General features: G+C 43.3%; 2 protein-coding genes and 1 long non-coding RNA gene across 5 annotated transcripts; 1 reads left to right on the top strand and 2 right to left on the bottom strand.

Annotated features, from left to right (window-relative positions):
• Positions 1 to 42,593: 42,593 nt before the first annotated feature.
• On the bottom strand, positions 42,594 to 114,274 carry LOC109909387 (sortilin-related receptor). 2 transcript variants are annotated; one of them, XM_031795865.1, is made up of 48 exons: positions 113,893 to 114,274; positions 100,434 to 100,550; positions 98,691 to 98,825; positions 96,014 to 96,175; positions 95,479 to 95,546; positions 93,450 to 93,630; positions 79,102 to 79,203; positions 78,546 to 78,715; positions 77,122 to 77,314; positions 75,868 to 75,985; positions 72,248 to 72,321; positions 71,596 to 71,684; positions 70,915 to 71,093; positions 70,466 to 70,652; positions 69,478 to 69,606; positions 68,112 to 68,197; positions 65,833 to 66,005; positions 65,481 to 65,612; positions 60,579 to 60,670; positions 60,078 to 60,324; positions 59,437 to 59,575; positions 59,025 to 59,198; positions 58,073 to 58,186; positions 57,614 to 57,736; positions 57,273 to 57,392; positions 57,044 to 57,169; positions 56,712 to 56,822; positions 56,299 to 56,430; positions 55,873 to 56,004; positions 55,616 to 55,750; positions 54,464 to 54,613; positions 53,987 to 54,160; positions 53,508 to 53,636; positions 52,977 to 53,103; positions 51,993 to 52,162; positions 51,101 to 51,213; positions 50,685 to 50,786; positions 50,506 to 50,572; positions 50,078 to 50,160; positions 49,854 to 49,944; positions 49,510 to 49,700; positions 48,890 to 49,012; positions 48,491 to 48,655; positions 47,455 to 47,629; positions 46,980 to 47,086; positions 46,651 to 46,843; positions 46,120 to 46,332; positions 42,594 to 45,411 (listed from the first exon to the last, which is right to left on the bottom strand). In XM_031795865.1, exons 1-48 carry the CDS (start codon positions 114,271 to 114,273, stop codon positions 45,344 to 45,346), a joined length of 6,762 nt encoding a protein of 2,253 aa, XP_031651725.1. In that variant the 5' UTR covers position 114,274; the 3' UTR covers positions 42,594 to 45,343. The 2 variants fall into 2 exon arrangements, with proteins under 2 accessions (XP_031651725.1, XP_031651727.1); XM_031795867.1 differs by having other exon boundaries at positions 53,987 to 54,157.
• Positions 114,275 to 119,538: 5,264 nt separating this feature from the next.
• LOC116354756 (uncharacterized) lies at positions 119,539 to 121,539 on the top strand. 2 transcript variants are annotated; one of them, XR_004203971.1, is made up of 5 exons: positions 119,539 to 119,752; positions 120,124 to 120,224; positions 120,442 to 120,553; positions 120,848 to 120,899; positions 121,148 to 121,539. It is a non-coding gene; the product is annotated as an uncharacterized LOC116354756 (long non-coding RNA). The 2 variants fall into 2 exon arrangements; XR_004203970.1 differs by lacking the exon at positions 120,442 to 120,553 and having other exon boundaries at positions 119,617 to 119,752; positions 121,148 to 121,460.
• On the bottom strand, positions 120,926 to 128,970 carry LOC109909388 (beta,beta-carotene 9',10'-oxygenase). The gene is made up of 13 exons (XM_031795879.1): positions 128,863 to 128,970; positions 128,407 to 128,608; positions 128,074 to 128,285; positions 127,838 to 127,953; positions 126,156 to 126,258; positions 125,849 to 125,983; positions 125,448 to 125,608; positions 125,110 to 125,277; positions 123,213 to 123,350; positions 122,646 to 122,828; positions 122,391 to 122,501; positions 122,167 to 122,291; positions 120,926 to 121,226 (listed from the first exon to the last, which is right to left on the bottom strand). Exons 1-13 carry the CDS (start codon positions 128,882 to 128,884, stop codon positions 121,142 to 121,144), a joined length of 1,761 nt encoding a protein of 586 aa, XP_031651739.1. The 5' UTR covers positions 128,885 to 128,970; the 3' UTR covers positions 120,926 to 121,141.
• Positions 128,971 to 144,179: the final 15,209 nt, after the last annotated feature.

Here is a 144,179-nt window from a genome sequence, read left to right as displayed (position 1 = left end):
AGCAGCACAAAGTACTGTGGAGAGCGTGAAGATATAACAGCTCGGTATACTTGTGTTTGACCTCACTGAGCCCTCGTCTTCATGCACACACACATACACACACAAGGTAGCGTGTGCGGAGACAGTACGTTCATAGGGGTTTGTATGTCGGAGAGCCTGTATGTTAGCAGTTATTACCATTGATTGAGTCTGTATGCTGTTGCTGTGCTTTATCGGATGTAGTGTAACCTTTTTTAAGGGAGCAGCTAGCAAATTCTAGTGTATCTGCTAAACTACTTAAAATAACTGCATGTCTGTTGGGTTTGAACTTGCTTTAGGGACAGCAAACTGAACAGCTCACAACCAGCCTCTGATAGCAACGGGGCTAACATGCTTAGGGCTAACATACATGTTTTGTTTGCGTTCTGCCCTTGACTATTTACAGTCCTCATTAACATTATCTATTGTCAACCATCCCTGCTGTGATTAAGCTAGCATCATGCTAATAAAAGCACTGTGGATTCTCCCTCCCTCTGTGAGCCATGCTGGAAAGGTAGAGAAACTGTGTTTCAGAACAGCGACTCCATGATAGCCTCGGCCCATCCCCTCATTGCTGCACTGGCCCATCCCTTCATTGCTGCGCTGCAGGAGTACGTTCCTCCTCTCACTGCTAACCTCTTTGTGCTGGCTGTGTAAAATGGCACCCTTTCAGGACTCCTCACCAGTGTGACAGTGTCCGTAAGGACTTAGTGCTCCAGAACAGTAACCCTCAGTCAATTATCCCTACACCGGCCAATGTGTGTGTGTGTGTGTGTGTGTGTAAACGTGTGCTTATTTCTTCTGTACTACTATAACTAAGTATAGCATAGATGCAATAACAGCAGCTGCCCCTGTGAGAGGTGTGTGTGTGTGTGTGTGTGTGTGTGTGTGTGTGTGTGTGTGTGTGTGTGTGTGTGTGTGTGTGGTGTGTGTGTCGTTAACTGGTAGCGCACTGCAGTGTGGGCAATCCTGGGTAACAAGCAGCCTCATCCATGTACCATGTGGCATACATAGCTCAGCCCTGGGTCAGACATTCTCACTACTAACTTATGAACAGAGAAAGTCTAACATGTTTTAAATCTGCATTGTCAATTCGCACACAATGGTTCAGTGTGGTTCGAGGGGAGAGTGAAATGTAGCATTTCTTTTTGCAGCAGACACTGTGTTGGGTTTAGCGCTATAAGGTGTAGATTTGCTCTGTAAAGGTCTAGTTCAGGTAACTGTTTCGTCTTTGAGGATTTTTCTGGGTCGCTCGACGGACTAAACTGGGTTTCTAATAGAAATCTTTGCTCGTCTGTTGCTGCTAGAGCACTCTCCTTGTATAAAAAAAGGGAAACCTATTTCGAGCCTCTGCCTCAGCCCTGTGACAAACAGTTTTATTTGTTCAGCTTGGTAAGCAAACAGCAGCGCTGAGGCGTCTCGCCCCGATCTGAAGCGTTGCAGTGCAGAGAGACAGAGCTGTCTGGCTACAGCTCCATTGTTGGATTGTGTCTCTCTCAGCCTCACAGCCCCAGCCTGCTCACGTTGCTTCCCTGGCACTGCACCGGGGCAGGCGGACATGCATGTGCGCGCACACACACACAGGCACACGCACACATACACACAGGCGTCAGGGGCCAGAGCCTTCTTAAGGTGGACTGGTTAGTTGGACATTCGGTGTGTACTGTATGTGTGTGTGTGTGTGTGTGTGTGTGTGTGTGTGTGTGTGTGTGTGTGTGTGTGTGTGTGTGTGTGTGTGTGTGTGTGTGTGTGTGTGTGTGTGTGTGTGTGTGTGTGTGTGTGTGTGTGTGTGTGTGTGTGTGAACAAAGGGTTCTGCACTAGGGCTGTTCAGGTCGAGCAGACAATGTCGATGGCTCCTTTGCACCTTGCCTGGTGACGCCCATGATGCCGGGCAGAGCAAACTGGTAGCGAGTAGCGTGTACTGGGCCAGGAGTGTCCTTTGTGCCAGCATCTTTGCTCCAGAACACGCGGTAGCAGGCGTTTACAATCCCCATTCCGCAGTTTCCACCACTCCCTGGAAACACCCTTCGCTTGCTGCAGTTCTACTTGTAGGTTATTGGTGCAGAGCATTATGGGTACTGTTGTGCATCATGCTACTCAACTCTCTGCACAGGCCAGTGTGGAAGTCAATAATCGAATAGTGTACGGAGAGTTGATGAGCTGTGCTGTAAAGCACTTGTGGGTAGTCTGTGAGCTGAAACAACAGGTATACGAGACAAGATTACGCAGGCAGCCACAAATGGATCCTTGCACTGCACTAGAATAAGTGTGACCAAGTTTCAAGGTCCAGTTTCAAGTTTTATTAGTTGTATGTACAGGATACACAAGGTACTGTATACAGGGTCCAATGAAATGCTTACTTGCAGGTTCCTTCTCGACAAAGCAACAACAATAAGAAATAATACAAGATAAGAATACGAACATAAAGTAAATGGTTCAGTAGAATATAATGAAATGTTTAGCATAAGTATAATAACAAAGCTATGAACAATAAAACCATTTCAATCAAATTGTTGCAAATGAAATACTACAGTTTTGTGATGTGAAGTGGAATGGATCCTGAGGATGAACATTTTGGACGGAGGGATTTTGTTCTTGGACTAACAAGTGGGCTTGTCTGGCAGCAGCAGCTTCGAGTATCCTCACAGTGCTCTCTCGCTCTGCAATCAGGACAGCTCAGACGTAGAATCACTCTGTTGGAGCCCACACTCAAAGAATTACAGCAGGGAACCTTTCTCAACGTGCCATTTAAGTGAAGGGTAATTACATTAAGGGCCTTTGTACACGAGAAGAAGACATGATGGTCTGCAAACAGAGAGATCAGGGCTCAGAGTCGAAAGCTGGGCAATGTATTGTCAATTTGGACCATTTGAAAAACCATGGATGGAGCTAATTTCAAAACTCTTTCCAGGTCTTTTTTTATTTTATCTTTACTTAACTAGGCAAGTCAGTTAAGAACAAATTCTTAATTTCAATGACAGCCTAGGAACAGTGGGTTAACTGCCTTGTTCAGGAGCAGAACAACAGATTTTTACCTTGTCAGCTCGGGGATTCGATCTTGCAACCTTTCGGTTACTAGTCCAACGCTCTAACCACTAGGCAACTTGCCCCGCTGTGTCTCAGTAACACTGAAGTGCTGAACAAAATGATCTCCCTCCATTTACTGAAAGGGCTATTCCAATGAAATAAGTGAGACTTTATACCACACATCAAATAAGAGTGTCTTTTGTATATCTACACGTAGTGACACATTATATCCGCCATATAAAACAGGTTGAACATCCTTCTCAAGGCCCTGCCAGAGAATAGAGCATCATTCATTTAGCTAATAACATCACTGGTCATGTCATTAAGACGACACATTATTCTCTCGTTAGACGGAAAAGCAATCAGTCTTTGAGCTGCTCCACTTGATCGTCTGGGTCTGAACATGCCAGTAGGCTGGCAACAAACAGAAGCGGCAATTGGGTCTGAAGCATGATTTGCTGCAGCACGTGCAATACTTGGCCACTTGAAGAGATGTGTGCCTGCTGCAAATTCTGGTGACACTTTACATATACCTGCTGTTAACATATGCACACTGTAACATCGGGACCAGAGAAGTCTGTCTTTCTTTCTCTCTATTTTTTTATGACATTCTCTCTCTCCCTCTCTCTTTGACTGTCTCTATCTATCTTTCTCTCTCAATGTATGCTCACACATACGGACACACACACACGCGCACACACACATACACACACACACACATGGCCCAGCTGCGTAGCTAGTTTATTAGATAATGAGCAGGTAGGGGAGACAGTGCCGTCTACTTGGCCATCTGTGAGGGTGCCTCCCAGTCCAGGTTAAAGGAGCTTTAGGATTAAACACTCCCACCACACTATGTGGATTAATCACTACTCAGGACTAACCTAATTAATCCAAGAGGGATATGTCACTAGTGTATGCCAACAGTCGCCACAGTCGCTTACAGTCTCCTCTAACCTCATAGCACCCCATTCCTTTGGTAGTGCACTACTTTTAGCCAGAGTGCACCCTATTCACTTCATAGTGCACTACTTTTACCAAGAGCGCTCCTTATTCCCGATGCAGTCCCCTACTTCTGGCCAGAGTCCAGCCTGTTTCCTATGTAGTGCACTCTAAAGGCTCTGGCCAAAAGTGGTGCACTGTATAGGGACTAAGGTGCCATTTCAGATATGGCCTGTTTCCTATGTGATGCGGAGGAAGAGGGAAGGCTTTCCATCCTCTTACTGCATCTGAAGCCACCCAGTGTCTCCTTTGACATATTCTGGTCAAGCCAGGTTTATCAACACCGAGAAGAGCCATGGAAATCCCCCTGCTTAGAGTCAAGAGAAAGATGGAGAACGATTCTCTTTGTTCTCTTTTTTATTTGTCTCTCTCTTTGTCTTTCTCTCCTACTCTCTTTCTCTCTCTCTCTCTCTCTCTCTCTCTAGTTCTCTCCCTTTCTTTCTCTCCTATTTCTCACAGGCACACATACAGACACAAACACACCGACAGAAAAATAAACACAGGTACACCAACCAACTCTCTCCAGTCTCTCAGGTTTAACACTAAGAGGGGAATGTGTAATTATTGCGATTAATGGATAATCTATGATAGGCTTTATCTTTGGATTCATCTACACAGGCGCATTCCCCTATGGTTATCCCAAAGAATAAACCTTCTGTTCAATATAGCCACAATCTTGCACAGTATAAGCACTCCTTCTATTCATGATCTGAACCACTGTTATATCTGTTGCAAGTTGATCTCAAACCACATCCTTTATCATAGAAACAAGTCTATCAACCAATCTGAATTGCCCTTATTCAAATCTTTCTGATTTAAATGTTTTTGTCATTCCCAACATTTCTTCAATTGATCTGATAAACTATTCATGTGAAGGTCTGTTTATAAACGCTAATAAACCATTATCCGGCACTTTGTTAACCAACATATCATGTGTGTGTAAACCATGAACAATAACTTTACTTACAGCCAGAGTGTATAATGCTTCATTACTCGTTCTAAGAATAATGAGCCCTAGGGCCCTGTTTTGCGTAATCATGTGACATGCCTGGATTTTAAACGTTATTTAAAGCCTTTTCATCAAACTGTCCCGTTTTATTTTTCATGTCAGATGGTCTGGATAATGTCTTATTATATTACTTAGAATATGTTATGTTTTTATATGCTGTAAAAAAAAAATGGTCCGACTAAAAATAGCTGTTATTTAGTCTGAATCATTATGATATTATAATAACACAAAGGAGTTATAGTCTTAAGCATTTCAAAATAGCTGTTATTTAGTCAGAATCATTATGATATTATAATAACACAAAGGAGTTATAGTCTTAAGCATTTCAAAATAGCTGTTATTTAATCAGAATCATTATGATATTATAATAACACAAAGGAGTTATAGTCTCAACCATTTAAAAATAGCTTACTAATGTTTAATAAACAATGACCTACAAAAATTTTCAGCAAATCATTAACCGGTGATTTATAAATGAGCTACAAATGGCTTATAAATGAACACGTTACCATCATTTGCCTAGCAAAGAATACCCAAATTCCCTTTTTTGATGAAAAAGAAAGCAAGCTGTTTATTAATTAGAATGTGTGATGAGCGTCTCCTGTGTTACTGTGGGTCTTCTGTCAGTCAGATAGTGAACAAACAGAAAATAAGGCATTTTAAAGATTCATGTTATATGATCAATTATAACTAGCTAGTAGATCAAATCAAATCAAATGTATTTATTTACTACTTTGAATGGTTAAAAAATGGAGGTGTAAGCTACAATATGTACCTTATGATACTGTTAGTTGGTACGGATGTTTTTTAATCTGCTGCTGTGCATTTGTTACATAGTTTTTCCATACAGAATTAATAAGAGTTGGCAAGTGGCCCATTTTCTCAGTTCTTTAAAGAGAAATCCCACATGCCACGCCAATGGTGAGAACAAGGTTTTGACATCTCTGTCTCACACATATTATGTGTGAGTGGGCGTTTTTTACAAGAACTGTCAAAGTTAACATTTACGTTATTTTGCAGACGCGCTTATCAAGAGCAACTAGGGTTAAGTGCCTTGCTCAAGAGCGCACATCAACAGACTTTTCACTTAGTCAGCTTGGGGATTCAAACCAGCAACCTTTTTAGTTACTGGCCCAATGCGCTTAACCGTTAGGCTACCTGCCGCTCTAACGCGTTAATGACGCGTGACATCTTTAATGCCATTAAATTCTTTGACATCGTTAATCACATCTCCATTTCTTCACCGCACAGACCATTTTAAGCACACGTGTTTCTGCATGGACCCCTTTAAGTGCAACACACCACACGCTCTGTGCTGTGTGCAGTGTGCACACGGTCTCGGGTAGAGCAGTCTGTCTCTGTGTTGTTCAAACATCCACTAGCTTCTTCATTCAACTAACTTCACACAATGAATTTAATCAGAACAGGACATCCATTCCATGTATTAAATGTTTTTGTTGTAATCTCAGGTTAAAACGATTTAAACAAAGTATCCCATTTCTAATAGCAGCATTGTGACTAGTCCATGTTGAAGAACATGGATAAGTAGCCTAGGCTAGATCTAATGGCTGTATTATATTTGACATGAACTTAGACATGGCTGATCTGTTATTATTGTCTTCTGTGGGATTCATACAATTTTTTGGACAGGTTTAAATGCTCTTTGTTCTTTGTATCCATAGACCCAGTCGGTGTTAGATGTGGTGACCCCACCTGGTGAAAAAACCTGTGGTTACCCCGTTGGCTAACTGCAAAAACTGCTCACAACAAAACAGAAATGTGCTCATTACCAGTCGGTGAAAGATAGAAAGTCGCCTGTGGGGAATACAACCTGTAGTTACCTAGGTTACCCCATTGGCTCACAGAAAAAGTTGGCCTTTTTCAAGCGCAATTGTCTTGTTGTCTGCTTGTTTTAGTAAATTACAACAATAGATTTAAGAAAACATTTCTAAAGATGACTTTTCAACATTGCTTGCTCCCAAGCGTTCTCACTACTTAGAAAAACATAATCTTGTAGGCCTTCCCTCATGCCTCTTTTCATGACGATGCTAACAGCCACTTGAGTGAGTGAGTGAGTGCTAGCTATCTACTGACCGGAACATTAAGCTAGCTAAGACCAACAACACAAACAAACGGACTATGCAGCTACAAGTAGTGAGTGGAGTTACAAACAGACAGTACTAAACAAGTTAAATGTCTTACCTGTGATGACATTTTTTCCACACACATAGCTACGTGTAGCCTACTTGGACACCACGTCCCCACATTTTCCACACTCCCACACCGAGTAGCCTGAAGTGTGTGTGTGTGTGTGCACGCAAGTGTTAAACTTCAAGAACATTGATAAGAGGGAGTAGGTGTATGTTACAGTGACTTTTGTGTTGTTTATGGTGAAAATGCTATTTAATCATTCTGATGTAGATCCTTTTGTGTTGTTTATGGTGCCATTAAAAACCTTCTGATGCAAATTATTTTGTGTTTCTTTCCCTTACAATCAATACATAGCATGCCTATAACTCAATGCACTGCTTTTTAAATGGACAATTATTTATTTAGGGACAAATTTGAGCAAATTCTAAATTGCAATTAAGGGATGCCATTAAGTTAATTAATTATTTTAATTGTTTGACAGCCCTAGTTTATACTGTACCCTAGTGTGTTAGGGGATGGGTCAACGTCATTTTAAAAAATGACCAGTGATTGATGACGCTTTGACAGTGCATTATAAAACCTTTCACTTAAACTTTTAGATATAAAGATTAATAGGCTGGGGAAAAACAATGCCAAAATATCAAGTCAACCTTGATATTTTGAAAATGTTGTTTTGGTATAATTTTCAGATAGGATAGGCCTACCGATTTAGATGAGATGTTGCTATACTGTACACTGAGTGTTCAAAGCATAAGGAACACCTGCTCTTTCCATGGCATAGGCTAACCAAGTGAAATCTGTGATCCCTCATTGATGTCACATGTTAAATCCACTTCAATCAGTGTAGATGAAGGGGAGAAGACAGGTTAAAGAAGGATTATTAATCCTTGAGACAATTGAGACATGGTTTGTGTATGTATGACATTCAGAGGGTGAATGGGCAAGACAAAATATTTAAGTGCCCTCAACAGTTTCATGTGTGTATCAAGAATGGTCCACCATCCAAAGGACATCCAGCCAACTTGACACAACTGTGGGAAGCATTGGAGTCAACATGGGCCAGCTTCCCAGTGTAATGCTTTCGACACCTTGTAGAGTCCATGCCCAATGAATTTAGGCTGTTCTGGGGGTGCAACTCAATATTAGGAAGGTGTTCCTAAAGTTTTGTACACTCATTGTATACCAAACCTAGCTTGGTTTCTCAGGTGTCTATGTGGGGTTTTTAAATACATATCTTACAGGAAACCACCTATTTATCATGATATAATTGTATGTGTTTCTCTTTTAAGTGTATACTTGTTCAGAATATCTCAGATTGATGATGTACTGCATGTAAACAAAAACATTTACAATTGCATTTGCAATTTGCAACATTGCTGCTTTCCAACAATAAAGATTCCGAAACATGTCTTTCTGTTGTTGTTGTTTAAAGCTATTCTGACATTTTCTGACTTGGAAATGGAAACGCTTAGGAATGGGAATGGAAATCATACTTATTGTTTTAATCTATGAGACAACGACAATTATATCACAATAAATACAGTAGAACACCAGTGGTAATAGGGTTGGAAAATAAAATGTGAACTATCCCTTTAAGTTAACACACATAATATCAGCAAAACCTCCGAAAGGATGGTGTTCACACATATCGCAAATGTCAAATTGCTAGATGATTGCTAGAAAATGTTATTAAACTACAATAAGGTGACAGACATTCAAACATAATATAAACAGCAGTCAATGGTGATGCTGGTCAAGTATATCCAAGTGATATGATTGTGAATACAAACCTGACCATATGCACTGTAGTATACAAATGTAGATGAACAAACTTCCCTTCCCTGAACAGCTCATAAATAATCTGATGGAGAGGGAAGCGTTAGTCTCTCTGACACAGATCAGACATTTTGTACGCTGTGACAGTGTGTAGGACACGCTGTTCACATCAGCTCAGACTGTATATTTCAAGAGATGCCAGCCATGTAGGAGAGGAGTGTGTCTACCCACCCGCAGGGATGGGACAGAACAGGAAGCTGCTCTCTTGGACACACAATGGCCATAGCTGTGTCGTCGTCCGTCCTCTGCCGTCTACCAAAGGATTAACCAGGAACATCATGGGAAAATAGACATCTTTGTTTCCTTCTAATGTTGCGTTTCTGTACCAAGGCTTCACTGCTTCGATGAGGTTTTGGTTGATGCCATTTTACTGACGCTCACAGCTATAATGCTTTATCATTTGTTTATTATCTGTAGTAAGCATCTATGTCTTGTGTCGTGTCATAAAGCTCACGTCTGTTATATAGTCAGAATTCTCAAAATCGCTGTTATTTAGTCAGGATCATTAGAAGGCGATAATGCTTATGATAAGTGTTGATATGAATGATTAAGTAACACTTGACTTGACGCCTAGCTTCATAACACGTTATGACACAGTCATAACCGTGTCATTATATGTAAAAACAGTTGACATAACATGTCATAACCTGTCATAATATGATCATAACACTGTCATGTCCCATATGTCACCTGTTGTGACATATATTGTGTTATTTTATGGCTGGTTATGACACCTACATAAGAGTGTCAAACCTCACATATCTTAAAATTTCGTTTGAAAGTTTGTTTCTTAAATTCTTTGTTGTTGTTGTTGTAATGAATTCTTTACAGTCGTGTTTTTTTCATCATATTTTAAATGAAATAGACTTTATGACACTGTCAAGAAGCATTATGACCATCACAATCATATAGGCCAGATAGGCCTATCACGTACATGCCCTTATGTCAGTCATTAGTCACAACGAGGGTGTCTTGTCCTGCTCCTGAAATCTACTCTTGCATTCATCCCAGTCATCAGCAACCGAGCATTGTGGTAGGTGCATGTCTTTCATCAATGTGTGTGCAATTACAATTACAATGATAATTGAATATGGTCAATTTCAGAAAATGCTATATTACATAAGCATACTGTTGACAAAATAATGCAATACAGTTGAAGTCGGAAGTTTACATACACCTTAGCCAAATACATTTAAACTCTGTTTTTCACAATTCCTAACATTTAATCCTAGTAAGAATTCCCCGTCTTAAGTCAGTTAGGATCACCACTTTATTTTAGAATGTGAAATGTCAGAATAATAGTAGAGAAAATGATTTCTTTCAGCTTTTATTTCTTTCATCACATTCCCAGTGGATCAGAAGTTTACATACACTCAATTAGTATTTGGTAGCATTGCCTTTAAAATATTTAATTTGGGTCAAACGTTTCGGATAGCCTTCCACAAGTTTCCCACAGTAAGTTGGGTGAATTGTGGCCCATTCCCCCTGACAGACCTGGTGTAACTGAGTCAGGTTTGTAGGCCTCCTTGCTCGCACACGCTTTTTCAGTTCTGCCCACAAATTTTCCATAGGATTGAGGTCAGGGCTTTGTGATGGCCACTCCAATACCTTGACTTTGTTGTCCTTGAGCCATTTTACCACAACTTTGGAAGTATGCTTGAGGTCATTGTCCATTTGGAAGACCCATTTGCGACCAAGCTTTAACTTCATGACTGATGTCTTGAGATGTTCGTTAAAAAAATCCACATAATTTTCCACCCTCATGATACCATCTATTTTGTGAAGTGCACCAGTCCCTCCTGCAGCAAAGCACCCCCACAACATGATGCTGCCACCCCCATGTTTCACGGTCGGGATGGTGTTCTTCGGCCTGCAAGCCTCCCCCTTTTTCCTCCAAACATAATGATGGTCATTATGGCCAAGCAGTTCTATTTTTGTTTCATCAGACCAGAGGATATTTCTCCAAAAAGTACGATCTTTGTCCCCATGTGCAGTTGCAAACCATAGTCTGGCTTTTTTTATGGCGGTTTTGGAGGAGTGGCTTCTTCCTTGCTTCTTCCTTGCCGAGTGGCTTTTCAGGATATGTCGATATAGGACTCGTTTTACTGTAGATATAGATACTTTTGTACCTGTTTCCTCCAGCATCTTCACAAGGTCCTTTGCTGTTGTTCTGGGATTGATTTAAGTACATTCATCTCTAGGAGACAGAACAGAACTATAGTTTGTACAGATGAACGTGGTACTTTCAGGCATTTGGAAATTGCTCCCAAGGATGAACCAGTCTTGTGGAGGTCCACAATTTTTTTCTGAGGTCTTGGCTGATTTCTTTTGATTTTCCCATGATGTCAAGCAAAGAGGCAATGAGTTTGAAGGTTGGCCTTGAAATACATCCACAGGTACACTTCCAATTGACTCAAAGGATGTCAATTAGCCTATCAGAATCTTCTAAAGCCATGACACCATTTTCTGGAATTTTCCAAGCTGTTTAAAGGCACAATCAACTTAGTGTATGTAAACTTCTGACCCCCTGGAACTGTGATACAGTGAATTATAAGTGAAATAACCTGTCTGTTAACAATTGTTGGGAAAATGACTTGTGTCATGCACAAAGTAGATGTCCTAACCGACTTGCCAAAACTATAGTTTGTTAACAAGAAATTTGTGGAGTGCTTGAAAAATGAGTTTTAATGACAACCTATGTGTATGTAAACTTCCGACTTCAACTGTATATGTAACAACAGGTAATTATATGGACCACGACAGTGTTATGACCATATTATAACAGGTTATGACACGTTATGTCAGCTGTTATGACATATTATAACATGGTTATGACCGAGTCATAACACGTTTTGACTAGGTGTCAAGTGAAGTGTTACCAATAATAATAGAAATGAGGTGGGTGCTAATATTCCTCCTAATTCGCAGATGTACATGTGTGTATTAATACATGTGGGAATTGAAAATGTGTTGTTTTTTTTTGCATATCCCAACTCCCCCTGAGACACTCTCGGAGAGCGTGGTCACAGCCATAGAAGTCTTGATATTATACGACATTATAACAGAGTCCTCCTAATGCATTATACCTGTTGGCTTTGAGTGAAGCGTTACCAGCGGTTTTTCCCTTCTGGAACAGTTGATTATGGAACAGGAGAAGCTGTAAAGGCAACATTTATTAATAGACCATCTACTCCAGTAAAATCAGTGAATTAAAAAACATCCGACATACATTATTAATCATAATGGTGTTGTTTTTGGACAAGGACACCAGAAACAAATATAGAATGCACTGCTTTTTCTTGATTCAGGCAATACTTTTTTGAAGATGGAAATGCAAATATAAGCAAGTATATTTGAATACTATCTATAATACAGGGCACGATTGATTGATGGTTTCATTTGTTGGAAAGATGTAGAAAATCTGCCGAATGAAGGCACAGGAATCTACAAGGCACCCAGGGCTTTACTTGATGTATACATTCTGCTGACGATATGTTTTGTATTGGCTCGCATATTAAACCGTGTCATTATTGTAAATAAAGGTTGTCTTTGAAAATAATCAGCACTTTTTTTCTCCTCTCAACAGCAACCTTGTTGGATGTATAGTTTTTTTTATGCGCTCTCTCTCCTTTCGTCTCTCCTTCTCTCTGTTTCTCCCTCGAATGGCTTTTGGCCTACTTTCTGTGGCAGAGAGCTTCAGCGTGTATGAGCGACTGCTCTGCATGGATTTTGAGAGAGATTGAGAGAGAAGGGGAGAGAGATAGATTGGGTTTAAAAAAACAAAGAATTACATCCATTTTTGGCTCTGTATACCTTTTCATGTTCATGTGCATATTGTGAGCTGCTACTTTCATTTACAGAATATCCCACCGGACACTGCATTTTCCATATGCGTTATGAGGAGGGTGGTGCAGGAAAGCAAAGCTGTGGTCTGGTTATTTAATATAATGTATATCATTTTGGTCTCGGCACATACATTTTGATATTCAGAAACTTGGTAGGACAATTTATGTAAAACTAACACATTTCAATTAATGCCTTCAGGCTATTTTCAGGAGGATCCTATTCAAACTTGAATACTTATATGAGTTGAATGATCCTGAAAGTTGTATCTCAGCAATGTGTTTGAAATAGGCTGTTGAAAAGTTTTTCACAAAATGGCTTCTTTGAACTCCTCCAAAGCCGCACCACAGACAGTATCCAGCATCCACCACTCGATGAATATCTTGAAAGGACGTCTTCCCATTGAAATCTAGTGTATTGTCATCCTGCATGGCCGTCTGGTCTGAGACTCTTCTGGATTCTACATACACCTTCTTTCTTTTTTTCTTTCTCTCACAAAACCGTTGCTGTAATGAAATTGTAACGATGCCATTGAGTTGGAGGAGCCTGCCAGAGTAAACCCATTGACCTTGAGGAAGCAGCATGACAGCCTCTGTGTGTTCCTAACAGGCCTCTTGAGCGGGTGCTTTGAGTGCAGGCCTCCTCCTTTCCTCCTCTCCTCACAAACCCACTCCCCTCTTGGAGTGGGGAGAGGAGAATGTTTCCAGCTGCTTCTGCCTAGCCCACCACCACCCAATCCCCCTCCTTCGCCCCCAGGCCAAGATGTTACTGCAGCTACTGCATATGCTGTGGGCTTCCACTATGGTGAAGAAATATACGGTATATTATACTGATACGACAGAGTTTTATTGTTCTACTATGTTGACCTTTAATGGCCTGTCTATGTCTTGCATGCTTTATGTATTTAATTGCGTCCTTTAAGTGAAATGATATTGCAAAATTCTGCAACTAACAATGTAAGTTAGTTTGTCGAAGTTGGCATCCAGTCTCTGATTAAGGCGTATCCCGAAACATAAGCCTATTGTTTGTTTACCTTTCAATAAATCTATCATATTCTCCCGAATAGTCACCAGTTCAAGTATCCTGGGGTAAGGAATGTTTTTGGTGTGTGTGTGTGTGTGTGTGTGTGTGTGTGTGTGTGTGTGTGTGTGTGTGTGTGTGTGTGTGTGTGTGTGTGTGTGTGTGTGTGTGTGCGCGTGTGTGCGCGTGTGTGCGCGTGCATGTGAGTGTGTGTTGGTAACAGGGGAACGAGGGGTCTTTTCCATGTACTCTGAAAAAGCAAAGCTATCCATTTCAAATTGAAATGGTGCTTCCTGTTCCATAATCATTTCCACCTTGGTTCCAGACAGGGGACCCTCTACAGCACAGTGCATTATGGGTCTAACAAACGGCGAGGTTGAGATGGACGTGACGTTCTGCTGAACCATAAACTACTCAGTGACTTGGCAATTTTTAGTGAATAGGAAATATTTGGTAACATTTTCACCCATCCATGTTTTGGATGTTGATATTATTCAACTTCCCCCCCTGCCGCCAAAAAGTGCTTTTGAATCTCTGCCAATCATGTTGGGCCTGAATCGTCATACACTTGTGCCTTACCAAAACTAGTGCTGGAATTCTCATAGCATTATTTAAGGGAGGGAAAATGCTAAACCAAATAGAATATTGTATATCAATTAAATACAAGTGGTGGATAATTGAATTATGATTTATACATTTTACTTTTAAAATACACATTTAAAGATAGGCATATACAAGTTTTGTATTGGAGCATTGGGCACAACTATGGACATGTGATTGTTAATGATATGCTAATAAAAATACAGTAGGACATCAGAGATACAAATATGTTGGGAATGGAGGTTGTCTTGAAAATGAAATTAACAGTAAAACCACATCAACCTTTCAAATAAATGATGCCTTGCATATGTACATGTCTTTTGTAACGATGTAGGAAAATACTTGAATAACTTTCAGGTTTGTCGGTACCCTATAGTTATTCTGTTTTGTTGTTTGCATTGAATCATAAATGTCTTGGTTTGATATCCGCTCAGTTGACCGGTCAATCCGTAACTGGTTTGTATGAGGTTCTACTGTTAAGAAGAATGAAATGTGTGGTAAATCTTCCTTTTCTCAAGTAGAAATGTTCCCTCCCATGGCACAGTGTGAGAGTAACCCCTCTCCCGCTGTCCAGCTCTCCTCTCACTGTCAAGTAAAGTCCCTTCATAATGAATGACAGTGTAGGATAATAGCCTGTTGTTGCCATGGAAACCAGACTGCAGTTCTGGGTGCTGCATGTTTTTTTTTTTCAGGTGGAAAATGACAGTGGAATCCGAGGTGAAAAGCACTCTCCCTCCCCCCTCCCTCTCTCTCCATCTCTCTCCCCCGACCACCCCCAACCCCTCTCTCTCTGTCTGTCTGATACAAGCCTAATCTTCCAGTGAGCTACAGCCTGTTATAGAGCAGAAAGCCGGGGCAAACGTTTATGTTCATGTTTGTATGTTGTTATTGATGTCCTCTATTAAACTGTGATTTGAGAGGGGGACTTTGACAATGGAGAATTAGAGAATGCCTCGTGCCAAGCGGAGGGAGAACCCAGACTCTCTTCCAATGCAATTGTCGCAGGCTTTCTATGCATATAGCCTATGAACGTTCTTGTCACTTTAAAGTTTTCAGGAGAACAGGTTTTTTTTCTACCTCCTTCAGCACATAATGTATCATCAAAGCTGGGATTAAAATGTTTCTAGATGAACAGCTCTGACTGCTGGAAGACTTAAGCTTATTAGCTTTAAAACCAGGATGGGAGTTTTCAACTGATGTATGGCAAACTTCAAAGATGTTTTAATCTGTCAGTATACATGCTCTGCACAGGCTATTTATATTGGGAAGCAGTGCTTCTCTTCGCCATGGCTCTTCCCAACCCAGGGTTTGTCTGGCTGGGCTGGGGCAGGAACTGGAACTAAGGGCTCAGGCTAGGGTGAGACAGCTGCCTCATAATGAACCGAGACATAATGTATGTACCTACATTGACATGTTATATTTATTAAGTCATTGAGCATTTAAGTCATTGAGCATTCAAGTCATTGAGCATTTAAGTGATAGAGCGTACCATTAGCAATTTACGATCGGTGTATTCATTTGAGGTATATGAAACAAGCACATATCACAATCCTCAAAATCTGTTGTATATATCGATATATAAATCATTTCAATATAATATTGCATCTTCCTCTCCACTGCGTTGGAGAAATACAATTCCAATATGTAGTGTATAAGATGTACTATCAGTTTCATATCAACTGTGTACTAAATATTACTACACCTACTCTGAACAGTAACTGAATAAATGCTTTGTTCGAGTCGATCGGATGTGTCATTGAAGTCTTTTAATCTTCAGGAAACTCCCGTTAGTCATAATTAAAGGAGAAGAGCGATTGTGTTGAGTCATTAGTATCGTTAAGGATTAGGGACACAATAAGTCCATTTCTCATTAATGAAGAACAGTGATGTATCTCTTCGTACCAGGAGTCCACTAATGATAAGCCTAATGTTTGCTGCTGTGGAGAAGACAGATTTACGGGGCGGTTATCACTGTAAGTACATGATCAGATCATAAAGCTCCTTTATTAAATACACCTTAACGACGTTCCGGTGCTACCCACCACTGCAAAAATGGATCATGCTATAAGGGATGTCCCGATGTCACCTGCTCAGCTTCTCAGTGAACATGTGTTTTTCATTTATACTGGTAACAAACCCTTGATGGTGACGCTTTTCTGAAAGAGACAACAACTCATTTTCTTTCAATCATCTGACTCATCGGTGATGTGTAGGCCTTAAAGGTTATTAGCAGATTGACTGGCTGACCTAAATAATCTTTTTAAATCAAGATGATATAAGAGGTAACCTATTCTCTACTTCTACAAGTGTATCCTCTTTTAGACTGAATGCAGAACATGGAAATTGAAATAAACAAATGAAGAATGACAATTGTATTGTAATTATTTTGTTGTTAGATGGCTCTTGGTTAGATGGCTCTCATCCAAGCCTTTGGATGTAAATTGTTGAGAACAATAAACTTCAACTGTGCGGTTGTCTCTCTTGTTGATATGCATACATCATCTACATTCAAATAAAAAAAGGCACTAGTCCTTCTGGAAGTTCACATCCACTGTATCACCTCTTGACTGTGTAATTGTGCGTTTAACTTACTTGTGAAATGACAAGTCGTCTTTAGAGAGGGATCCTTCAAACAACCTCCTGTCCACTAACAGGCCTATTACAGTCTTGCAGCAGTGTGTTAATTCAGTGGTTGTTAAAGCAATACTGTAGGTCACCTCGACGTCATTACTAACACTAGTTCTGTTAATAAACATTTAAAACAGGAGCATGACCTGCTACAATTCATAGTCTTCCAATGGTTACCATCAGTCACTTCACATTTGTCTAGCAGATGAATAAAACTGAAATATTGGATTTAGTATAGTTTTATTTACAATTATGTTTAAAAAAATAGTTTTTATTGGTCCTAATTTTTCTAGCGAGGTCCATCCTCTGTTTCAACCTGGAGGAACCTTCATTGGACTATACAACTATAGTGTAGCTGTGAATTACACTGCCTTAACATTGCAGTGGCTGATTAGTATTTAATCCATCTGGTGGGTTGCGTCCCAAATGCCACCCTATCCCTATACAATACGATACTTTCCTGCAGGACCTGGAAAAAAGTAGTGCACTAATAGGTTGCCATTTGGGACATATCCATAGTCTGGGTCAGTGGCGAGGTGATGTCATCGTTTTTCATTCTAAGCGAAGTGTGGCTGTGTGATTTCATGCGTCTGGGAGAAGTCGGAGTGTGTTTTTTTGTGACTGGCTATGAATAGCTGATAACAGCTCTTTCCTGTGCTAGAAATAGTCTCCGGAATTGGACTCACACTTTCCATTAAACAGCACTTTCCATTAAACAGGGAAAAAAATGCAAATGGTGCATCGCCATGGTAATAATTTACCATGAACTGAAGCTCAATATTCCATAATACTGCCACCCATATCATTGCTGCATACAGAAAAATGACTTTGTCATTTCTGAAACTCTGAGGTAATATTAATTTCCCCTGCCATGGGATGTCTTGTTACTTATACTAAATGATACTATACTATATTATGTCTAGTTACCGTGCCTTCACACACTTTTACTTTTTCCACATTTTGTTATGTTACAGCCTGAATTTAAAATGGATTCAATTGAGATTTACTGATTAGTTAAAAATTAAAATCTAAAATGTCTTGAGTCAATAAGTATTCAACCCGTTGTTAGGGCCTAAATAAGTTCAGGAGTAAACATTTGCTTAACAAGTCACACAATAAGTTGCATGGACTCACTCTGTGTGCAATAATAGTGTTTAACATAATTTTTTTTATGACTACCTCATCTCTGCACCCCACACATACAATTATCTGTAAGGTCCCTCAGTCGAGCAGTGAATTTCAAACACAGATTCAACCACAAAGATCAGGGAGACTTTCCAATGCCTCCAAAGAAGGGCACCTATTGGTAGATGGGTAAAAATGAAAAAGCAAACATTGAATACCCCTTTGAGCATGGTGAAGTTATTCATTACACTTTGGATGGTGTATCAATACACCCATTCACCGCAAAGATTACAGCCTCGATGCAGGCCTCCCAGAAGGAGATAATAGGCTTTATGTGCTACTTGAGCACCTGTGTTAAAGCCCAATTGCAGCTGAATAGGAGCGGGGCTCTCCTCTCTATCTAATCACCCTCCATGTGCAGCACAGCTCTCCTCCATGGACATACCCCCAGCCTATTCACCTGCTGGAGCTCTCTGGGCAGAGTTTAATGGCTGTGATAGGAGAAAACTGAGGATGGATCAACAACATTGTAGTTACTCCACAATACTAACCTAAATGACAGAGTGAAAAGAAGGAAGACTGTACAGAATAAAAATATTCCAAAACATGCATCCTGTTTGCAACAAGGCACTAAAGCAAATCCAATAAAACACATTACTGAATACCATTCTTCATATTTTCAAGCATGGTATTGGCTGCATCATGTAATGGGTATGCTTGTAATCGTTATGGACCGGGCAGTCTTTCTGGATAAATAAGAAACAGAATGGAGCTAAGCACAGGCAAAATCCTAGAAGAAAACCTGGTTCAGTCTGCTTTCCACCAGACACTGGGAGATAACCTAAAACACAAGGACAAATCTACACTGGAGTTGCTTATCAAGAAGACAGTGACGGTTTTTCTGCTTGAAAATCGATGGCAACACTTGAAAGTGCTTGTCGAGCAATGATCAACAACCAATTTGACAGAGCGTGAATAATTTAGAAAAGAATAATGGGAAAATGTTGTACAATCCAGGTGTGCAAAGCTCTTAGAGACTTACCCAGAAAGACTCACAGCTCTAATCGCCGCCAAAGGTGATCCTATCATGTATTGATTCAGAGGTGTGAATACTTATGTAAATGAGATATTTCTGTATTTATTTATTTTATTTTTTACATTTCTAAAAACATGTTTTCACTTTGTCATTGTGGGGTATTGTTTGTTAGATGGGTCAGATAAAGCATATTCAATCAATTTTGAAGTAAGGCGACAAAATGTGGAATAAGTCAAGGGGTATGAATACTTTCTGAAGGCACTGTAAATCCTCTTTGCCTTTCGCAGGAGGCATGGTCTGTGGAGGGAGTGAATGGGGATGGCTTCTCAAAGCTTTAGTTGTATGACTGCATTGTATGACACTTATCAACAAATTCATGTCCACTTCCGTTATCATTGACAACAACCCTTTCAGACATCATGTGACGTCTGTGGAGCATCAGCCATCTTTTCCCGGTGGCCTAGGTCACAATGCCTGACCTGAATAACAGCTGCCATGCTTGCATTAAGACCATAGACTTCACCAATTCCTAGCTAGTTGATCAGTGTGGAAGCTAACCTGTACTGTAAAATGTGTTTCTAGAGGCTCGATTCAATCCGTAGCGTGGAAGTTCAGTGCTATAGCGCGATTGAAGTTTAAAGTCAATGCACCTGTGTTCGCAGAGATGGTAAATGCTGCATATATCAGCACAATCAGAAATATGGATACAGATTCAATCAAGCCCTAAGTGGATGCAACAGCACCTTCAGGGGCATGTTTCTGAAATGTATTTCATTATATATCATGGCAGGTAGCCTAGTGGTTAAAGCGTTGGACTAGTAACTGAAAGGTTGCAAGATCAAATGCCTGAGCTGACAAGGTAGAATTCTGTTGTTCTGTCCCTGAACAAGGCAGTTAACCCACTCTTCATAGGCTGTCATTGAAAATAATATATTTTTCTTAACTGACTTGCCTAGTTAAATAAAGGTAAATAAATATATGGGTTATGGTAAGAGGATTGCTTAATGCACTTGACGTCACACTGACCTTCATGCAACAAGGCCCTTTGAAAAGGGAACTTTTTAATAGCCTGAACTGTGTGTGTCATGGAGGATCCTAACAAACAGAGGCGATGCTTCTGACTTAAAGACCTGGTGCTTCGGGCAGTGTGAAAACTGAGAAACTGCAGTTTCCCAAGATGTCTGACATAACAGTGAATATCGTAATAAGTGGTGAGATCTCATTAAGACATGTTTTTTAATTTCACAAGACGTTCACTCACTAACTGAAGTGAGCCAATAATTCCGTCCTTAATGTTCTCTACTCCTACTGTACACATAAAACATCACTTTTTAAGCCATGTATTGATTGCTTCTTCAGATTTGAAATTATACCGTGGTAAATAAATATGAACTATAAATGTTCCTGGGTAGGTAAGTAACTATGTGTGTGTGTGTGTGTGTGTGTGTGTGCGTGTGTGCCTGTGTGTGTGTGTGTGTGCGTGCGGACAAAGCAGAGTTGTGAATACTGTGTGTGGTAATCTCGGGCCGGTCTTTGATCCAGCCCTTTCTCTTGTCCTGTTTCAAAAGGAGCCCGAGAAGAGAAATGGGTGTGCAGTGAAGGAGGAGAAGGTGGAGGGGGTCGAACCATTGAAGTGTTAAGAGTGTGCAACTTTCTTCCCTTCTCTCTCTTTCATTCCTCCCACCATACTATAAGAGCCTTATTATGTCTGTGGAGAAGTGGTGAAATGGGCGGCCGTGTGACAGGCAAGGCTCTCTCTCCTGTTTATTAATAAAGGAAGCAGGTTCCCACACAGCTAACAATACGTTAGCCAAGCGAGGCGGCATTGTCTGAGTGGTTTGGTAGAGTCTGAAACGTTATACCGCGGCAGAAGGCGATGTCTGGAGGGGACAGGGAGCAGTGAGAAGCAACATGGTCCGTGATGTTAACATACCATCCACTGAAAGTACATACTGTACAAGACGCAGCACATAGACTTGGGATGTTTTGAGTCCATCTGGAAATACTTGTCTGTGTGTATCTGTACACTGTACCGTCAATACATTTCACCTCTATTGCCTTCAAAGGAAAAAAATACATAATTGACTGGAACATTTTCTTTCCTTCTACCTCTCTTTCCTTGTTCCCGCCACAACTCAACAAAACCCAAGCATTGCTCCGGCTGTAATGTGGTAGCAGGCTAGATAATACATGCAGTGGAACCCGGAACCGAGTCAGAGGAAATAGCAGATGCTATCAGCCAAGTTCTAGAGCACCTTGTTTTCTCCCCTTCCTGCGATAATTTTTTTCCTCTCCTCTCTCCCAGGGCCACTGCACAAACGGCCGTCAGCAAGGTATATGACTCTCCATTGATTGTGTGCTGCAGGGGGTCCCTCACTTCAAACCAGGCCCCTCTAAAAGGAGGCTGCCAAAGTCCCACCGAGTCACCTCCCTGAGCCGTGAGCGGAGGGGACAGGCGTGACCGGACCACGGCCAGGACTTCAAAGTGGGGGGTGGTGGCGTTGTGCCTCCATCCTGCCGACATGCCGCTGACCCTGTCACCCCGCTGGCTTGGAGGGACATCCTTCATTAGGGCAGGCGGGTGGCGGATCACTGAGGCATCATAGCTGGACAGGCACAAAAAAAGTCATTTTCCGAAATGGAGAATACCTTGTCATATGTCAGCTACTGTATATGGCCGAGTCACTGCACCAACAAATACCCAGGCGACAAGGAGTTCTATGACAAAGCCACTTTTTTCTCTTAAGACAAAGCCCAGGGACAGAGGAGGGCAGGGGAGCCCGAGGGGAGGGGAGGGGGGGGGGGGCTGCTCCAGCAGGTGAATAGGCTGGGAGTCTGTCCACAGAGGAGAGCTGTGCTGCACATGGAGGGTGATTAGATAGAGAGGAGAGCACCGCTCCTTTTCACCGCAATTGGGCTTTAAACACAGGTGTTCAAGTGGCACATGAAGCCTATTATCTCCTTCTGGGAGGCCTGCATTGAGGCTGTTATGGAGGGCTAACAATATGAAACAAAGCTAAATCTGAGCCAACCACAGCTCCATCCTCCACTGGTATTAAGGTGGCTCTAATGAGAGTGTTGTAGTTTACCGTATGTCCCTGTAAAGCTGCAGTAACTACATACTACACCATGCTGCACTCTGATTCAAACACCAAGGCTCATTTGGAAAATGGGTAAATCTACGCTTTAACAAATTCTTTGCAGGGCATTTCAAATGTGGTATGGGGCTAATGTTGTTGAACATGTTTGGTTACTGGTCTCTGCAGTAGCTTGACGTGCTGTTTAGAGTGCTGCTCACATGCTGCTAGAATGTTCCTAATTTATGACGAATAACTCTGAGTTGATATTCATGTAATAATAAGGAATTCCTCTAGACCACACCCACAAATTGGGGGAAACAAACATTCTTTCCTATTGACCCCCATTGTAAGAGAGTCAACTTCGTCTTAGATTTTTTTTGTCATACAGAAATAATAATAAATGCCGAAATGCTGCTTTGTTGTTCAATGTAAATGTAACCAGGTCAAAAATCCCGACCTGGGTAATAGACCCTCAGAAACTAAAGTTGAAGTCGGAAGTTTGTGTCGAATTGTATCACGAATTGTATCGATCATGGTTAGCAGATGTTCTTACGAGTGTAGCGAAATGCTTGTGCTTCTAGTTCCGACAGTGCAGTAATATCTAACAAGTAATCTAACAATTCCACAACAACTACCTAATACACACAAATCTACGTAAAGGGATGGAATAAGAATATATGCATATAAATATATGGATGAGCAATGACCGAGAGGCATAGGCAAGATGCAATAGATGGTATAAATAACAGTATATAAAACAAGCAGACAACAAGTAAATTGCTTTTGAAAAAGGTCAAGTTTTTGCTGTGAGTCAATGGGGTAACCTAGGTAACTACTGTACAGGATGTTTTCCCCACAGTCGAATTTCTATCTAACACCGACTGGGAATGAGCACATTATTGTGACACAAGATAATTAGCCATAGAGAAACCTGAACTCTGCCTATTTACAGTAAAAAGTAGGTTTGATAGAATGGTACAGTAGCCTACATACAGTAGCTGTTTAATCTTGTTCATAGTGAATGTGACAGTAAGTGTACAGTGCATTCAGAACGTATGCAACCCCCCCCCCCCCCCCCCCCCCCCATAAGTCTGAATACTTATGTAAATAAGGTATTTCTGTTTCTAAAAACCTGTTTTCACTTAGTCATTATTGGGTATTGTGTGTAGATTGATGAGAAAAAAATGTTTTTAATCCATTTTAGAATAAGACTGTAATTTAACAAAATGTGGAAAAAGTCAAGGGGTCTGAATTCTGTCCGAATGCACTGTAAATGTTTTAGTGTTGTCTATTAAACCACAGGCTATATTGAATGTGCTGTCTGTACTGTATGTTTGTTTGGTGCCAAAATACCACATGAAAAGTAAATGGCAAAGCCTAGTGATAACATTTGCTAATATATAATATTATATCCCAAGCAACTTATGTGTCATTGTGTATACATTGTGTATATGGGTGTCCCCAGTGGGAATTGAACCCACAACATTTGGCATTGCAACCCCCATGCACTACCGACATGAGCCAAACAAATCACTTACAATCCACACTCAACACCAATTAATCTGTTAAGATAATGACATCAAAACCACTTCCACTGTTAATCTACTGTTTTCAATATTTAGCATTAGTTTGTGTTTGTGTTTGTTTGTGGGAGGGTGAGGATTTACTCTGTTCTCATGAGCTGCACAGCTTGATAGTATCACAATGGGTGCCACAGGTGAGGTCATTTCCGACATCCATACTCATATTACCGTTTGTTTAGATGAGATTGGATAAAACTACTGTACATAAACACTCTTTGCCTAGAAGGTTCGAGTCATTAGCAACTAAGTTACCAAGCAACCCCTTGCCTTTCAACTTTTCCCCGCAGAGATAAGTACAATTTCAGACGTTTTTATCGGTTAGGCTTGTGCCTGCACACCACAGGCATGAAAACAACGTAACCACAAGTGCCTCATGTACTGTAAACAACCTTCAGAATGTACTGTACACCACTGTGCGTTTAGTCCATGCCACACGCCATAAGATCCTACTGGGCTCAAAGGCTCAATGACACGATCAGTTGTAGCTAATGGTTCTTCACACAGTACTTACATTATCTTGATGATCCCATCATACTTACATTATCGTAAAGGCTTCCGTCTTATTCTCCATTATCTTACATGATCGCATCTTTCTTACATTAGCCTACATGATCACATCTTTCTTACATTATCTTACATTATCCCATGTTATCTTAAATGATCTTACATTACACTAGTTCTTCAAATTGCGTAGGAATAACAGGTGCATTATCTAATTGAAGTTTTATTGTGCTTCAACTTAGTTACATTTTGAAACATACATTTTACAGCTACATTGAGCATTTGTTACTGAAAAACACACAATTGAAAAGCTAATTAAATATCGAATTAACTTTGAATCAGAACATTGCATTTTTTAAATCTAAAGATGGAGACAATCACAAAAGCCACACATCATTTAACTTGCCAGACGATGAGGTACATATGTAGGATCTTAATTTGAGCCAGTTAGCTACAGCAGGAACAAAATCCTGCAGCAACAGGAAATGTGGATTATAATTATGTGGATTATAATTAATGGACATTTTCATAGGGGTTGATACATTTTTCGTAAGGGAAAACCAAGTGGAAATTATAAACTCAGAGTCTTTTTAAACATCAAACACACTACAAGTAAAAAATATCCTGCATTGCAGGAAAGTTCTCCTGCAACAGGGTGATCAAATCTGTAGCTACTACCTGTGTCTCATTTCAATTTTGGCATAGCCTACAAATGTGTGAAAAACCCATATCCCCCTATGGGAAATATGTGAAAATAAGAAAAAAATTGTGTGGGAGGTAAGTGTAAACAATTAATTAGACAACTGTCTCACATGATCATTATCTCCCTCTCTCCCCTTCTCTCCCTCTCTCTCTCTCTCTCTCTCCCTCCCTCTCTAACTCTCTCTCTCCCCCTCTCTCTCCCTCTCTGTAAGGGATGGGGGCTCTTTTTGCTTTTGTAGTTGAAATTGCCTTACATTCTTCAGATTAGTCTGCGCACAGCAAGAGCCAGCCCAGAAGTTGCCAGAGAATGTAAATTCCCTCGAAGTCCCTCCATGCCAAAGACCCTGAGGGAGGAACAGTGATCTGCAGTAGAGAGTGGACACCACTTTATTAAGGCTACAGTCATACACCAAACCAAAACTTTAGCCATAGCTGCTGAGAGCCTATAGGTTAATTGGTCAATTTATGTCTGCTCTCATGGATAAAGAAAATATAGACGGATGGGGTTAGGGTTATAGCTTAATCTCTCTAGATTTACACACACACACACACATAAGTTATTTCATATTTCACATATTTCATTATTTTTCCTAATTCAGAATTGTACTTAATTTCATTAAAACATAATGCAACATCAAAACATGACATTATAGTTAACATTACTAATCATTATTAGATTCTGTATAGTCTACTAATATAACAGGCTTCTACGGGAGTATAACAATATGAATATTTTTGAAATTGCCCTAAACGGACAAATGATAATGACTTTCCACTGTATCCCAGAATCAGAGAACTACACTTCCTAGTCCATCAGTACAATAAGAACTCCAAACAAATCCTTTTCGTTGCATCGTTATAGAAAATAATATATTTGTATCCAATTGCACAAAGTTATGTTGAACCAATTGGAGCCGGCAGTACTGTAAAGATAATGAGGTTATCTACCCAGACAGATTACCTCCCCTTGTGTTGGGTGTGCGGGGGGAATATGTGAATCCATGAAAAGTGAAAGATTGCTGCTGTGTGTATATCCGCGCTGGCTGGCTGGGTGATACTAGCTGAGTGCAATGAGCCATTGGCATTTGAAGGCAATTAGCATGGGGGGAATACGTTCCGGAACTAGCCAGCCTATACAAACAAACTGCTCGTCATAATGAGCCTTGACTAGACTGGGGAGGGGTTACCATGGAGACCCCTCAACAAGCTGTCTCAGTATCATCCCATTTTGGAGAACCTGTCTTTTATTGGATTCGTTTAGCAGTAGCAGTGCATGTACTGGAGTATGCTTTGTCAGATGTGTGGCAAGTAGAAAGTCTATGATTACATCAAAAATATATGCTACAATTCAATTCAATGACACATTTTTCACTGCACTATTTTTTACACAGAAACACATTCACTAAGTTTGAGATTCCTCAAGCGTCTCCCATCCTAAGCCTTAGAACTGCGTTGCCCAGCCAACCCTGACCAGGAACAACAGGCCAGGTGTTTGAGGCACTGTTCTGATCCCTCGGAAGGGGGTTCCTGCTCTCTGCTGGGAATGCACACACAGACACAGGGACACACACAGACACAGGGACACACACAGACACAGGGACAGACACACACACAAAGCTCACCACATTCAAACTCATTCATCGACTCCCACTATGCGCAATTCTTCTGTTATCCCATTCAGTTGTTTCTATAGGCTAGTGGTACTTCAAGATTGTTTCCTAATATCATATTGATATGTCATGCATCTATTTTATTCACATTTTGTTATACATGTTTATTTTGGAGATGCAGTGTTTACGTAATATATATATATATTTTTTTATCTCACAGGGACCTATTTCATGCCAATATTATCTGACCAATGATACATGCTTTTTGTTGTTTCATATTTGGAGACATGGACTATGCTTGTCTCTTGCAGTAGTCCATTCTTGTTTTCACTGAATACTGTAGGAATTGAGGAGATCAATATGTGAGTGAAATGATCGTAATGACTTTGCACAGACAGACAGACAAAGCATTCTCATAGTGTGAGTGGTTGTTGGTCCACTGGTTGGAGGTCGGAGGTCTCAGACACAGTGTTCCAGCCCAGCCTGACGAGCTCAGCAGAGCAGCCTCCTGTCCTGCATGGTGCCCTGGTGCTGTCCAGTCACTGCACAGTCCCTCCCGGCTCCATTTGTCCGCCAGTGGCACATTCCTTCCTCTTGGCCACTCTTGTGTTTATTTCCAAGGAGAAGTCTTTTTCCCAGGTCTCTCTTGGCCTCCGAACGAAGGCTTTTGGCTGAGATCCACGCTAGACAAAAAGGCCCGGGCATTCCAGCTGTCTGCGTGTAATCCTCTGTGTCAGCTCGTGTTAATGTTGCAGTGTAAAATCTGAGGGCGCAAAGCGGCATGGAATATTAAAACATCACCCTCAGAATTCTCTGGAAAGGCAACTAGTCTGATGGTGGCCACTATACTGTAGGAAAGGCTAGTCACTGGCTATCCTTACAGTTCTAAGTGCGTTTTTGTGTGCGTGTGTGTGTTTTTGACTTGACTATCCTTGGATAGTCCCCACTTGTCAGAATCGCTAGATTATAAAACAATGAAAATTCGGACATTTCACCTGTCCCCACAAGGAAAAAAGGCTATTTTAGGCTAAAGGTTTAGGATTATGGTTACAATTAGGGTTAGGTTAAGGCTTAGGGTTAGGTTTAGGGGTTAGGGAAAATAGGATATTGAATGGGATTCTTTTCTTTGGTCCCCACAAGGATAGTAAAACAAGCGTACAGTATGTGTTTGTATGTATGTGTGTACGTGTAGCGAAGATTGCAGTTGCACTATCAGTAAGGAAAACCGATAAGATTCAAGGAGAATCTCATCCAAATCAAGAAAAGGGAGGAGATAATTGACTAATGCGAGGCTAAATCAGCATTTCCGTTTATCTGAAGGTCCTCCACAGACTACAGAGGCAGACAATGGATGAATGACACGGTTCTGTGGATGGTTAATTATCCAGACTCCCCCCCTCTCTGCTCCTGTCCAACACACCCCTCATCCCACACACCCCTCGTCCCGCACCCCTTCTCACTACTGCACCACCTCCCGCCCCTGTCCCCACCACCCAAATCCGCTTTTATTCACCAAAATGCATTGTCTGCAATAATGTGTTGCATGCAATATCTGTCTGAGGAAGGCATTGACTTCAGCTTCACGGAATCCATTCTTTGATTAATCATGGCTTTGGATCGTGTTGATGCGTGTGTGTGTGTGTGTGTGCGTGTATGTTTGGTATGTGTGTGTGCAGACGTGTGCGTACTCCTGATACGATGGTTCGTCGTTTGTCCTTTCTTCTTTGTCTACTTTCCTGTTTCCCTCGGTCTGTCTGCCACCCAGGATGTTCTCTCTCCTGATGCACAGCCAGTCTGAGATCATCGTTGGCACATTGAGTGAATAGAGATTTGGGATTTATTTACTGCGCAAAGCAGCTTTGGGATGCAGACGGTTTCTGGTTGTGTTTGGATAGTTTGGTTTAGAGAGAGCTGACACTGCTTCCAGCACTAGGAGAGGAAGAGAGATCAGGAGAGTCAATCATATCATGGATGATGTCTCACACAACGACACACACACACACAGGTTAATTAGCTAGTGTATAAAGAGAGTGCAGAGCAGACGGAGAGAGAGAGAGAAAGAGAAAGCTACGATGGAAAGGCACTGTGTGTGTCTCTGGGAGTCTGGGAGGGGGCCACTGTTGCCAGCTGCTGTGCCTGCTTTCTGATGACTTGTCAGTTTGCGAAGGACAGGTTGTTTTTCTGTGCTGCTGGGCAAGGGCCCTCATTATCACATCAGTGTCATCTTTCTCTGTTTTCATCCACAAAGCAGCTCACACCCCTTCGAGAGGAGGACCATACCGGCCTTCATATCTACCGCCTCATACAGATGGGGCCGGCCATGTCAGTGCGTGTGTGCATGTGCATATTCTATTCTGTTTCATACATTTCATCCATGATCGTTTTTGGCATGAGTTTATGCAGAGGTAGGGCTGAAGTGTTACAGATTTAAAGGTAATTCCCGACTGAGCCATCATATGCAGCATTTGCAGTGAATGCAGTCTCCGCTAACGCCTTTAAAATTCAGTCACGCCTTTGAATAGAGACCGAAGTTGTGGACTTTTCTTTAAATAAGGGACCATTTTAAATTGTTTTGCAGGTGAGAGAATGGACTTGAACTTGGTCTCCCTAACATTGTGACAAATGCAACTTTTGACCTCTTTTGTCCTCACAGTTCAATAAGACGATACCAGTGTATTGCATATCATATAACTTGTCTTAGGTCATCCTTGTGCCAAAAACTGGTACCACAGAGGTTATTTGATTTGCTGGGAAATTATGTCACAGGAAAACGTGCTCCAAACATTTCTGTTCGGAGACCAATTAGACCCCTTGGTTTGAGCAACAGTTTGGCTCTGTGAGCTCTGTTTAGACATCGAAGGAATACCTGTGTAGCTGGCTCTGTAGACCAGGTGTCTTCAGCACCGTCTGGGGGCACGGGGGGAGGTGTTGACCGCTCCTTTTGACGAAGAGACGGAGTCAGTACGCAACTGCATCGTGTTTCCCAGCTGTTCCAGCCCCTTGTGTCAGAATGAACCCAGATCTAGAATGAACCCAGAATGTGTTCTTAACACTTGCCTATCTGTCCCTCTTATCTACGCCCTAGATGCGAGGCTTCCGTTGGTACCTGTTCTAAACAAGAAATGAGGGGGGGGGGGGGGGGGGGGGGGGACACGAGGACAAAGCTGGGAGCAGAGGAACAGAACACAGTGGCTGTTGTGTACGAGGGGGAGCCCTGGCACAAACACAGGCTTTTCTGTAAGAATATCCCACTGCTCCTAGCTCTCTGCCTGGGCCCTCAATAAAGCCTTTGTCCTCTCACATCACCAATGACATTGAGAATCGGCACCCAGCAACACCTGGCCCCTCGCAGCAGAGGCACCAGCGATAGCACTTTCTCTCCCAGCAGGCCACATGCAGCTCATGAGTTATGGTATAGAGAGGAGAGGAAGGGGGGATGAGGAGGACACTGTGGCTTTGTGCAACTCGTCTCACCTCTTCTCATTTATTTTCTTCTCGTCTTCTCTCCTTCCACTTTCAACAAAATGCCACCTATGTTCATTGGGTAGGCTACACTTCTATACTTATAATCAGGATACAGGAGACTCGTCTTCTCCTGTAATTTTCCTAGCAGCCATCTTTTGTGTGTGTGAGTGTATGTGTGAGTGAGAAAGAGAGAGAAGGAGAGCGACACGGAGAGAGAGAGTGGGAGGGGAGGAGAGTTGCAGAGGCGGTCAGTCGGCTTTTCCTTTTTGCAACCTGATCTCTGTAACAAGGAGGTTGGGAGAGATAAAAGGAGAAAGGAGCCCTGTCTGAGCCTGACTACAGGAAGAAGGCCATTAGAGGTGAGTCAGTATCAGGTATGCGGTCAGAAATCCCAGCCAATCACAAGTTCAGTACATTAGGAAGACGGCAGCTTGTCTCCAGTCCCCCCTCCTCCCTCCCAACTGCTGCCCCATCAGAGTACAGCAATAACACACACACAACGTTGACATATATCGTTTGTGGTTGCACTGACCTATCGTGTTGTTTTCAGATTTCTCACTGTCTGTAGCCTATAAGGGACATCCTGGCACATCAGTATAAAAAACGGACACCCCATTTCCTACTTGCCACTTCCTGCTGTTCCGAAACTTCGGAGTGAGCGACAAATGGACTCTGGAGGTTGTGTCATTACGATGATCTCCTTATCAGAATGGCTACTGCTGAAGAGGATCAGGGGCAGCAGAACCTCTATCTGATCATGGCTGTGTCCAAAATGGCTCCCTATTCCTAATATAGTGCGCTACTTTTAACCAGAGCCCTATTAAAAAGGGAATAGGATTCCATTTGGGGCATAGTCCTTGACGGGTATAAAGCCTCCAACTCCTGCAGCTGGGAAAGTCTAGGAGAGCAATGGGGGCTTACGCCTGCCTGCAGGGGGTTCAGAGAGGGTGGAGGTGTGTGTACAGTATGTATGTGCACTGCTGAGGAATGCACATCTTTCAGACCACCTGACCCACTAGTCTCTGGGGTCTGTATAATTGAACCCAGGCTCAGAATAGAGCTGTCGCAAATACACTAGGTCCAGTTGCTTAACTTATTTTTAGATGCTTGCATTTTCTATTATCGGAGTACTCGGACAGGGTCAACAAAAATGGGTTGTTTCTTTTCCTGGTCTAGAATGTAAAGAACTGTCATTCGTCTTTGGGTTGGCTATCAATAATGTGTTGATGTCAGCATTGGTCAGACGGACCTATACAGTTCAGGGTATACTCGATACACATGATTGGATTGATTTCAATTCTCTAAAAAAATTCATCTGGCCAGAAAATGTACATGGAGGTTGACATTCCTCCTCACATGCTACTGCCACCTATCTCATTCAGTTGCTGTAGTCTATAAAGTTATATTTTTGTACACATAACAAGATGGACGGGATTCCATTCAATCAGAGAATCTTTCAGTCCTGAAGGTATTTACTTTACACTTTGAATTCAACTATTAGGACGCAATAATATCAGCTACTCTTCCTGGGGTCCAACACAGAACTATAAATACATTACAAACAATACATTTACATTAAGACATTACAAACATTTAACAAGTAGACAGAATAGTCATTGTTTTTGAAAACAAAGCTCTTTTTCAAAACCAGCAAGCCAAAAACACTTAATTGACACAACCCAGGCCAGTAAAACGTATGTGTGAACGGGTAAGAATTCAGTAGTATTCAAAGAGATGCACGAAAATATTTCCTAATATGAATGTGGGATTCTCTGTGTTAGGATTTCATGATCGTTCAATGGTCTTCCATTGATCTTGTGTAAAATGTTTTCCTGCGTCTCTCTTCCCTGTCAAGTAGTCACAAGTAGCCATCTGAATGCACATACTGTACTTCCAGCCAATGCCATGCCAATGTGGGAGGTTTGCTCCGCTCAACAGGCAGCCACAGAATACCCATTCAAATGTCACTGCAATAGCCAACAGATGGTTTCCATCTATATCACAAAGTGACCACACATGTCAGTTCTCTCTCTCTCTCTCTCTCTCTCTCACGTGCAAATGCGCACGCGCACACTAACACACACTCCTGGCTTGACATGGCTGTGCATGGGACTGGGGGCCCCAGTTTTCCTCCTTTTCACCAGTAATGACATGTGAAAGAAGCTGGCACGGCCTAATGTGGCACCGTGTCCAGACCAGAGAGACATTTTCTCCCAGGATGCCCGTTGCCGCCACATCCCCAGACGCTGTTTGGTAATGGCCTCAGTGATTGAATGGTAGCGGAGAGCTGGGAAGAGGGGGGGGGGGGCAGAGAGAGAGAACATTTTGTGTTTTTATTAACTTGGGAAGTTGGCAGATTGGGGCAGAGTGTCAGAAATGAACCTGATGAGGACGGAGGAGTCATCAAGGTGATGGGGTGAAGGTTTAAACGGTCAACCGTTTCCCTATAACAGTGCACTATTTATTATTTAATAGACAACCTATTCCCTACATAGTGTGTTGGTCAAAATTTGTGCACTTTATTGGCAATAGGTCATTTCAGACGCATCCTATTATGAGGGGGGCAATTCCGTGTATTTTTGGTTCACACTCAAGTCATCTTTCATCTTTGGCCGTTTCAATGCCTCTCTGCAATCTTGCTAGTCCCAACTTCCCATCTTAGATGGAGAGAGCCTTACCCTACATGGTAGCATTAGCTTTAGGTATTGTGGATGAGACTGACTAAAAAAGGGCTTGAATGGCAGCTGCTCTGCTGTGTTCACCCCGGAGAGCAAGGGAGAGAGAGACGTGGACTCACTGCAGCCATCCCACACTGCAGAGCACGATGCCCATCAATCACCCTACTGTCCCACACAGCCTCCCATTGTTGGGGTTCCTGAGAATCAAGAAACACGTTGGCAACCTCTGTTTGTTTTTTGTTCTCAGAAGGGCCCTGCAATAACCATCCCTTTGTCCGAGTCGTATTGATGGAATCTGGAGAATAAGCAGATTTGCAACGGATATTAATGTGCCAGAACAATAGGTGATCAGTGGTGCAACAAAGGTCAAACAACAAGCGTGGCTTTTATGTTGCCAGGATACCGTGTGCTTGGGGGTTATTCACTCACAGGAGGAAATGATCATATCTACACTGGGCCTGTCTGTAGTCACCCAGGTCCAGGCGCCACCCTTGACAGATGGACGGACAGACAATCAGTCTTGAAGACCAGAGAACCCTCACAACGACTGAAGGAACAAGAGTTCATAGGAAAAAAACATCAAATGCACATGCAAGCAAAGCATCGACTCGGTAGGTTGTGCCTGTGCTGTTAACGTCTTCATTTCAAACTCATACCCTCCTCAGAGATGCCTATGGGGCTTACTATAACCCTCTCGCCACATGGAAGGGATTGTATTGGTTTAAGCCACAGGGAGTCTCTGTAGCTACAGAACACCTCCAGCCTTGTTCAATGCTGGGGTTGATGTCTAACATTGGAGACCAAAAAATAAGAACTCACAAGGCTCACATTTTAGGCTATGCAAAATTTTTAAAAGCACCAATGACATTAAGGAAGAGACATTTACATCTACAATGAGCAATATGCGTAAAACGATTTATACGTACATGCATATATATGGTTTGTGCTTAGTAGGCCACCGTACGTAAGGGAGTCTGTGATTTTGGCAAACTAGTATGTACTTAGACACAGTGTTAAAGAGGTGAAAATGATTCAGTAGAGTGCCAACAGCCTTCTTCAAATATTTACAAATCATTAAAAAAAATCTGTATTAATGTGTTAAAACATAGCCAGGGAAGGGCAAGTGGCCAAAACTGTGGAAGTGGGAGGAAGCTGAATTAAACTTAAACCGGCATCTAGGAAAAGGACTAAATGCAGCTCATGAAATTGTTTGATGGGGGGACAGCAGGAATATCAGGACACTGGGATTGCTCCAAAATTTTCTCACAACAGGTCATGTTTGAGCCAGAGGGTTTAAAAGTCAAGTTTGTCTTTCTCACACTTCACAGTTGTCATTAAGTGGCCATTACGTTTGTGTGTGCGCACATCCATGTGTGTTTGTGCGTGCGTATGTTGAGCTGAGGGTTGACCCCTGAGCTTGATGCTAAAACAGCAGAAGGGCTAGGAGGGGGTAAGCCTTCTCAACCTTGTCCACTCTGTGAGGAGATAGGCAGCTAGCCCCAGTCCTGATGGAGACTCACTGAAACCTAGCTAAACATAGCAACCTGACCAGGCCCGCTATTATTAGGAAGTATGCACTGAAAGGGGTCAGCAGTCGCCATGGAGAGAATATGATAGTGGCCACTGCCCGGAGTGGTAGCACACCTCGAATGAGTCTGAAATCGTATTCTATGCCCTATAAAGTGCACTGTTTTAGACCAGGACCCATAGGGCTCTGGTTAGAAGTCATACATTATAGGTATATAGGGGATATGGTGCCATTTGGGAGTTGGAGGAAGAGTCTAAGACAGAAATGGATTTGTCATTATTGCGGCGATATAAATAAGATGTTCTGTCTCATGATTTATCTCACAATATGACTGCACTGCAGACTATGGTTTCATCTACCCGTCTCTTTCTTTGACTTGGAAGATTTGACTTCATATCTCTATTCTAATTCAAGTCCTGTCCTTTGTATCAATGATAAAGGCTTTTAAAGAAATTACAGAAAATGAATTGTACATGAGATTTTAGTTTCACTCAAGTCAAAGAAAAGGCTGGTAAAATGATGCATCTTATGACACTCACACCAAGTAAGGACCTGTGTACTCTAGTCTACTGTTATTTATACTGTGGCCAGAGGCAGCAGGCTACGGTATGTTTGATGACATTAAACCGTCAACGATAACAAGAATGAAAGACAGATGGACTGAAAGGAAAAAGAAAGAAAAAAAACATTTATTCTGGGTGTCAGTTAGCTAGCAGCACAGCTAGGGAGTCTTGTTGCTAGGAGAGGAACAGCACCAATCTCTCCAATTGGCTAGAAAGACCTGCATGATCCTCCAATAAAACCCCACACAGCACCAGGACAGTGCTAGCCATCGTGACAATTAATATGGTAGCCGAGTTCGGGGCTGAAGTGAATTGAAAGGTATATTTATTGGAAAGGTCAAGATTGGACTGATTGTGTGTGTGTGTGTGTGTGTGTGTGTGTGTGTGTGTGTGTGTGTGTGTGTGTGTGTGTGTGTGTGTGTGTGTGTGTGTGTGTGTGTGTGTGTGTGTGTGTGTGTGTGTGTGTGTGATGGTAGTAAATGGGAGTTATTAGAAATGTTGAGAATGCAAGGTGCTATTTTCCTGATTTGTATTCTCTGAAACCATAGTCATCACACATGCTCCACACTAAGGAGTGGCTCCACACTAAGGAGTGGGCTCCACACTAAGGAGTGGGTTCCACACTAAAGAGTGGGTTCCACACTAAAGAGTGGGTTCCACACTAAAGAGTGGGTTCCACACTAAGGAGTGGGTTCCACACTAAGGAGTGGGTTCCACACTAAGGAGTGGTTCCACAAAAAGGAGTGGGTTCCACACTAAGGAGTGGTTCCACACTAAAGAGTGGTTCCACACTAAGGAGTGTTTCCACACTAAGGAGTGGTTCCACACTAAGGAGTGGGTTCCACACTAAGGAGTGGTTAACTCCCAAGATTTGGAATAATAGAACCAGTATTACATGACCATACAAGTCCCAACTGTGTCCCATCTGTTTCTCTGACGAGTGTTGGTTGTTCACCCAACACTTTACCCAGTGGGCAGAACTGGTTGTTCACCCAACACTTTACCCAGTGGGCAGAACTGGTTGTTCACCCAACACTTTACCCAGTGGGAAGAACTGGTTGTTCACCCAACACTTTACCCAGTGGGCAGAACTGGTTGTTCACCCAACACTTTACCCAGTGGGCAGAACTGGTTGTTCACCCAACACTTTACCCAGTGGGCAGAACTGGTTGTTCACCCAACACTTTACCCAGTGGGCAGAACTGGTTGTTCACCCAACACTTTACCCAGTGGGCAGAACTGGTTGTTCACCCAACACTTTACCCAGTGGGCAGAACTGGTTGTTCACCCAACACTTTACCCAGTGGGCAGAACTGGTTGCAATGACGTAAGGCGGATGTTTTTTGTGTGACATCATGGTACTGATGTTTACAACCAGAAATGACATCTTTCAATTGTAGTCCTTTAGCTCGTATCCAGAGCGACTTACAAAGAAACATCATTATGACTTCCTGTGCCAAATGTTGCCCACTTGGTAGGGTACACAGACAATCGATTTCTTAGCAAAGAACTTATTACAAGTTGAGCATCATTCACCTTCAGAAAAATGTCACCTTCTTACTGAGCCAGTTTAGTCAATAATCATGTTTCCGTCCAACCCTTTTTATGCAAGTAAAAAGTAGGCTGCCTTTCGGATTTAAAAAAACTCAGGCCAGGCCTGTTGGAAAAAGCAATTGTCGGTAAACTTTTCTAAATGTTGACAAAACCAAAATAGGTTTTGAAAGGGTGGATCCTTATTTTGTCTGTGAAATAGATAATGCGACAAATGGCAGTGAATTTTTGTTTTGCACATCTTTTGATAGAATAGCCATCACGTCGCAGTAAATGTGCAGTCACATGATGCTATGTTGTGTGGTCCTATGACAAAGTGCTTTTTATTTACACTACGTAATCATGCACAGCTTTTTATTTACACTACATAATCATGCACAGCTTTTTATTTACACTACGTAATCATGCACAGCTTTTTATTTACACTACGTAATCATGCACAGCTTTTTATTTACACGACGTAATCATGCACAGCTTTTTATTTACACGACGTAATCATGCACAGCTTTTTATTTACACGACGTAATCATGCACAGCTTTTTATTTACACGACATAATCATGCACAGCTTTTTATTTACACGACGTAATCATGCACAGCTTTTTATTTACACGATGTAATCATGCACAGCTTTTTATTCGCAACAAGCCAATTTGATGGAAACACACCGCTGCCTGAAAATGTGCATCTCTTTTTGTGTGAATATTAAAATATTCACCTGAAAATCTTTCGACAAATGGATGGAAACCTAAAGTAGCTATTGAGACAGACGTTTTCATATAAAAAAACAATACCAAGGCACCCTTATGATGCAAGTTAAAATGTCATTACCGTGACATGTCCACAAGGATAACTCTTTCAACCTGGACATCCAAAGATTTCTCGGAGGGAAAGTGCCTTTTGAGTTCCCCCTACCAGTGGTCACAATAGACCACAATGGCTGTGGCTTGCTGTCCACAACGGCCTACCAACTCTATCGCAAGCCTGTCCTTGACCTTGACCAGCCATCAGTTTCCAGCCTAATGACCTTTCAGCTCCCAACCAATCAGTGGGTCAGGTACCTCTTGACCCCTGGGAAGTGGTAAAGGTGGACTCTCTTCCTCTGGTCAAGTGGCTGTAGAAACTACACACCACACACGTGCACCCACACTGCTCATTGCCCGTCGCTGACCTTCAACCTCCTACTGAGTTGTACTGAGGAGCCTCCATGGTCCTCTGATTGGATTGGCCATGATAGGGCCCACTGTGTGAAGTGTCTAACGGTCTGATAATGGTAGGAACACTCAAGGAGAGTGCCCTTCCTTCCTTATGAAGGAAGGGCATGGTATCATATAGATTGCGGAGTCATATAGATGATGACTCTGTGTGTGTGGTCATGGGGACGTATAGCCGCGCAGCGTATAAACATGTTATCATCGACATACATGAGAGGCTCACTCGTCCCGCCAATTGGATTGTCGGCGTAATGCTATCATAACGAGCTTAGCATAGCATCCTCCATTTGCTGGAGGTTTCCCTCCCTTTTTCCTCGACTGATCTTTCACAGCTAAACTAACACAGTCAAACTGAGAAAACGCCAGCAGTAACTCTGATGTTGTCGTGTTTCCATCTTATGAATTTAACTCAGATGTCTTCTTGTTAGCCTAGATTTGTAGTTTTACATTCAGTAACTGCTGTGACATATTGTTTTAATATTTAGGTCAATAATGGTATTGATGTGTATGATATTGACATCTTAACATAAAGACTGCAACTTTGACTTTGATTCTGGTAATTTTGTCTCATGTGCAATTATGCCATGAATGTTATTGTCTCACAGTTTTGTGTTATGTTCAATGTATAAAATATATCCACACTACTTTGTTTTTCACCCCCTTTTTCTCCCCAATTTCGGGATTACGATCTCGTCTCATTGCTGCAACTCCTCGGGAGAGGCGAAGGTCGAGTCAAGCGTCCTCCGAAACATGACCCCTCAAACCACGCTTCTTAACAACTGCTCGCTTAACCCGGAAGCCAGCTGCAACAATGTGTTGGAAGGAAACACTGTTCAACTGACGACCGGGGTCAGCCTGCAGGCACCCGGCCCGCCACAAGGAGTCACTAGAGTGCGATGAGCCAAGTAAACCCCCCCCGGCCAAACTCTCCCCTAACCTGGACGACGCTGGGCCAATTGTGCACTGTCCAATGGGACTTCTGGTCACAGCCGGTAATGACACAGCCTGGGATCAAACCCCTGCAATGCAGTGCCTTAGACCGCTGCACCACTCGGGAGGCCCCTAGAGCGGCAGGTAGCCTAGTGATTAGAGCGGCAGGTAGCGTAGTGGTTAGAGCGGCAGGTAGCCTAGTGGTTAGAGCGGCAGGTAGCCTAGTGGTTAGAGCGGCAGGTAGCCTAGTGGTTAGAGCGGCAGGTAGCCTAGTGGTTAGAGCGGCAGGTAGCCTAGTGGTTAGAGCGGCAGGTAGCCTAGTGGTTAGAGCGGCAGGTAGCCTAGTGGTTAGAGAGGCAGGTAGCCTAGTGGTTAGAGAGGCAGGTAGCCTAGTGGTTAGAGAGGCAGGTAGCCTAGTGGTTTGAGAGGCAGGTAGCCTAGTGGTTAGAGCAGCAGGTAGTCTAGTGGTTAGAGCGTTGGACTAGTAACTGAAAGGTCGCAGGATCGAATCCCTGAGCTGACAAGGTAAAAATCTGTTGTTCTGCTCCTGAACAAGGCAGTTAACCCACTGTTCCTAGGCTGTCATTGAAAATAAGAATTTGTTTTTAACTGACTTGCCTAGTTAAGTAAAAGGTAAAAATATATCTTAAGTCCCAGCATACAGGACACAATCATTTTCTCTTTGATTTTGAGGTCATTCACCTCTCTATACAAGAGGGTTCGACAAAGTAGTTGACTAATGATGTTTATCAGTTTGATTGGGTCTTGGAACACTGTAATCTGGCAGTAATAAATGTCTTGTTGAGGAGGAAACACAGATGGTGTTATATCAAGCATGCCCTCTGCTGGAGGAGATTCCAGGCTGAGAAATAAACACTTGTTCAAGTTTCCTCCTCCCAAATCTCTGGCCAGTGAGAATCCTTAGCAATCTGAGGCCCACTAGAGGGGTACTGTAGGCTACAGGACTATGTAACAGGGTTGTTTGAGTACTTACCAGAAGCAATGTAGGAGTCTGAGAACCATGGTGCCGGAAAATTACTATATATGGGGCTGACAATTGTTAAATCGGAAGATATTCACCCGAAACTGTGACATGCACACATTTGTGAACTGGGTAACCTATTGGTTTAAAAATACCTTGGGATGTGTGTGTGTTCTGCACTGTCCAGTCTGTGCTGTGTACGGTGAACGCTGCCTGGCCATGACAGTACGGGCTGTTTATCCAGACTACCCCTCTCACCCCCCTCCTCCCCAGCATCTGCTCATCGTCCTCCCAAGGCCCGGGCCTTTTCCTGGCTGCAGTACACACTGGAGCCCACTGTTGCGTCTGCTGGGGCTGATAAGAGGCACCGACCTCTATGCTGCTCCCTCCGATGCACTGACAGGTCACCAACAGAACAACTGGCTGTTGTATAGGGGGGAGTGGGAGGGAGAGACAAATCTGTGACTGACATGAAATTACACCAGTTGAAGGGAGGGTCAGGGCCTGGCCGCTTATGTTTGGGATAATTTCTTAAGCACTGTTTAGCAAATCATTGTTGTCTACAAAGGTCGATAGTGATACCATGATGTGGAATATTCCATACAAAATCTAGAACTGATGGTCTCAAATCTTGAACAATGTAGTTTTCTCAGTGCATTGGCATCCGTTACTCACATAAACAGTGATTGTGATTTGGAAAGAGATGAATAACTTCGACTTGAGAAGAGAAACAGGGAGGAATTAACTTCTTCAACAAGCAGGTCTTTCTCTGACAGCTCTGAAACCGAACACGTGAGACCTCTAGTGGTAGCCTTGAGAACGACCAAGCTATTCCACAAAAGAAGAAAAGCTTGTCTGGATCCCAAATGGAGCCCTAAAGCCAAAGACAAGAGCATCCCTGGTATCACGGCACAGTTACTGTGAACAGTTGAACTGAGGAAGGAACTTTTCTGACTGCAGGTCTGTGTTTTCTGAACAACAGTGGGGGCTAAATGCATCACAGCGTCAGATAAATCCTGACACTCTGTGGTGTCAGTGCTCTCTGTCTGAGCTGCCCTCAGAATCTGATGGACAGATAAGAATGGAGAGGTGAGGAGAGAGGAGTACCGCAACTCAATTTAGAACGTTGTAAGAGTGGAGTGCTTTCTTTTTGGAGCAGAGAAAGAAAGAAAGAATGGAGAGCAGTCTGTTACAGTACATCGTCATTGAGCTTTTAAAATAATCTGTAGCCTACACAACAAATATACTTGGATTCATCCGAGCACAGCATGTCTGGGTCCGCTGTCTGTGGTTGACTAGGACGAGTCAGATCTGAAAATAAATACAGCCAGACGAGTTTAGTCAGAGAAATAACAGAGAGGAGACAGTTGAGAAGGAGCAAACATTTCTAATAGCGGTTCCCGACAGGGTATTTTTGCTGAGGGAGACTGCCCAGTTGGTTACTCTTTGGGCAATATATGATAATGTCCCTTTCAGGATTTAATTCCCTGTACTATAACAGTGTTGTTTGAAGTCATGTTTGAAGTTCAAGATTATTAACTATGTTTGGGAGCGTTTCTTTCGGCAATGTCCGAGGGTTCTTTTCAGGTGGAACACAACAATGAGCTGGCGCAAAGGAATGAGGGAGATTAAAGAAGAGGTCATACAGAACTTTTGCCCCTGGGGATGCTCTTGAGAAAAAAGGGCTAAGTGGACAAATATATCTAGAAGTGCACCTTGTTATGATAAAAAATATTGTGTGTGATAATGTGCTGTATATGAACCATACAGCCAACATTCAAGTCAAAATTTAGCAAACAATTAGGGAAAGGGGATACCTAGTCAGTTGTACAACTGAATGCATTCAACCAAAATGTGTCTTCCACATTTAACTCAACCCCTCTGATTCAGAGAGGAATTCAACTTCCATATTCAACTTCCAACGTTAGTCTTTAAGTCTTATAGTATTTATTTGATGAAGTTTGAACGGCTGTTGATATACTGAAAGCATGACATACAGTATAGAAGTGTGAAGACGTCTTGCTAATGACCTTGTTCAACTTAGTAAAATCATGAACATATTTGAACTATTTAAGTACACAATTATCCCCAAATAAAATAAATATGTACACTTGATTAAGGTAGCACTTCAAAACTTTGATTAAAAACACAAAAGATATTACTCTCTTTTGCGGTTATTGTGTTGTTCTGTTTTTTCATTTCATGGATGTCTATTCCATTGATTACTGTACTTTGTACCTTCAAAGCACCTAGCCTGACAGTCTACTCTTCTGAGAAGCACACCTGCCTCTTTACTTAATCTTAGAGCTGTCTGGGGAATTGTGCAGCCTGCATTAAAGCTGGAATGACCTCACTGTTTGTTTCTAGCCCTCTGTCTCTTTCTCAGAAGTTCCCCTGAGAGCATGGACAATGCCCTTCACTCAACAGTCATAAAAGCCTTATGAGCGTCAGTGGAGCTGTGGTCGTTCTGCGCGACTGGAGGAACGAGGGAGAATGAAAAGACCAGGAGATGAGACGCGAGTCAAAAACCACAGTGAGAGAGGCCTGATTAAGGACTGACCCCAGTTCATCTCCAGGACGTCCGTACTCTAGAACCTCTACACACACTTACACTACACCGCACTGTCTACATGCACTCCTTCCTGTTTCACGCTGCCAAATACTGAAGGACTTACTCATAGCATTGTGGTTAACCAAGGCTGAGTTCGTCGTTGCTTTGTTAAGGGTCTTTGAGGAGACTCGATAGGGGATTTGTTTATTTCTATCAAAAGCATTTGGAAGTTGGAAGGACATTGACTAAAGACAGTAAATTAAACAAAAATAAATAAATTTAGAAAGCAGAGATCTTCAGTGTTGTTTTTGTCTATCCATCCATCCATCCCCTCTGTGAAAAATGAGGAAAATGAGGCTTCGGCACATTTCCAGTAAGTTTATTTCAGTAGAAGTGGTTTTTAAAACACTTCACACTGTACCTCAAACATCTCACGTCCTTGAGACCCCCATAAACAAGCAAGATCAACATATTCAAATATGGCGGTGTCCAATATCATTATATTCTGTGCAAAAACTTTTTTAAGCATACTATTTTACAGAAAAGAAAAGAAAAGTACATTTTGGAAGGGTTGGGGGTTGAAACGGTCACAACAATCAAGAATTATATTTTGTACAATTGTCAAAACTTGGGACTACATGAGATAAAATCCATCAGGTGGCTGTAGATATGTGCCTTGTTTAAAACAGCCAATGCAGACAGGAGTAGTGACCTGTATAGAACAACAACAAACAACTTCTACTGCTCTCTCTTCAGTACAGATCATTCTCTTTAGCAATTGTGTAAGGGTACTGAGTGTGTGTGTGTGTGTGTGTGTGTACTCGTGTCGTCATAAATACAGTACATACATACAAACTCAATGTGTTCTAATAAGGCGTATGTGGCAAATCAAAGTCCACAGAAAATAAACAGTCCCATCAGTAACTTTACAGCACTATTTAAGGCCTGGAAAACAGAAAAGGGGGAGATAAAATCACAAGTACCTTAAGGAAAGAATGTCAAAACAATGTATTGAAAGCAGCCCTGCAGTGGCCGGGGGCCGGAGAGTGTGATGGGGGAGGCTGCTGTGACGTCACCCCCAGAGTGAGATGGGGACGTGGTCCTGGAACCTGGGGGTGCGATGCCTGCCCTGAACCAGTCTACAGTCAGACACTATCAAAACTCATTATCAGGTCTCTCATTCCAAGAGTATAGGGGTGAACCATTCAAAGTAGAGTTCTTGGCTATACAAAGTGAGAGGACTGCGAGTGTATCCAGTTCACATGAGAGGTGGGAGGGAGAGGGGGGGGGGGGGGGGGGGGGGGACACCACATTGCCTCGTAGCCATAAAATCACAGATATAAAATACATTCATGAACAAAACCCCAAAACAGGTCAATGAATAAAAGCATACCTCACATCAATTGAAATGGCTCTTTAGCATCGAGGAAAATATACGTTTAAAAAAAAAAATACACAGTCCACTTCACTGTGACCTAAACATCATATTGTTATCCCAGCAAGCAAAAGTGGTTTCAATGACATCGTTATGATGTCTATTATTACATTATGATCAGGTTGTAGATTAGACGTGTCCTTTTTTTTAAACAAAAAAACAAACAGCAACCACAAAATGCAATAGTCTGGTTATCTGACCAGATAACAACCAAAATATGACGTCTTTCCCCATGACATCTTGCTCTCGTCATGAAAAATATATCTTGCTGTAACAGAGACCAGTTCCTTGTCATCTGGTTTTATATTTTCAACCAGAAAACCAGTTTACAACAACATTACGTCATGCTCCAAATGCTGTCTCTAGGGTTACGATAGTACCTCAGTGAGGGTTCTGGCGAAAGACTCAGATGATGGTACCACGTCAGTGTCAGACCAGACAAAGACCCAGTTCCCTGAGAACATCAGAGACAAAGGTTGCAAACACTACAAACTAACGGCAGCAGATTGGGCATAATAATATTTGAATAACAAGAATATTTACATCGTGGTGGTCCTGAAAAAAACTCAAATCAAACTGTTTTCCTATTGATGCAGCATTGGGAGTAGAGAAACACAACAGTGATCGAGCGGACTTTTTGGAGTTAATAAATGTGAACAACTCCTCTGTGTTATTGTTACTGCTGAGTAGACTACAGCAACTCCTCTGTGTTATTGTTACTGCTGAGTAGACTACAGCAACTCCTCTGTGTTATTGTTACTGCTGAGTAGACTACAGCAACTCCTGTGCTGGTGGTAGGAGGAACATGGATCTATATGACACTGCCTGGTGCCATCGATTTCATCTAATCCCTACTCATTGGTTGGTTACGCGGACGCCGAATGCTGTGTTCAGGCCAACGGACAGTTTCAAATCAAATATCGACAACAGATTAAAGTGATCTCATTCGAACAGACAGCAACATATTCAGATCGATTTCAGTATGGACACTAAACAACGTACCATGGGCAAATAGTATAGTCTTTAAAGTGACATAAATCCTGAATAAATACCATAAAGACTGTTCATTTAGGCCGTGTCAAGAGCTTGTTTTCCTCACTCCCTTCAAGAAGCTTTTATTGGTAACTTTTGAACAATATTTTTTTTTACATACAGTATATTGATTATGTGTATATTTTCTTTCCTTAGGTGTGTTTTTTTTCTGCATTGGATATTCCAGTTGCTAGGTACTTATTTTGGCTTCAAGCAATGAACTGCTCTTTATGGAGTTAGTTTGTAGTTGGGTCTATTCTCCCAGAGCGACTAACACACGACTCGACTCGCCTGACAGACTCCTAATCCTTCACAGTTAGCATCAGTTCCCGACCAATAAAGTCCTTTGACCGATATATATATATTATGTATAAAAAAATAAGTTATTGCGCATCCCAAAAAAGTGCATCGTTTTTTTCTTTTAAAAAATCTCTCTCGTTGCGTTTCACTTTTTCTTCCTTTGATCCGGAATCGTATTAAGACTGTTTTCTCTGAGGGGGTTGGTTGACGAAAGTGTTGGCGCACCTTCTTTCTTGACCTCTGACCTTTTGTCGTACCACGTGGGCACGGGCGTGTAGGTGACGGGTTGGGACAGGCAGGGCAGAGTGTATAGTAGAGGGATAGAGGATGAGGAGGGGTGGTCCTGCTACGCAATCACCATGGGAACGTCGTCTGAGAAGCCGCTGATCATGGGGGTGTCTTCGTCATCGTCACCTTTAAGGAGGACGGGTAAACAAGAGAACAAGGGAGGAGGGAAGAATGACATGATAGTTGCATTCAGAACGGCTCATGCTAAAATGTGGTTTATGATCCTGGTCATACCCATGAGAAATGAGTGGGGCCAGGAGTTTCTCCGGACGATGGGACCTGACAAGGACAAATTACGGTCCCTAGCAGCACAGCCTTTAATTGGGGACTAGAGTTTTCCTGGTCAGGTCACACCATCAGGAGAAACTCCAGGCCCTACAAGTGATTTTTATTTTTTTACCTTTATTAAACTAGGCAAGTCAGTTAAGAACAAATTCTTATTTTCAATGACGGCCTAGGAACAGTGGGTTAACTGCCTGTTCAGGGGCAGAATGACAGATTTGTACCTTGTCAGCTCGGAGATTTGAACTTGCAACCTTTCGGTTACTAGTCCAACACTCTAACTACTAGGCTACCCTGCCACCCCAAAAGCCATGCCAATCAGATGGACGCAGAGCGGGATACCCGATGGGTGTTAGTTCACAAATAAAGACAACGTGGTTCAAGTCCAACACAGTGTAGACTGATAACATTAAGGCTCCTTAGCAGCCATCACACGCAGGCACACGCAGGCAAAGTCAACGGTAACATCAAGCGTCAACACAAAACAAGGGAGCGACGCAATTACGGACGTATGTGGCTACTTCGATATAGAACTTAACCAAGGAGTCTTACCCAGCTCGTCCCCCGAGGAGAAGATGGCCGAGCCCAGGCGGGAGTTGTAGTGGCTGTTGGAGAAGGCGGTGAAGTTGTTCTGCAGGCGGCGGTGCCTCAGGTACAGGACCACCAGGACCCCACACAGCCCCAGCAGCAGCAGGAACAGCACCGGCACCACCACTACCGCCATGTCCCCTGACTGACCCGAGCTCCGCACCGCGTCACTGGGACCTGCAGGGAGGTGGGGGGAGGAGTTACACCTGGTGAGTGACATTCACTGACTGACGTGGTTGACATTGCATATACAGCACATGAAGGAGCCATTATGAGAGATTCTTTATATACTTTTATCGCACAAAGTTGATTGATGAAGTAAGATGAACATGGAAAACTATCATCATATCCATCATATCAGTATCCTACCTCGTATACTGTTGTATGAATGTCACCACACCTTGTTACTGAAACCGACGATGAGGATTTATGGATGTTGGTAGTAAATCTGTCCCGTAACTTCCCATCCTCCCCAGTGTCCCCTCCCCGCCTCACCTTGTCCCAGCTGGTCGTAGAGCAGCAGGGCGGGCTCGCCACACAGCTGTCCGTTGAGCAGGCAGCGGGCCTGGACGGAGAAGGTGTAGTTGTGGCCCGCCAGCAGGCTGCTGATCCGGAAGAAGGTCTCTGTGGTGTTACCCAGGAGCACGGTGGAGTTGGACAGGCTGTCGTACACGTGCACCTCGTAGCCCTGCGGAGAGACACCGAGCACGGATGTGCAGACAGAAACAGACAGACATAGACAGTGATGGTGAATATCAGAGGAACTAAAAGACAGTGGGGTTGATCTGTCGTCACAGGGAGAGACAGCTGTGTGTGTCCCTCACCCTGCTCTCATTGAAGCTCCTCTCCTTCACGGCCAAACTCTTCCAGAAGAGGTACACATGGTCTTTCTCCGTCAGGATCTTCAGAGCCTCTGGAGCAGGCAGGGGCACTATGTCCACACAGGTTAGAAGGAAAACGTTTTAACAACATACATTCATACAACTATGTTCATGTAAGAACACTAGGTTTTGAATGTGGTCTCCCCAGAGCTGTTGGTGCTCTAGCTTGAACTCCTTTAATATTCAAGAAACCTTGACTAGCCCCCAGCCACTATATAACAGAGTGTGGGCGCGTTCCAGGTCGTCTATCTATATTGCAGTCGGGCTGCACATGCCAGAAGATCGCTACATTACATTAACATGACCCCTGAGATGTTTTAACTCTGTCCCGGGGGATTGTGGGGAAAAAGAAACAGCTGATCGTCGGCTGCAATAAAGATGACCTGGAACGCGCCCGTCTCCGGGACATAAGCCGTACTTGTGTTGAGCGTGTAGCTGGCCTCCTTGCTCATGTTGCGCAGGCGGACGGAGACGCTGTAGTGTCCGCCGGGCTCCAGGCCCTTGAGGCAGTACTCCACCGTGTTGTTCTGGGTGGTCAGCTTGTAGCTGCTCTCGGTCTTACGCACCACGTCCTTCAGGTGCACCGCGTACGTCTGCACGGGACGGACACATTCAAATCAAACTTTATTGAAAGTGCATTTAACAATCTCAACAGAGTTTACAGTAATATAATACAGCACAAGAACAATGAATGACAGACGTGTTGGCATCCAAAATGGCACCCGACTGACCAGAGCCCTGGTCAAAAGTAGTGAGGGACAACTGTTCATGGTACTACACTGAACAAAAATAGGTGTGGCATATTAAGAAGCTGATTAAACAGCATGATCATTACACAGGTGCACCTTGTGCTGGGAACAATAAAAGGCCACACAATAAAAGGCCACACAATGCCACTGATGACTCAAGTTGAGGGAGTGTGCAATTGGTATGCTGACGTCAGGAATGTCCACCAGAACTGTTGCCAGAGAATTGAATGCTAATTTCTCTACCATAAGCCACCTCCAACGCTGTTTTGGAGAATTTGGCAGTACGTCCAACAGGCCTCACATCCGCAGAACACATTTATGGTATCGTGTGGGCGAGCAGTTTGCTGATGTCAACGTTGTGAAAAGAATGCCCCATGGTGGCAGTGGGGTTATGGTATGGGTAGGCATAAGCAAATGGACAACGAACACAACTGCATTTTATCGATGGCAATTTGAATGCACAAAAATTCCGTGACCAGATCCTGAGGCCCAATGTGAGGGCCATTTTTTAAGGTATCTGTGACCAACAGATGCATATCTGTATTCCCAGTCATGTTTCAAACAATGTATCCTTACACTGAAAGAAGTCAATGGACAAGGAGAGACTGCAATCCAGACTTTGGGTCTGTTTTGAAGTTTAAGCTTCAACTTACTTTAAAAAAAAGTTACCCATCACATTAACTGTATCTGAAAGGTTGGCCGTACCAGAGGGGCGCTGGGGGAGTCGTAGGGAGGCTGCCACTTCAACGTAGCCTGGGTTTTCTCAACTCGCACCTTGTGCAGGTTACGAGGAGGAAGCCGCTCGTTGGGAATCATCTTAACCACAGCATACTCCGAGGGAGGGCCCAGGTAGGGAGAGATGGCCCGCACCTGTCACACACACGTGAACAAGCACACACACATTGAGATATTGTTCTTCAGAAACCAAAATGTACACATTGGTTAACTGTGAGCGGATTTTCTACAGTCGATCATTTTACAGTTCAGTACAGTTAGGACCAAAATGGAATCAGTGGCGACAACGAAATAATCGTGTTTGTCGGATTCTGTATCTGAGGTATTGAGAGAGGAATCAGGGTGAAGAGGAATAGGGGGTGAACTCACAAGGAACAGGTACTGCTCATCACTGTCCACAGTGACGGTCCGGCTACTACTAGCGCTGGTGTTCACACTGTGAGGGCAGCGGTACAGGTCCAAGAAGGAGGTGGCAAAGAAGATGCCATACACCTGTACAGACAGACAACAACCACACAGTACATCACTGGCTGCACAGGGAGCCAGAATACTCCAGCAGGGTGCTTCAAAGTAGCGGTGGACGAGGACAGTTCCCCCCTTACTATGGAAAGAGCTTTGAGCATCTAGAAAATACATCCAATCAGTTATGTAATTCCTTATTATATTTTGATTGTGGGGACAAGCTTTATTGCGTAATGGAACCAATGAAACAGAGCAAACACCGCCCATCGGGCAACCGAGACAGGCTTAATCAAATGCTTTAAGCTTTTGAAATTATACTACAGATACTACATAAACCCAGGATCATGTTCATTAGGCACCAAATAGAAGAAAACAGACTAGAGTAGGGACTACCCGAACTTGTCCAAGAAGAAGCGCTCATTTTCGTTTTCGGGTCAAAAAACGTTGTATGATGTTTTCCGTTGCGTGACCAAATGAACATGTCCCATGTCTGTTATACAGTAGCTGTCATGCTGTACCCGTGTTACCTGTGCAGGGGATCCGGTTACAGTCCAACTGCAGTCCACAGAGCTCTGGTTGAGGGCCCGGGCCTTGAGGAGGGGAGGCTCCGGCTGAGTGCCTGTGGTCTGCTGGCGGGACAGGGCTGTGGGGCTGTCTCCTACACTGGTCTGGGCCCACACAGCCACCTCGTAGATGGTACCCGTGGTCAGGTTGGCAGCTGCAAGTGTACAGGTAGATACAGACAGAGTTGGATTAGGATATTGAAAACACTTAAGTGTGTGTTTGTGATGCATAACACAAAGTCATGTTTGAAAAACACTTGTTTTGTTGTCTGAAAATGTGTGGACACTCGTGGCAGACAGGGGCCTACCTTTCAGTACGCTGCCTCGCACAGTGTAGTTCCTGCTCTCCTTCACGTGAGCATCAAACACCCAGGACAGCACCACCACATACTGCCTCACCTGCACACACCCATGGAACAACGGTAGAATTATAGGGCAAGTTAGAATACACCCATGGAACAACGGTAGAATTATAGGGCAAGTTAGAATACATAGACAAGCGCTAAGTCACTCAGAGACGCCACCAACTGACCTCATATTGGGAGTTAAAGCTGAAAGACAGGCTCATGGAGTCTTCTGCGATGCTGTCGGTGATAACTGAGGGAGGTGGTAGAGCTGAGAGAGAGGGAGAGACACAATAAGCATCAGCTCCAATACATAAGGCACCTACACAGTGGTGGCCAGCAGAGGGCGACAGAACACTGTACATCTCCACAACGCAACCAGTGGAGGAAGAGCACTGAAGGATGACAGCTCGAGACCCATATAAGTAATGTGCCATCCTCCGGTGACCCAAACTAAAAGGAAATGGCGTGTGATTACAGATACATTCTTCTAACTTGCGACCCACATCTCACATACTTTAACAAACCCTGGATTAGTGAATTGGTCAAATTTATCAAACTATCACATTGCCAAATTATATATTGTCAGGGCAATGATCATGAGAGATTGTCATACCTTTCATGGGCATGATGGATTTAACCTCAGTCCAGTTCCCCATACCTCGACCCGTCACTGCTGCCACCTGAAAACACACAGGCTCACAACTCAACAATTCTAAGAGCTCATGTTACCTTGTTCTAATGCTAAGGACCCAAATGTCAATATGAAGCTGCTCTGAAAGACAGGTCTCTTACTCTAAACTTGTACAGAGTGCTGGGCTGTAGGTTTTTGACCTCCACACTGTTGCCGGTGCTTCGCTGAGAGAACCACTCCACACCTTTTTCACTGTACTCCACCTGTCACACCCACACACACACACACACACACACACACACACAGTCAGAGAAACAAAACAGGAAAGACAGGGTTGAAACTCTTTTCATGTTCAAAGTCTTTCTTATTTTTCTGGTGAACATCTACTTTGTTATCCAGCAAAGCCAACGGTTGTTATCCAGCAAAGCCAACGGTTGTTATCCAGCAAAGCCAACGGTTGTGCGTATGTTTCTATCTCTTCTTATAGCCCTACTGCTCAGGACATGACACTAACGGAGAGGCGGTTAATAGGTTTACCAGAGGAAACGACATCGAGTGTCTGGGCAGGCTAACTCACAATGTACTCCCGGATCAGGCCGTGGGCTTTGTCCGGAGCGCTCCACGAGGCCTCCACCGTGCCGTCCTCTCCGTGGTCACACGACAGCTGCAGGTTTCTGGGGGGGTCGGGCACTGCAACAAACATTACATAACAGTACTGTCGATCCACCATAATATTCCATTCGAAAACACTGTTAGCGGGCAGGCCACAAACTTCAAAAGTGACATAACAGTGATATAAACACTAAAGAGGTATTTCCAAGACCCTTTCAATGGAGATTCTCCACTGAGCATCAGTCCGGGGGCTTAATCTGGGTCCAGAAAAACCTCCCTGTATTCCTTCTGTTACTCATTTTGCCTGTCAGTTATCCGCGCAATTTACACGAAGTGCATTCAACTAGGGTGAGCAAAACAACCACAATAATTACAACGTGTGAAATCAAACCTCAGACAAATCCTCTGCTGTGAATGGACACAGTGAAATGATCGTGTGTCTCGCTCCCTCTCCCTTTCACTCCCCCTCATCGCTCCCCTTCCCCTCTCCATTTTAAGAACAGTGATCAGCAATAGCCAATGAGAGCTCGCCACGAGCAATGTCGTTCAACTCACAAATGGATTGAGCAGGTATTTCAACTCTGTACGGCAAGTCTGACTAGCCACAGCTAACGTTAACAATCGAATCACATCATTGTTTTCGCAAGACAGCGTGGTGTCGAGAATCATCGCGGCCAAGTGAAGAATCTTGTAGTGTGCGACCCCCCCCCCCCCCCCCGTCGGGGGTCACATCGTTCAGCGAGCGTACCACTACGTCGGAAAGACAAACCCCTGCAGGAGAGACGGTGGTTTAACGAGAGGCTCGGCGATCTTAGGATTTGGAAAGTCGTGTAGTCTACACACGAGACAGTACTCACATCCCTCGGGCGTTCTCAGGGTCAACACATCGTTGGTCTTGTGCTGCTTGCTGAGACACTGGGTCAGAACCTTCACCTGGTACGTGGTGTCTGGCTTCAGCACCGACAGGGTGTAGCTGCTCTTGTTGCTGTGTGTGTCCATAGAGGTCCACTGCTGTGTGCCCACCAGCCTAGCACACAGAGACAGACATACACACACAGTCAGACACACACAGTCAGACACATACAGTCAGACACATACAAGCATACGCGACATAAGTGGTTGCATAGAGGCCCCGGCTGCTAGGGGCCCCCAAGCCCTAAAAACGCAAACTTTTTATTTTTGGGAGTCTCAACTTACTATTGAGAGTAAGAATATTAGAATACACCAGGTGTAATTTGAATTGGCTGTGCGTCATTCAACAGTTTCTCTCATTATGTCACAGACAGTCACTCAATTAGCCAAGTCAGCTGACAATTTTCCGATTGGTCGTTAGCTAGCTTTCTAAACTTGAAGTAATCATGGCTGAATATTGAGCGGGCACGCAGGACATGTGACCAGGGCCCTGACATCCAGGGGGCCCCCTATTTATTTTGTTAGTCATCCTCACGAAGACATCATATTAATATGGCATAACTCATGGGGAAATACTACAGGAATTTAGCTTTAAAACTACATCTCCAACCCATGGAAAAATTTGTAGAATTGCAATGTGTTATAAAATTGTTATACAATTTATATAATTATAGAAAACTTGCTTTAAAACGGCAAAATGTTTCTATGGCCCATGGCAAAATGTGTAGAATTGCAGGAAATTAACTAAAAACTTTAATTCTTCTCTACGCTGTCAAGAGAGGAGCCACTAAAAATGTTTGCCGCAAGGTTGGGGGGGGGGACCAAATCTTGCTTAGGGCCCCCAAAAGGCTAGAGCTGGCCCCGGAGACACACTCACTCACTCACTCACTCACGACACTCTCACACACAGACAGAACACACAGACTGACCTGAAGTAGATGAGGAAGTAGCAAGAGGTCAGGGGCAGGTTCTTAGGTCTGGACCAGGTGAGGGTGATGGCGCCAGAGAAGTCTGCCGTCCACCGCAGGTTCTGGATCTTGTAGACCAGAGAGTCCGCTACAGACAGGTCAGAAACCCAGCCCCAGTACAAACGTTAGAGAGGAGAGATACTACGCCATCACCCTCACCTGGATGACTGAAGACTCTGCTTATGCACATTGATTGGGGCTGTGACATGAGTTTCATTAAAAGTAGACTCAGCAATATGACATCGTAATAGACAGCAGGGCCACTTCCTGAATACAGAAATAAACAATAACATTAGAATTGGCCAGGACTGCCTCTATTAGCTCGGTGTGGGTCTGTTTCAAGAGCCAATAGGGGCAGTCTTTCTTGGGCAGAGTTTTAATTCTGTTGTTGTTGACGTCTGTAAAGCAGGAAGTTGCCCGCAACGTGTGATGGTTGGACATTCCCTAGTCTCCCTTTTAAGTGCGGAAGAAGCCTGGCTACTGAAGACTCACTGGTGCAGTTGTCCTCGTCGCTGTGGTCGGAGCAGTCCATGAAGCCGTCACATTTCTCACCATCCAGCACGCAGGCCTCCCCGTCAGCGCAGCGCGTGCCGTTCGCACACGTCAGAGGCCCTCGCGTGGCTACCAGACAGAGAGAGCGAGAGAAAGAAGACAAGGGGAGGAAGGAAAAGAGAGAAAAGGAGTGTGAGAACCACATCCCCTTTCAAGGTTTTACTTGGCAACGCAGAGTGAAACGTCAACACTCCAGTGTCTTAGTCTGTTTGTTTTTTTGTGGTACTGACTCAAGATGGAACTGTGTTTTGTGCATTTTATGAATGAACACCGTTACTGGGTTGGCTATGTGTATCAGACGCACCTTTTTGGCCAGTTTGAAAGTCTCCACTCAAGTCAGTGTACTGACTGGCTGGCTGATTTAGACCCGTGGCCCCTTGAGGAGCATAGGTCCTTCACACTCTGTGTGTAACACTTACGACAGTGGGCTTCGTCCGAACCGTCCAGGCAGTGTTGGTGGCCGTCGCAGCGCTGCCAGTCAGAGATGCAGGTGGGGGGCTTCCGGCAGAGGAACTGGCCCCTGCTGCAGTGGCCAGGGGGCAGGGGAGGGGCTTGGGTGAGCCACGGAGCCTGTGTCGCCGTGCCGTTGGCTGCTGCCATGGAAACAGAGTATAACCACATGTCTGAAACTGTCTCACAGAAGAGAGCGTCTGAGCAAGCAAAGAAAGCGCTCCTCTGTCTTACAGTACCCTGCCTAATGTTGAGATTCCACCATCAGTATTTTCAGTATCGCTGCAGATGAATGAAAGGAGACAAGTAGCTCCACAGTGTTTTCTGGCCAAGTCACATGGTCAGGAATAACCACCTGGCCCTACCTACATACAGCTGTATAACTAGTCCTGAGCTGTGTAGCCACGGTGACAAGCCCTTTGGTGTAGATGGAGACGGTGGTTCACCTGTGGGACAGCCCAGTTCATCACTGCCATCGGGACAGTCAGCGTAGCCGTCACACACCCAGGAGTTGACTATACAGGCTCCCGAGCCACAGTGGAAGCGGTTAGGGGCGCAGGACGACGGGCCTGGGGCAGGGGTGTGGGGCGTGACTCCTAAGAAAACAGAGAGGAAGAGGTGTAGATACACATAGCACTTCAAATGGTTTGGTAATAGAGATCTGGCAGGAGTGACAGAGTAAGAGAGAGAGAAAGAGCGAGAGAGTCAGAGAGAGAGCGAGAGAGAGTGAGAGAGGCAGAGAGAGAGAGAGCGAGAGAGGCAGAGAGAGAGAGAGAGCGAGAGAGACAGCGAGAGAGAGAGAGAGCGAGAGAGGCAGAGAGAGAGAGTCAGAGCGAGAGAGGCAGCAAGAGGCAGAGAGAGAGAGAGCAAGAGAGACAGCGAGAGAGAGAGAGGGAGAGGGGCAAAGAGAGAGCGAGAGAGGCAGAGAGAGTGAGAGAGGCAGAGAGAGCGAGAGAGGCAGAGAGACAGACGGACACACAGCGAGCGAGACAGACGGACACAGAGCGAGGGAGACAGACGGACACAGAGCGAGCGAGACAGACGGACACAGAGCGAGGGAGACAGACGGACACAGAGCGAGGGAGACAGACGGACACAGAGCGAGCGAGACAGACGGACACAGAGCGAGCGAGACAGACGGACAAAGAGCGAGCGAGACAGACGGACACAGAGCGAGCGAGACAGACGGACACAGAGCGAGCGAGACAGACGGACACAGAGCGAGCGAGACAGACGGACACAGAGCGAGCGAGACAGACGGACACAGAGCGAGCGAGACAGACGGACACAGAGCGAGCGAGACAGACGGACACAGAGCGAGCGAGACAGACGGACACAGAGCGAGCGAGACAGACGGACACAGAGCGAGCGAGACAGACGGACACAGAGCGAGCGAGACAGACGGACACAGAGCGAGCGAGACAGACGGACACAGAGCGAGCGAGACAGACGGACACAGAGCGAGCGAGACAGACGGACACAGAGCGAGCGAGACAGACGGACACAGAGCGAGCGAGACAGACGGACACAGAGCGAGCGAGACAGACGGACAAAGAGAGAGTGAGATGGACACAGAGAGACAGAGAGAGAGGGTATACCAGAGCACTGAGCCTCGTCAGACCAGTCTCCACAGTCATTCTCTCCGTCACACTTCCACCAGGAGGGCACACAGCGCCCGTTACGACACTCGTATTGGAAGTCCCGCGTGCAGCCCGGCCCCTCAGTGGGGGAGCCTGAAACATACACACACTCAGGAATAATCTCATTTCTAGATACAAACACTTCATTTATAAAGCGCTGCAGTGAACACAACTGATGCATGTGACACGCAAACACACACAACGTGTGTACTCACCACAGTTGGCCTCGTCAGAGTAGTCCCCGCAGTCGTTCATGCCGTCACACTTCCACCCCAGGCTCACACACAACCCGTTGGCACACTGGAAGTTGTAGGCGTCACACGTCTTCTCAAACTCCGGGTGAGTGGCTAGAGGGAGAGATGTTTCAATGCCTTTCTAGGACCGGCAGATTCATTTCGTTTTTCCTGACCCCGACCAAAACATGTTCCTGGTTCACGGAGAAAACGGAGTGAAACCAAATAAGGAATGCTTGTTCCTTTTCCGTTGCACGTTTTTAAATGTTTCCCTCCGGATTTTTTCCTTTTGAACATGACCCAGGTTCGGTCACATGCACAGGAAAATATATATGTATTTAGTGACTGTAGATATCAGCAACGTTGTAGTGTTTTCTGTGAAGGTGGGGTTAGCGGAGTAGGACTCACAGCAGCCGGCGTAGGCCACGTCCTCATCGGATCCGTCCTCGCAGTGTTTGGTGCCGTCACACACCAGAGACTGGAACAGGCACTGGGCTCGGTTCTGACACACAAAATCCATGTAGCGCGTACACAGGGGATCTGCAAGGAGGACACACACACACATACACACACACACACAGAGTACTACTATATTACAATGGGATATAGGTCAGAGATATTCTCAACAAACGTTTCATTTTAACTCTTTTCTACGACAATAGCCCTCAAATGTTTCCGTTTTTCGAAAGACCAAAGTGCATCTGGGGTAGCAGCTGAAAAACAACACTAACGGTACGCATACACAATATCTGCAGCATAGAAATAGATTCCATTTCTATAGTTTGCAGGGGTTCTAGTTCGACATTCAGTTGGTCACTCACCACAGTGTTGCTCGTCGGCGCCCCCTGGGCAGTCCTGTACTCCGTTGCAGTGGGCGCTGGCAGGCAGACAGGTGCCGTTGGAACACAGGAAGCCATTACAGCGATCCCCCACTGTCAACAACAACACAGCATGTGTTAGTGCCAAGCCCTCCTATCAAAGGCTGGGCATAGAAATCTGGGTAACACTTTGCTTGAACTGTCCTTCATAAAGGCTACCGAACACTGTCATAGCATTGTCATAACAATGACATAACATCATGGGTGTTGTTGTCAAGCAGAGAGAGGGCTGTGTCTGTGCGTGTGTGAGTTTGTGTGTGTGTGTGTCCCCTCACCACAATGTGCTTGCTCCTCGTCAGAGCTGTCCTGACAGTCGTCATCACCGTCACACACCCAGCGCTTAGGGATACAGTGGCCCGTAAGACACTGGAAACTACTGGCCTCACAGGTGTGGTGACCCACTGAGACCGGGAGGGAGGGAGAGAGGGAGGGAGGGAGAGAGTAAGAGAGAGACTTGTGCAACGTTCCACAGCGGATTCTTTTTGAACATGTTCCTGGTCGCACCTGTACAGTTGGCTTCGTCTGACCAGTCCCTGCAGTCATTGTCTCCGTCACATCGCCAGGCCTCGCGGATACACACGCCCCGCGCACACGAGAACTCCCCTGATCCACACTGGTGACTCTCTGGGACACACACACACACACAGTCGGTCAGTAATCAGAGGAAGAATCACATAGGCTATATACAATCTCAAAAGTCATACAGGCTAGAGCACACGTTGTCAGGAAAAAAACCATGCTTGGAAGTGCATGCACACGCACTCACACACACACACACACACACACGACTGAATGGATGGATACAAAAAACATACACACACACACTCTCTCTCTCGTCCTCGTACCACAGTGTTCCTCGTCACTGTTGTCCCCACAGTCGTCCTCGTGGTCACACTTGAAGGCCAGCGGGATGCAGGAGCCGGACGCCACACAGCGATACTGGATGGACGGGTCACAGGAGGTGGTGGCTGGAGGGGGACGGACAGGGGGCAGAGGGACAGACAGAATGACAGGGTGTTGACATTGAGGACAGAGAGAGAACAGCAGCAGAGACTCAAAGCAGAGTGTATTGTGACAGTGACAGCAACAAACTCTAGTCCGGCTCTATTGAACATTATCTGTTGGATCCATTTTATTCACTATGTACACAAACAAGAATTCAGCACCCAATAATTTATTTACAACAATAATAATAAACAGAATAATCTGAGTGAGTTGTCCATTGTCTAGCTGTATGTCTGAAATGGCCTGACCCAAAGTAGTGCACTATATAGGAAATAGGGTGCCATTTTGGCTTCACTCACGGCACTCCTGCTCGTCGCTCATGTCGCCGCAGTCGTTGTCGCTGTCGCACTTCCAGATGCTGCTGATACACTTGCCGTTGGAGCAGCGGTACTGGTTGGGCAGGCACGTGTGTTCTGGGGAGTTGAATTTCATTCCGTTTTGGATTACAAATAAAACGCACATCATCAAGAAGTGTATCTGAATCCTGAAGGACAGCAACTAAAAGGGTCAATGAAAACACTTCTTTCCAAAGTGGTCCTTGCAGAACAACCACCAGTCACACAGCCAGTCAGGAAGAGAGGGGGAGGAGGGCAGTGGTTCTCTGCATTCACCGAGGCAGGGATCTTCAATCCCGATTGCTGGCGACGGGCCCACCGCAGGCTCTGCAGGCTTTTGGTCCAGCCCAGTACTAACACGCCTGATACAACTCATCGCTTGGCGATGAGTTGAATTAGGTGACACAGCTAGGTGGGAACAAAAGCCTGCACCATTGTGGATCTGTAGTAGTGTGATAGGGTCGCCTGAAGGACTATGTCGAGAACCTCAATACTTTATCATGCATTTGTCATTTTACCACTATATACATGCACATATTACCTCCATTACCTCGACTAACCCCTACCCCCGCACATTGACTTGGTATCGGTACCCCTTGTATATAGCCTTGTTATTGTTATTTTAATTGGGTTACTATTTTTTCTGTAGTTTAGCTACAACATTTTTCTTACCTACGTTTTTCAAACTGCATTGTAGGTTAATCGCATGGCATGAATTAGTTAAGTGCTCGTAAAGAAGCATTTCACAGTAAGGTCTACTACACCTGTTGGTTTCGGCGCATGTGACAAATAAAATGTGATTTGATCAGTAGTATTTTGTGCCCACAGAGACCATTGTGTGTGTGTGTGTGTGTGCTTGTTTGTCTGTCAGAGAGCCAGTGCGCACGTATGTTAGTGTGTGTGTGCCAGGCCTCACCTGTCTTGACGCAGGTGTTGTTGTGGAGCTGGTAGCCGGTGGGACACTGGCACTGGAGCTGTCCGTCGGGTAGGGTGGTGGTGGGCGTGCCGTCGGGGCATACACAGGTGTGGCGGTGCACGGGCTGGGGCAGACACAGTAGGCTGCAGGGTTGGTCTGCACAGGCATTATGGCCTGGAAGAGTGGAGACACACACGGGTTTGTCATGAGCAGACAGCTACACTTAGATCCAATCATGCCATTCATCTAACTCTGCTGAAGTAGTGTGGCTGTCCAAACAAAGCTTCCAGTATTGTCCCTTCCAGAGCAGCATTCTGATAATATCTATTTAATGCTGACAATTGAAGTTCTTGGAAGGTGTACTTACAATGGGCATTGATTCTTAAATATGATTTCGCTGCTTGTCTCTCACCTCTGGTCTTGCCTTTGTAGAAGATTTTGAGGTCCATGACCCCGGTCAGTCTTCCCACTATGAGTTCATTGTCCTGGGAGCCTGCTTTGGGAGCCTTGAAGATGCCCCTCCTTGACCAGTCATCCCAGTACAGGTCATTCTGAAAACACACCATAACTGTGAGATTATGAAAACAAACCTGGATATCTTTTACAGTGGGACTGTGCTACAGTGTGTGCCAGACTTATCCCCAGTGTTGCACACTCAACACTGGGGATATGACATCATCATACCCAGTTTGCCAACGTTTTGCTTCCAGCCATCAATAACATTCTTATTATTCTTATTCCAATGTGGACATGCCTCAAGGGAGGGGAGGGGGGCACATTTGGAAAAAGTCAATAGGGACAGTTCTGGGCAGTTTTTAAATCTGTTGTTGTTGACATCTGCAAGAAGGAAGTTGACAGGCTGTGTACGATGATGTCTACTGAGTCTACATCGAAAGACAATAAGACAAATGAACTAAGCTTGTAAAGGCATTTATAAGTGATATTCTTCAAGAATCAACGGGTTTACATTCATTTCAATAATCAAAAAAGGCTATAAATATCACAGTGGGCCTGAACAGTCCATCAGCACACACATCGACCCTTCTAAAGTACCTTGAAAACAGCAATGGCATAGGGGTGAGGCAGGCCCTCCATGACCACGCTGCGCTGCCCGCCGGCGAAGTCGGCCCGCTCGATGCGGTCGCCGTAGGCCTCGGTCCAGTACAGCCAGTTGTCGTCAGCCGTGATGCCGTTGGGCCAGCGGACGCCCTCGGACACGATGCGAGACACGTTGGAGCCGTCCATGTAGCCACGGTACACACCGGCTGCACGGTCGCCCCAATCTGTCCAGAACATCAGGCTGGTAGGAGAGACGCATCACAGATTAAGGAAGTACATCAGACAGATATTAGCATTGATGTTATTTACGGTAAAGGGGCAATCTGCAGTTCAAACAAAAACAAAGCGATACAGTCCAAGATGTATGTAGCGATCACAGATTGACCCTTTACCAGTCGGTCACGAGGGAGACATTTTTTGTGTAAAAAAAAGCTTTCTAAATGTATTTGATTGAAAAATGTATAGTAGTTATTCAAGGTTATTAGACTGTGTTACCTCTCTCCTGGCATGAGGACCAGAGCTCTGGGATGCTCCAGCACTGAGGAGTTGAGCAGAGTGTGACGTAGGTCCCCATCAGGGTTAGACACCTACACAACACATACACAAGGAGTGGGTCCCCATCAGGGTTAGACACCTACACAACACATACACAAGGAGTGGGTCCCCATCAGGGTTAGACACCTACACAAGGAGTGGGTCCCCATCAAGGTTAGACACCTACACAACACATACACAAGGAGTGGGTCCCCATCAGGGTTAGACACCTACACAACACATACACAAGGAGTGGGTCCCCATCAGGGTTAGACACCTACACAACACAACACATACACAAGGAGTGGGTCCCCATCAGGGTTAGACACCTACACAACACAACACATACACAAGGAGTGGGTCCCCATCAGGGTTAGACACCTACACAACACATACACAAGGAGTGGGTCCCCATCAGGGTTAGACACCTACACAACACATACACAAGGAGTGGGTCCCCATCAGGGTTAGACACCTACACAAGGAGTGGGTCCCCATCAAGGTTAGACACCTACACAACACATACACAAGGAGTGGGTCCCCATCAGGGTTAGACACCTACACAACACATACACAAGGAGTGGGTCCCCATCAGGGTTAGACACCTACACAACAACACAAGGAGTGGGTCACCATCAGGGTTAGACACCTACACAACAACACATGGAGTGGGTCACCATCAGGGTTAGACACCTACACAACACAACACAACACAAGGAGTGGGTCCCCATCAGGGTTAGACACCTACACAAGGAGTGGGTCCCCATCAAGGTTAGACACCTACACAACACATACACAAGGAGTGGGTCCCCATCAGGGTTAGACACCTACACAACAACACAAGGAGTGGGTCACCATCAGGGTTAGACACCTACACAACAACACATGGAGTGGGTCACCATCAGGGTTAGACACCTACACAACACAACACAACACAAGGAGTGGGTCCCCATCAGGGTTAGACATCTACACAACACAACACATGGAGGGGGTCACCATCAGGGTTAGACACCTACACAACACATACACAAGGAGTGGGTCACCATCAGGGTTAGACACCTACACAACACAACACATGGAGGGGGTCACCATCAGGGTTAAACACCTACACAACACAACACATGGAGGGGGTCACCATCAGGGTTAAACACCTACACAACACATACACAACACATGGAGGGGGTCACCATCAGGGTTAAACACCTACACAACACAACACAACACATGGAGGGGGTCACCATCAGGGTTAAACACCTACACAACACAACACAAGGAGTGGGTCACCATCAGGGTTAAACACCTACACAACACAACACATGGAGGGGGTCACCATCAGGGTTAAACACCTACACAACACAACACATGGAGTGGGTCACCATCAGGGTTAAACACCTACACAACACAACACATGGAGGGGGTCACCATCAGGGTTAAACACCTACACAACATAACACAACACATGGAGGGGGTCACCATCAGGGTTAGACACCTACACAACACAACACATGGAGGTTGTCACCATCAGGGTTAAACACCTACACAACACAACACATGGAGTGGGTCACCATCAGGGTTAAACACCTACACAACATAACACAACACATGGAGGGGGTCACCATCAGGGTTAGACACCTACACAACACAACACATGGAGGTTGTCACCATCAGGGTTAGACACCTACACAACACAACACATGGAGGGGGTCACCATCAGGGTTAAACACCTACACAACACAACACATGGAGGTTGTCACCATCAGGGTTAGACACCTACACAACACAACACATGGAGGGGGTCACCATCAGGGTTAAACACCTACACAACACAACACAACACAAGGAGTGGGTCACCATCAGGGTTAAACACCTACACAACATAACACAACACTGGAGGGTGTCACCATCAGGGTTAGACACCTACACAACACAACACATGGAGGGTGTCACAATCAGGGTTAAACACCTACACAACACAACACATGGAGGGGGTCACCATCAGGGTTAGACACCTACACAACACAACACATGGAGGGTGTCACCATCAGGGTTAGACACCTACACAACACAACACATGGAGGTTGTCACCATCAGGGTTAGACACCTACACAACACAACACATGGAGGGTGTCACCATCAGGGTTAGACACCTACACAACAACACAAGGAGTGGGTCACCATCAGGGTTAGACACCTACACAACAACACATGGAGTGGGTCACCATCGGGGTTAGACACCTACACAACACAACACAACACAAGGAGTGGGTCCCCATCAGGGTTAGACACCTACACAACACAACACATGGAGGGGGTCACCATCAGGGTTAGACACCTACACAACACATACACAAGGAGTGGGTCACCATCAGGGTTAGACACCTACACAACACATACACAAGGAGTGGGTCACCATCAGGGTTAGACACCTACACAAGGAGTGGGTCCCCATCAGGGTTAGACACCTACACAACACAACACATGGAGGGGGTGACCATCAGGGTTAGACACCTACACAACACATACACAAGGAGTGGGTCACCATCAGGGTTAGACACCTACACAACACATACACAAGGAGTGGGTCACCATCAGGGTTAGACACCTACACAACACAACACAACACAAGGAGTGGGTCCCCATCAGGGTTAAACACCTACACAACACAACACATGGAGGGGGTCACCATCAGGGTTAGACACCTACACAACACAACACAACACATGGAGTGTGTCACCATCAGGGTTAAACACCTACACAACACAACACATGGAGGGGTCTCCATCAGGGTTAAACACCTACACAACACAACACATGGAGGGGTCTCCATCAGGGTTAAACACCTACACAACACAACACATGGAGGGGTCACCATCAGGGTTAAACACCTACACAACACAACACATGGTGGGGTCACCATCAGGGTTAAACACCTACACAACACAACACAACACATGGAGGGGTCTCCATCAGGGTTAAACACCTACACAACACAACACAACACATGGAGGGGTCACCATCAGGGTTAAACACCTACACAACACAACACATGGAGGGGTCTCCATCAGGGTTAAACACCTACACAACACATACACAACACATGGAGGGTGTCACCATCAGGGTTAAACACCTACACAACACAACACATGGAGGGGTCTCCATCAGGGTTAAACACCTACACAACACAACACATGGAGGGGTCACCATCAGGGTTAAACACCTACACAACACAACACATGGAGGGGTCACCATCAGGGTTAAACACCTACACAACACAACACAACACATGGAGGGGTCTCCATCAGGGTTAAACACCTACACAACACAACACAACACATGGAGGGGTCACCATCAGGGTTAAACACCTACACAACACAACACATGGAGGGGTCTCCATCAGGGTTAAACACCTACACAACACATACACAACACATGGAGGGTGTCACCATCAGGGTTAAACACCTACACAACACAACACATGGAGGGTGTCACCATCAGGGTTAAACACCTACACAACACAACACATGGAGGGTGTCACCATCAGGGTTAAACACCTACACAACACAACACATGGAGGGTGTCACCATCAGGGTTAAACACCTACACAACACAACACATGGAGGGTGTCACCATCAGGGTTAAACACCTACACAACACAACACAACACATGGAGGGGGTCACCATCAGGGTTAGACACCTACACAACACAACACATGGAGGGGTCTCCATCAGGGTTAAACACCTACACAACACAACACAACACATGGAGGGGTCACCATCAGGGTTAAACACCTACACAACACAACACATGGAGGGGTCTCCATCAGGGTTAAACACCTACACAACACATACACAACACATGGAGGGTGTCACCATCAGGGTTAAACACCTACACAACACAACACATGGAGGGTGTCACCATCAGGGTTAAACACCTACACAACACAACACATGGAGGGTGTCACCATCAGGGTTAAACACCTACACAACACAACACATGGAGGGTGTCACCATCAGGGTTAAACACCTACACAACACAACACATGGAGGGTGTCACCATCAGGGTTAATATATTTATAAATAAATAAACACATTTATAAATAAATAAACTAATAAAAACACACACTGAACAAAAATATAAATCGCAACATGTGAAGTGTTGGTCCCAAGTTTCATGAGCTGAAATAAAAGATACCAGAAATGTTCCATATGCACAAAAAGCTTATTTCTCTAAAATGTTGTGCACATTTTTTTTTATACATCCCTGTTAGTGAAACATTTCTCCTTTGCCAAGATGATCCATCCACCTGACAGGTGTGGCATATCAAGAAACTGATTAAACAGCAGGATCATTACACAGGTGCACTCTAAAATGTGCAGTTTTGTCACAATGCCAGAGATGTCTCAAGAATTTGGCAGTAGAGAATTTGGCAGTACTTCCAACCGGCATGACAACCGCAGACCACATGTGACTACGCCAGCCCAGGACCTCCACATCCGGCTTCTTCAGCTGCAGGATCCTCTGAGACCAGCCACCCAGACAGCTGAGGATACTGAGGAGTATTTCTGTCTGTAATAAAGCACTTTTATGGGGAACAACTCATTCTGATTGGCTGGGCCTGGCTCCCCAGTTGGTGGGCCTGGCTCCCAAGTGGGTGGACCTATGCCCTCCCAGGCCCACCCACATCTGCTGCCCTGCCCAGTCATGTGAAATCCATAGATTAGGGCCTAATGAACGTATTCAACTGACTGATTTCCTGATATGAACTGTAACTCAGTAAAATCACTGAAAATGTTGCATGTTGTGTTTATATTTTTTCCCAGTATATATAAAATATTGGACAAATCCCTGTTCCTCATGTTTACCTCAATCCGCTGCGCTCCGGCGTCCACCCAGTAGAGAAGCCTGCTGATGGGGTCAAAGGTGAGGGCCTCCACATTCTGCAGGTCCTTCCTAACGATCACTTCCTGTCCCGTACTGCCATTTAGACAAAGCCTCTGGAGGGGGAGAACAGGGAGGGGTGTGGTCACTGAAGTGTGTGTATATGGTTTTCACTAATCACAATTCACTATGTACTTTTGGTCACTGAAGTGTGTGTAGGATAGATTCTGTGTCCGAAATAGCATTTAATTCCCTATATAGTACACAAGTAATGTACTATATAGGGAATAGGGTAAGTCATGGTTACAGCTGAGTGCCTTCTGTGAAGGCCCTGACCTGTATGGTGTCCAGCGAGATGTCTGCCCAGTAGAGGCAGTTCCTTTCGTAGTCAAAGTCCAGGGCCACGGCCTCGCGGAGACCAGAGAGGGGCAGGGCCTGGTCGGTCCCTGTGGCCAGGTCATAGCGATGGATGGAGTTCCTCACAGCGTACAGGATGAACTCATTACTCTCTGGAGAAGAACAGGAGAAAAAAATAACACTTAAAACAATTCACAATTCATTCTAATCTACATCCGTGTGCTTTTTATTTTGTAACTCGACTAACCGAGTATATAGTATATATATATGTATATAGCCGCCACATTGACTCTGTACCGGTACCCCTCTGGTACCCCTGTACCGGTACTACCCCGGTAGTATATATATGTATATAGCCGCCACATTGACTCTGTACCGGTACCCCCTGTATATAGCCTCCACATTGACTCTGTACCGGTACCCCCTGTATATAGCCGCCACATTGACTCTGTACCGGTACCCCTGTATATAACCTCCACATTGACTCTGTACCGGTACCCTCTGTATATAGCCTCCACATTGACTCTGTACCGGTACCCCCTGTATATAGCCTCCACATTGACTCTGTACCGGTACCCTCTGTATATAGCCTCCACATTGACTCTGTACCGGTACCCCTGTATATAACCTCCACATTGACTCTGTACCGGTACCCTCTGTATATAGCCTCCACATAGACTCTCTACCGGTACCCCCTGTATATAGCCTTCACATTGACTCTGTAGCGGTACCCCCTGTATATAGCCGCCACATTGACTCTGTACCGGTACCCCCTGTATATAGCCTCCACATTGACTCTGTACCGGTACCCTCTGTATATAGCCTCCACATTGACTCTGTACCGGTACCCCCTGTATATAGCCTCCACATAGACTCTGTACCGGTACCCTCTGTATATAGCCTCCACATTGACTCTGTACCGGTACCCTCTGTATATAGCCTCCACATAGACTCTCTACCGGTACCCCCTGTATATAGCCTTCACATTGACTCTGTAGCGGTACCCCCTGTATATAGCCTCCACATTGACTCTGTACCACTACCCCCTGTATATAGCCTCCACATTGACTCTGTACCGGTACCCTCTGTATATATCCTCCACATTGACTCTTTACCGGTACCCCCTGTATATAGCCTCCACATTGACTCTGTATCGGTACCCCCTGTATATAGCCTCCACATTGACTCTGTATCAGTACCCCCTGTATATAGCCTCCACATTGACTCTGTATCAGTACCCCCTGTATATAGCCTCCACATTGACTCTGTATCAGTACCCCCTGTATATAGCCTCCACATTGACTCTTTACCGGTACCCCCTGTATATAGCCTCCACATTGACTCTGTATCGGTACCCCCTGTATATAGCCTCCACATTGACTCTGTATCAGTACCCCCTGTATATAGCTTCCACAAGAAGAAGAAGTTACAGTTCTGTGAGAGCCAGAAATCTTGCTTGTTTGTAGGTGACCAAATACTTATTTTCCACCATAATTTGCAAATAAATTCATTAAAAATCCTACAATGTGATTATCTGGATTTTTTTTTCTCAAATTTTGTCTGTCATGAAAATTACAGGCCTCTCTCATCTTTTTAAGTGGGAGAACTTGCACAATTGGTGGCTGACTAAATACTTTTTTGCTCCACTGTATCTATATAGTCTTAGTTCATCATTCCTACTTAGATTTGTGTGTATTGGGTATATGTTGAGAAATTGTTAGATATTACTTGTTAGATATTACTGAACTGTTGGAGCTAGAAACACAAGCATTTCGCTACACCCGCAATCACATCTGCTAAACATGTGTATGTGACCAATAAAATTAGATTTGGATCATTAGCTATTTGATTATGTATTTTAGGCCCTTTAGGTAATATTAGAATACTTCCTTTGGCCTTTACTACTATAGCCCATAGAAACACAATGAATAACACATTCATAAATGGCAAAAAGGGAATACGGAATTCTCCCCTTTCAAAGGGTCTCAGAGTGTCTCTTATTCATTCATCTCTTATTCATTAATTCAAGTATCTCTTATTCATTCATTCAGGTGTCTCTTATTCATTGTGATCTAAAAGACTAAACCTATCTTAAATCAGCATACTCCCAGGTGCTTGATACCTGCGGCCCATCGTCTGATTGTATGTGGGTAAGTAAGTTGTGCACTAATGATGGTTTCTTTTATTGGCCCATCCACCATGATGGCTATTGGTCCAGCTCGAATGACGGTTACTTAATTGAGAGAGGGGAGGCTTACCTCCTACAGGACAGGGCAGCATCTCTCCATCCAGTCTGGCTTCTACATCCCCTCCACTACAGCTGTCCCCAGACACCTTCCTGTACCTGAGAGAGCGAGAGAGAGAGAGAGAGAGAGAGACACACACACAAACAAACTGGTTAACAATATGGTCAAACACCCACCACCCATAAAGTGTATCTTGTGCGTAGTTGTGTACGAGGAGTACAAACGTTTACATGTTCCCCATTTTATATACACCGAGTATACCAAACATTAAGAACACTTGCCCTTTCCATGACATAGACTAACCAGGTGAAAGCTATGATCCCTTGTTGATGTCAATTGTTCAATCCACTTCAAAATCAGTGTAGATGAAAGGGAGGAGACAGGTTAAAGAAGGATTTTTTATTATTGAGAAATGGATTGTGTATGTGTGCCATTCAGAGGGTCAATGGGCAAGACAAAATATTTAAGTGCCTTTGAATGGGGGTATGGTAGTAGGTGCCAGGCACACCGGTTTGTGTCAAGAACTGCAACGCTACTGGGTTTTTCACGCTCAACAGTTTCCCATGTGTATCAAGAATGGTCCACTACCCAAAGGACATCCAGCCAACTTGACACAACTGTGGGAAGCATTGGAGTCAACATGGGCCAGCATCCCTGTGGAACACTTTCGACACCTTGTAGAGTCCAGGCCCAGACGAATTGATGCTGTTCTGAAGGCAAAAGGAGGTGCAACTCAACATTAGGAAGGTGTTCTTAATGATTTGTACATTCAGTGTATGTCAAGATTTTGCTGGGACATTTATCTCCTTATGACACTAGGTGGGGCTGTTCTCCATGATAAACGAGGGCATTGTAATGGAATGACGTCACTTCTTCCTCTTCCCCACAGCACTAAAAAAGAACAAAGAGAGTTCCCCCCTGACAACAAAAGACGCCAATTACATAGAGTTCGTATCATATTCATCAATAACCATGCTGACATCGAACGCTCATCTCCTGGTGGCAGTAAAAAACATAGAAGACTGAGGTGAAGACTGGTACGCTAGGTAATGCCATTTGTTTTTGCAAGACATATGTCACTGCCAGTCTGCCACCAAGGACAAGTGTATCTCAACCTTTGTTTGTACGTCCCAAACGGCACCCTATTCCCTTTATAGTGCACTACTTTTTTTTATATTACCAATGCCCATTTGGGACACACTATGAATTCAGTCCAAACCCCTTCAGCTCAGCTAGGTCATATAATCCTGACCCATCCCACATTGCAAGGCCGTAACAGTCACCTTAACAAAAGGGTAAAGCCTATAATTATGAGAAGGGTAAAGCCTGGTTTCTGATGAAGTGACAATATGTTAATACCAAAGGGATATTGACTTACCCCGTACTGCGACGGTAGGTAGTGCCAACGGGGCAGGGCACGGGTGGGGCGTAGAGGTTCCCGGAGAACTCAGCGTCCGGCAGGCACACCTGGAGGGACAGGTCCTCGCTCAGCTTGAAGCCATAGTCACTGAGAGAGAGAGAGAGAGAGAGAGAGAGAGAGAGAGAGAGAGAGAGAGAGGAGGGTGAGAGAGACAGAGAGAGATAGAGAGACAGAGAGAAACAAAGAGGGAGAGGAGGGTGAGAGAAAGAGAGACAGAGAGAGAGAGAGAGAAGGGTGAGAGAGAGAGACAGAGAGAGAGAGGAGGGTGAGAGAGACACAGAGAGAGAGAGAGAGAGAGCGTGAGAGAGAGAGACAGAGAGAGAGAGGGAGAGAGAGAGAGAGGGAGAGGAGGGTGAGAGAAAGAGACACAGAGGGAGAGAGGAGGGTGAGAGAAAGAGACACCGTGAGAGAGAGGAGGGTGAGAGAAAGAGACACCGTGAGAGAGACACACAGAGACAGAGAGAGAGAGAGAGAGAGAGAGAGAGAGAGACACAGAAACAGAGAGACAGAAACAGAAAGAAACACAGAAAGAGAGAAACAGAAAGAGAGACACAGAAACAGAGACACAAACAGAAAGAGAGAAACAGAAAGAGAGAAACAGAGAGACAGAAACAGAAAGAGAGAAACAGAAAGAGAGAAACAGAGAGACCCACTGTTCGCCGACCTAACTATGAAACTAATGAACAGATAGAGATGAGTGGAAAAAGACCGTGGCCCAATTCCAATCAACCCCTAGCTCCTACCCTGAAAGGATAACATAGCTGTAAGTAAGGGAGAAACATTCCACCTAGTCCTAGCTTAACAGAAGGAAACATGGAGCTGTTACCTTTCTAGATAGCAGCTATCCAATCCTTTCAGATCTATATAAGGTGCATCGGGGTAGATAGAGTTTAGGGGTAGAGGCAGAGGGTGGATTTGGGCTTGGCAATGATGCCTCTGGTCTCACCACTCATAGTCCTGGCGTGTGCAGGAGCAGTTGGACACGGTGACGGGGCGGTCGAAGTCTTCCCCGTTGAAGCAGGTGGCGTGGGGCGTGCGTCGCTTGTACACCATCTCTCTACCCAGAAGGCAGTCGTTGCCGTGCTCGTCTGACGGGGACCAGCGCTTGTAGTCTCCCTCGGCACACGGCACGCCTGAAGAGACACACAAATACTTGATTTGGAATTTGGTGATATTTTATTACCGTAGCATGGGAACAGAAGTGTACATATGCCTGGACAGTGGACACACGCGGACGCACAAACACACACCTCAGTGAGACTCTGGGTCAGTGGGCGTATATTTGTCATTTGCATTGTGAAAATGGAAGACAAACAGACGCAAAAGCACCAGGGCTGAGCATACTTCAGTCATGACTTTCTGCCCAGCGTAGTAATATTATGAGAGTCCCCTCACCGAGCACGTCGCTGGCGTTGACCTGCAGGATGAGCCAGCTGTGTCTCTGGTCGGCGTAGGAGCCGAAGATGGTAAAGATGGTGCTCTTCTCCCCCGGCTCCGTCAGCAGCTGGTAGACATACACCTCCCTGTCAGAGAAACGGAAGTCTGTCCACGTCTCCCCCTCATTGGTACTGAACCTGAGACACAGAGAGACAGTAGGTAGGTAGCCTTGTCCGAGCCAGAATGGCCCGTAGGGAAAATCTCCTAATTCACCATCTGAACAGGATGCTAGTCTATAGATGGGCCGGCAGAGACAGTACGGAGATCAGAATTAGCATGGTTACAATATGTATACCCTTTTTACACTACTGAGCCAAGCCAAGCTGTAGTGCATTAGCCTGGTTACGTATCCCCATGACCTGTAGTAGCTGGAACCGTGCTGGAAAGGACAATGTGAAAATAACATTTCAGAGACAGCACAGTACTGCTCGGGTTGGCAGTGACACAGTGGGTTGAGACGGGTATAATTCACTGAAACTTTATTTGACAAAGTAAGCAGACTGAAAGTCATCATCCTAGGGCAGAGTTGCAGTGGGGAGTAGAGGGGTGCAATGAGGAGGGGGTGATACACAGCACACTGTTCTGTTCTAGCAGTGGAGATACAACAGCCCTAAATAAGGCCCCTGCTGTGAGACTCACTTGAGGTGTGTGCTGGAGCCCCCCTGGGCGATGGCCATGAGGACGCCCCCGTGGTCACCCCACGTGTAGAAGTGAGGACCGGCCAGCGCCTTGAGAAGGGGAAATGTGAAGAACACCCATTAAAGCCACACTCCATAAGATTGCTGGTCAATTGATATAGTTACCATAATAAGACGAGTACAACTGTCGTGCCGTATTATTACAAATAATATGACACTATGTTCAGAAGTCATTCTGCTCTTGTGGAATGTCACATCGTAGACATCAAGAGCAGGTGAAAATGTTGTGGGTGCTTTTCCATTGTTTCTGTTTTTGAGGGTTCCCCCGTGTGGCTTTGTGGGTGCTTTTCCATTGTTTCTGTTTTTGAGGGTTCCCCCGTGTGGCTTTGTGGGTGCTTTTCCATTGTTTCTGTTTTTGAGGGTTCCCCCGTGTGGCTTTGTGGTTGCTTAATAATATGCTGTCAAAGAAAGTGTCCTCCGCTGACCATTCAGCACTATGGCGAGGCGCTGCACAGAAACCCTTTGGCATATGAGGGGGTGGCATCGGCAGGAAAGAATAACCAACGTCATGATTTACAGCATGCTCATCATGTGCATAGTTACGTTTATGGAGCACACGCACAAAAACAAGGCGCGCACAGACAGACACTGACCTCTCTCCATCTGGCCCCAGCACTGCTGGACACATACACATTGGGCTTGTTGGCCAGGTTCTTACCCACAGAGCCTGCAGGGGAGACAGACACAGACACAGGATGATCAGTGGAATGGCTGTGAGAGAGGAGGTGATGAATTAAACATTACACACAGAGAGTGATTCAGTAGGAACACTACTGCAGCTTCAGGTGGTCTCCAGTGCCAGCAGTATCCCGGGCGTTGTCCCAAACAGCACCCTATTCCCTACATAGTGCACTACTTTCGACCAAACCCCTGGTCAAAAGTAGTGCACTACATGCATAGGGAATAGGGTGCGATTTGGGACGAATTCGAGCACAGCCCAGAGCACAGCCCAGAGCACACAAAGTGACTTGAGACGCAGGCCATGGAGAAAGGGGCTAGTGTAGCATGGCCCTATAGCTGGGTGGCTCTATATAGGGATAGATTCTATCCAGGGTTTTTAAACGGATGCTTGAGATCAAGCGATAGACCTATGTTCCCGAAAAGTTCCTATTCTCTCGTGTGCTTTATTGTCAACATTAGATTGCAGTGTCAGTACTCTGTCCTTACCATGTGCTGAACATATAGGCATGAATAATATCAAAATCAGTCTGCAGTCATTCTAGGGGGAAGGCCCTAACGAGTGTAATGAGTCTAATGTCTAACATCATATATCTATTTATCCTATGTGGATGTAGACTACCATGTTGCACCTAACGGTGTGCGCGTACTGGTACCTGTTGTACAATTCACCAGTGCAATATGGATTACAGCAGGTATCAAAGCGCCAACTCCTTATTGTTTATGTAGTTGTGTACGAGTCTCTCTCTCTATGTGACACTCATCCTGAGAGCTGTTTAATGAAGCCACTGAATGTGAATGATGTTCTCCTCCCCTGCACCACCACTAATGACTGTCGCTCTTGGAGGCCGTATTAACGGCGCTTTACAAATTAAGAAATTGTATACAGGAACCAGTCACAAAACAAAACGTTTCGGTGGAAACGCTCCTCCTGATAGGTGTGGGGATGCTGGTCGTGTGTGGCTGGCTGGGTCCACACAAAGAGGGAGACGGTCTGTGTGTGCGTTTGCTTGTACCCGCTGGGTGATGCAGAAGTAATTAGTGCATCTGTGTGTGAGCGATAACATGGACGAGAGGGGCATAGTGTTTCCGCAGCCCTCCCTCCCTGCTCCTCTCTGCACTTCTCCCCGTGGCCATTATCTACTAATAATTTAATTAAGGGTTCTAGCAGCTCGCAGGGTGTAGAGGCTTCTTCCTCCTTCCAGACACAGCTACAAAGGAAATCAATGTACTCGGCCAAGCAGGCAGAAGCGACGACGAGGTAGAGACAGAGAGACAATTTTAGTGGATGAAACACAATGGATGTGTCCAACTGCTCCTCGTGTAGCTCCGGTCTATTGCTCTGACCTGAGTACACGCAGTTATACATGCACACACACACACACACACGTTCGCACAAACAATGAACGCAAGAACTCAGAAAAAAAGCACTCAAAAATGAGCACTCAGGAAAAACGCGTGTGCGCGCACGCACAACCACACACCACTCACACACACACACACAGTGAATAAGAATTTGCTTTCAACTGAATTGCCTGAATAAATAAAGGTTAACCTCTGAGTAAGGTTCAAAGTTTTTTATATTTTTTAAATGAACACAGACGCAGACATACAACAGGAAGGAGAGACTAAGCAGCTTCTCTGTGCACATAGTCTCATTTCCTGTGTGATTGGCTGATGGAGGAAGTGGTCCTCTCTATCAGATCAGACAACAGCGGAAGTTGCACCACCATAAGGGAAGTCACGTATTCGCCATGGAAATGGTCATTAAGTGGCCTGGCGTGTATAGCGGTAATGCCGTAGCAGTATGGGCTCCCTTTAACGCAACCTTCCTCCTTCTTTCCCCACTGTCCTCGTCTCTCTCCATCTTTAAAGATATACGGTACCAGTCAAAGGTTTGGACACACTTACTCATTTAAGGGTTTTTCTTCATTTGTACTATTTTCTACATTTTAGAATAATAGTGAAGACATCAAAACTATGAAATAACACATAAAAAAACAAAAAAGTGTTAAAATATCAAAATATATTTTAGATTCTTCAAAGTAGCCACCCTTTGCCTTGGTAACAGCTATTTTACACTCTTGGCATTCTCTCAACCAGCTTCACCTGGAATGCTTTTCCAACAGTCATGAATGAGTTCACACATATGCTGAGCACTTGTTGGCTGCTTTTCATTCACTCTGCGGTCCAACTCATCACAAACGGTTTGTGGAGGCCAGGTCATCTGATGCAGCACTACATTACTCTCCTTGGTCAAATAGCCCTTGCACAGACTTGAGGTGTGTTTTGGGTCATTGTTCTCTTGATAAACAAATGATAGTCCCACTAAGCGCAAACCAGATGGGATGGCGTATTGCTGCAGAATGCTGTGGAAGCCATGCTGGTTAAGTATGCCTTGAATTCTAAATAAATCATAGACAGCGTCACCAGAAAAGCACCCCCACACCATCACACCTCCTCCTCCATGCTTCAAGGTGGGAACCACACATACAGAGATCATCCGTTCACCTACTCTGCGTCTCACAAAGACATGGCGGTTGGAACCAAAAATTTCAAATTTGGACAGATTTCTACCAGTCTAATGTCCATTGCTCGTGTTTCTTGGCTCAAGCAAGTCTCTTCTTATTACTGGTGCCCTTTAGTAGTGGTTTCTTTGCAGCAATTTGACCATGAAGGCCTGATTCACGCAGTCTCCTATGAACAGTTGATGTTGAAATGTGTCTGTTACTTGAACTCTGTGAAACATTTATTTGGGTTGCAATTTCTGAGGCTGGTAACTCTAATGAACTTATCCTCTGCAGCAGAGGTAACTCTGGGTCTTCTTTTCCTGTGGCGGTCATCATGAGAGCCAGTTTCATCATTGCGCTTGATGGTTTTTGCGACTGCACTTGAAGAAACTTTCAAAGTTCTTGAAATGTTCTGTATTGACTGACCTTCATGTCTTAAAGTAATGATGGACTGTTGTTTCTCTTTGTTTATTTGAGCTGTTCTTGCCATAATATGCACTTGGACTTTTACCAAATAGGGCTGTATACCACCCCTACCTTGTCACAACACAACTGATTGGCTCAAACGCATTAAGAAGGTAAGCATTTCCACAAATTAACTTTTAACAAGGCACACCTGTTGATTGAAATGCATTCCAGGTGACTACCTCATGAAGCTGGTTGAGAGAATACCAAGTGTGTGCAAAGCTGTCATCAAGGTAAAGGGTGGCTACTTTGAAGAATCTCAAATAAAATATATAACACTTTTTTGGTTACTACATGATTCCATGTGTTATTTCATCGTTTTTTTTATGTCTTCACTATTATTTTACAATGTAGAAAATAGTCAAATTTAAAAATAAAAAAAACTTGAATGAGTAGGTGTGTCCAAACCCTTGAATGAGTAGGTGTGTCCAAACCCTTGAATGAGTAGGTGTGTCCAAACCCTTGAATGAGTAGGTGTGTCCAAACTTTTGACTGGTACTGTACGTATTTTAAAATAAATAGTCATTGTAGTGGTATGATGCTAGTCTAAGCCTCCCCACCTGTGGCCATGATGAGCCCTGGTGCTGACTCCTTGGACAGTATGGGCATCCTGCGCAGCTGAATGTTGAGAAGCTGGCTCCAGCGCTGGGCCAGGTGGAGGGAGCAGCCCTTGGAGAGCTATGGAGAGAGGGAGGGAGAGGATGGGGAGATAGAGAAGTACCGAGAGGGTATCGAAGAGGGATGGAGGGGAGGGAGGGATAGAGAGGAGAGAGATATAGAAAGAAACAATGGAGGGATAGATAGGAAAGGTGAAGGGAGATCGAGTAGGGGGGAAGGGAGGGAGGGATGGAGAGGCGTTGTGGAGGGAGAGGGGAGAGATGGAGAGAGAAGTGTTAGGTCAATGGAGACAACAATCTGGCAAAACCAAAAATAAATTTAAACAAATATAAACTCTTTTCTCAGAAGTGAAGCTGCATTTACATCATAGTAAATTTAGCAGACACTCTTACCAAAGTGGGTTATAGTAGTGAGTGCATACATTTTAGTACAAGGGACACAACCACTTTCTAAAACCAAACAGACCACACCTGTTTGCATCCAAACTTACTTCCCCTTTAGAATGCAAACACACCTTGTGGCCTCATGGCTGTTGTTCCTAACCACTAATGTAGGTTCATATTAACCCACCCCCAATTCCTACCTCAAAGGACTCATAGACTCAACACTTTGACAGTGTTACACACAACGAGGCAACTTCCTGCTTACAGACATCAACAAGAAAATAATGACATTCTGCCAAGACTGTCACTTTAATGTCTCTTCCCAATTTTTGCCCTCCCTTCAGGCATGCCTACATTAACAAGAGCCAACAGTGGGAGTCTTGGGCAGATCTTAATTAGGGCTGGGATATAATAGTATCGCGACACACGCTAGTATCGTGGAAAGGAAACAAAACCCGAAGCGGATATGACTTATTTAGGAAAACAGCCCTAATGTTGGAAACAAACATTACGTTGTCATCCAGACTCACATTTATTTATTTTCCAAGCTATAGCACACAATATTTTACATGCAGCAGGTTTTTAAAGGAACAAAGAGAATGGTCTGCTTCGTGTAATCATGTTGTTGTCACCCCGATGTGTATGATGTCACATTGCTGAAGCTGCCAGCAATGGTCTGTCAGGCAGCTATAACCTAGTCTGTGTTTCTGTATCCTGTATCAGTGGTTAGGAGAAACCCACCAGGGAGTAGGTGAACGCTTTCTCTAACCACTGATACAGGGTCAGGTGTTACTGTAACAGCCAGCTAGCTACCTGGCAGTCCAGTGTTCCTCCCAGGCTGTCGGCGGAGGGGGCCTGCAGCAGTTCCCAGGTGCCCCCCTTGTCGAAGGTGATCACGGAGCGCATGTTGTCCTTGCTGAGTGAGCCGTTGATGAGCGTGGCCACGAAGACGCCACGCAGACCCTCCACACGGTGCAGGTCAGCAAAGGGCTCATTGGTAAAGTACCTGGGATGAAACACACACAGTGGCACACACACACACACAGGCGTAGGTACACAAACACAGACAGATGCACATATACACACAGACATGATTAGCATCAACAACAATACAGGATCACGTTCAGTGTATCTTGTGGCTATGTTGGTTAAAGGCAACACGTGTTCTGCTCCTGTCGTGAGGTCGCCTCACTATTAAGAAGTAATCAAGCTGCTCTCACAACACAACAAGTCCAGGTAGCTGGAGACGTGTTGGGAACCTAGTCATTTGACTAATTATAGGCCCTGGAAGCATTACGCTACACTGCAGCACCGTGACAACATGGACTCAGCAAACATCCAAGATCCTGGTCCCTGGGATTTAAACATGTGAACACATGCAAAGGCCCTGCTGTTGTTTACCAACTCTGAGGAGAAAACGCGCACACACACACTGACTCATCGTCGTCACTAGGAATGCACACCAGGAGGTCCCCCAGTGCTGCAATGATCAGACGCAGAACAGCCTCCTCTCTCTCCAAAATAAATCAAGTTGGGTGGGTGTGATTGATCAAGGTGGGTATAATTGATCCAAGGGTGTGTGTACTTGATCAAGGTGAGTTCTGTTACTTTGTTCCTAGCAAGACACTACAGATCTCATAGTGTTTCCTACTAATTAGGCTGCCTTAACTGTGAGTCACATCAGAATATTGCAGACTTCAAATAGTACTTGTTTTCTTTGAAATGCATTGGGTGATTGATTGAGCCTGCCTGGAGTGTCAGACGGGAAGGGTTTGCACTTTTGGGACTTTTCTTTTGATTCTGTTGTGTCAGGTAAGCTCAATCAAGGGCAGCTTAAGTATTTGAAAGATACCAATACTAATTGAACCCAGATCTCAGATCCATTGTTGCTTAGTAGAATACTGCAGTGTTTCCAAATCTGTTCCTGGGGGGGATACACCAAAGGTGGCGCACATTTTGGTCCTACCCCAGCACTAACAAGCCACTAATCACGGTGATAAGCAGATTAGCTGAATATAATGGGTTAGTGCTGGGATGGAACAAAAATGTGCAACCTGCGATTAGTTAATAGATCAAATCAGGTGGGTTAGTGCTGGGCCGGCCTGAAACAAAAATGAGCAACCCGAGATTGGTTGATTAGGTCATATAGAGGAAGCAGGTGTGTAAGTGCTGGCCTGGAGCAGAATTGTGCAACCCCCCAGTAGAGTATTGAGAAGCACTAGGAATATTGTACCTACCTGATGAGGGTGTTGCTGCCTGAACCCTCTGGGCTGTAGTATAGCACATTCTCCAGGGACAGGGAGAAGGACAGGCCCTGCGTGTCTGAGATGTACAGGTGGGTGACGTTGTTGAGGTGGTTGACGCAAACAAACACCTGGTCCTCCGAGGCATCAGCGATGTAGTACTCCTGCAGGAGAAGAAAAGCGACGTTGAGCAGTTTTCCTTATTTGTGAAGGGCATGGTGTGATTCTCTCACAACTAAAAGCTGATGATTGTAATTAAACTTTTATTACACAAAAACAGGTTAATCTTTAAGATAAATAATGTCATGGAATTAAAATCTTTCTACTGTGAGTGGAGTGTAACGCCTTGCAGCATTGTTCTTGTGATTTCTGGCTCATGTTGAGCTGTCAACTACATACTAGCTACATAGTATAGTTATAGCATTTCCTTACAAACACATTTTGACAATTTCATCAACGATACAGTGGCAGGTTTGTTCTCTAGACTAGGAATCAACTAGGAGCCACAGAGAGGATGTTCTGGTGTGGCGAAGCAGGCCTGGAGACTCACTGTGATTGGGTGGCGGGTCATGAACTGGGCGGCTTTCATTGGCTGGCGGTTGTAGGACACCCACAGCTGGACGGAGGATGGTTCATGGCTCCCCAACAAAGTCTGGAACCAACAGATGTACAATTAATAAATCAATCAATGAATCAATAAATAAGAAACACAAAGAGCCATGGAGACGGCTTAATGACCAACTCCAAATTATGACTAATGTGACAAAATTATTATAGAATCTGCTATTATTAAAAGGACCCCCCAGAGAAAGTTGACAACACTACATCAACGTAATTTCCTGTCCTAGAGAGGAAATGCACATTTAGGTTCAATCTTCGAAGATTAACTACTTATTCATATTCACAAATTGGGTGTGGGCTTTTCCACGTGGCGTTTATAAACATCAGCAAATAGGTCACTGGCAGTGTAGCTAGCTAGCATGCTAACCTTACTAGCTAATGTTCTGTTTTTTTTTCTTTTTCTAGGACTATACTATTTTCAAAATATTAGCCAGTAATGGCTGGTTCTGGATTTGTCATGAGCATTGATTTAGGGAAAACCTTCTCACAGATGGAAACCACTGGCCTATCTTTGACTTCACCATCTATTGTGATCTCCAAAGTTCTCGCATCTTCTAAAAAATGATGACCGCGAATCCGCCATCGAAAGGCTTATAAAGAATAAGATGACGCTCCGGTGATATGGATAAGTATTGAAAGATAGCTGATATGCGTTTTTCTACATTTTAATGGACAACCTTTGGTAGTAAGTAGGCTGCTGGCAGGCTTTGGCTGCGGTACATGGTTCTCACAGGGGAAGTGAAATGATAGGCTACAATGACTTTGCTCATGATCATCCACGCAGCAAATGACATGTTACTATAATTTCCTTGAACTTTTTTCACAAGTGCTGTTTCATTATCTGGATAGACAGTTGTGGTGTCTAGGTAATGTTAGACCAATCAAAGCAATGGAGTGTGTAGTGAGGCAAAACGTTAGTGGTCAAAATAATCCGTCTTGGGGCGACGGGGGATTGCAAAATACTATCACATCAAGCAACTATAACATTTATATACAGTACCAGTCAAAAGTTTGGACACACCTATTCAAAGGTTTTACCTTATTTTTTTACTATTTTCTACGTTGTAGAATAATAGTAGAGACATCAAACTATGAAATAACACATGGAATCATGTAGCAACCAAAAACGTGTTAAACAAATCAAGATTATATTTTATATTTGAGATCCTTTAAAGTAGCCACCCTTTGCCTTGATGACAGCTTTGCACACTCAAATGAAAAATGCTTTTCCAACAAGAAGAAGTTCACACATATGCTGAGCACTTGTTGGCTGCTTTTCATTCACTCAGCGGTCCAACTCATCACAAACGGGTTGTGGAGGCCAGGTCATCTGATGCAGCACTACATTACTCTCCTTGGTCAAATAGCCCTTACACAGCCTGGAGGAGTGTTTTGGGTCATTGTTGTCTTGATAAACAAATGATAGTCCCACTAAGCGCAAACCAGATGGGATGACGTATTGCTGCAGAATGCTGTGGAAGCCATGCTGGTTAAGTGTGCCTTGAATTCTAAATAAATCACAGACAGTGTCACCAGCAAAACACCCCCACACCATCACACCTCCTCTTCCATGCTTCAAGGTGGGAACCACACATTCAGAGATCAACCGTTCACCTACTCTGCGTCTCACAAAGACATGGCAGTTGGAAGCAAAAATCTCTCCTTTGGATTCATCAGACCAAAGGACATATTTCCACCAGTCTAATGTCCATTTCTCGTGTTTCTTGGCCCAAGTAGTCTCTTCTTCTTATTTGTGTCCTTTAGTAGTGGTTTCTTTGCAGCAATTTGACCATGAAGGCCTAACTCACGCAGTGTTCTCCGAACAGTTGATGTTGAGATGTGTCTGTTACTTGAACCCTGTGAAGCATTTATTTGGGCTGCAATCTGAGGTGCAGTTAACTCTAATGAACTTATCCTCTGCAGCGAAGGTAACTCTGGGTCTTCCTTTCCTGTGACGGTCCTCATGAGAGCCAGTTTCATCATAGCCCTTGATGGATTTTGCGACTGCACTTGAAGAAACTTTCAAAGTTCTTGAAATTGATATACCAACCCTACCTTGTCACAACACAACTGATTGGCTCAAACACATTAAGAATTTAAATACATTCCAGGTGACAACCTCATGAAGCAGGTTGAGAGAATGCCAAGAGTGTGCAAAGATGTAATCAAGGCAAAGGGTGGCTAATATAAAATATATTTTTATTTGGTTAACACTTTTTTGGTTACTACATGATTCCATATGTGTTATTTCATAGTTTTTATGTTTTCACTATTATTCTACAACGTAGAAAATAGTCAAAAGAAAATAAAAAACCTTGAATGAGTAGGTATACACATGAGTGCTGAATATAAATAATACAGACTAGCTCCAAAATAAGGTGGAAAAACAAATTTGCACCGCGTTTTAATTTCCTCCATTGCTCAAGCGGCCAAGTGAACACAAGGCTATTTGGCTCATCTCAGTCACGAAGAGGAGCAACTTTGCAGCTATTTCTGAATAATAAACAACACTATGCTGGTGGGTGGTAACATTCAAATAAACCCCAGCCCTGAAATGAATGGTAGGCTGAAAATAATTTGTATGTCATATCATAGGAAAAGATACCGCACTCACAAGGATTTGCACGAAGTGGAAACTATGACTTATTGACTTAAATAATTGTGAAAAATCATGGGTAAGCTCTGGCCATGGTCTTATAGGGCATTTAAAGACTCAAGTGATGAATCTATCTGTACTGTTGGGTGGATTGTAAGCTCAGTGGGCCAATGAGAACAATCAAAGGCCAAATCTCATTGTTATGTCAGCGAGACCACTTTGTTCAAGAGAGGGGAAAGGGGCTGTACTCTAATGAATTACAAGCAGGAAGACCAAAGCGCCGAGTCTCGCCGCCCTCCGGATCCCCAGAGAGACCTGAGACACTATTTGCATCCCAAATGGCACCCTATTCCCTACAAAATGCACTACTTTAGACCAGAGACTAATGGAGCCTGGTCAAAAGTAGTGCACTGTATAGGGTGCCATTTGAGACGCAGCCAGTGATGTGTCTCCTCTTACGTGTCAGTCTGGCAACACCGACACCATGTGATCTGCCTCCCAGGGATTGGCTAAGCTAGGCTCACATCAGCAGGATGGGACCACTAACAGCCTGTCTGGCCTTCCACCCTCCATTAACAACTAACAGAAATATTCTCTTCATTAAAAGCTGCAGGTAATAAATGTCAAGCGAGTACACTTTATTAGGGAGGCCAAATACACAGTTTAATATGATTATATTTGTAGTTATTGAGGCACGCACGCACACGCAATACACACACACACACCGATTAATACAAGTATCTTTACCGAGCTGGGACAAAACAATGATATAAAATATGACTACAAAGGTCAGTGTTAACATCATAGAGCAGCCAACACTTTGTGGAAAAGAGATGTGTCACACAGACATAGAAATCACACGATGATGCTAACAATGAAGAGGACAGATGGCTTCAGTAATGCACTGAAATAATACTTCAGTCTGACTGGCCACACAGACAAACACACACACACAGGCAAAACACAGCTACACTAGTGGTGCACAGTTGGAAAGCAGGCAGCAAATAAGAGCCCCAATAACATCACAGAATTATTCACCGCATAGGACGGCAATCAGGTTCATGGCATCATCTTGGATTAGCAGAGAGCGCCCTCAAGGCAGCCAAGATGATCAATAAAAACAAAACATGCGCGCTCACTGAGAGCTTTCCCAGTTCCCCCACTGATGACTGATGGATCTAGGCAAGCATTCATGTCATGTAGTCTGTCTTTTATCTGATGACCCAGCAGGCGCAACAAAGTGACTCCCTGTTCCCCGAGACACAATGTGCCTGCCTGCGTGTGAGTCCGTCTGTCTGCCTGCCTGCAGGTCTGTCCGCAAGTCTGGGTCCTCACAGTGCTTTTCAACCTATTGATTTATCTACTGTTGCTGTTAACGTTCCGTCCCCGCGACAGAGTCTGCCGTGTTCTGAAAGCCAAGCAGCCACAACAACACAATGTGGGCATGGAAAATACCAAGGGGAGAGAAACTTATTCTCGGAAAAGACTACTGCTTTAATGCTTCAATGACAGCAGGCCAGGGGGGTCATTTCAACCACAGTAGCTAGACTGGCTTCCATGACAGAAGAGAGGTCTGACGATCTGTGGAAAATGGATTCTATCCCCCAGGGATTCATATCAAACCTTGCTTTAACAAATGTACGGTGTCTTAATAATAATTTCATGATAGTTGGATGGATGGTTAAGTCATTATGAAGCGTCATTATGTTAATATAAATACCAGGAACAGATACTGAGCACCATGCATTCTTATTGAATTGATTCACCTGTACATATTCATAGCAAGTATATACCTTCAGCAGTCTAGCTGCTCAGAACAGAAGCACTGTGCTTCCTATGCAAATGATGATATTTGGATAACCCCCCTCCCTTTTCACATTCTATATCTAAACCAATAAACTAGAAGAATAGTAGTGGGGGGGGCACATGAAACCCTGTCCTCTCCAGTCCTCCTGCAGAGCCGAGCCTATGGGAGCTGTCGATGTGGTTTGTTTATCCAGCCAGAAGGTAACTGTTAATCTGAGGGACATAGAGCCATTACCCAGACCTCCCATTGCTTTTAAGTGGCATGTTTATCTCCGCCCTCCTTCTCTCACCCTGGACATGTCGCATTGTTTTTTACAGCGAAGTGCCCTGTTGTGTGTGTGTGTGTGTGTGTGTGTGATGCGTCACACATTGCAGTGGGAGCTGGGGAAATGTGGGGTTTGGCATCACACGTTAAGGAAGAAGGTAAAGGACCACTACAGTGTTAAGGGCCATTGCGACCAATATGGCTGCCCAAAGGAATAAAGCTAGGTCTTGTTCTCTGGGTGTCGCAACACTTAAATCTATTTTACAGGGGAAACAAAAAAGTCCAAACAGCAGCTTAAATAGGCATTGCAATCTCCTGTTCAATGTGGTTGTTAGTCTGCTCTATGCCGTTATGGCTACATTAAACACATTGGGGGTATTGACGCATCAGGGAAAGCACAGGCAACCATTCGAAAAGGAAGTCCTTGATCTTGTTACACTCCCCCTTCTCGTCGCCACTGAGACACCTTGCAAATAACAAGGAGATGTGTTAAAAAGAAAAGCCCAAGAAACCTCTTATTGACGTCCATTTATATGAATTAAGCCAGTTTTCTTCCGGAGGACTATGGAAAGGAGTAGAGGTCTTAAGGTCTGATTATCAATCATTACTCAGGGATCTATATTGTCAGGCCTGGGATAAAACTCTGCGTTTCTGGGAGCTTTTAATTGGCCTAAGAAGCTCGGTGCTGCCAAAAGCTCGTGATATTCATTACGGTAATCCTATTAGCTCCAGCCGAAGATATTAGTAGGGGCTGGGTAGTGGGTATGACTAGAGACGGATGAGAGTGAGTGAAAGTGACGAGTTAGCGTTGACACGGTGTTGCTAATGCTCTGCGACTGGGCTGAGTCACTGAGCATTTCACATGCTCACTGCTCAACCGTATCTGGGGGGGGGGGGGGGGGGGGCTGCTCTGTAGGTTGTGGGGTCACAGACTGTAGTATTTAATTAACTGAGTGCCTAAGCTAATGATGCAAAGATATGACAACAGAGGCTCTTAGATAGGAACTAACATAGCTTTATATTTATTAAATGTAAGGCTCTGGTGATTAATTTAACCACATTCACTGAGTGTACAAAACATAAGGAACACTTGCTCTTTCCATGACATAGACTGACCAGGTGAATCCAGGTGAAAGCTATGATCCCTAATTGATGTCACTTGTTAAATCCACTTCAATCAGTGTAGATGAAGGGGAGGAGACAGGTTAAAGAAGGATTTTTAAGCCTTGAGACAATTGTGAAATGGATTGTGTACATGTGCCATTCTGAGGGTGAATGGGCAAGACAAAATATTTAAGTGCCTTTGAACAGGGTATGGTAGAAGGTGCCAGACGCACCGGTTTGAGTGTGTCAAGAACTGCAACTCTGCTGGGTTTTTCATGCTCAACAGTTTCCTGTGTGTATCAAGAATGGTACACCACCCACAGAACATCCAGCCAGCCTGACACAACTGTGGGAAGCATTGGAGTCAACATGGGCCAGCATCCCTGTGAAATGCTTTTGTCCATAACCCAACGAATTGAGGTTGTTCTGAGGGCAAAAGGGAGTGCAACTCAATATTAGGAAGGTGTTCCTAATGTTTTCTACACTCAGTGTAGTTTTCCATATTGTTTTTTAATTTGCCTATTTTGGATTCATGTGAATGGTGTTGTTGATTAACATAAACTACAATCCAACCATTCGTTTGTGTTTAGCTTTTTGTATTTAGCCTCATTACCATCTATAAAAACAATCCAAATCTACAATGGAAGTGTGAATATCACTTTCTACGAGTGGAAGTGTGAAATGATATAGCTTGGGATACAATTCTAGCCAGAAAAAAAACACACACCGTACTATCCTTTGGCTATGGAACAAATCAGCCCATTGGGAATAGCAACAGTACTTGAGACTGCAGCACACAGCAGCACTGGGCAACATAACCCTGATGAGTGTGTGCATGAGTGGTTAGTGACACCAAGCAACAACCAAACCACAACATCATTAACAGCACATAGATCGGTCATGTCTGACAAGTTGCACTCTCTAGCACCGACCAACAGGAGTGCTGCTGGCCAACAGGTTGGTTGGGTACGCAGACGAGACACAACATAAGCCATTTCACTGTTCTGACAATCTGAGCGACCCACCTAAGCATACACTCGCCTCTATGGAGACCGTCATAGTAGCGCATTCTGTCACATGAACATTTGAACATCTTGGCCATGTTCTGTTATAATCTCCACCCGGCACAGCCAGAAGAGGACTGGCCACCCCACATATGCTCTCTCTAATTCTCTCTTTTTTTCTCTCTCTCGGAGGACCTGAGCCCTAGGACCATGCCCCAGGACTACCTGACATGATGACTCCTTGCTGTCCCCAGTCCATCTGACCGTGCTGCTGCTCCAGTTTCAACTGTTCTGCCTTATTATTATACGACCATGCTGGTCATTTATGAACATTTGAACATCTTGGCCATGTTCTGTTATAATCTCCACCCGGCACAGCCAGAAGAGGACTGGCCACCCCACATAGCCTGGTTCCTCTCTAGGTTTCTTCCTAGGTTTTGGCCTTTCTAGGGAGTTTTTCCTAGCCACCGTGCTTCTACACCTGCATTGCTTGCTGTTTGGGGTTTTAGGCTGGGTTTCTGTACAGCACTTTGAGATATCAGCTAATGTACGAAGGGCTATATAAATAAAATTTATTTGATTTGACATGCAAATGTGTTGTTAAAGTCTGCTAGCCTTACCCAAAGAGAGTAGGGACCAGAGTGTTGGACTCGAGTCACATGACTTGGACTCGAGTAAGACTTTGACTTTAACCAATGACTCGTGACTTGACTTGGACTTGAGCCTTTTGACTCGACCTGACTTGATACTCCCCAAACCCAAATATTAAAAATCATGCTATGAAAAAAAGTGTGCAGCGCATCAACTCTTCATTTAACGGATTACAGTTTGAATCGGACAGCAGCCAATCAAATTGTGTGTGGCAGTGTAGAGTAACGTCGGCAGGTGAATTCAGACGGAGCCCTTGGAAAGATGATACCCAAAATGATTTATTTTGGGATATAAAGACGATGCTGTATCAACAAAAAACGGATTACAACTTGCAAAACATGCGGGAAGAAAATGACAGACGGAGGCGCAACCATTTCCAACTTTGTTCGACATTTGAAGCTGCACAAAGAACGTGGCTAATATAGCCGACAGCTATCCATCACACGAGGCTGTGTGTTTATGAGTGTGTGTAACTTTGTTTGTTTCATGGTTGTTGTTTTTTGCCTGGCTTGTGATGTCTGGAGCCTGTATTGTTATGTGCGCTCCTCACTGCTTGTGATGTCTGGAGCCTGTATTGTTATGTGCGCTCCTCACTGCTTGTGATGTCTGGAGCCTGTATTGTTATGTGCGCTACTCACTGCTTGTGATGTCTGGAGCCTGTATTGTTATGTGCGCTCCTCACTGCTTGTGATGTCTGGAGCCTGTATTGTTATGTGCGCTCCTCACTCTTTGTGATGTCTGGAGCCTGTATTGTTATGTGCGCTCCTCACTGCTTGTGATGTCTGGAGCCTGTATTGTTATGTGCGCTCCTCACTGCTTGTGATGTCTGGAGCCTGTGTATTGTTATGTGTGCTCCTCACTGCTTGTGATGTCTGGAGCCTGTATTGTTATGTGCGCTCCTCACTGCTTGCCTAGATTAGATTTGCAGATTGACTCGCCACCACGCTGTTTGGAGCTGGAATAGATCAAATGAGCACATTTGTGGCAGAGTGCCTCCTAGAATGGTTGTGTACTCTTCCTAACCTGCTAATTACAGCAAGTGCTTGAACCTCTGGTTGGGTTTATGCTTCACATAAATCCCACCATCCCTGTCTCTGCTATCCTCCGCAGTTTTGAGCTTTCTCCATTGATAATGAATGAAGAACGGCGGCTTATTTCATCTGAGGCATCGCATTCAGATACAGTCTTACAGATAGAAATGCAATACATAGATCTGTACTCGATTCTCTATTCTACACGGCAACGGCTGTTGTAGGTGATGTATTTCTATGTGAATTGCCATGTTGGATGGCCAGCAGATACTCTGCTCTCCCGCTGTCACAGAGGGAGAGGCTACCCATATATTTCCCATGTATTTCCATGGTAATATAAAATGTATTTTCAAAGTAATAAATATATAGATATTTTTAAAAGCATTCATGATTTGCGTAAATGTAATATACTAACTATTACTCTTGTTAAAAACATGAAATGTTATTACATTTGGTGAAGGGCACGTTATGACTTGTTTAGGACTTGAGACTTGTCTCACTTGCCTGTCTTGACTTGGAACTTGACTCGGGACTTGAGTGTTAAGACTTGAGACTTACGTGTGACATTATGAAGTATGCTTGTAGCTGTGAATGTTGAGTCAATTGATTTGTAAGAGACTGATATGAATAAAGATATGGTAGTTACAACGTACAAACATTCACAATACACAATGTGCATATTTATAGGGGTTTAAGAAGCTAAGCAGCAGCGCAGAACCTCAGCTCTCCATTCAGTTTCTTTACAGAAACACCACTTCCTCATAGTGAAAATGCCCCAAACAGCGGTCTTCTGCAATTGTACTTTCAGTCTCTCTCTTTCCCCTTTCCGCTACGTGTGTGTGTGTGTGTGTGTGTGTGTGTGTGTGTGTGTGTGTGTGTGTGTGTGTGTGTGTGTGTGTGTGTGTGTGTGTGTGTGTGTGTGTGTATATGTATGTGTGTGTGTAGTAATGCCAGGATTCAGATACGTGTGTTTGGCCATGGCTGTTTAACAACAGCGTTGACTGCAGTGAGTCTGCGTGGTTATTCAGGGCTATAGGACTGAGTTTGCACAGACAGAAATCATTACCCGTAATTGGCTCAGAATAGACATGTGTGCTATCAAATGCAAACTAATATCTCAGCCTAGTTTTGATGGGATCGGTATGTATCAGACTACATTAACCCCAGTGTTCCACAGTACATGACATGGCCCGTCTCTCCAGTCTACATTGTGTACACAACAAAAGATATTCCTCTTTTCATGGAGGAGTCAATAATTAAGTTCCTCTTTCATTGTATGACGCTTTATTGGACTGCATGCGCCCAGGCAAAGCACGCTGGATATTTGAAAAAAATGTCTCACCCATCTACAAACAATAGCCCATAAAGGCAAAGTGAAAACATGTTCGTAGACATTGTTGCACAATTTTTGGAAAAGAAATACTGAAATATCAAATTTACATAAGTATTCACACCCCTGAATCAATACATGTTAAGATCACCTTTGGCTGTGATTACAGCTGTGAGTCTTTCTGGGTAAGTCTCTAAGAGCTTTGCACACCAGGATTGTAAAACATTTACACATCATTATTTTTATTTTATTCTTCAAGCTCTGTCAAGTTGGTTGTTGATCATTGCTAGACAGCCATTTTCAAGTTTTGCCATAGATTTAAGACAATTTAAGTCAAACTTTAACTAGGCCACTTAGGAACATTCTGTTGTCTTGGTAAGCAACCAGGGTGTATATTTGGCCTTGTGTTTTAGGTTTTTGTACTGGTGAATGGTGAATTTTTTCCCCAGTGTCTAATGGAAAGCAGACAACCAGGTTTTACTCTATGATTTAGCTTCTGCTTAGCTCTTCTCCCTAGTCCTTGCCAACGACAAGCATACCATAACATGATGCAGCCATCACCATGCTTGAAAATATGAAGAGTGGTACTCGGTGATGTGTTGTGTTTGCCCCAAATATAACACTTTGCTTTCAGGACAAAGTTCATTTCTTTGCTACATTTTTTGCAGTTTTACTTTAGTGCCTTGTTGCAAACAGGATGTATGTTTTGGAATATTTTTATTCTGTACAGGCTGCCTTCTTTTCACTCTGCCAATTAGGTTAGTATTGTGGGGTAACTACAATGTTGTAGATCAAACCTCAGTTTTCTCCTATCACAGCCATTAAACTCTGTTCCTCACCCAGGAGAGTCATGACACAAAGGCCTCAGATCAGCTTGGTAAATAGCTGACAACAACCAGACCCTCTTACCCACAGAAGAGGGGAAGGGGGGGTGGCCCGGTTTTGACACCTTAACACTCGGTCGTAAATTAGGCAGGAAAGAAATGTGCTTTGTCTCCAGAAGACTTTTGCCCCCAAAACCTTTTTGCCCAGAAAGTGAACATTGGAACATCTGAATGTTTAGAATGATCAGTGGAGACTTAAAGAATATATATTGTCATATTCTTTATTATTTTGATGTCATTAAGGATGATATCAAGAAATAACTCTGAAAGTGTCAAGTTAACATCTAAATGTTATACAAAATATATGATTAAGTATGATAGTTTTTTTTTTAAGATAGGAATGTGATTTTAGTCTTCTAAAGAGAATTGTTTTTCATAAACATTTGCCCAGTCAGTAGCCACGCCCCAAGTGAGCACAGACATCGTGTCGGCGTGATTGAATGACCCCATTTCCCTGAGGATGAAAAGCCTTGATAACAAAATTTACAACAGACCCGAACATTGCCGGGTTGCTAGTGACATGTAAAGTGGTCGGGAGCTGAACCCTGAATAATCAATCTTGAGACCAGCAGACGTGAAGCATGAGCTAAACATTACAAACGGTTAGAAACTCAAAACGAGGTGAAGAAGATAAAAACTAGGCATTAAAATCTCCAGTCTGCAGCTGGGCATGTAAAAGTGGTCCTAGAACTTTGACTAAAGACACGAGGTGGGAAAGAAGAAAATTCCATCTCAGACAATCACTGAGTATCTGTTCTGAAGAAACACTCCACTCCAAGCCAGGACAAGGACATTGCGACTTCTGGTGAAAAATCAGAGCCTTACATTATCGAGCCATTCCCCATAGAAGGATTGATTGGTTTCAACAGAGACACAACAAACAAGGACATCTACACATAAATACATTGCATTTCTTACCCAAACGGGTGGCAGTTCGTGTGCAAGTTATAGGATTAATGTGAGAACAGTCCTAGAATGTATCCACGATAAATGTCCCTTTCTCCCTCTCTCTCTATTTTCCCCACTTCCTCTGTCAACCATGCTTACCTGCAAGGAAACACGTGCCGTTATCATTGCTTTGCACAAAAAAGGCTTCACAGGCAAGGATATTGCTGCCAGTGAGATTGCACCTAAATCAACCATTTATTGGATCATCAAGAACTTTAAGGAGAGCGGATCAATTGTTGTGAAGAAGGCTTCAGAGCGCCCAAGAAAGTCCAACAAGGCCTCCCGGGTGGCGCAGTGGTCTAAGGCACTGCATAGCAGTGCTAGCTGTGCCACCAGAGATTCTGGGTTCGAGCCCAGGCTCTGTCGCTGCTGGCCGCGACCGGGAGGTCCATGGGGCGACGCACAATTGGCCCAGCGTCGTCCGGGTTAGGGAGGCTTTGGCCGTCTCATCACGCACTAGTGACGCCTGTGGTGGGCCAGGCGCAGTGCACGCTGACCAGGTTGCCAGGTGTACGGTGTTTCCTCCGACACATTGGTGCAGCTGGCTTCCGGTTTGGATGTGTGTTGTGTCAAGAAGCAGTGCGGCTAGGTAGGGTTGTGTTTCGGAGGACGCATGGCTCTCGACCTTCGCCTCTCCCGAGTCCATACGGGAGTTGCAGCGATGAGACAAGACTGTAACTACTACCAATTGGATACCACGAGATTAGGGAGGGAAAAAAAGTCCAGCAATAGCCAGGACCTTCTCCTAAAGTTGATTCAGCTGTGGGGCACCACCAGAGCTTGCTCATGAATGGCAGCAGGCAGGTGTGAGTGCATCTGCATGCACAGTGAGGTTAAGACTTTTGGAGGATGGCCTGGTGTCAAGAAGGGCAGCAAAGAAGCCACTTCTCTCCAGGAAAAACATCAGGGACAGACTGATATGCTGCAAAAGGTACAGGGATTGGACTGCTGAGGACTGGGGTAAAGTCATTTTCTCTGATGAATCCCCCCTCCGATTGTTTAGGGCATCCGGAAAAAAGCTTGTCCGGAGAAGACAAGGTGAGCGCTACCGTCAGTCCTGTGTCATGCCAACAGTAAAGCATCCTGAGACCATTCATGTGTGAGGTTGCTTCTCAGCCAAGGGAGTGGGCTAACTCACAATTTTGCCTAAGAACACAGCCATGAATAAAGAATGGTACCAACACATCCTCAGAGAGCAACTTCTCCCAACCATCCAGGAACAGTTTGGTGACGAACAATGCCTTTTCCAGCATGATGGAGCACCTTGCCATAAGGCAAAAGTGATAACTAAATGGATCGGGGAACAAAACATCAATATGTTGGATCCATGGCCAGGAAACTCCCCAGACCTTAAAATGCCATAGAGAACTTGTGGTCAATCCTCAATAGGCGGGTGGACAAACAAAACCCCACAAATTCTGACAAACTCCAAGCATTGATTATGCAAGAATGGGCTGCCATCAGTCAGGATGTGGCCCAGAAGTTAACTGACAGCATGCCAGGGCAGATTGCAGAGGTCTTGAAAAAGAAGGGTCAACACTGCAAATATTGACTCCTTGCATCAACTTCATGTAATTGTCAATAAAAGCCTTTGACACTTATGAAGTGCTTGTAATTATACTTCAGTATTACATAGTAACATTCTGACAAAAATATCTAGACACTGAAGCAGCAAACTTTGTGAAAATTAATATTTGTGTCATTCTCAAAATTTGGCCATGACTGTATGTGTATTCGGAATTACTATCTAGTTAGTTATTAAATAAACAATTAAATACATTTGTTTAGTTCTGAATAGTCAGAAAAGGATGGGGTTCTTGCGGATTCAAGAAGTCTGCGACGTTCCAAATGAGACTGATATGAGGTAATGATTTATAAATGATTGTTATCGATATACAACTTATATAGTTTAATTCAGGAGATGGTAACTCATTAAACAACTTCTTGCGTGGTGCACAAAATTCCTAATCAGTTCATTGTTACATGACTCATTTAAATGAGGTAACAATTAAACATAGTTAGTGGATTGAATAAATAACAGTCATCAGATTAATGAAGGTCACGTCACAACATCTGTAACTGTTTTAAAGTCACCATTGGTGAAATCCCTGAGCGGTTTCCTTCCTCACTGGCAACTGAGTTAGTAAGGACACCTGTATCTTTGTAGTAACTGGGTATATTGATACACCATCCAAAGTATAATTAATAACTTCGCCGTGCCCAAAGGGATATTAAATGTCTGCTTTTTTATACATTTTTTACCCATCTACCAATAGGTGCCCTTCGTTGCGAGGTATTGAAAAACCTCTCTGGTCGTAGTTGGGTTGAAATTCACTGCTCGTCTGAGGGACCTTAAAGATAACTGTATGTGTACAGAGATGAGGTAGTCCTAAAAAAACATGCTTAACACTATTATTGCACTATTTAATCAATTTTCACTTCAGGTTTTAACAACAAAATGTGGAAAAAGTCAAGGGTGTGAATACTTTCTGAAGGCACTGTATTAGGACATAGTTAAGGTTAGACCACCCAATTTTTGTGTTGTTAAAATAATCAATGTGGGCATTCCTCTCCATAATAACATGAGCATTCTCAACACTGCAAGAGCAACAGAATGCCTGTCATGTATAATTTCCCCTGCAAGTCAACCTCACTTACTGTGGAAGTGGTGGCGAACATGTACTTGTCCCGGAGCTGGAAGTTGTCCACTCTCTCTAGGACGACTCGGCGGTTCTGCTCACTCTGGAAGAAGTCGGTGCTGCTGAGGATGCTGGACACCCCCTGGGGCTCGTGCCTCTGGACCAGCACCGTGGTGGGGGAGTCGTACGGCTCCACACCCCTGGAAAGATGCAGAAAACAGCCGCAAGTGGGACATAGGTAGGGCCAAAAGTTTTTCTTTGTTGACCATGTGAACTGAACTGGAAGAATTTATTGGCCAAGGGCCTTGGAATTCTTCCCATTCAGATAGCATGGTCTGGACGTCTAACCCTAGCTAAACCCTCCACATCCATGCCTTTAAATCATTAACAGATCGGTCAAATCCTTCCAAAGCAGGGCTTTATCTTTTATGGATGGGGTTTGAAAGGAAAATATGTTTTATGTTTGAATGTGCCACTCTCCTGCCTAGGCCTACTATTTGTGGTGAGAGACACATGGCACTGAAAGTGTCGCAATCATCGTTTTCAGATTGTTTTAAGCAAGTTTGTTGTTTTTGATGTGCTTGATAGACCTTTTCTCTGCAAACTCTGCGCTTCTGGCACTCCAGGCAGGCTCAAGCAAACGTTCAAAGTATTTGAAAGATTTAAAACACTATTTGAACCCAGATCTGATTGATAGCAGGGTTCAAAATCCTTTAGGTGTTTACCAGAGTCATTAAGCCATTCACACATAGTGAGCCCCAAATAAAAATCTTGTAATCGGTCTCTCTCTTCCTCAGGGATCGTAGTGACATTTTCTTTGCATTGTCATTCAGACTCATATCAAACATCTCCAATCTAAAATCAAATCTAGAGTCGGCTTTCTATTCCGCAACAAAGCCTCCTTCACTCACGCCGCCAAACTTACCCTAGAAAAACTGACTATCCTACCAATCCTCAACTTCGGCGATGTCATCTACAAAATAGCTTCCAATACTCTACCCAGCAAACTGGATGCAGTTTATCACAGTGCCATCCGTTTTGTTACTAAAGCACCTTATACCTCCCACCACTGCGACCTGTATGCTCTAGTCGGCTGGCCCTCGCTACATATTCGTCGCCAGACCCACTGGCTCCAGGTCATCTACAAGTCCATGCTAGGTAAAGCTCCGCCTTATCTCAGTTCACTGGTCACGATGGCAACACCCACCCGTAGCACGCGCTCGCAACACCTCATTTGGCCGCCTTTCGTTCCAGTTCTCTGCTGCCTGTGACTGGAACGAATTGCAAAAATCGCTGAAGTTGGAGACTTATCTCCCTCACCAACTTCAAACATCTGCTATCTGAGCAGCTAACCGATCGCTGCAGCTGTACATAGTCTATCGGTAAATAGCCCACCCAATTTTACCTACCTCATCCCCATACTGTTTATATTTATTTACTTTTCTGCTCTTTTGCACACCAATATCTCCACCTGTACATGACCATCTGATCATTTATTACTCCAGTGTTAATCTGCAAAATTGTAATTATTCGCCTACCTCCTCATGCCTTTTGCACACAATGTATATAGACTCTCTTTTTTTTCTACTGTGTTATTGACTTGTTTACTCCATGTGTAACTCTGTGTTGTCTGTTCACACTGCTTTGCTTTATCTTGGCCAGGTCGCAGTTGCAAATGAGAACTTGTTCTCAACTAGCCTACCTGGTTAAATAAAGGTGAAAAAATAAAAAATAAATTACAAGGGCCAATCTAATCTATATATTTAACTTGGAGAGGCAGGGGGTTAGCTGGCGAGCTGCATGCTTGGTAAGCAGACAGAAATCGGAAGACATTAAGGTCTAGTGAGGGCCAGATGATGGAGGAGGCAGGCAGTCACAGAAAAACAGGAAGTAAACAGGAAATGAAGACACACACGCACATCCCACCCATCCCCAGACCGATGCTTTAATGTTTTGCAGACAGTCTGGTACTCAACATCGACAATTGGTTATACTGATGACTGTACGTTCTGCCTCTCCTCACACAATCACAGGGGCATTGATCTTACCAGAAATAGGCCTTCACGTGCTCTTGGATCAACACCCATGTCTCTCCAAAATCATCAGATTTCCATAGCTGCAAAAATAACAGAGGCGGGGGGGTGGGGAGTAAATGTAGGTCAGGGGCTCATTTGCACATGTTGACTCCAGGCTGCATAGAACTGGCAGAATGTTTGAGTTAACCGTTTTCCATCATTTCTGTTAAGCTGAAACGTGAATAAGTAGTTAGGAAAAATTCCACAAAATGTATTGTGTTTTTCAGAGAGACAGTTTAGTATATGCAGCTGTAACATTTAATTACTATTTGCATTATGAAATATTGGCTGTGTTTCTCGAGAACACTGTATTATAAACCAAATGCTGTGGGCTATAGTATGGCAATCCAGCGTATGGAGCAGAGCCATTAGTCCACATAGGCATCTAACCCCAAACCAAAATGGTGCCACAGAGCTACAGGCAAAGCACTGATCATCATAATAGACACCTCCTGCACAAAGATCTCCATTTCTATAGCAGTCAGTTCTATAGCAGTCAGTTGAGTACCTGTTTGTTGGGGTGGGAGCTGTCATAGCCCAGGACCAGGTTGGCCCTCTTGCTGTGCAGCAGCAGGTCTGTGGGCTTGAAGGGGATGGAGAACCCCTGGATGGTCTTGCAGAAGTCAAAGGAGTTCCAGAGGTAGCTGTTGGTGCTGTCTGCAAAGAGGTACTGGAACAAGAGAAGGACAAGACGGGCCAAGATTAGGCTAAATACCCACTGGGGTCTGTTTAGGAGTGTTAAGGAATGTTAAGATAGAAATATATTGTGTAGAAGAGATAGGACATTCTTTCCTGTAGAACAGAGAATCATTCTTGCTCTATACATAGCATTTGTATTTGTACCTGCAACTTTCTAAACTGAATAAACCTGCTAAAACGTCAAGTCTGACTGATTTCAACAAACTAGAATAGTAAGAACCGGCCTAATATCTCACCTCCAAATATCTCTCTAAATAAGTTCAGGAGTAAAAATGTGCTGAACAAGTCATAAATTGCATGGACTCACTCAGTAATAGTGTATGACAGTAATAGTGTATGACATGAATTCCACCATGAGGCCAATGGTGACTTTAATGGCTGTGATAGGAGAAAACTGAGGATGGAACAACAACATTGTAGTTACTCCACAATACTAACCTAAATGACAAAGGAGGAAGCCTGTACAGAATACATTTTCCAAAAAGATTGCATCCTGTTTGCAATAAGGCACTAAAGTAAAACTGCAAAATATGTGGCAAAGAAATTAACTTTATGCCCTAAATACAAATCGTTATGTTTGGGGTAAATCCAACACAACACGGAGTACCGCTCTTCATATTTTCAAGCATGGTGGTGGCTGCATAATGTTATGGGTATGCTTGCCATTAGCAAGGACTATAGATTATTTTTTACGATAAAAATCAAATTAATAGAGCAAAGCACAGGCAAAATTCTAGAGGAAAACCTGGTTCAGTCTGCTTTCCAGACACTGGAAGACAAATTCACCTTTCAGAAGGACAATAACCTAACTCACAAGACCAAATATACACTTGAAGAGGACATTGCATGTTCATGAGTGGTCAAGTTACAGCTTTGACTTCAAATCGGCTTGAAAATATGTGGCAAGACTTGAAAATGGCTGTCTAGCTATGATCAACAACCAACTTGACAGAGCTTGAAGAATAAAATAAAAAGAATAATGTGCAAATACTGAACAATCTAGGTGTGCAAAGCTCTTAGAGACTTACCCAGAAAGACTGAAAGCTGTAATCGATGCCAGAGGTGATTGTAACATGTATTGACTCAGTGAGTGTGAATACTTGTACACATGGAAACATGAAATGACCCCGGGAATAGAACATCGGTCAGAGATGCAAAAAAAATAAAACATTCAAAATGGGTGAATCTTTCTTTTAAATAGGCAGATCCGTAACCAGTCAGACCTAAGTGGTATTATGGACAGAGAGGAACTGATCCTAGATCTGTACTCCTACTCTGAGAAGCTTGCTAAATACGGGCCCTGAATTCAAAAGGGAAAGCTCACAGCTCAATGTGCAGATGAGAAGAAACCACTCATTTCCCATCGTAACCATCTCCATGATGTTGGGAACATGTTGCAGACTGAGAGGGTGGAGTCCTCCAGCTGTTATACCAGGCCGCCCTACCTCGCTCTCTGGAGTCCACCTGTCTGCAGATTGATGGCCCAAGCCTGCAGGGCTCACAAGGCAGGCCACATGCGAATGCCTGCCTGCTAATGGAACAAACTACGTTTCCCATGCACCCTTACACCTTGCAATAACCTCCACTGGGCTGAGTGCCAGGGGGAACGGCTGGGGGCGGGGCCCAGGGCTATGACTCACCGGCACACAATGAGACATAATCGAACACTGCACCGCACCACACCTCAAGGCACTGCATCGAACAATCTCGAGCTCATGACTGATAACTACGCATGTACACAAGCACACACACACACACACACACACACACACACTATACAGGTAAATCAACCCTAATAAACAACAAGCTCAATAATGTTATGTGCCTTGCGCTGGTTGTGCGGAGATGGGAGAACAAACGAAAAAGAGCTATACACTCAAACTTAGAAAACATAATACAACTCCTATCAGGGCAGTCTTCGATATAGAGAAAGGTCTTAATACAGTGTGTCTTATCATACTGTACACTGAGTAGACAAAACATGACATAGCTTTCACCTGGTCAGTCTATGAAGTTAAATCCACTTCAATCAGTGTAGATGAAGGGGAGGAGACAGGTTAAAGAAGGATTTTAAGCCTTGAAACAATTGAGACATGGATTGTGTATGTGAGCCATTCAGAAGGTGAATGGGCAAGACTAAACATTTAAGGGCCTTTAAACGGGGTATGGTAGTAGGTGCCAGGCGCACCGGTTTGAGTGTGCCGAGAACTGCAACACTGCTGGGTTTTTCATGCTCAACAGTTTCCTGTGTGTATTAAGAATGGTCCTCCACCCAAAGGACATCCAGCCAAATTGACAATTGTGGGAAGCATTGGAGACAACATGGGCCAGCATACCTGTGGAACACTTTCGACACCTTGTAGAGTCCATGCTTGACGAATTGAGGTTGTTCTGAGGGCCAAAGGGGATGTGACTCAATATTATGAAGGTGTTCCTAATGCTTCGTACACTCAGTGTACGTACCTCTATGGTCTTCAGCCACTTACCCTCTTATTGTCAGCGGGGCTGTGGTAGAACTGGGAGATGACCTGCTTGTTCCCCTCTTTCTCAATCTCCCCACTCAGCTGAAACCTCTCTGAGATGGGGGAGAAGCTGGTTCCATAGTCATAAGACACGTACACCTACCATGTGACAGAGGAGAGAGGAACGAGGTGAGAACATGGAAGTCACAGTACATGGTAAACAAATTAAATCCACTATCGCTGTTCTTTTTGTTGTGATGCTTTTTGGACAGGAAAAATGATTTTTGATGAAGGACATTTCTTGTAGAGGACAAAATCATTTTAGAATGGGTGTATTGGGAGGGAGGCCATTAACTGACTCAGTAAAAGGAATCAAAGCATTTAGGCAGTAGCTAGACTTTCCAGCTACAGACTTTATCTACGGAGAGAAACACAATACTTGGGAAAAAGCTTTGTCCATGTTAAGTGACTAGAGAGTTTAGTGTTCCGTTCTGTTCCCTCCTGTCCTGCAGATTCTACCAAAGACAATATACGAGTGAGGTCAGAGCTCTCAGATTCCCGTCAGAGTGCCAAAGACCAAGGATCTCAGACCACAGAGAACAGCACACAAAGACCACTGAATCCACAATGCTGGCTGGAAGTTATATATCGAGGAGCGTACTGAACTGGGAGCGGAGAGATACACAAAACTTACAATTCTTGTACAAATAAACTGTCCTTCACCAGTGGTATCTCTGCGGTTTAGTATCAAACACTTTGTTTTGCAAATGGCATTACATCTAAAGTTAATTTCATTAACCCCTTGAGGAGCGCAGGAGGTCCTTCTTACACTGTGCACAAAAGCAGTGGGAGGTGCTTGGGTTACTGTAAGCTGAGTGTGAGTAACAGGCAGGACAGGGAGCTGATAACATCAAAAGAAGACAGAGTAGAGAGAGAACTATTTTGGTGGTGTAACAGATGGAGGGATTCATCCGTGGCTCAGTGAATCTGATCTGTGAGAGGAGAGGAAGCACACGGCCGGCTGGCAGGCCACGGTGCCATCTCCTTGGCACAGGAGAACAGGTCCGGGCCCCGCAGCACTGACAACACGTGGCCTGTCACTGTCACTGACCAGATGGGTGGCCCGCGCACACAAACACACATGCATGCACGCACACAAACACACATGCATGCACGCACACAACGCACATGGATGCGCGCACACAAACACACATGCATGCATGCACGCACAGAAACCCACATGCATGCACGCACACAAACACACATGCATGCACGCACACAAACACACATGGATACACAAAGACAACATGACACAGTCAAACTGTGGTTAACATGGCACTACCATTTCTGCCATGGTAACTCGAACAAAGGAGTCTACATTTGAAATGGCAGAATCCTATGTGTGTTATCTGAATAGAGGGAAATGTGAATTGAGAGGGAAGAAGATTCAAAAGTGGTTCAAAACAACATGTAGGCGTCAGGCTATGTGGTGGTGGATAGGTTCATGGATATGGTATTTTTGTGCAATTGTGGATCACCATCCAACACAGAAAGTATGTTACTGTACTTACAGGAAATGTAGGCTACTACATTAGTGTGCTCACGGGAAGTATACTACTGTACTCGCAGGAAGTGTTCTACTGTAGTCACAGGTAGTGTATTCCGGTACACAGAGGAAGTGTACTACTGTACTTACAGAAAGTGTACTACTGTATGCGCAGGAAGTGTACTACTGTATGCGCAGGAAGTGTACTACTGTGTACTCACCGAGCTAGTCTTGGGACCTGCGGCTCCGACACTGTCTCTGGCCAGCGCCACAATGACATTGCTCTTCTCCCCGGCCCAGTGCACCACCATCTGGTTGTGGGAATCGTTCAGGTTGGCCTGCAAAGAAAAGAACATTCAACTGACCTGTTGTATTTTTGTTCTGTTTGGTCAAAATGCAGCTCAACTCAGAGTCCAATGAATTAAGCGACTATCTGATAAATTACAGAGGCTTTTATATCAGATAAACATCCTTGGACCATATCAAATGTGTTATGAAATGCTATTATCAGATCGACATTGTAATGATTTTGCAGGGTTCGCAGCACCTGCTTAGCTGGTAGAAATCAGTGAAAGGTTGCTGTACCTTGCCTGGCTGTGTCTGGTGTATTGAACAGGGCTGTTGTGCTTTTCTTTATTCATCCTTTTAACCAGTTAAGCTCACTGGCGCATGTTACTATGGCAACGGACTTTGTGGTCTTATTGTTATGACCTTGTGAGGAGCACCTGGCTAAAGGCTCCTATCTGTGTGTGTGTGTGTGAGTGAGAGAGACAGTGTGCGAGAGAACAAGCAGTGAGCAGCTTTACCTCACATCGCCCACTTTCAGAGGCCTTCACTGTGTCCATTGAAACAACACAATGCTGCTATACTAAGTGCTTGTGGTAGATGTAGTAGTGTAAAAGCAGAAGGCACAGGTCAAACAAATGCCAACGCTCCATTGGTGCAGCTCTGACATTAAGATCTGTGAAGTGTGAGTCCACAAAAAAGTATGTCATTTTAATTCCCACTGCCATTGCCTCTCATCCGAGCGCTCCTCTCTCTCATTCTTCATTTATCATTCTGCAGGGGGCTGTGGCTCTTTGAAAAGCTCGGTTTTCTCCCTTTACTACAGTATTTCTACAGACTTGCACTGTTGACAACACAAAGACTGTAATTTCTGTCTAAATGATGAACAGACATTCCTCTTCTTTCAGTGGTAACTTTACACCCACTATTGGTACTACGGCTTGTAGACTTAGTAATGGAATGTGATTTCTGCCGCAAATTGCTACAAAACAGCCTGCAAGGGTTTGTTGTGTGTGTATAAGCATGATTTCAGCAGGAACATTGTAATACAGTAACCCATTCCATGTAATAACATTCTCATTCGCTGAGATCAGAGTTCCAAAATAGTAGAAGAACACTTCTACTAACGGGACTTGTCTAATAAGAAACGCTCATTCAGAACGTGTTAAAACATTTTCACTATGGTGGGCCCTACTGAACACATCCCAGGAGGTCAGCTGAGTCAAAGGCAAGGCCGTCTTCAAGGCTGAGATGACTCTGCGGGAAATCTCAGAGCCGTTTAAGCCTCGTTGCCCGCCGACCATGTAAAAGGGTGCCGGCGTGGTCCTCCTGACACAGCTGAATCGGGAGAGTGATGGCACTGGTAAACTGCTGCAAATGGCATCGTGAGACACAATCTATTAATCTCGCCGCGCTCAATTACAAATCAACCATTAACAGGTAATGACGTGAGCGTCACTCAAACCATCTCCAGCTACATGAAGCATTGGACTATGCTTGGGGTTAGGGCCTCATAAACTCACTGTTGTCCGTTTGGTCCCAAAAGGCCTGGCTACCATTCGCTAAATCTCACAACACAGCTTTTAGGGTAGATGGGACTGACTGTAACTGCCTTCTATTTAGGTTTATGATTCATTAATAATAGGTCTAATCACTGTGTCTTTAAAGTCTTTGTGTGTAGACATTTGGGCTACCTCGAGCACAATGGCATCTCCTATTGCTTGTGGTCTTGCAAGTGATTGACGTTATTACCAAAGACAGTGCAGCATGAAGAGGCTATAACTGCTTCTCCAAAATAAATCCCTGATCACACTTGTAGGCGATGTCATGGCGACGTTGGCGAGCAAAGCTCATGCGTAGAAACACGTAATCGAGTCGAATGGGCGTCTCGTGCCAAACTGAGCATGTGCAGGCCAAATCAAAGGCACTCCTTCGATATAGAGTTGTTTTTGACAAAAATGAAAACGTGTCAGTTTGTCACTTTCATAAGGTTGGAATAATAACATTTAACTACTTAAGACATTGGCTCGGATCTAGGTTTTGCCTTTAGATTGAGAAAATTAACAAGTAAGGAAGAAATTTTCACTTCGGTCATTGACTTCTCAAACCCCAAATACCAGCCTGGTCTGTTTGGTCTGTTTCGTAAGCGTTCCCGGAAGTCTCTGATGTCACAGAGGCCACAGAGGCCTCACAGAGGTAAATGTTGGGCCCGAAAATGTGCCTAACTTTGATAATAGCGTCCTGTTTAACACTGCCAAATGATTTTTAGCATAGATAGTCATGATTGATAGTATGCTAGTTAGAGGATAGAAAGTTGCAAAGAAAGAAGTGACCCTGTACATAAAAAAGACAACCAGCAGTCTTCACCAAGCAAGTCCCAGGGATTCTAACAATACAAATTCCTTTGCATTAGTGCATTGACGTAAGCTCTGGTATCACCAGACAAGCCAAAATTATTCAACACCAAGTCAGGAAGAATGCAGGCCCATTTCTCCTTTATTTATTTACTTATTTTTTTATAGACTTGGCCAAACCTTGAAGGAACAGTAAATTAATCTGTCCATAGCTCAAGGCTCATGCTCCTTTTGCACTAACCGGGCGAAGCTAGATTAATATCAGTTGCAAAACATCATCAGAATGGAAAAGGAAGTATGCAAACCATGCTTTACAAAAGCCAGGAGACACTTTTGTGGTACCAAAAACAACATTCTCTCCTTTTCTCTTCTCATGTACCCTCCTTTCTTTGAGAAGCATGGTTGTGTTCAGTGGAGAGAAATTGATTTGAAATTAGTGAAACAGGGAGGTTGGCTAATACCTGAACATGTCCAAGAAACGCTCCTTTTCTTTTACAGTGGCAAAATGGTTTTGTGCCCTACTAAACGCGACCCTGGCGCGACTACGTCAAATCGGTTTCCTCAACAACAACAAGCAAAGAACAAAATCCAGTCAAATAGGGTGAGTATACATCTCCCCCATCGTGTTTTCCTTCAATATTCAAGAGAGCATAATGAACCACGGCTGAAAGAGTGTCACTGTTGGAGCGGCGCTGAACCGCCAATGATAAATTTGCATTTTCAAACTACCCGTGTGTATTTTTGGCTGGATGCAGCACAATCGAGCCACTGTCCTCTGTGACAGTCATGCCACACATTATTTAATATATATACATACATACACACACATACACACACACACACTGGATGATGGCCAGCTAGCTGCGACAGGACCTGATGTAAATGTCTTATAGGCTAGATGTTTATCTCCCCATGGTGTAGTCTGGGCTCGGCTATGTTAAATAAAAGGGCTGCCCTGCTCTGTGGAATCTCTGAAGTGGGCTCCTTGACAGAGACTAGAGAGTCCTTCTTCACAAGGCTGAATGATAAGTGGGTTAACATGGCAGATCATGGTGAATGTCTCAATGCTGTTGCCAGCTGAAGAGTAGCCAGCCAGCAAAACATTAGTGAGTGCCTGGCACATTCTTTTGGGGTAAAATGTGAGAAACAAGCTTGAAGTGAGACTTGAAGTGAACTTGGTGTGTGTGTGCGTACACATTTTACTATACTTGTGAGTACCAGAATTATTCACTTTAGTAAACCAACACAAATTCAGAGAAGTGAGGAACATTTTGCAGATCCACAATTTTAGACATAGGGGTTATGTTTAGGATTAGAGTTTGGGTTAGGGATTAAGGTTAGGGTCAGGGAAAATAGGATTTTGAATGGGAATCAATTGTTGGTCCACAAAAAGATATACAGTACCGGTCAAAAGTTTGGACACACCTACTCATTCAAAGGGTTCGGACACACCTACTCATTCAAAGGGTTCGGACACACCTACTCATTCAAAGGGTTCGGACACACCTACTCATTCAAAGGGTTTGGACACACCTACTCATTCAAAGGGTTTTCTTTATTTGACTATTTTCTACATTGTAGAATAATAGTGAAGAAATCAAAACTAATGAAATAACACATATGGAATCATGTAGTAACCAAAAAAGTGTTAAACAAATCAAAACATATTTCTTATTTGAGAATTTTCAAAGTAGCCACCCTTTGCCTTGACGACCGCTTTGCACACTCTTGTCATTCTCTCAACCATCTTCACGAGGTAGACACCTGGAATGCATTTCAATTAACAGGTGTGCCTTGGAAAGAAATTCCACAAATGTACTTTTAACAACTTAATGAGTTTGAGCCAATCAGTTGTAACAAAGTAGGGGTGTGGGTGGTGTACAGAAGATGGTATTTTACCAAATAGGACTATGTCCATATTATGGCAAGAACAGCTCATATAAGCAAAGAGAAACAACAGTCCACCATTAAATCAAGACATGAAGGTCATTCAATTCAGAAAATGTCAAAACTTTGAAAGTTTCTTCAAGTGCAGTCGCAAAATCCATCAAGCGCTATGTTGAAACTGGCTCTCATGATGACCGACACAAGAAAGGAAGACCCAGGGTTACTTAGAGTTAACTGCACCTCAGATTACAGCCCAAATAAATGCTTCACAGTGTTCAAGTAACAGACACATCTCAACATCAAAATGTTCAGAGGAGAATGTGTGAATCAGGCCTTCGTGGTCGAATTGCTGCAAAGAAACCACTACTAAAGGACACCAATAAGAATAAGAGACTTGCTTGGGCCAAGAAACATGAGCAATGAACATTAGACCAGTGGAAATCTGTCCTTTGGTCTGATGAGTCCAAAATTGAGATTTTTGGTTCCAACTGCCGTGTCATTGTGAGATGTAGAGTAGGTGAACGGATGATCTCTGCACGTGTGGTTCCCACCGCGAAGCATGGAGGAGGTGTGATGGTGTGCATTCTGCAGCGATACGCCACCCCATCTGGTTTGCGCTTAGTGGGACTGTTTTTCAACAGGCCAGTGACCCCAAACCCACCACCAGGCTGTGTAAGGGCTATTTGACCAAGGAGAGTACTGATGGAGTGCAGTATCAGATGACCTGGCCTCCACAATCACCCAACCTCAACCCAATAAGATGGTTTGGGATGAGTTGGACCGCAGAGTGAACGAAAAGCAGCCAAAAAGTGCTCAGCATATTTGGTAACTCCTTCAAGACTGTTGGAAAAGCATTCCTCATTAAGCTGGTTGAGAGAATGCCAAGAGTATAAAAAGCTGTCATGAAGGCAAAGGGTGGCTACTTTGAAGAATCCAAAATATATTTTGATTTGTTTAACACCTTTTTGGTTACCACATGATTCCATGTGTTATTTCATAGTTGTGATGTCTTCACTGTTATTCTACAATTTAGAAAACAGTAAAAACAAAAGAAAAACCCTGGAATGAGTAGGCGTGTCCAAACTTTGGACTTGTACTGTAGCTGTGTGTGTGGTGTGTTCGTTCCTTGGAAGGTTAAGTTGGTTCAGCACAAACATTCATTCAGCTCCAGGTGATTTATAGTACAGTTGAAGTCGAAAGTTTACATACACTTAGGTTGGAGTCATTAAAACTCGTTTTTCAACCACTCCACAAATTTCTTGTTAACAAACTATAGTTTTGGCAAGTCAGTTAGGACATCTACTTTGTGCATGACACAAGTTATTTTTCCAACAATTGTTTACAGACAGATTATTTCACTTATAATTCACTGTATCACAATTCCACTGGGTCAGAAGTTTACATACACTAAGTTGACTGTGCCTTTAAACAGCTTGGAAAATTCCACAATATGATGTCATGGCTTTAGAAGCCTCTGACAGGTTCATTGACATTATTTGAGTGTACCTGTGGATGTATTTCAAGGCCTACCTTCAAACTCACTGCCTCTTTGGGAAAATGGGAAGGAAAATCAGCCAAGACCTCAGAATAAAAATTGTACACCTCCACAAGTCTGGTTCATCCTTGGGAGCAATTTCCAAACACCTGAAGGTACCATGTTCATCTGTACAAACAATAGCACGCAAGTATAAACACCATGAGACCACGCAGCCATCATACCACTCAGGAAGAAGAAACATTCTGTCTCCTAGAGATGAACGTACTTTAGTGTGAAAAGTGCAAATCAATCCCAGAACAGCAGCAAAAGGACCCTGTGAAGATCCTGAAGGAAACAGGTACAAAAGTATCTACATCCACAGTAAAACAAGTCATATATCAACATAATCTGAAAGGCCACTCAGCAAGGAGGAAGCCAGTGCTCCAAAACTACCATAAAAAAAAGCCAGACTACGGATTACAACTGCATATAGGAGCAAAGATAATACTTTTTGGAGAAACTGTCCTCTGGTCTGATGAAACAAAAATAGAACTGTTTGGTCATAATGACCCTCATTATGTTTGGAGGGAAAAGTGAGAGCTTGCAAGATGAAGAACACCATCCCAACCATGAAGCACGGTGGTGACAGCTTCATGCTTTGGGAGTGCTTTTTTGCAGGAGGGACTGGTGCACTTCACAAAATAGACGGCATCATGAAGATGGAAAAGTATGTGGATATATTGAAGCAACATCTCAAGATATCACTCAGGAAGTTCAAGCTTGGTCGCAAATGGGTCTTCCAAATGGACAATGACCCCAAGCATACTTCCAAAGTTGTGACAAAATGGCTTAAGGACAACAAAGTCAAGGTATTGGAGTGGCCATCACAAAGCCCTGACCTCAATCCCATAGAAAACTTGTGGGCTGAACTGAAAAAGCGTGTGCGAGCAAGGAGGCATACAAACCTGACACAGTTACACCAGCTCTGTCAGGAGGAATGGGCCAAAATTCACCCAACTTATTGTGGGAAGCTTTTGGAAGGCTACCTGAAACATTTGACCCAAGTTAAACAATTAAAGGCAATGCTACCAAATACTGATTGAGTGAATGTAAAATTCTGACCCACGGAGAATGTGATGAAAGAAATAAAAGCTGAAATAAATACTCTCTCTACTATTATTCTGACATTTCACATTCTTAAAAGAAAGTGGTGATCCTAACTGACCTAAAACAGGGAATATTTACTGTCAGGAATTTAATGTCAGGAATTGTGAAAAACTGAGTTTAAATGTATTTGGCTAAGGTGTATGTAAACTTGTGACTTCATCTGGCCATCAGACTAGTGAGCTGAAATACAGTGCGCACACACACACACACACACACACTGAAAATGCCCTTTTTGACATACCTTTTCCACATCTGTATTGTTTACCTTCTTTACTGCAACTTGCAGTGAATTCACACCAACTCCTAACTGTGAGTGAGTGTTAAGGATCAAAAACTAGTCTATGGTTTTCGTCCTGAACGGATCTGTCAGACTGTAGTGAATGATATACAAACACAAAAGAAACCAGTGAAATGGATGAAGGGGACCACGCTGGTATAGCTTGCCAATGCTTGTTCTCTCGCTCGCTGTCTCACACACACACACCGATAGGCCGAAATAGTGAATGAGCAACAAGGTGTCTAATACATCTGCAGATATTCAACCATAATTTCTTCATTACGGTCAAAGATGATCAGGATGATCAGAGCAGTTGTTTTTCACCGGCACTCACATCACTGCAGTTAGCAAACAGTAATTGTTCTACTACATTAGGCCTGATCTCTTGAAACTCAACACATAACTGCAAACATATGTATCCTCCTTGCTCACACAGGCTCATAGACGTGGGCTAGATGACATGCATCAGAACGAGTCCAGGCACCAGACAAGTCTAGTCAAATGTATTCATCAAGGCTCCTTACGTGTGACATGATGACCACTATTTAATGAGGAAAATGAGTAGAGCCAAGCATTCCCCAAGCCAGACCAAACATCACCATGGCACTGAAATAGTGTTCTTATGCACAAACCCTGTTTGATATGTTAACTGTGTGTCCTGTGGCAGGGAACCAGATCCTGCTTGCAGTACACCTTCAGAGTGTGTCATGTAATTTCCCTGGAGATGTTTGTGAACTGTGGGAAACCATTTACTGGATAGATTGAGCAACTTCAGGGGTGTGTTCAGTAAGGCACGCCCTAGCAAAACAAAAACACTATTGGACAAGTTCAGGTATGACTTCCGCGTTTCGCTCTGTTTCGAGACGTTATGTCTCTGCTGAACACAACCGAGACACTAGACTAGAGGCTTGGCTCGCTTGTTTGTTTGTTTTGAGTGAGAATCTCAACTGGCAGATGCTCGAGACAGGTTTCAGTCACACTTCACACTTGAATTTCACAATCCAGCCCCCTCGAATGCTGCCTACACCGCAAGTCAAATCAAATTGTATTTTTCACATGTGCCAAATACAACAGGTGTAGACCTTAACATGAAATGTTTACTTACAAGCCCTTAACCAACAATGCAGTTAAGAAAATAAAGTAAATATTTACTAAATAAACTAAAGTATAATTTTCAAAGTTGTTTTAAGTAACAATAAAATAACTATAATGAGGCTATATACAGGGGGTACCGGTACTGAGTCAATGTGCGGGGGTACAGGTTAGTCGAGGTAATTTGTACATGTAGGTAGGGGTAAAGTGACTATGCATTGATAATAAAACAGCAAGTAGCAGCAGTGTAAAAACAAAGGGGGGGTATCAATGCAAATAGTCCGGGTGGCCATTTGATTAATTGTTCAACAGTCTTATGGCTTGGGGGTAGAAGCTGTTAAGAAGCCTTTTGGACCTAGACTTGGCACTCCGGTACTGCTTGCCATGCAGTAGCAGAGAGAACAGTCTATGACTTGTTTAAAGGTCTTACTCACATCGGCTACGGAGTGTGACGACACAGTCATCCAGAACAGCTGGTGCTCTCATGCATGCTTCAGTGTTGCTTGCCTCAAAGCAAGCGTAAAAAGATATTTAGCCCATCTCGTAGGCTCGCGTCACTGGGCAGCTTGCAGCTGGGTTTTCCTTTGAGGTCCGTAATAGTTTGCAACCACATCCGACGAGCATCAAAGCCAGTGTAGTAGCATTCAATCTTAGTCCTGTATTGACGCTTTGACTTTGATGGTTCATCTGAAAGCATAGCGGGATTTCTTAGAAGCGTCCGGATTAGTGTCCCGCTCCTTGAAAGCGGCAGCTCTATCCTTTAGCTGGGTGCAGATGTTGCCTGTAATCCAAGGTTTCTGGTTGGGATTAGAGGTCGACCGATTATGATTTTTCAACGCCGATACCGATACCGATTATTGGAGGACCAAAAAAGCCGATACCGATTAAATCGGCCGATTTTTCCATTGTTATTGTAATAATGACAATTACAATAATACTGACTTAATATAATACATCAATAAAATCAATTTAGCCTCAAATAAATAATGAAACATGTTCAATTTGGTTTAAAAAATGCAAAAAAAACAAAGTTTAAGTTCCTTTCTCAGAACATGAGAACATATGAAAGCTGGTGGTTCATTTTAACGAGTCTTCAATATTCAAAGGTAAGAAGTTTTAGGTTGTAGTTATTATAGGAATTATAGGACTATTACTCTCTATACCATTTGTATTACATTAACCTTTGACTATTGGATGTTCTTATAGGCACTTTAATATTGCCAGTGTAACAGTATAGCTTCCGTCCCTCTCCTCGCTCCTCCCTGGGCTCGAACCAGGAACACAACAACAACAGCCACCCTCGAAGCAGCTTTACCCATGCAGAGAAAGGGAAACAACCACTCCTAGGCTCAGAGTGAGCGAGTGACGTTTGAAACGCTATTAGCGCGCGCTAACTAGCCAGCCATTTCACTTCAGTTACACCAGCCTCATCTCGGGAGTTGATAGGCTTGAAGTCAGAAACAGCGCAATGCTTGACGCACAACGAAGAGCTGCTGGCAAAACGCACGAAAGTGCTGTTTGAAGGAATGTTTTCGCGCCTGCTTCTGCCTACCACCGCTCAGTCAGACACTTAGATACTTGTATGCTCAGTCAGATTATACGCAACTCATGACACGCAAGATAATATCTAGTAATATCATCAACCATGTGTAGTTAACTAGTGATTATGATTGATTGATTGTTTTTTATAAGATAAGTTTAATGCTAGCTAGCAACTTACCTTGGTTTACTGCATTCGCGTAACAGGCAGTCTCCTTGCGGAATGCAACAAGAAGCAGGTCGTTATTGCGTTGGACTAGTTAACTGTAAGGTTGCAAGATTGGATCCCCCGAGCTGACACGGTGAAAATCTGTCGTTCTGCCCCTGAACGAGGCAGTTAACCCACCATTCCTAGGCCGTAATTGAAAATAAGAATGTGTTCTTAACTGACTTGCGCAGTTAAATAAAGATTAAATAAAGGTGTAGTAAAAATAAATAAATAAAATAATCGGCAAATTCGGTGTCCAAAATACCGATTTCCAATTGTTATGAAAACTTGAAATCGGCCATTCCGATTAATCGGTTGACCTCTAGTTGGGATATGTACGCACGGTCACTATGGGGATGACGTTGTTGATGTACTTATTGATGAAGCAGTGACTGAGGTGGTATACTCCTCAATGCCATTGGATGAATCCCGGAACATATTCCAGTCTGTGCTAGCAAAACAATCCTGTTGCGTAGCATCCGCGTCATCTGACCACTTCAGTATTAAGCGAGTCACTAGTACTTCCTGCTTTCGTTTTTGCTTGTAAGCAGGAATCAGGAGGATAGAATTATGGTCAAATTTTCCAAATGGAGGGCGAGGGAGAGCTTTGTACACGTCTCTGTGAGTGAAGTAAAGGTGGTCTAGAGTTTTTTTTCTCCTCTGGTTGCATGTGACATGCTGGTAGAAATGAGGTAAAACGAATTTAAGTTTGCCTGCATTAAAGTCCCCGGCCACTAGGAGCACCACTTCTGGATGAGCATTTTCTTGTTTGTTTATGGCCTTATACAGCTCGTTGAGTGCGGTCTTAGTGCCAGCGTCGGTTTGTGGTGGTATATAGATATATAGACAATAGATATATAGACAATATAAATGAAAACTCTCTTGGTAGTGTGGTCTAACCAAATCAAACTTTATTTGCCACATGCCCCAAATACAACAAGTGTAGACTTTACAGTGAAATGCTTACTTACAAGCCCTTAACCAACAGTGTAGTTCAAGAAGAAGAAAGTCTACAGCTTATCAAGAGGTACTCTACCTCAGGCGAGCCGTACCTCGAGACTACCTTAATATTAGACATTGTGCACCAGGTGTTATTGACAAAACGACACACAACCCCACCACTGGTCTTACCGGACGTAACTGTTCTGTCCTGTCGATGCACGGAAAACCCAGCCAACTGTATATTATCTGTGTCGTCATTCTGCCACGACTCGGTGAAACATAAGATATTACAGTTTTACATAAACTAAGAAACTGATTAATTGTATCCACATTTCACACACACTGACAACATCCGATACAGATTTGAACAATCATTAAATTTAAAGGGAGAATTATATCTATATAGGATATATCTATATAGGTTAGCATTTCGCTACACTCGCATTAACATCTGCTAACCATGTGTATGTGACCAATAACATTGGATTTGTTTTGATATGGCTAGGGATGGGGGACTGAAAGCTTACTTAAACTTAAATGCCAAAATAACAGCCATACAGTTTCTACCAATAGCCTACCTTATCACTAGTTGCTACAAATAGCCAACCTTATTTATTTATAAACAACTAAAGTACCTTTTTGTGCATTTTTGGCAAAAAATTTGTGCATTTTCGCTGCAGCACCTTTAGAAACATCTAGGCTGAACCCCATGAGTGCCCTGTCTAGTGAACAATGCTATTTAATCCCTGAAGATATTGGCTTTCCTCTACTGTCACAGAAGAGACACCGACTGTCCAGAACAAACCATGACATCTGACCAGCAGAGGAATTATTTCCAAAGTTGATCACATAAGCAACCCTGTCTGTTCCAATTCGAGGTTGTGTGGAATGCAGTGCAACCACCAGTGGCTTTTAGTTTCATTTTAAGGAATACTGAAGAGCTGACTACCTTAACAAATAAGAAATCACATTATGGAGCTACTCAGCAGTGTGACCCGACTCTTACAGACTTGATATCATTGGCCACTTTAATAAATGGAACACTAGTCACTTTAATAACACCATTTTAAGAATGTTTACATATCTCGCATTACTCATCTCATATGTATATACTGTATACTACACTATATATTATCTATTGCATCTTAGCTGCTCTGTCACTGCTCATCCATATATTTTTATATTTATATATTCTAATCCCATTCCTTCACTAGATTGTGTGTATTAGGTTTTGTGGTGGAATTGTTGATGTCACCTGTTAAGATACTGCTGCACTGTCGGATCTAGAAGCATAAGCATTTCACTACACTCGCAATCACATCTGCTAACCATGTGTATGTGACCAATACAATTTGATTTGATTCATCATACACAACAGCCCCAACATCTTACAGAAATCAAAAACAAATATGTAATATACAAAGACGGCCATTATTGGCTCTTCGCAATATTTCCACCATCCAATATGGCAAGCATGTCCACATGGGGAAGACTATAGTGGCAGTCTTGGCTAATTAGAATTGTGTTGTTGTTCACTGTCATCAACTGTGTGATTGTGGTGACATGCTGTGATTACGGGGTTTCTGAAAAACTGGTCAAATAAAAATACTGCATTAGTTTGGTCAAGAAGATAATTCAAAGACTTCGTGCAATACATGTGTGTGTAACAGTATGTTGGTAGACAGTAAAACGGAGGGTTTGTTTACTAGATGGACTGACGTCATTGAATAGGCAGTGCTTTCTTTATGCCAGTGCTTTCTATGGTAGCTCGAGCCTTACATCGGGGAGAAAAGCGCCCGCCATGGCATCGTATGCTGAAAGGGGACGGTCTGTGTTAAAAAGTCGAGTAGCTATCTCGCTACAGTGGTACTGATAATCACACACTGACTTCGAAAGCCTGGCTTTGGCTATTTGCTCTTCACCTCTCCTCGTCAAGGGTCGTGCATGACATGAGAGCCATACAACAGGGTTCCCCAACTGGCGGCCAGCGGGCCGAATTTGGCCCACGGGTGGTTTTATTTGGCCCCAAGTTTGTTTTTGTTTTTTATTAAATGCTCCAAGTGATTTTTATTTAAGAAATCTGTTCTCAAGTATTCACACATATAATAGAGATACACTTGATCGTATACAAACGTAAGCCAGGTTTGAAATGATGTTTTAGTCAAACATTATATATGTTGTGGCTTCTTGCGGTCAATTTGCAGTTTACAAATTATGTGTAATTATGTTCAGGTCCCCGACCATCCACACAAGACAAAAATCGTCCCGCAGCAGAATATAGTTGACGATCGCTGACATTGAGGTTTCTGAGTTCCGTTACTAAACTAGCTAGGTAGTTAACGTTAGCTGCTAAACCTAACTAGCTACTGTAGCTAACTGTAGATAGCCTGACGAGAGATCAGCTAGCTGCTTTCAGTAGAATTTTAGTTACACTGGAAAAGTAATGCATTACCTGTCCATACACCTTTGGCACGGGTGGTTGGACTGCACTCCGCCGAATGCGATGCTGATACATGCCCGAAACTCTGTCTTCCCTTGCATTACGTGCAGCTCGTCGTTTCGCTTCGGCGCCTATTCCATGGATACATTCTTCATTTGCGTTCACCGTAGAAAAACCCCTGTCCTGCAGTAGCAATAACCGCTGGTCTCGATGAAGACGAAGGGTGGAGGAAAATGTACCAGGAGCGAAGAAAAATAACAAATATATTGTAAACCTAAGAGGGGTTAGCATCTTGACTGTCTGTCTTGTCGCCATGTTTGTGTATGTTTCGTTTGGGTAACTAGAAGTGCTCCTTCGAGAGGCGATTGAAGTAAGCGTAGGAGGCACCCCCATCATCCCCCTCTCCTAAGCAAAGTATGCTAGTTGCATTGGGCAAGTTCGTTTTGCATGTCTCGGTGCGTCGTGTGGGTGGAGATTTCACTTAAGGACCAATGGAATGTCTAAAATGTATAAACTCCGGACATCACTGGCACCGGGCAATGGAAAATGAACTCGCCCGTTGTTAGCGACTTTTGGTATATTGAATGAGTTTACAGTTGTGGATGCACTTGAAAAATATGATATACAACATGATATACAACCAATGATATATATCTAAATAATTCTATACAACACTACATGGCAAATCCTTACACATGTACCAACCCCAAAAAATCTGAATGACAAAAATCTAAAAAGTCTGAAGGACAACGTTCAAACGGTCCAAAATAAACTAATGAGAAGTATAGGCCTACTCAAGCTCAGCCGTAGGACGCACATTGGTCTTAATCTTGTTGTACATGAAAGAACTTGCCCCCAGTTACCTGTCTTGTTATTTTAATTTCATTAGACTCTCACAGCCATCACACCAGAGCCAGTGTTGTTAGGTTATAGCCTTTTTATAAAATGGATTAAATTGTTTTTCCCCTCATAAATCTACACATTATGCCCATAATGACAAAGAAAAAAATGTTTTTTAGATCCTCTCAAGCTCTGTCAGGTTGGATGGGTAGTGTTGCTGCACAGCTATTTTCAGGTCTCTCCAGAGATGTTCGATCGGGATCAAGTCCGGGCTCTGGCTGGGTCACTGAAGGACATTCAGAGACTTGTCCCAAAGCCACTCCTGCATTGTCTTAGAGGTGTGCTTAGGGTTGTTGTCCTGCTGGAAGGTGAACTTTCTCCCCAGTCTGAGGTCCTGAGAGCTCTGGAGCAGGTTTTCATCAAGGATCTCTGTACTTTGCTCCATTCATATTTGCCTCGATCCTGACTAGTCTCCCAGTTGTTGCTGCTGAACAACATCCCCACAGCATGATGCTGTCAACACCATGCCTCACCATAGGGATGGTGCAAGGTTTCCTCCAGACGTAACACTTGGCATTCAGGCCAAAGAGTTGATCTTGTTTTCAACAGACAGAGAATCTTTTCTCCTGGTTTGAGAGTCTTTAGGTGTCTTTCGCAAACTCCAAGTAGGCTGTCATGTGCCTTTACTGAGGAGTGGCTTCCGTCTTGCCACTCTACCTTAAAGGCGTGATTGGTGGAGTACTGCAGAGATGGTTGTCCTTCTGGAAGGTTCTCCCATCTCCACAAAGGAACTCTAGAGCTCTGTCAGAGTGACCATCAGGTTCTTGGTCACCTCCCTGACCAAGGCCCTTCTCCCCCGATTGCTCAGTGTGGCCGTGTGGCCAGCTCTAGGAAGAATTTAGATGGTTCCAAGATTCTCCCTCTTTCAGAGATCACCGTTTACAGGGAATGTTTGACTGGAACAGTCTAGAAAGAATTTTGGTGATTCCAACTGTGCCTCGACACAATCTTCTCTTGGACAATTCCTTTGACCTCATGACTTGGTTTTTGCTCTGACATGCACTGTCAACTGTGGAACCTTATATAGACAGGTGTGTGTCATTCCAAATAACGTCCAATCAATTAATTTACCACAGGTGGACTCCAATCCAGTTGTAGAAAAATCTCAAGGATGATCAATGTTAACAGGATGCACCTGAGCTGAATTCCGTGTCTCATAGCAAAGGTCTGAATACTGAATACTTATGCCAATAAGGTATTTTTAAAATATATTTTTCTATACATTTGCAAACATTTCTAAAAACCTGTTTCTGCTTTGTCATTATGGGGTAGATTTATGAGGATTTTAAAATAAGGCTGTAACATAATGAAATGTGTAAAAGGTCAAGGGGTCTGATTACTTTCTGAAAGCACTGTATGTCAAATATTGTTATAACTAGCTCTGGCTGGGTTTTTATATTTGTATTTATTAAGGATCCTCTTTATTAAGGATCCCCTTTACACACTCTTCCTGGGGTCCAGCAACATTAAGGCAGTTATGTCCAATTAAAAATATTACTTGACATTACATTTCATAACACTTTACCCAAAACATTTAGTGTGTTCCCTCAGGCCACTACTCCACTATCACATATTTACCATACAACATCCATGTGTACGTATGCATAGAGTGCGTGTCTTATCATGTGTATGTGTGTCTGTGCCTGTGTGTGTGTCTCTTCACAGTCCCCGCTGTTCAATTAAGGTGTATTTTTATCCTTTTTAAAAATCTGATTCTACTGCTTGCATCAGTTACTTGATGTGGAATACAGTTTCATGTAGCCATGGCTCTATGTGGTACTGTGCGCCTCCCATAGTCTGTTCTTGACTTGGGGATTGTGAAGAGATCCTTGGTGGCATGTCTCGTGGGGTATGCATGGGTGTCTGAGCTGTGTGCTAGTAGTTTAACAAACACCTCTGTGCATTCAGCATGTCAACACAAGTAGTGTTGAAATCAATATCTCCTCCACTTTGAGCCATGAGAGATTTACATGCATATTATTATATGTGCTGCATTGTTCTGAACCAATTGTAATTTTCTGAGGTTTCTCTTTGTGGCACCTGACCACACGACTGAACAGTATTCAGGTGAGACAAAACTAGAGCCTGTAGGACCTGCCTTGTTGATAGTGTTGTTAAGAAGGTAGAGCAGCGCTTTATTATGGACATACTTCTCCTCATCTTAGCTACTGTTTTATCAATATGTTTTGACCATGACAGTTTACAATCCAGGGTTACTCCAAGCAGTTTAGTCACCTCAACTTGCTCAATTTCCACATTATTTTTTACAAGATTTAGTTGAGGTTTAGTGAATGCTTTTAGTTTTTGAAATATTTAGGACTAACTTATTCCTTGCCACCCATTCTGAAACTAACTGCAGCTCTTTGTTATGTGTTTCAGTGATTTCACTCACTGTAATAGCTGATGTGTCTAGTGTTGAGTCATACGCATACATAGACACGCTGGCTTTACTCAAGGCCAGTGGCATGTCATTAGTAAAGATTGAAAAATGTAATGGGCCTAGACAGCTGCCCAGGGGAATTCCTGATTCTACCTGGATTATGTTGAAGAGGCTTCCTTTAAAGAACACCCTCTGTGTTCTGTTAGACAGGTAGCTCTTTGTCCACAATTTAGCAGGGGGTGTAAAGCCATCAGCAGACTATGATCGATAATGTCAAAGCCTCACTGAAGTCTAACAAAACAGCTCCCACAATCTTTTTATCATCAATTTCTCTCAGCCAATCATCAGTCATTTGTGTAAGTGCTATGCTTGTTGAATGTCCTTCCTTTAAGCATGCTGAATGCCTGCTGTCAATTTGTTTAGAGTAAAATAACATTGCATCTGGTCAAACACAATTTTTTTTTACTAAGGGTTGGTAACAGGCTGATTGGTTGGCTATTTGAGCCAGTAAAGGGGGCTTTACTATTCTTGGGTAGTGGAATTACTTTTGCTTCCTTCCAGGTCTGAGGGCACACACTTTCTAGTTGACTTAGATTGAAGATATGGCAAATAGGCGTGGCAATATCGTCTGCTATTGTCCTCAGTAATTTTACATCCAAGTTGTCAGACCCCGGTGGCTTGTCATCGTTGATAGCAAACAATAATTTCACTTCTTTACGGAATTCAAAATGTCAATGCTTGTCTTTCATCATTTGATCAGTTATACTTTGATGTGTAGTGTCAGCGTTTGTTGCTGGCATGTCATGCCTAAGTTTTCTAATCTTGTCTAAGTTATTGGCAACATCAGTGGGTTATGTGATGAATGAGCCATCTGATTCAATGGTGCTGGGTTTGCCTTTTTGCCCCACATTTCATTTAAGGTTCTCCAAAACTTTTTACGATCATTCTTTATGTAATTTATCTTTGTTTCATAGTATAGTTTCTTATTCTTTTTATTCAGTTTAGTCACATGGTTTCTCAATTTGCAGTACGTTTGCCAATCGGTTGTGCAGCCAGACTTATTTGCCATTCCTTTTGCCTCATCCCTCTCAACCATACAATTTTTCAATTCCTCATCCATCCACGGGGATTTAAACGTTTTTACTGTAATTTTAATGGGTGCATGCTTATTAGTAACTGGAATAAGCAATTTCATAAATGTGTCAAGTTCAGTGTCTGGTTGCTCCTCATTACACACCACAGACCAACAAATATTCTTTACATCCACAACATAGGAATCACTACAAAACATATTGTATGACCTCTTATACACTATATTAGGTCCAGCCTTTGGAACTTCTTAGATATGCTTACTACTGTATATTCTGATCACTACAGCCAATGGATTTGGATAGTGCTTTAAACCAAATTCCTACAGCATTAGTAAAGATGTGATCAATACATGTTGATGATTTTATTCCTGTGCTGTTTGTAACTACCCTGGTAGGTTGACTGATAACCTGAACCAGGTTGCATGCACTAGTTGCAGTTTTAAGCTTTTCTTGAGTGAGCAGCTTGATGAAACCCAGTCAATATTTAATTCACCCAAATATACCTCTCTGTTGATATCACATACATTATCAAGCATTTCACATGTTATCCAGATACTGACTGTTAACACATGGTGGTCTATAGCAGCTTCTACAGTAGCAGGTTGGTCTGCATCAGATCCTTGTTCTATCTATGGTTATGTGTCATTGAGAGTGATTGGAGGTGCAGCTACCCTATACCAATAGTGCTGACCAGGCACAGGTTTTTTTTGGAAACAGTGATCAAAAGGATCGTCATTGTGTTCATACAGCAGACCAGACACACATTTTAAAGGCAATTCGTTTCACATATAAAAAACACTTATCTTCAAAAACAGAGGTAGTTAAATCAATTCACAGCTAACATAAGGGAATTTTGGGCTCCCGAGTGGTGCAGTGGTCTAAGACACTGCATAGCAGTGTAATTGTTTTATATATTTATTTTTTCACCTTTTTTTAACCAGGTAGGCCAGTTGAGAACAAGTTCTCATTTACAACTGCGTAAGAGATGTGTGTCACTGCAGTACCTGGTTCGAATCCAGGCTGCATCACATTTGGTCATGATTGGGAGTCCCATAGGACAGGTTTGGCTTGGGTAGGCCTTCATTGTAAATAAGAATTTGCTCCAAACTGACTTGCCTAGTTAAATAAAATAAAAATCAGACTTCCTTTATAATAGACAAGACAGCCAGGCAGCACAAGACAGCCAGGCAGCACAAGACAGCCAGGCAGCACAAGACAGCCAGGCAGCACATGGACTGACAACACACAAGTATAAACATAAAGTACCAGAGGTTCGTTGCCTAATCAGACATTGCCATCAAGATATTGGATTATTTTGGGATATTGGATTTTGTCCAAAAAATGATGTCATATTTTTCGCTGTCTAGAGACAGTAGGTGGCGGTAGATCATGATAGTGTGAACTGTAGCACGTCCTGGTTCGTGAAATTGATGGAACGTTCTGATTGGCTCGCGCAAAACACTCGGAATTCGAATTTGGCAAACCAAACGGAATCGTAAAAGTAAGTATACTTTTCAAATGTTTTAGGTAGCTAGCTAATCAATTTATCATAACATCATTTGTTAATTACCTCGATAGATTACCTTTAAATGAATTAAGGATGTGTTTAAGTTAAACATCTTAGCTAACTAGTGATTAGGCCCTGCCAGCTACCGTTGGCTAACCAAACTTTAGCTAGCTAGTTAGCAGTGTTTGTTAGTTGAGGTCAGCTGTTCTGATTCTGCAGCTGGTAGAATGTTGTTAGTTAGCTGCAATTGTTCAGTTAGACAGGCGCATAAACATTACCCAACGTTAACATGTTACACTGTGTTAAAATGTAGTCTCTCATCAGCCATTGTAGCTAACCACACATCTCTCCACGTAACTTTTTAGAAAGCAAGTGAGGAACTTTTAAGTGACCATTGCCAGGCAGAGTGATGCCACCGACAGGGAGGGGAATGGACAACAAAGGCCCCCCAAAAATGGCACAAGAGGTCAGAAAATGCTGCAGTTTTGATGCTATCTGCCGGAAAAGTACTCCCTGGGGCCATCAGAAAAACATGTCTTCCATCTACCATTGGGATAGCTAATTTGCGTATTTCAATCTGTTCTCAACTCAGCCATATCAATTTTATATTAGCTAGTCCCTGCAAATCCATATTGATTGTGTTGTAGTCATTGAGAGTTGTCTTTTCTCTTTCATTGCAATAGGTTGAACAAACATCTGCATATTGTGACAGTTCTCCAGCAAAAAATAAAAAAACACACAGTAGTAAAACACCAGCTTCAATCTCTTCAGATTTGTTTGAGGGTGCACTTGCAGGTATGCACATATTTGCATTAGGAATAATTTTTCTCTGTTTCATAGATCAGAATGATACATGTTTGGCTCAATTGATACCATCACTTATAGCTAATAATAGAATGTAGCTCAGGTGGTAGGGCATGGTGCTTGCAACGCCAGGATAGTGGGTTCAATTCCTGGAATCAGCCTTTCATAAGTTAATACCCCTGCTATGGGTAAAAGTGTCTGGTAAATGGCATGTATTATATCTTTTTAATGTGTTTGCTACAGAGAAATTGACATTACTGCTCTTTATTTTCCTTCAAATGATAGGTGCAAATAGAGAGGTCAACATGCTATTTTCCAAATACTCTGAAGTGTTGAGGTAGGTACAACAAAGGTAACATGACAAACGTGTTGAACAGGTTTTCATTCCATTCTTTGAAATGTCAGACAGACCACATTAGTTTAAATTTCAGTGCTTTGCCCACATCACATATTACGTTAAGTACCCAGGCAATTTTATTGCATACACACATTTTTTATTATGATTAATAAGCATTAGGTGAATATGCTTTTCTTGAAATCTGTACACACCATGTCGATCATACATAGTGCCTTTGTTTCCTACAGTGAGAGGGCTGCAATAGATGCTTCACAAGTTAGGGAGTTGGAAGACATATTGATGGAGGCCAGAAACTTGGAGTCACACCTGAAAGAGAAGAAAGATCACTTGAGGCGTACCTTGGCTCTTATTTCTGACAAACTGCAGGGATAGACTTGCTACATGGGCCACAGACATTTGTAAATATTTCTTCACTGATCTCAATAAGTAACATGTCAGTACTTTTATTTTGACCTCTGTATGCTTTTTAGGTTTACTGTCATCACTCTTTATCCCACACTGGCAAACACAATGTGAGTGTCATTGTGGTTCATTTCTTTATAAATGACCTATTTATATTGAAGCATTGGGAATACTGTAGATCTAGGCCTATGTAGCCTACTGTAAACAATAAATAGGTAAAAAAAATATTGACGTTTCAGTGTCTGCAATATCCAAAGTTAAGCACAAGTTTTTGAAAATGTATAAAATCAATGATTTTTTACTTGAGACAGTGAAATATAGCCTAACCATTACCAAACAGGAAACTAACTTTTAGGTAGTAACTGTGTTGTGAGTGACCACAAGTCGGTCACAAGAGTCAATGGATTCAGTTCAGGCTGTAGGACTAATTATCCTGTGTATCACATGGAATATTGTGTGGTGTTATCATAGCCTATATTTCACTTTTTCCAATAGTATATTTGAAATATTTATTACAAGCTTTTCGTTGGTGAGTGAACCAAATTATGAAAAAATTGCCCATGGCTTTTCTTAATACATCTTTTTTGTTATAAGTTGTTTATATAGAGGATTGATATATTCACAAAACAGGAGTGGATGTAAATCTTACAAAAAATACACATATTTAAGAACATTAAACATTTTCTTTGTTTGCATGGAACTAACAAGTTTTTCAGTGCTTTTAAAGTAAACTTCACAATAAGGTGTTTTGATGGTTATCCAGTCAATAATCAGAAAGGATACTTGGCAAGAAATGAAAGATGAATACAGTACTATAATGTGCCTCCATTTTTCTTTCTAATACCTTCTATGACTCATAGTGGAGTTGAATGTCCCATGGAAACCATAGGGAATGTTCACAGGCACTTCCGCTCTGCCCAACTCTTTGAATGTCTTGGCATCCAAAACCAACAGGAATGTGCTCTTGTCCTGGAGAAAGGGAACATGCTTACATTAGGAGGCTAACATTGGGAGTTAGGAGAGCAACAATTGTTAACAAACGGGCATAGGTGTTTAAGGGGGACTGACCTTATTTGGAGTGATGACCACAGACATAATGACACCGTCATCCTCTTCTGTAGCGCCAGGCAAGGGTACAAAGACAGGCTCTGAAGGGTACAGTCCAGGATGCTCCCACACCTTAAAGCACAGCAGTGTGAAGGTCAGCATTGAATTTCCTATTCCTATTACCTAGGCCTACATCACGCATCGCAATAGAGTACTGTGTTACTGATGCAGATATTCTTGAGTAAAAAAAAAAAAAAGGAATGAATGACATCCAACCTTCATTTTTTTGCCTTGGAGGTCCATCTTGATGAGAGTGTCTCCTACTAGATGTCTGAAACCACAACCGTAGAAGTAGCGATATGGTTTGGTGTTGTACTTGGCATAGTTGATTTGTGGGAACTCAAGACCACCATACGTATGGAGTTCCTCATCGTGCAGATCCTCATGTGTACAGAACACCTGCAGAGAGCGAGTTATAGGGAATATTGAATATAGTGAATATTCACATAATGAGGGTAATCACAACCTTTTGTTTACTGAACTTGGACATTTGTATAAAAAAAATGTCCAAGTTCATAGTCAGTTAAGAACATTCTTATTTCACAATGACAGCCTACCCCGGCCAAATCCTCACCTAAGCCGGACGATGCTGGGCCAATTGTCCCTATGGGACCCCCGCTCACGGCCGGTTGTGATACAGCCTGGGATCGAACCAGGGTTTGTAATGACGCCTCTAGCACTGAGAGGCAGTGCCTTAGACCGCTGCCCTACTCGGGAGCTTAGCTTAGTGATGTATTTCAGCAGTGATGTATAACAGAAGACTTATGATTATTATTCACACACCTTGTCCTTAGCAGTCTTGGTGGCAGTGGCGGTACTGTCAGGGCGTGTGTTCAGATTTTGCCCACAGGGTGTCTCCTTGTCTACGTTGAGAGGCAAAACAAATCGCCGGGGAAACACTCTGCACATAGTGTTGTATACCTAATTTGAACAAAAACATATTTTCAACCTCAAGCAGTTCACATGTAGGATTCCTGATCCTAGTGACTTCAGCTAGTTACACTTACAGTGCATTCGGAAAGTATTCAGACCCCTTCAATTTTTCCACATTTTGTTAGGTTACAGCCTTATTCTAAAATGTATTTAAAAAAAAAAAATTATCTAGCTAAAATACCCCAGAATGACAAAGCAAAAACATTTGTATTTATTTTTTATTTACATAAGTATTCAGACCCTTTACTCAGTGCTTTGTTGAAGCACATTTGGCAGCGATTACAGCCTTGAGTCATGGGTATGACGCTACAAGCTTGGCACACCTGTATTTGGGTAGTTTCTCCCATTCTTCTCTGCAGATCCTCTCAAGCTCTGTCAGGTTGGATGGGGAGCGTTGCTGCACAGCTATTTTCACATCTCTTCAAAGATGTTCGGTCGGTTTCAAGTCCGGGCTCTGGCTGGGCCACTCAAGGACATTCGGAGACTTGTCCCAAAGCCACTGCTGCGTTGTCTTAGCTGTGTGCTTAGGGTCGTCCTTTTGGAAGTGAGCCTTTACCCCAGTCTGAGGTCCTGAGTGCTCTGGAGCAGGTTTTCATTAAGGATCTCTTTGTACTTTGCTCTGTTCATCTTTGTCTCGATCCTGACTAGTCTTCGAGTCCCTCCCACTGAAAAACATCCCCACAGCATGATGCTGCCACCACCATGCTTCACAATAGGGATGGTGTCAAGTTTCCTCCAGAAGTGACGCTTGACATTAATCCAAATGATTTAATCTTGGTTTCATCAAACCAGAGAATCTTGTTTCTCATGGTCTGAGATTCTTAAGGTGCCTTTTGGCAAAGTCATCCAAAGGGGCTGTCATGTGCCTTTACTGAGGAGTGGCTTCCGTCTGGTTACTTTACCATAAAGGCCTGATTGGTGGAGCGCTGCAGAGACGGTTGTCCTTATGGAAGGATCTCTAGAGCTCTGTCAGAGTGGCCATCGGGTTCTTGGTCACCTCCCTAACCCAAGGCCCGTCTCCCCCAATTGCTCAGTTTGGCCGGGCGGCCAGCTCAAGGAAGAGTCTTGGTTGTTCCAAACTTCTTCCATTTAATAATTATGGAGGCCACTGTGTTCTTGGGGACCTTCAATGCTGCAGAAATGTGTCTCGACACAATCCTGTCTCGGGCCTCTACGGACAATTCCTTCAACCTCATGGCTTGGTTTTTGCTCTGACATGCACGGTCACCTGTGGGACCTTATATAGACAGGTGTGTGCCATTCCAAATCATGTCCAATCAATTGAATTTACCACAGGTGGACTCCAAGTTGTAGAAACATCTCACGGATGATCAATGGAAACAGGATGCACCTGAGCTCAATTTTGAGTCTCATAGCAAACGATCTAAATACTTATGTAAATAAGGTATTTCTGTAAAACTGTTTTCTCTTTGTCATTATGGGGTATTTTGTGTAGATTGCTGAGAAATTATTTTTATTTAATCAATTTTAGAATAAGGCTGTAACAAAATGTTTTAAAATTCAAGGGGTCTGAATACTTTCCGAAGGCACTGTATAACTAATGAACAAGCCATTATTAATGCTTTATAAGTTATACAAAAAAGTATATCTTCTTCTGAATTCTAATGCATATAACTGTTTACAAATAATGGTATATGTATTTGTAGTTAGTAATAGTATTTGTAAATAGTTTTTTAATGATTATTCATTGAAGTGGTTATACCCTTCAGTTTAGACTTATACTGACCTCGTCCAGAGCCTCTCCTGACTTGCGCATGTTCTGAACAATGTAGTTGTTGATGGCTTTGCCATCGTCTGCGGCACAGAGGTCCATAACCAGGAAGCCATCCTCCTCCCAGGCGTTGATCTGGTGGAATGTGGACAGCGCTTTGGCATGATACTTGACTGAGTTGAGCTGGAAGAGAATAAAGGATGTCAGTCATCAGAAATGAAATGTATAACTTAAAAGCAATTACTGTAGGCTTAGTATCCTTTGTCTCGTTCATAGCTTGTCATTTACCAAAACTTTCAACACGAATTGAGAGACTCCCAACAATTCAAGGGCGTTCTAGACCAAGGTCTTACCTTGCCTGTCTGCTTGTTAATCAAATGAAAGATGGTCTCAAGTTTAGGGTCCCAGTAGATCCCATCGCTGATACCCTTTCCTCTCAGCTTGCCTGTCACAATCTTCAAGAGGTCCATTTTGATAGGCTGCTCAATAAACACCACGTAATTCTCCGACATTGCTGAAATTGAATGAGCAGTATATCAATTGCCACTCTTTTGGAGTTGAGTCAGATCATATCAGTATTGATAGATCATTGCTGTGCATTCTGATTAACAAAAGGATGAAACATGACCATTTTGCTTTGAAGATGGTTGGCAGAGTGAGCCATCTACTGGTGAGAGGGTTTACATGAGAGGCTGTTTACATTAAATGTGTCATTAGCTATGGAGCCTCTGGAGGCTTTGTGTGGTCTGCTCACCAAAGCTGTGGTAGTATGAAGGTCTTGCCTTGTCCACTGAAGGAATAGAACAGACCACTGTAGCTCCCTCCAGGGTTTCCTTTGGGTTTTCTGGCATTGTCCTTGGAGGCACACGGATGATATTGTAAATTGCACCTGAAAGAAAACACTGGTGGTTTTATTTGGAACCTGGAAAACTGACCTTTGGACAATTTTTGCAGGTGGATTTCAGGTTTAAGAGGTTTGTGTTTTGTCATTCATAATCTGCAATTCGTTAGACTTAAGTGAAGGTGGTTAGTGAATGGGCAGGGTCTGATTCCTTATTTACCTTTAGCAGAGTAAGAATTCCCCATGTTGTATGTTGTACCATCAGGGTCTGTGTGGGGGTGGGCAGTGGCTCCATTGACAGCAATGAATTTGCTCCAGTCCACCTGTTAAGAGCATCAACAAAAAGGAAATGTCTTGATAGGCCTTCAATCATCCTATCCTAAACTTAGCACACAAAAAAACGTCCTCACTGTCAGCAAACCTAACATGTGTATGAACATAACAAAATTCAACAACTGCGACCTAAACTGAACAAGTTCCACAGACATGTGACTAACAGAAATTGAATGTGTCCCTGAACAAAGGGGGGGGGGGTCAAAATCAAAAATAACAATCAGTATCTGGTGTGGTCACCAGCTGCATTAAGTACTGCAAGTGCATCTCCTCCTTATGGACTGCACCAGATTTGCCCGTACTTGCTGTGAGATGAGATCCGGGCTCTTCGCTGGCCATGGCAGAACACTGACATTCCTGTCTTGCAGGAAAACATGCACAGAGCGAGCAGTATGGCTGGTGGCATTGTCATGCTGGAGGGTCATGTCAGGATGAGCCTGCAGGAAGGGTACCACATGAGGGAGGAGGATGTCTTCCCTGTAAAACACAGCATTGAGATTGCCTGCAATGACAACAAGCTCAGTCCGATGATGCTGTGACACACCGCCTCAGACCATGACGGACCCTCCACCTCCAAATCGATCCCGCTCAAGAGTACAGGCCTCGGTGTAACGCTCATTCCTTCGACAATAAACGCAAATCTGACCTTCACCCCTGGTGAGACAAAACCGCGACTCGCCTGTGAAGAGCACTTTTTGCCAGTTCTGTCTGGTCCAGCGACGGTGGGTTTGTGCCCATAGGCGACGTTGTTGCCGGGGATGTCTGGTGAGGACTTGCCTTACAACAGGCCTACAAGCCCTCAGTCCAGCCTCTCTCAGCCTATTGCGGACAGTCTGAGCACTGATGGAGGGATTGTGCGTTTCTGGTGTAACTTGGGCAGTTGTTGTTGCCATCCTGTACCTGTCCCGCAAGGTGTGATGTTCGGATGTACCGATCCTGTGCAGGTGTTTGTTACACGTGGTCTGCCACTGCGAGGACGATCAGCTGTCTGTCCTGTCTCCCTGTAGCGCTGTCTTAGGTGTTTCACAGTACGGACATTGCAACTCATTGCCCTGGTCACATCTGTAGTCCTTATGCCTCCTTGCAGCATGCCTAAGGCACGTTCACACAGATGAGCAGGGACCCTGGGCATCTTTCTTTTGGTGTTTTTCAGAGTCAGTAGAAAGGCCTCTTTAGTGTCCTTAGTTTTCATAACTGTGACCTTAATTGCCTACAGTCTGTAAGCTGTTAGTGTCTTAATGACCGTTCCACCAATTGTTTATGGTATATGCATGGGAAACAGTGTTTAAACCCTTTACAATGAAGATCTGTGAAGTTATTTAGATTTTTCGAATTATCTTTGAAAGACATGGTCCTGAAAAGGGACGTTTCTTTTTTTGCTGAGTTTATAATGTAATAGGTCTCTTATTAAATATTTCAACAAAATCATTTGTTTATTTGTTTATACTGAATGGAACCCTTTGTGCTGTATGAGGCTACTGTAGGTAGTGTTTGTGTAGATCTTTAAAAAGAAAAGGAAAAGCTACACACTAGTAGATCCGATGCAATATTTTATTAGCCAAGGCCTACCTTTTCCTTTGTCTCAAGTGTCTCAGGGTCCACCTTGTGCATGAAGTTTGTCTCCGTGCTCACATAGTAATCACCCTTGTACGTCACAAAGCTCACATTGTCATTATCTGACGCTTCTGTGGACCAAAGACAGTTTTCATGTGATTAGTACAACGTAAATCAATTCTCCGTCTGTCATATATTCTCCACTCTTTGACCTCAAACTCTTGAATTGCAGACTTGAACTGTAAACTCACTTGGCAGTTCGAACCGGGACAGAAAGCGTTGGAAGAAGTTCTTGCAGGGGTCTGGCATGGCCACAGTCCCGAATTCAGACACAACAATACGGCTGTTCTCACTGTTAGCTGTGTAGCAGTCACTGCCCAGGAAGCGGCTCTTGTAGGTCACCTGGCCTCCAGCGATTTTGAATTGATGCAGGAGGGCCATTCCATCAAACCAGTGGTTGAATCTGAGAAGCAGAAGAAATAGTTAATATAGTACAGTAAATAATTTCATATATGCAGCAATAGTCATTTTTCTCCTCATTTGATTCTGGTTAAACTTATATAGCTTGTTTAAAATATACTCACTTGTTATTACCAATCTCAAACTTTCCTGGTCCGTTTCTGAGGAAATTGCCACTAATCCACTCTGGGATAGTTCCACTGATATTCGTGCTGATGGCCTCTGGGGTCTCATCCACAGAAGCCACGATCTTCTCAATGCATGGCAGGCCGTGCACGTCTGTGTAATGATGATCCTTATTCTTCTTTGACTTAGTCTTTTTCAGGTCTGCAAGGGGAAACAGACAATATTATTACTCAAAAACACCTGAAGACCTACAAAGGAAAACAGCAGATGGATATCAAAGCAGAACTAGAAATTGTATTAAAGGAGCTTGTGAGGATTAATAAGCCTAAAATAAGTTACTCTCGAGAATCTTTTTTACAAACTGAATAATTATGTTTTAAAGATGAGATGAAAGGTCATTAGGCAATGTTTGACTGCAAAAATGCTTTAACCCTCATTGGAGAATATCAACTTACCTGTAGAGCTTGGAGGTGACATTGCTGTCAGGATTGAGAATGTCTGTGGCTGTCTTGCTTGAAGGGAGTGCAAGTGATAGGACTCTTCTCATGTGAAGCTCCTGTGTGCCGCTTAGTGTAACGGGCTGAACTTTTATACTGTCGCTGTAGCGCAACCCTTTAGACCACGTGGTGGTTCTTACATAAGTCTTTGCAGAACAGAAGTTCTGTAAGCATAGCCGGGGGAGCTAGGGGTACTGAGGGTGCAGCAGCACCCCCTCAAAAATGTGCATTTAAAAAATATATATTAATAACGCAAAGTAGTGCACTGGGCATTTACTAGTCCTGTATTTCCCTGTCAGTGAAAAAAAATCACAGCACCCCCACACCCAAACATCTTCCTGCGGTCAAAAAATGACCCATGATTGATAACCCAATCATGGGGATAATATCTAGATAGTTTACAACTTCTGGAACCCATCACAGCAGTAACTACACTATGCAGGACATTATATTTTGGACCAGGTTCATTAGCTATCTGTGTACATTATGTTACTTAACCTTTTACTGAAGTGGGCTAAATCAAGGTCACACAGAGTGTTTCAAGGTAGTCTTAAACAAATGTACTTTGAAACAAAAGTATACACCCCACCACACACATGGTTGTGGGCTTAGAAAAAAGACCTGTACCATGTCGGAGTTGAATGTATTCAATTTTGAGTTTGCATCCTAGTATTACATTTTATAAACATCATAGAAGACTGAAATATAACAAAACCGTTTGTCATATACCCCTTTAAGACATGGAATGTGGCCCCTTGGCTAGGGCATGTTTGTTTGTCTGAAAGGGTACATTCACTATGGCTTTTTAAATGTCGCCACGAAACCTTCTCAGGAGATAGTTTTGAAGCTCCACTGAAGGGTTATTTAACATGTCTGTAAAGGAATGTCCATTCTGAAGCTGGACTAACTTCTATCTCCAGGCAACCAGAACTGCCAATCAAATGACCTCGAGCTGCCTACGTGCACCCTGCCTGGTGCCTGCTTGCAGACCACTCTCTCCTTAGAAAAGTATTTTGAAGTTTGTTAAATACAATGGCGTACCAATACATTTAGTAGAAAACACATCTATCTACCCTACCATTTAAAAACATCAGAAAAAGAACAACAGCACATCAATCAGCAACGTTTGTTGTCAGGGAAACAATACTGAACATTCTATGCAGGAGCAGAATTCTGTCTGAAAAGGTACAGATGCTTCTGATGCGGCACTATTATTTTCTGGAAGGGTTTCAATTGTCGCTATCAACCTGTTACTTTAGCCGTGTCCTATGTATGAAAAATATATACTTTAAAATAAAAAGAAATGTATTATGAAAAATATGAATAATATGCCACTAGGCCAGGAAAGTCCAACAGAATAAACCATCCAGTCATAATATTTGACACGCTCCAGCTCTGTATCCTTAGACTGTTTTATTAATAAAACGCAAGCTATTTGTGGCGGGATTTTCAGAGATATAAGTTTATAATTTACAGACAATGAATGTGGATTAAAATAAAATGTTTATGCATACTTTATGTGAACTGATATCCATCTTGGACATCATGTTCCTCACCTTTAAGTTTCATCCAGTTTTCTAAGATGCTCCAGGGACCTTAAAGTTGATCCTATCATTATTCTATTAAATATTTTTATTATATAATATATTTATAATATCATTTTTTATTATTTCTAGGGACAAACATGGCCATATTTGGTAGAACAATTTACTGTATCTAACCCTTTGAAACATTGTCAAGGCAAGAGTAATACCAAAGAGATTGGTGTAATATGTGCCAGGGTGTTTTAAGAGTTGACCTCAATTGCACAGTGCTGAAGTTCGAGACTAGGGTACGTTTACAGTCATGAACAGTAAATGTTAACTTACAAGAACTGCTATTGTATGATAACTGACCCCTGAGTAGTGCATCACCTAAATGTGTCCCTCAGTTAACCTCAGGAAGCACGGCACACAGCTGCTGTTAAGCTTTTATCATTATTACATGTCATGTTACAGCTCAAACACATCCTGACTGGACAGATGTATGAAAAGGTGGAGATTAACAAAAGATTTGTAGTTTCACTTTATTTGGTTAAACTAACTAAAAGTAATTCAGTAATTACAAAAAAAGTTACATTATGGGATGCCTGGAACCTTATCAGACTCTAGCCAGGCAATAACTTAACTGCAATGGACATTGTACCATCTCATAAAGATGGGTCATATAAAAGGTGATACTGAGGGACAGCAGTTTGTATGTACGCTACTCAAACATCCAAATATGTGGATTCACCTGACACATTGGCTAAGGTTGTGGTTATAAACCAACTCTAAGTTGGGCATATTGATTTGCTTTGGCATAAGGTTCGTTTGTTGTCTGATTGCGTTTCACTTTGTCTCGGGTTTAACAACACCTTTGACAATATATCCTATAAAACCCGCTCACTAGGCACAAACTGGTTGAATCAATGTTTCCGTTTTAATTTAAATCTATTTTACGTTGTTCCTTCTGATGACATTGAATCAAAGTGGAAAACCTATTGGATTTGCAAAAAGTCATCAACATAAAGGAATTTGATTTCCTTTCATTTGTCTTTACTCAACTTTTAACCTAAATCCATTGACCTGGTAAAAATGTTTGTTTATTTCACTTTGAATTCACATTAGCTAACAAAAATGTATGTTGAACTGACGTCTGTTCCCAGTGGGTGGCTTCTCTGGCATCATCACGTACATGTCGATTTACTGTTACTTTCTCTGCAGTACACTGTGAATTTACTAAGTTATATTCCCCCCATTATATCTTATTACAATCTGGAAGTTGTTAACCAACTCAGTCGATAGAGCATGTGTGTTTGTTTTGTTATTATTATCTCTAGCTGTCACAACATTTGAAAAGTCAATAATTGGTTAAATCAGCTGACTTCAGTACAGGAAATTCCCACAACACACAAATCCTCCACGCACTCATAATATTGAACATCCCTTCCAGCTCTGTACACTGAATTTGGTGAATGAGGCTGTATTAAAAGCAGAACTCCAGCGGTCTGCCGGGATTATAGGGAATTTCCTGAGATGTGTTTGTATGTCGCCATTGTCCATGTCTCCATAATTATTAGTGTGTGTGATTGTTTTAACTTGGGAGCTTGGAATGTTTGGTCTCACTCTCAACTTTCCTCATTTAGCCAATAAGACATTCCTATGTACAGCATTTAAACATACTCTTTCAGTCTTCCAAGATTGAATGGTCACTGAAAAAGCTCATCCCTGTTAATCCTTTTAATTGTATCATACTTGATAAATGTATACTGAACAAATATTATTTGTTTACTGAGTTACAGTTCATATAAGGAAATATTAGATGGATTTCACATGACTGGGTAGGGATGCAGAAATGGGTGGGCATAGGCCCGCCCAGCCAATCAGAATGAGATTTTCCCCACCAAAGATTACAGACAGAAATACTCCTCAGTTTCATCAGCTGTCTGGGTGGCTGGTCTCAAATGATCCCGCAGGTGAAGAATCCGGATGTGGAGGTCCTGGGCTGGTGTCTTTACACGTGGTCTATGGTTGTGAGGCTGGTTGGACTTACTGCCAAATTCTCTAAAACAACATTGTAGGTGGCTTATGCCCAACCAAAGAATTTCTGCATAAACTGTCAAAAACCATCTCAGGGAAGCTCATCTGCATGCTCGTCATCCTCGCCCAGGTCTTGACCTGACTGCAGTTCGGCGTCGTAACTGACTTCAGTGGGCAAATGCTCACCTTCAATGGCCACTGGCACGTTTGAAAAATGTGCTCTTCATGGATGAATAGCAGTTTCAACTGTAACGAGCAGATGGAAGACGGCGTGTATGGATTCGTGTGGGCGAGCGGTTTGCTGATGTCAAAGTTGTGAACAGAGTGCCCTATGGTAGGGTTATGGTATGGGCAGGCATAACCTACGGACAACACACAAATTTGCATTTTTATCGATAGGATCTCTGTGCATTGAAATTACTGAGGCCCATTGTTGTGCCATTCATCTGCTGTGTCACCTCATGTTTCAGCATGATGATGCACAGCCCCATGTCGCAAGGATCTGTACATAATTCCTGGAAGCTGAAAATGTCCCAGTTCTTACATGGCCAGCATACTCACCAGACATGTCACCCATTGAGCATGTTTGGGATGCTTTGGATCAACTCTATGCGAAGGAGAAGTTGTGCTGCATGAGGCAAATGGTGCTCACACCAGATACTGACTAGTTTTCTGATCCACGCCGCTACCTTTTTCTTTAAGGTATCTGTGACCAACAGATGCATATCTGTATTCCCAGTCATGTCAAATCCATACATAAGAGCCTAATGAATTTATTTCAATTGACTGATTTCCTTATATGAACTGCAACTCCAACCTTTGAAATTGTTGAATGTTGCATTTATTGTTGTTCAGTGTATTTCAGAGTTATTGACAATAAGCCAGATTTAATTAACTTGCATTGTGGTGCTGAAACTTGAAGCCGCAGCACAATCAATCCGAAATAGGCAACTCATGGGGCTGAAAGTAGGCAAATTCAAGCAGGCATAATTCAGTTTGTCTACATATGAGATGAACACAGGCATATCTCTGCTCATTCCTGTAATTTCAGTAATGTGTGTGGGGTATTAAAATATATTCTGCTAATGTAAAATTACTAGAATTGCATGATAAAAAAAATTAAAAAAGATCTTAAAGGAGATCTTTCCATCTCTACTCTTGTCCATGGTGGTCTGTGAACGCACAACCTTCTGGCCCACACCATCAAAATTCCTGCGCTGCTTTTAATACCTACAAAACACAACCGTTTCTAAAACTGTATATCTAAGGGTCTGGTCTGTCCAAGAAGTTTTAATTATTATTTTGGGTATAGGGGAGGGGCTCCCCCCCCCCCAAACGGTTGGTGAGGGTTTAGATAATGTATATTTTGCAGAAGGGAGGGCCATCCATTTTCATTTCAGAGGTCCGATTTTTCTCCATATTATAATAAATAACGCTCACACCTGCAATATTAACTGGTTATAGGTAGATGAACACTATCCACTCGTCACCCCATCGCTGACATACAGAAGTGTAGACAGAGATTAAGGAAAAGCATATCTTTGGTGTAAATCATTAAGGTTCTGCTCGGAACATTTTATATGCAATAGTTGCATTTGAAAAGTCAATTGGTTAAATCAGCTGACTTCAGTACAGGAAATTCCCACAACACACAAATCCTCCACACACTCATATTGAACATCCCCTCCAGCTCTGTACACTGAAATTTGAGAACAAGGCTGTTTTGAAAAGCAGAAACTCCAGCTGTCTTTGCCAGTATTGTAGGGAATTTCCTGAGATGTGTTTGTCTGTCGCCATTGTCCATGTCTCCATAATTATGACTGTGTATGATGGTTTAACTTGAGATCATGGTCCTCATCTTCCCTTTCGAGCCGGGTCAGTGGTGGTCAACTTCTCTGAACCTTTCTTCACTTGCGGTTGAGCTATCAGCTTGGAACGTTTGGTCTCACTGGCAACTTTCCTCATTTATCCAATAAGACAGTCATGTTTTATTTTTATTTCACCTTTATTTAACCAGGTAGGCAAGTTGAGAACAAGTTCTCATTTACAATTGTGACCTGGCCAAGATAAAGCAAAGCAGTTCAACACATACAGAGTTACACATGGAGTAAAACAAAAACTGTCAATAATACAGTAGAAAAGTCTACATACAATGTGAGCAAGTGAGGTGAGATGAGGTAAAGGCAAAAAAAGGCCATGGTGGCGAAGTAAATACAATATAGCAAGTAAAACACTGGAATGGTTGATTTGCAGTGGAAGAATGTGCAAAGTAGAGAAAAATAATGGGGTGCAAAGGAGCAAAATAAATACAGTAGGGAAAGAGGTAGTTGTTTGGGCTAAATTATAGATGGGCAATGTACAGGTGCAGTAATCTGTGAGCTGCTCTGACAGCTGGTGCTTAAAGCTAGTGAGGGAGATAAGTGTTTCCAGTTTGAGATTTTTGTAGTTCGTTCCAGTCACAGCAGAGAACTGGAAGGAGAGGCGGCCAAAGGAAGAATTGGTTTTGGGGGTGACCAGAGAGATCTACCTGCTGGAGCATGTGCTACAGGTGGGTGCTGGTATGGTGACCAGCGAGCTGAGATAAGGGCGGACTTTACCTAGCAGGGTCTTGTAGATGACCTGGAGCCAGTGGGTTTGGCGATGAGTATGAAGCGAGGGCCAGCCAACGAGAGCGTACAGGTCGCAATGGTGGGTAGTATATGCGGCTTTGTTGGCAAAACGGATGACACTGAGATAGACTGCATCCAATTTATTGAATAGGGTATTGGAGGCTATTTTGTAAATGACATCGTCTAAGTCGAGGATTGGTAGGATGGTCAGTTTTACAAGGGCATGTTTGGCAGCATGAGTGAAGGATGCTTTGTTGCGAAATAGGAAGCCAATTCTAGATTTAACTATGGATTGGAGATGTTTGATGTGAGTCTGGAAGGAGAGTTTACAGTCTAACCAGACACCTAGGTATTTGTAGTTGTCCACATATTCTAAGTCAGAGCCGTCCAGAGTAGTGATGTTGGACAGGCGGGCAGGTGCAGGCAGCCATGTACAGCATTTAAACACTCTCAGTCTTCCAAGATTGGATGGTCACTGAAAAAGCTAATTTAATCCTTGTTCATTTGATCATTCCTGATAAAATGTAATTTATCGCAGTGTAGAGATAACACACGCATAGTTATATTGACCTGTTCATGATGGATAAGCCTAAACCAACTGGAAGTTGACAAGATACATGATAGGTGCTATCTGCCGCTGAAACTGTCTGAATTGGCACAGTCCCTTTGACGTAACTACTGTACATTAGTAGCCTATAGGTGGAACGATAAACTGAAAATTAGTCACTTAACACTGGCATTTTGTTGATATCATTCATTATAAGTAGCCTATGCTAGAGAGAAATGTGAAGTTTGAAATGAAACAGGTGTTCTAATATGGGTGATTATTAATGGGACAATTGATGGCTATAACAATCAAACTACTACTACTACTAGTAGTAGTGTTGGTGGTGGTAGTAGTAGTTTAAATTCAACTGTGGTGCACTTTCATGTTATAAACTTAACGTTGCATTTATCATTATCGCATCAATTCAGGCAATTTATCATGATATGGCATTTTGTCACAATGTAGCCTTTATGGACTATAGACCTGGGGCAAATACCTACAGCATGAGTCCCCAATTACATTCAGCCATGGGCCGATGGTCGGGGACATCAAATAGTTATACATCATTTGTACACTGCAAATTGACTGCAAGAATCCCAAACAGATAGAATGACAAAAACAGAACCCCTAAAATAAAATATCCCAATGCCCCAGGGCAGTGATTGGGTACATTGCCCTGTATAGGGCGCAGTCTTTCGGATGGGACGTTAAACAGGTGTCCTGACTCTATGGTCACTAAAGATTCCATGGCACTTATCGTAAGAGTAGGGGTGTTACCCCGGTGTCCTGGCTAAATTCCCAATCTTGACCATCATGGTCACCTAATCATCCTCAGCTTCCACTTGGCCCATTCATCCCCCCCATCTCTCCACTGTAACTATTCCCCAGGTCGTTGCTGTAAATGAGAATGTGTTCAGTCAACTTACCTGGTAAAATAAGGGTTAAAAAAAAACTATTGTGCCATCTGGTTTGCTTAATATAAGGAATTTTTAATTCTTTACCTTTTACTTTTGATACTTAAGTATATTTAAAATACTCAAGTAGTATTTTAGTGGGTGACTTTCACTTGAGTAATTTTCTATGAAGGTGTTAGGAATCTCTTTGTCCCGGCAGTCTAGGGGGGGGGGGGGGGGATGGGATGGTATCGAGACCCGTAACATAACTCATGCAAAGCTTAGTGACAAAAATATCCAAAAATACCCCTAAACTAGCCTACTTCCATACAGCTAACTAACCAAAAATACAGTGGGTGGTCTGCCCAGTTCTAACAAGTGTTCTTAGACAAAGTAGTCCTACGGGTAGTGTATGCCCGGGGGCAACTTGTCTTGGTTCCCCCTTTTCCCAACACCATAACAAAAACAATACTCACAGGTGGGGACAAAGTGATATGGAGGTGCTCAAACAAAACAAAAGTGCTCAATCCAGAGAGAGATATTGCAAGAGATCAAGCTGCAGAGGAAACAACTTAATGGGTTTTTAAACCAAGGTAAAGGGGATGTGATTGGGTAATGTAAACAGGAGGAGGTGTGTCTTCTGATTAGCGACTGATTGATGACTGATTGGGGAATGATGATTGCCACCTGTGAGGAGGGGAGAAGGAGAGACAAGAAATACACACACAGGATACACACACAGGATACCTGTCTCTGTAACATAAGGTATCTTTACTTTTACTCAAGTATGACAATTGGGTAGTTTTTTCTACCACTTTATGTGCGGTGGCATCACTCATAGGCAACGCTTAGGCTCTCGGGTACCCAAGGATGTTCATCAAAATCCTCAATCTGCAAAGCTGCAGATGCAGAGCTCAGTCTACTTTTTGTCTGTGACCACAATGTCTTTGTGTTAGTGTCACAGTGAGGCCATAGCCAGTGGTGACCTGTCATTCAGGGCAGGTCCCATGTTTTGAGCCCCACATTTTTTGCAAAAAAATACTTGTTTTCGCATTCATACGTGTCATATCAATGAGTTAATAAAACCGCACACAAACATGGTCTATTTTTGGTTTTCTTGAGTAAGGCAGCTTGAAAATGCAGGTGTTTCAGCCCAGTTCAGTGCTTTCTGTGATGGTGGGGCAAGCCAGCAGAAAATATGGAGCGTTGCGCTGTGATTGGCTCAGTGTTCTGTCACTCATGGGGAAACTACGTCACCGCGAAGTCTAAGGGGAGGCTTAAAAAATTTGAGCCCTTTGGGTATTGACATAGAGATACATTAGAAGTGCCCATCCAAGAAGGCTCAAGGTCATTGGCCACAGATAAAATGACATCAAATCACATTATAGTAGCTTTGATTGGACTGATTATGTCAACATCATACTTTTAAAATCTTAGCTAGCAGTCATCATCATGAATCAAGTCGACAATCTACTGGAATCCTTGTCATATGAATATAAATAATGAAGAGAAATTATAGATAAAACGTATCGGTGCTCATCGGCCATTGGACATTAATAACGTTACACAACAAGTTGGAAATCTCAAATTCAACAATGAGTGGTTTAGAAGGACGATGGCACAACAGAGTGAGTCCAAAAATCTCTAGTATGCTGCTGCATAAATTATGTAATATGCCAGGGAGATACGTATACTGTAGCTAAGAAAGTAGCACTGAGTGTATGTTGTGTTGAATATTGAATATTGCAAGAGCTTTCATTTTCTTCTCATATCGCCCTGTTATTTATCTTACGGTTGATGGTCAATTATATGATGTGTACTGCACAGTGAGAGTTTTGATTAATATATGTTCTCAATATAGCAAACCCTCTATTTAGCATGTAATAAATATTTAATAGTTACAAACCAACTGACATTTTGGTCAATACTACAGACATGACTGTTAGATCTTTGTCAATTTCATAGTATGGTGTTTATGCCATACTAAATCAACAGCCTTGAGACTACAAATTTGAGTTGATCAGCTTTGCTAATTATGTATGGAATAAGGTTTCCTTTTGTATCCATGGCCATTATCCTAACAGGAAACATCTTGATGATAATCTCAATATGTTTCATTTTTAAATTGGTTACAAATTACACCATGCTTTCAAAAAAAACTTACCCTGTTTAGTGTGTGTATATAGATAGACATATTTTCATTATGTGTATACACACTACCGTTCAAAAGTTTGGGGTCACTTAGAAATGTCCTTGTTTTTGAAAGAAACTTTTTTTGTCCTTTTAAAATAACATCAAATTGATCAGAAATACAGTGTAGACAGGATTCCTTCCTTCCTTGAGCCTTCTTGGATGGGCACTTCTAATGTAAATCCATGACAGCACCAAGGGGCTTGAAGTTTCGAGCTCTCCCCGTAGATTTTGTGGTGACATAGTGTTCCCAACATTGAGCCAATCATGGTGCAACTAGAGAACATTACCAACCCCCTACGCTCCGTATTTTCCGCTGGCTGCCCCATCACCACAAAAAGCACTGAGCTAGGCTGAAACACCTGGGTTTTGGAACTGCCTTACTCAAGAAATAAAAATGGAGACCATGTTTAAATGCAGCTTTATTAACTCAATTATATATATATATTTTTTTAACATTGTTTGCAAACAGATATGTGACATGTATTAATGCCAAAATAACATGCAAAACAGGCTTTTTTTGCTAAACAGGTGGGACCCTCAACCTCAGGAGATGCCCTTCTGGAGGCATGCAGCCATAGTCATTATACCCTAATGTCGGCCTAGTTGCCAAATAAAGTGCAGAGCATATGTTAAATTCCAACATATTTTAACATTCAAGTCATCCTTCATTCAGTTCAGTCAATATGTCATCCATTCAGTCATTTGTCTGAGTTGCAATAGAGAATAGAATAAATTAAAGAGAATAGAACAGTCTTATCCATTTGTTTATTGAAATCATGTGTGTATTCAAAATGATCTAAATGCTCAAGTTCTTTAGCCTATCACTTTAATAATTCAATGTTTAATTTAGACCAATCCAAATAAAAAATAGGCCTTCAATTTGTAGGCATTGCAATTTCGGCTATCATTTTGGGTACTGGTGTCTTGCGGAATCATTTTAGAACTCTATTTGTGTTTTATAACTTTTTAACATAGGGCTCCCCTTAAAAAGAGACCCAAGCTCACAGGACTCTAAATAAATTTGAAACAAAATAGTTGTTGAAGCACATGCAATGGCGATAGGGAAACAGACCTGGCAGTAAGAATAGCCTATAGATAGTCTTGAGCATTTGGGACCCCTTGGCTATTTCACTCAGGACAGGTTATAGCCAAGACTTAATCAATATTTTGTGTTGTCTCATATATTGATATAGCCTCTGCATGATGGGGTTGTGCAATGCAAATTGCTATAAGAGTGGAATTCACTAATACAACAGTCAAAATGAGTAATATAAGGCCTGCAGTCCGTGCGCTCAAATATTGGGAAAAAGTGTGATTCATTAGGTTACATGATGTGCAGAGTAGCCCCACGCGGTTATAAAAATAAATTATGCAATTATAAGGCCATTAAATAACACACAACAGCATGGCATATTTAGATAGCGGAATATGCCTAGCCTAAATCATATTTACTTTCTATTTTTCAACTCAAGTGGTTATTCTAGACAAGGCTCTTCTGTGTCTTTATGGTATCATTCTCACACAAGTCCTTTGCTGAAGGCCCAAGCCTATACTACGCCATCTACTGGTATAACGTTGTTATTGAATGCCGTTCTAAAACAAGCTCTAGACTTTTATTTTGGAAATGAAACCGGAAGCTGCAAAACAACTAATGTCTGGGCTAGACTTGCTTGATTGACTAGATAACTTTGGTTCATGCCCTTTGTAGGTGCCACATTACTGACAAAGGTTTGTCCATATGAAAAATACCTGTAACCGAGTAAAGGGAGACGTAAAGTAAGAACTTAATGTGTAAATGTTCATTCATTTAACGTGTACGTTTCATGTTTCATGCATGGCTTTTCTTACGATCCTAACGATACATACCTTCAACCTTTTTTGGCAGCTATCTCGATCCATAAATATTTCTACAATGGGTTGGTCAAAACAAGCATTGTGATTGGTTGAGACGCGTTCTAAGCCAAACTAAAAAGCATGTTTCGCACGGGTAAGCCTATGACTCAAAAAATGGGAATCTTGTTTTCTGTTCCATCTGAGAAATCCCTGCTCATCCACTGTCCCATCAGCCCAGCCAGCCAATTCATTAACTTGATCTCCACTGTAAAAGGCATCTAGACATTATTTCCCCTTGCTTTTAGCCTACCATTTGGTTTGTAACAATGGGGGTTTGTACACTGAACAAAAATATAAACACAACATGAAAAGTGTTGGTCCCATGGTTCATGAGCTGAAATATAAGATCCCAGAAATTCTCCAAGTGCACAAAGAGCTAATTTCTCTCAAATGTTGTGCGCAAATTTGATACATCCCTGTTAGTGTGCATTTCTCCTTTGCCAAGATAATCAATCCACCTGACAGGTGTGGCATATCATGATCCTGATTAATCACGATGATCATTACATCCCACACCTGGTGCTGGGGACAATAAAAGGCCACTGTTTTGAGGGAGTGTGCAATTGGCATGCTGACTGCAGGGATGTCCACCAGAGCATTTAATGTTCATTTCTCTACCACCGCCAACATCATTTTAGAGAATTTGGTCATGCGTAAAACCGGCCTCACAACCCCAGGCCACATGTATGGCATAGTGTGGGTGATCGGTTTGCTGGTGTTAACATTGTGAAAGGTGTGCCCCATGGTGGGGGTTGGGTTATGGTATGGGCAGGCCTAAGCTATGGATAATAAACACAAATTTTATCAATGGAAATGTTAATGCACAGAGATACCGTGACGAGATCCTGAGGCCCCTTGTTGTGCCATTCATCTACTGCCATCACCTCACGTTTCAGCCTGATAATACATGGCCCTGTGTCGCAAAGATCTGTACACAATACCTGGAAGCTGAAAATATCTCAGTACTTCCATGGCCTGCATACTCTGCAGATATGTCACCCGTTGAGCATGTTTGAGATGCTCTGGATTGACGTGTATGACAGCATGTTCCAGTTCCCATTAATATCAAGCAATTTTGCAAAGCCATTGAAGAGGAGTGGGACAACATTCCACAGGCCACAATCAACAGGCTGATCAACTCTATGCGAAGGAGATGTGTTGCTCTGCATGAGGCAAGTGGTGGTCACTCCAGATACTGACTGGTTTTCTGATTATGCCCCTACGTTTTTAAGTATATGTGACCAACAGATGTATATCTGTATTCCCAGTCATGAGAAATCCATAGATTAGTGCCTAATGAATGTATTTCAATTGTCTGATTTCCTTAACTGTAACTCAGTAAAATCTTTGAAATTGTTGCATGTTGCGTTTTATGTTTTTGTTCAGTATACAAACGTTGCTGTCTGTTACTCGACATTTGCAACATACTTTCAATATTGAAATTCGATCTGGAAAAACGTTTTGCCTGCGCTGCAGACGTCTATATCGGTCTGCTAATACAAGACTATTAAAGGCCCATGGCACTACTTTTGTGAATTTAACTGTGTAGTTGGCTAGCTCCTCTGAACAGTGTCCTGAAGAGAGAGCACATTTTCTATGCCAGACGAAATCGTGCATCATTAGCTCGTTATGGATGTTTTAAAAACAGTTTAAATGAAAGCAAATACCGCTACTTTGCCGTTAATGTGGATGCACTGTAAATGAGCTGTAGTTGGCTAGCTCGCAAGCAAGGGATAAGAACGTTGCCAGCCAGTATGACAATATAACATTTCGGACGAACGACTGGTTCGTGTATCTGGCAACCGAACGGCTTGGGTAGCAACCCTAGATTTGTGTCTGGACAATACCTCATGGAAGGATGAAATAATAGGAATAAATGTAAAGAAGCTGGTAACCTGTTGTATGAAAGTTAATGCCCTCAATTGGTGTTTAGAGGATACTGTATATTGGCGAGTTTGCTGGCCCGAGACGAACACCCATGCAAATATCCTACTGACACTGATTTCTCAGTCATTATCAGTTTATTAATAAATTGCACTACTTTAGGACTGATGCCCAACTGAGCATTCTACTCAATGCATCCTCATTGTGCGGTGATTTGTCTAAAGTGCATTACTGTGGCTTGAAAATACTATGAAATTTAGGAAAACCTTGTCATTTGGATTTTGCCACATTGACTTTAGGTACAGTATAACGTTAGCTACCTTAGCATTAGCAGTGCTAGATATTTGTTTGACAAACTTTGCAAGTTAATGGCAAAATTGCCACCTGTCTAAAGTACATTTGACAACATGATGGCAAAGTTGTTTCCTACTAAATGGGAATATATTATTGATCCAAAAATGTAGTCGGAGGCTCCCTATGGAGGGTGTGACGCAATGGCGAAGCCTCCGGAGGCATGCAGGAGCCAAATTTAGCTCCATATTGATGCAATATGGAGCTAAATTTGGCTCCTGCATGCCTCCGGAGGCTTCGCCATTGCACTTACATTGCGGAGGGCTCCATATTTAAGCAATAAGGCCTGAGGGGGTGTGGTATATGGCCAATATACTACAGCCAAGGGTGTGCCTGGATACAGCCCTTAGCTGTGGTATATTGGCCATACGGTGCCTTCGGGAAGGATTCAGACCTGGATTTTTAAAACATTTTGTTATGTTACAACTTTATTCTAAAATAGATTCAATTGTTTTTTCACCTCAATCTACACACAATACCCCATAATGACAAGGCAAAAAGATATCACATTCACATAAATATTCTGACCAATTCGCAGTACTTTGTTTAAGCAACTTAGGGCAAAGATTATAGCATCAAGTCTTCTTGGGTATGACGCTACAAGCTTGGCACACCTGTATTTGGTGAGGTTCTCCCATTCTTTGCAGATCCTCTCAAGGTCTGTCAGGTTGGATGGGGAGAGTTGCTGCACAGCTATTTTTTAGGTCTCTCCATAGATGTTCGATCGGGTTCAAGTCCGCGCTCTGGCTGAGCCACTCAACAACCTTCAGAGACTTGTCCCAAAGCCACTCCTGGTTTGTTTTGGCTGTGTGCTTAGGGTCGTTGTCCTGTTGGAAGGTGAACCTTAACCTGCTCAGGACCTCAGCCTGGGGTGTTCATCAAGGATCTCTACTTTGCTCTGTTCATCTTTCCCTCGATCCTGACTAGTCTCGCAGTCCCTGCCGCTGAAAAACATCCCCACAACATGATGCTGCCACCACCATGCTTCACTGTAGGGATGGTGCCAGGTTTCCTCCAATCGTGGTTTCATCAGACCAGAGAATCTTGTTTCTCATAGTCTGAGAGTCCTTTAGGTGTCTTTTGGCAAACTTCAAGCGGGCTGTCATGTGCCTTTTACTGAGTAGTGACATCCGTCTGGCCACTCTACCATAAAGGCCTGATCGGTGGAGTGCTGCAGAGATGGTTGTCCTTCTGGAAGGTTCTCCCATCTCCACAGAGGAACTCTGGAGCTCAGTCAGTGACCACCCGATTGCTCAGTTTGGCTGGGCGGCCAGCTCTATGAAGGATCTTGGTGGTTCTAAACTTCTTCCATTTGAGAATTATGAAGGCCACTGTGCTCTTGGGG

Source organism: Oncorhynchus kisutch, linkage group LG18, assembly GCF_002021735.2.
Source record: "Oncorhynchus kisutch isolate 150728-3 linkage group LG18, Okis_V2, whole genome shotgun sequence".
NCBI lineage: Eukaryota > Metazoa > Chordata > Actinopteri > Salmoniformes > Salmonidae > Oncorhynchus > Oncorhynchus kisutch.
This window is presented reverse-complemented; position numbering and strand designations above follow the sequence as displayed.

Excerpts from the sequence above, each read along its gene's own strand:
- LOC109909387 (XM_031795865.1), bottom strand. The coding sequence starts at position 114,273 with ATGGGGGTGCCTCCTACGCTTACTTCAATCGCCTCTCGAAGGAGCACT. Across the intron at positions 69,607-70,465 it reads ACACGCCAGGACTATGAGTG|TGACTATGGCTTCAAGCTGA; the intron begins GTGAGACCAGAG and ends TCTCTCTCTCAG. Across the intron at positions 49,701-49,853 it reads GCGAGGCAGCGTACTGAAAG|CTGCCAACCTGACCACGGGT; the intron begins GTAGGCCCCTGT and ends GTACACTTGCAG.
- LOC109909388 (XM_031795879.1), bottom strand. The coding sequence starts at position 128,884 with ATGTCACCTCCAAGCTCTACAG. Across the intron at positions 128,609-128,862 it reads GTCACCTCCAAGCTCTACAG|ACCTGAAAAAGACTAAGTCA; the intron begins GTAAGTTGATAT and ends TTCCCCTTGCAG. Across the intron at positions 122,829-123,212 it reads CCAAGACTGCTAAGGACAAG|GTGTTCTGTACACATGAGGA; the intron begins GTGTGTGAATAA and ends CGCTCTCTGCAG.